The sequence below is a fragment of the Lolium rigidum genome, chromosome 2 (assembly GCF_022539505.1).
Source record: "Lolium rigidum isolate FL_2022 chromosome 2, APGP_CSIRO_Lrig_0.1, whole genome shotgun sequence".
Classification (NCBI taxonomy): Eukaryota; Viridiplantae; Streptophyta; class Magnoliopsida; order Poales; family Poaceae; genus Lolium; species Lolium rigidum.
Genome location: NC_061509.1, coordinates 24,982,464 through 25,126,642, shown reverse-complemented (window position 1 = coordinate 25,126,642; position 144,179 = coordinate 24,982,464). Strand labels below are relative to the sequence as shown.

General features: G+C 45.6%; 3 protein-coding genes, 7 long non-coding RNA genes and 2 pseudogenes across 13 annotated transcripts; 6 read left to right on the top strand and 6 right to left on the bottom strand.

Annotated features, from left to right (window-relative positions):
• Positions 1 to 5,154: 5,154 nt before the first annotated feature.
• Positions 5,155 to 5,503, bottom strand: LOC124686103. The gene is made up of 3 exons (XR_006997720.1): positions 5,490 to 5,503; positions 5,329 to 5,410; positions 5,155 to 5,209 (listed from the first exon to the last, which is right to left on the bottom strand). It is a non-coding gene; the product is annotated as an uncharacterized LOC124686103 (long non-coding RNA).
• Positions 5,504 to 11,782: 6,279 nt separating this feature from the next.
• On the top strand, positions 11,783 to 15,011 carry LOC124689378 (DEAD-box ATP-dependent RNA helicase 35A-like). The gene is made up of 3 exons (XM_047222922.1): positions 11,783 to 11,844; positions 12,512 to 13,540; positions 14,118 to 15,011. Exons 1-3 carry the CDS (start codon positions 11,783 to 11,785, stop codon positions 14,980 to 14,982), a joined length of 1,956 nt encoding a protein of 651 aa, XP_047078878.1. The 3' UTR covers positions 14,983 to 15,011.
• Positions 15,012 to 20,723: 5,712 nt separating this feature from the next.
• Positions 20,724 to 23,779, bottom strand: LOC124691444. Of its 2 annotated transcripts, none has more exons than XR_006998957.1 (4): positions 23,681 to 23,779; positions 22,744 to 22,821; positions 21,432 to 21,509; positions 20,724 to 20,846 (listed from the first exon to the last, which is right to left on the bottom strand). It is a non-coding gene; the product is annotated as an uncharacterized LOC124691444 (long non-coding RNA). The 2 variants fall into 2 exon arrangements; XR_006998956.1 differs by lacking the exon at positions 23,681 to 23,779 and adding an exon at positions 23,383 to 23,526.
• Positions 23,780 to 24,743: 964 nt separating this feature from the next.
• LOC124691445 lies at positions 24,744 to 28,925 on the bottom strand. The gene is made up of 3 exons (XR_006998958.1): positions 28,721 to 28,925; positions 24,975 to 25,027; positions 24,744 to 24,844 (listed from the first exon to the last, which is right to left on the bottom strand). It is a non-coding gene; the product is annotated as an uncharacterized LOC124691445 (long non-coding RNA).
• Positions 28,926 to 34,870: 5,945 nt separating this feature from the next.
• Positions 34,871 to 42,981, bottom strand: LOC124691446. The gene is made up of 3 exons (XR_006998959.1): positions 42,927 to 42,981; positions 42,578 to 42,640; positions 34,871 to 34,960 (listed from the first exon to the last, which is right to left on the bottom strand). It is a non-coding gene; the product is annotated as an uncharacterized LOC124691446 (long non-coding RNA).
• Positions 42,982 to 52,085: 9,104 nt separating this feature from the next.
• Positions 52,086 to 55,354, bottom strand: LOC124691443. 3 transcript variants are annotated; one of them, XR_006998955.1, is made up of 6 exons: positions 54,902 to 55,354; positions 54,724 to 54,800; positions 54,245 to 54,643; positions 53,420 to 53,481; positions 53,030 to 53,258; positions 52,086 to 52,645 (listed from the first exon to the last, which is right to left on the bottom strand). It is a non-coding gene; the product is annotated as an uncharacterized LOC124691443 (long non-coding RNA). The 3 variants fall into 3 exon arrangements; XR_006998953.1 differs by having other exon boundaries at positions 53,030 to 53,236; XR_006998954.1 differs by having other exon boundaries at positions 53,030 to 53,236; positions 54,245 to 54,631.
• A 7,838-nt stretch (positions 55,355 to 63,192) lies between these two features.
• Positions 63,193 to 67,154, top strand: LOC124691442. Its single transcript, XR_006998952.1, has 9 exons — positions 63,193 to 63,232; positions 63,312 to 63,433; positions 64,173 to 64,302; positions 64,414 to 64,525; positions 64,973 to 65,043; positions 65,185 to 65,282; positions 66,162 to 66,249; positions 66,328 to 66,572; positions 66,765 to 67,154. It is a non-coding gene; the product is annotated as an uncharacterized LOC124691442 (long non-coding RNA).
• A 2,652-nt stretch (positions 67,155 to 69,806) lies between these two features.
• LOC124689377 (DEAD-box ATP-dependent RNA helicase 35A-like) lies at positions 69,807 to 94,752 on the top strand. Its single transcript, XM_047222920.1, has 5 exons — positions 69,807 to 69,836; positions 69,951 to 70,127; positions 70,823 to 71,308; positions 92,033 to 92,346; positions 93,734 to 94,752. The coding sequence occupies exons 1-5, from the start codon at positions 69,807 to 69,809 to the stop codon at positions 94,596 to 94,598; spliced, it is 1,872 nt and encodes a 623-aa protein (XP_047078876.1). The 3' UTR covers positions 94,599 to 94,752.
• A 1,820-nt stretch (positions 94,753 to 96,572) lies between these two features.
• LOC124689376 (pre-mRNA-splicing factor ATP-dependent RNA helicase DEAH7-like) lies at positions 96,573 to 99,872 on the top strand. The gene has a single exon (XM_047222919.1). The coding sequence runs from the start codon at positions 96,573 to 96,575 to the stop codon at positions 99,810 to 99,812; it is 3,240 nt and encodes a 1,079-aa protein (XP_047078875.1). The 3' UTR covers positions 99,813 to 99,872.
• Positions 99,873 to 115,499: 15,627 nt separating this feature from the next.
• On the top strand, positions 115,500 to 116,402 carry LOC124689375 (annotated as a pseudogene).
• Positions 116,403 to 120,204: 3,802 nt separating this feature from the next.
• LOC124689374 lies at positions 120,205 to 142,755 on the top strand (annotated as a pseudogene).
• Positions 127,665 to 133,751, bottom strand: LOC124691441. Its single transcript, XR_006998951.1, has 6 exons — positions 133,674 to 133,751; positions 133,447 to 133,584; positions 131,709 to 131,849; positions 130,692 to 130,841; positions 128,275 to 128,437; positions 127,665 to 127,800 (listed from the first exon to the last, which is right to left on the bottom strand). It is a non-coding gene; the product is annotated as an uncharacterized LOC124691441 (long non-coding RNA).
• Positions 142,756 to 144,179: the final 1,424 nt, after the last annotated feature.

Sequence of the window (144,179 nt, the reverse complement as noted above, 5' to 3'; positions counted from 1 at the left end):
CTTCGGAATGAAAACCTAAGATCTATGATCGGACGATGATAATGTTTGTGCACTGTTTTCTTTTTTGAGGCATTGGTGGTGCCAGTGTTGATGTTTCATGTTTTCGATCTCTACAGCGGGATTTTTCTTTTTTGTAATTTTTTTTTAGTTGTGTGCATCTTTTATGCCATTAAGGCATAATGTTATTGTAGAGGCTGGATGTAATTAGTATCTTCGTGGTGTTAATATATATTTTTTTATCGAAAATTAAAATGTGGCTGAAACTGCAGGCACAGCAAAAAAAAGTGTGTTTGTACTGTGTGTTCGCGGGCCAGATAGATAGGTAAATATGGGAAGTTCGTGGGCTTTATTCTTCTAGTGGGCTAGGTCATCCGGCACTTCACTTGCACAGTTCCACTCCACATCGCGGCGGCTGCTTCAACTCACCATTTCTTCCGGCGAGCTCTGAGTAGGCGAGATGTTGCCGTCGGCGGCGGCGGTGCTGGAAGACGGCGACCTGGCCTCCGAGATCCTCCTCCGCCTCCCCCCGCAGCCGTCGTCCCTCCCCCGCGCCTCCGCCGTCTGCAAAAGCTTGCGCAGCGTCGCCTCCGACCCTGGCTTCTCCCGCCTCTTCCGCATCCACCACCGCCGCAACCGTCCCCTCCTCGGTTGCTTCATGAGAGCTGGCAACGAACTCCGCTTCCAGCCTACTCTCGATCCGCCCAATCGGGTCCCGCAAGGCCGCTTCCCCTTTCCGATGGACGCCAGCGACCTCAGCTTCAGGATGCTCGGATGCCGCCATGGCTTTCTACTCATGCTCCGCACGTTTCAGGGGACCAAAGAGCTCCTGGTGTGGGACCCTTTCAATGGCCACGAGCTCCCCTTAGCTATTCCCCCGGTGTTCAGTGAGAAGAGTATCCATGGAGCGGTGCTTTGCGCTGCCCCCGGTGTCGGAGACACAGACCACTTTCATGTGGTCTTGGTAAGAACTGACGTGCAATAAGGAGTGGTCGCCTGTGTTTACTCGTCGGAGACCGGTCTGTGGGGTAATCTCATCACAACACCGGTTCCATCTTGGGGCAGGATTGATCCGAACAAGCCTGCTGTGCTTGTTGGGGATTCCCTTTACATGTTGCTGATTCGGCTTGAGGCGCCTGCAATGATCGTTGAGTTCGATGTTGGCAGGCAGAGTCTAGCAGTGATACCTCTGCCTGCCAGCTTGGATTCCGAGCACAGTCGCTTCTACTCAGTTATGCGAGCAGATGGTGGTGGGCTTGGTATGGTCTCTGTGTCAACGTCAGGTGCCTACGCCAAATTATGGAAGAGGAAGACCAGTTGTGAAGGTGTTAATTCGTGGATGCTGGCAAGAACTGTTGAACTAGACAAGCTAATCGCCCCTGATTTAAAGAGCAAATGCTTCCTACATATTACGGGGTTAGCGGAGGAAAACAATGTGGTGTTCTTGTGGTCTGTTGTCGGTGTCTTCATGGTTCAGCTTGACTCACTGCAGTCCAAGAGACTTCCTGAGTTCGACAGGTGTCATTGGCATCCATTCGAAAGTGTCTATGCTGCAGGTAATACCATGCCTTCATTTACAATGCTCGTATCTCGTACGACAAAGCCAAGCTCACATCATTGTTTTTAGCTAACAATTTTAAATACAGTATATCACTGTTTATTTTGCTGCTTGGTGACCCCTTCAGCATATATCTGTAACCGCCCATTACCCACTAACATAATTTGGTTGGTCCAATCTATATGTAGATATGCTTTGTGTGCATTCTAAAAATGACATTACTAGATCCATCATAAAAACTTGTTTCTTCACTAATAACATTTCTGATACCTACTAGCCTATTATCATTTAAGTAGGAGTAGTATGAAAGTGTTGTTTGATGTTGTGTAGAGGAAAAAAATGGACAGTCATTGTGGACCAATGGAAGTATTAATTAGAGCTCTTTTACGGTAGGGACAAATGAATCTGAACCGTGAGGGTCAATCCAAGGGATGAGATCTAATAATACTAGCAGACATGATGTGCAGTATATTAAGGGGTAAAATGGGTAAAGTTTTCGCTTGCCCGCATAAAAGTACGGGATTTCTTAACAAAGGGGAGGGTGTTCGCCTGGCGCGGCAGGTCCATCCATTCCCGAACAGCTCCTGAAATCAGTTCACTAATAAATGAGTTTTTGATGTTCGATTCAGCGCAAAACCACACACTTGGAGCAGATTATTCTTGCACCGCACACGCTTGGAGCAGATTATTCTTCCATCACACACTTGAATTGAAACAATGCCAAGATATGCAGGATTCCAGGGAACAGTAAATGCCCGAGACGCTCCGCACTAACACCTAGAGATAGACAAGACAACCGCTTATGTTGTCCGCAGTTGGACGGCCAGCTAGTTCGCGCCATAGGAGATGTAGCCAAAGCTGCTAATATTACAAGTTGAAGGTGTGCCATTTCACTAATGTTCACTGTTTCAAATTTTTGTTTTGTTTAATAATGCTGAGATGTTTCACTGTTTCAATTTTTTATTTTGTTTAATAATGCTGAGATGTTTCAACTTTGGAGGCACAACAATGGTGAACCTAATGGTGCAAATTTGTTTGACTGATAGTATTGCTTTCTCCGCAGGTATCTAGAGTGACATCCAGGTGGCCGTGATGCAGAAATGAGCTGTCAAGTGGATTTGTGAACCCCATCTATCATCTGATTTAGACGTTCCTTAACTCGGCAAGAACCAAGAAGGTTGAAGGCATATTGACCTGATTTAAGCTCGTGGCTCATTTAATTTCCTTGATGCTTTTTAAGCAATCTAGTCTATATGTGTGTTTGATTAGTCTCAGTGTTGTATCAGGCAAGGAGATTTTGGATTTCGACTTATGTTCCGTGATGCCAACTGTGTGTCTGTTTGTTGAATTACTGTCTGGTTCTGAGCTCGGTATTTAGAAGCTTAATCCCTGACTAATGAATGTTGAATGAGCTGCACCTCCATACCTGGTGCTATTTGCTACGGGTTTCATTGATGTTTTGGTTTCTTTGAGATGCTCTGAGTGTGAAGTCGTGGATGAGTTGCTTAAAATTTTAGATTGTTTGATGAAATGGCTTAGTTTTAAAATATTCTATGGGTTAGCTTCTGAACAGATAACATTGTCTCGCCTATTCCTGGCAAAAAGTGAAAGATGAATAATGCAGTTTGTTGTGAGGCCATGAATAAGTAAATCAGAGCCAAATGAACATTACTCAGTTTATAGTGTGCCTTATGTACCGATATGCAACAGCCACATAAATTCAGTTTATTGATTGCTGCTACAATCACAGCCGTTCAACATCATCATCATCATCATATCGTCCCATGATCGACAGGCTCTTCGGGTCTCTTCAAAGTAACTTGGCGTCAATTGTGGCTCCGCTTCTGGTTGCAGTCACGCACACAGGCCTCTGGATCAGCTGCATGACGAAGAAGAATCACGTGTCAGAAGAAAAAAGACACATACCATCATTGTTCATCAAGGAGAAGAATCACAAAAAATGTTCATGTGTGAATACCGAGAAAGCCCATCCCTCCATCACTATTATTGTGTTACTTACCAGCGGGCTTCACCGGCGAGTCGCAGATGGAGTCAAGGCCGCAAGCTGCCCTGCAGTATGAGGCGCCGCTGTCTCTGGCCTTGTTGGGGCTGCATTTGTTGAGGCAGAAGAAATCGCAGGCTAATGGCGGGGCCGTGTGGCTGCACTCGGGGTAGCACTGCCGATAGCATCGGCAGAACTTGGACATGGCGGCCACCTGCTGCTGCTGCCCGGACAGCATCAGGAGGAGCATGCACAGGGCAGCAATGGTGGCCGCCCTCGACTTCTTCGCCTGCATCTTCCTTCCGAGGACTGCTGTGCTGTGGTGAGACTTTGTGGCAGTGTGAGCTCTTATATATATGGCAGTTCCAAGGGCAGAACCGACATTCATCCCGGTATTCTGTAATGTATTCTTGGAGCATTTCACTGTTTTCCTGTAAAAACAAATGGGTACGGTTCATAGTGTTGCAGCCCAATTGTGCGGCCTGTTTCGGTTAATGAATGATGCTCAAGTGGAGGTGTGTCCCGTAGCCAATTTTGCCATGATAGTATTCATTTTCTGAACAAAGTATCACTTGCTACAAATATAACCTTGGATCTTAAACTGATTAGACAAGAACAGAAACTGCTCATCTCTAATTCTCTATTATCCTAGATAGGCACTTCATTAAGCTGCCTGTGTTGATGCAGAAAGAAAACTGAACATAGTTTTGACACAATGCTATTTTTATGATAGTGCATGGCAGTATGCCACTATGCCAGCGAAGGTTAGCTATAGAGCTGCTGGGAGAAAATTTAATAGGAAGCAAATATTCCCATCTTCCAAGAAATTTACAAGCTACTGAATGTAAATTCCAATGGAACCAGTGATGCCAGAACAGATTACAAACATCCAAGTACGCAAAAAAAAAAAAAGTTTCTTCTAGTTACAGGGGTGAAAATTATGCGAGATCAGACCCACGGTCACTCATCATCGTATGGTTACACAAGCAAACACCACTCAAAAGCCTAACATAGTTACAGACTCTTACTGACCACTCTTGTGGCAAATCATCCCCTATAGTGTCTGCTCTGCACAAAATGAGCCTCCTCGAAAACTACATGCACACCAATGGAACTGATCTAGGCAATCCTCTTCGAGGTACCATGAACTCTGCCGTGTTTTGACGTGAAGTTAAGCGCTATCTGTCATTGAGCATGCACATGTAACCACCCCCGGCATTGCATTCCAGGGGATACCTGGTGGTACCCTTCATGTACCCAAGGTGACTCATGGCAGCATCTCGGAGTCCAGATCTGTTTGGCACCTTTCCTTTCTTCCGCTTTTTTATCATAGTGCAACTGCTCAGCGGCCAGCGCTTCCAGCGCCAGGTCTCCTACAACATAATTCACAATGATGAAATCCAAGTTATACAACTTAGCATGGTCAATAAAAGTTCAGTCAACCTAGCACGCGGAATACAACAGTGATACCCTAAGTGAGGCCCCTGTGGCTTATTTTGACAAATGAAAGACGGTAAACCGACAGAGAAAGGAATGTCCAACTTCAACAATTTCTCTGAAGCAACTCTGGCAGCTTCAATGGCATCCTTGGTAAGTAGCCACTTTAAAACCCTACTAGGATCACCTCGCATCGGTGAATGAATTTTTACAAGCTGCACATGATTTTCTACATCAGTAAATGATCCCTTCATGCAGTAACAAAGAAACATACTTGTAGTTCCCAATGAATATTAATATGGTTTTATTAGGTTAGAGGAAGAGACAAACTCACACCAAGACATTCCATCATTTGATAGTATGCTCTGCCATGCAGCGGAGTGTGTCCCTTTCTGGACTCTGAAAAGTATCTCGTCCTGAAATGAATGACTGTCACATCAACTCTGCAAGTAGAAGTGCATGCTTACAATGATAGTTAACATGCAAATCACCTACCATTCCTTGTAGCATCCTTCACCCCGGCCACGCCCTGTATGATGCACTTTGAAAACCTTTTCCACCTTTTCCCCATGCGTATGGCAAATGAAACTCGCAATCTAATTGACTCATGAGTAAGCTAGGCAAGTTCGGGCCAAAGGGTTCCCATGGACCCCGTGTGGTTGTACGCTCAGTCTTGGTTCCGAAAGCGAGAACCTCAGGTCCTAGTATCGGCGAGAACGAGTCAAATCACCACATCCCCATGTGGCGGCCATCGAAGCCTTTAAGCATGTTTAATTATCATCACTGATCTTACCACGTCATCCTGCCATACTAGGTTCATTCATAGCTCTGATTCATCAACCGGATGGATCAGAATTCGTCAACTAAGCATGGCTAAGCATATTCGATATAATGGCTCCAGCGATGTAGACAAGCTCAACCCTAGTTTTCCTGGGAGCAGTAGATCAGGTAATTTAGTCTACAAGGATGGTAAATGCAACACATATGATAACTATATCTGCCGATAAAACATATTGGAATCGAATGCAATATGTAGGAACCAGAAGTAAAAGCATTTCGAAATCATAATATGAACCAGGCTAGGGCTTGCCTTTGTCCCTGACAAACCAATATGGATCTTCGGAGATCCCATGCTTGACTTGTTCGTTGATGGATAAGTATTAAGTTGCATCGTTGTCGATCTTCATCGTCTTGAGTACTTGCTCTATCGATCGCGAAGAAGCAAACACTGGAAAGGTAAAACAACAATCAACACATGGCATCGATGCAATGCGCACACAAGAATGATGACATGACATGTTAATTAGGTAATGAGACTAACCCTAAGACATGTTCATCAATTTAAATGGGGTTGAATGCATAGAACATCGCATTTCGATAAACCCCATAAAGTGGCATTAGATTGTTCTAACAAAAGTGTTAACTGAAGTTGTTCAAATATGCATGATTTTGATACCAAAATGTAGATCTCATTTTTTTGAAGATTTTTATATGTTATACATATTTTTCTGATTTAAAAAGAATTAGTTATGAAATTTACAAGTCCGGATATTTTCTGAAAACAGAAAACACAGCAGAATATGAAATTGGTCTTTTAAACTTTCTGCAAAGGTCTCACTGATCCTGTCAGCTATCACTGTGTTAGAGGTTAAGTACTGTAGACTTTACGTACAGCCACTAGTTCAAACAGTAGGTTAACCTGATGGTTCCCTGGGCTCTAAATCTTCTCCTTATTAACAAAACTGAACACAGGCGTGGATGTACAACTAGTACCTGAGCACTAACATATTTCAGATGGTAGTTGAAATTTGGATTGACATGGTTCAGGTTGTCAAGTATTAGCAGAACAAAAAAGGGAGTCCAGCAGAGATGAACTTGCAGGTACTGGATGCATTCAGAAATATAGTTAGCTTGTTTCTTTGCTAGCAGGAAAAAGAGGTTCAGTTTAGCAGTTATTTGCACAGCCGGCATGGGATTTCAGTAGAGAGGAACAAGCCAGCAATGGATGCATTCAGTTATCTCCAGAGACGTGTATGTACAGGGATTAAACATGTACAACAATCCAGTAGAATTAGCTCCAGCCATCTAGAACTCTAGAAGGATTATTTTACCAAACGCATTATTGAACTGACATGGCCGAAGCTCCTTCGTTTTCTGTTAGCTTCGAACTGGAACTTGGTGAAACAACTCTCTCTACTCGCGCATGGACGCGACAGAGGAGGCCGTGCGGGGCAGCGCTAGAGGGCTCGTTCGACGCGGACGAGCACGTGGCCGAGCAGCAGCGGACGGAGTGGCACGGCGGGACAACGCTACAGAGCAAGAGGGAGAGGGAAAAGGGGTGTCTGAGCACCGCAATCTCACCAGGAGCAGGAACATGCATGTAAGGCTAGGGTTTCGTGGCCAGTGTGGGAGGAGACAGAGAGAGGTCGAGCTGGGGAGAGGATAGGTGTGCGGTGCGCTAGGCATCTCCATGACGTCTCCCTGGTCACGGAGGTGGCACGCGAGGCTCGGGGTCTGGACGGGCAGCTGCTTGCCTGCTTCATGACTCAACCAAGAAGAAGACACATAGATCTTTGCAAAATAGCCCTCGGGCTTATAGGGTTTTCCTAGAAATCTTAAAACATCATCATTTTTTTTGCAACATTTGGTGATTCAAACCTGGTTTTGAAACTTGAGTAAAAGTTTTCAGGGATCTTGTAAAAGAAATAAGGAAGCTCCACATACTTTTGTTTTGCAAATTGGAGACATTTCGAAAGTATCAAAGTATATACATATTTGCATACATTAATTTTTTCCAAATCATTTTCTTGATGCATTTTTCTTAGAAAAATATCATGATGCTCATGATGCACAATCGAACCCTAATTAGGTTTATCTAAATGATGGATGTTACAAATGGTCTCCCTCCTTGGCACTTGTTGTAAGGCGAAGCAACATGGGGATGAGAGAGATACGCCGGAGGGTGGGTTTGTCTTAGCTTTCCTTTTTTTTGTTGTAGAGATTCAATATTTTGAATCGAAATGTTTTGAGAACCGTTCGTGCAAATTACAAACTGTTTTCACTTTTAAGATTCTCGCGTAAAAGTCTTGAAAATAGATCTCATGTTGATAGGTTTCGTGATTTTTTTGTGTGTGGTGTACTTCCAGAACTACCGCAACTGTACTTTGGATATACTTTGGGTTTCAACGGAGTTGTGCTTCAGGTTCTTAGCATACGATGTACTTCGGGTTTCAATACAATTGTACCTCAGTGTACTTCGGTTTCAGCACAATTGTACTTCGAGTTTCAGCAAAACTATACTTGGTGGTCTTCGGGTTTCAGTACAGTTGTACTTGGTGTACTTTGGGTTTCAACACAACTGTACTTGGTGTACTTCTGGTTTCAACACAACTGTACTTAGTGTACTTTTGGTTTCAACACAACTATACTTCGGCGTACTTTCGGTTTCAACACAACTGTACCAAGTGTACTTGGAGTTTAGTCGTTGCGCTGATGGATAGAGCTAGCTACGTATTTGATCAGTCGATGCATGCATGCTTTTAGTGTGGAGCTAGCTAAGCTAGGGTTGCGTCTTGTCACATGTTGACTCGACCGCCGGGTCCTACTTATCGCGCGGCTGACTCGCTCGCATGACATACTCGCTCGCTGTCACGCGGGATGACACATGTCAATTTTTCGTAGGTATCGTTTCTCTTCAGGAAGGTTGATCTCTAGCAAGTGGTACCCCTCCGATTGTTGGTGTACTGGTCTCTAATCAGGCCCAACTTTTGTGATAGAGGCCTCTTTGAGATAAATATAGAGGCTGTTGGACTTTTCTTGGAGGAAATTAAGGCCCATGCATCTTCTCATGCATAATTTCCCAAGCAAAGCAAATCAGCAATAAAAAAAAGAATCAATCAATTTGGCTTTGTTTTTTTGTGTGTGGATGTCAATCAATTTAATTTTGCAACAGGTACCTAAAAAAAGGTTGCCGGATTTCCAGGGGAAATAAAGTAGTCTGTTCTTATGAATGATCATCACCTTTAATCCAGCTGAATCGGCAAGCTTTTGAAGACAATATGGGTTTACGTATCATGATTGCGATCAGCAAAATCAACTTCAACAGTAAAATACTACACAAAAAGTGATTTAGGACGATATGTCGGAGCAGCAAAGATCATCGCTTCTAACCGTTCGTCGATCTATATGCATGCACGCATGCGAGCGATCGATCAAATGATTAGATCTCTTGCACACGCTGTGGATCTTCAGCTACCTTTCTTGCTAAGAGAACAGAACATTTGTAATCATACATATGTGGGCAAGGCAAATCATGGGGAACTCGAGGATCATCGCATAATTAACTAGCCTAATTAAGCAAGGCTTAACAAATCAAGTAGCCATGCATGCATGTTCCTACTCCAAATTGTCGTTAGGATCAAACCGAACGATGCATCACTGATTGGAACTCGATCCCATGTGTATGCATGTTTGACTAGCTGAATGCATGTGTACCTACTTAATTAATCTTTTTTTTTTGAACGTATGTACCTACTTAATCGAGAGTGCAATATTTGCGCCGAACAGAGCAGGTGGATGGAACGCTTTTGTCTGCATCTGACTAGGGACAATCCATATGTATCTCATACATTGGTCAAGACAATCAAAATGCTTGCCTAACCGATCGCACCCCTTAATTAAAACTGCAAGCATGCCATCAGATCAAACAATTTGACAACCTGGCAGATTAGGGGCATTCAGTTCAAGTGACAAACCAAAACCGCAAAGATTTGCAATGACCCCGCCCACAAGTGCAGTATACTATTACCTCCGTTCCAAATTAAGTGATGCGGCTTTGTCAAGATACGAATGTATCTACACATCGTATCCACTAAAGTTGCATCAATTAATTTGGAAATGAGGGTATAGTAGCATGTTCGTTGTGTATCAAAATTTTAGATATGCATTCCATGATCCATGCTTCTACCTCCAAACAACCCCTCACTGATTGAGCTGAGCTCAATCGCGTACTCGTATTGTATCTGATTCTGCTACTATATATATGCTCCTACGTATGCTCCTCTTTTCTTCAGTCTCACTAGCTATCTCAGGGCGACAGTGAGTCGAGATGATGCTGATACCAGAGTTGTTAGTTTGCCCGATTAGCCTGGACATCATGTCAGATCCCGTTACCCTGTCTACCACCGCCCGGACCTATGACCGGCCCAACATCCACCGCTGGCTCGCCGCCGGCCACCGTACATGCCCTGTAACGATGCAACCTCTGCCCAAGTCAGAGTCGTTGCGAGTCCTGCTGGTGCCAAACCTCACGCTGAAGCACCTGATTGACCGCTGGCTCCTCACCGGCCGCACTCTCTCCATCTCCGACCTTGCTCTGCCCACGCTGAAAGACAACCTTCTCGCTGGCACGGACGACACCACGGTCATGGAGGAGACTTTGAGGATCGTGATGTCGCTGTCCCCACCGGGCTTCTGCGCCTTGCTCCTACGCCTCCTCCTCCGGCACAGCACGCATGATGATGATGATGACCGTGCTCCTGCACATGCACTGCTCGTCGAGCTGGCACTCGACTGCCTTCTCGCCTCCCCGTCTGCGCACGAGCTCGCCGCCGCCCTGCATACCGGCGACGCCACCTCATTTGCGGTCCTCCTCCGGCGGGGAAGCCTCAGGGTCAAGACAGGCCTGTGCCGCCTCATCCACATCGCTGCCGACGCCATGGCAGATCAGCAGCAGTTGCGCAGTATGTTCCTCGGCCGTTCAGAACAAGTAATGGGAGCACTGGCCGCTCTCGTGCACGACGGTGGCGCCGCGTCCGACGCCGCTCTGGGGGCGATGTCGAGCCTATGCTCGTCGGACCAGGCCATCCGGGAGACGGCGGTGGCAGCGGGCGCCGTCGATGCCCTCCTCTCCTACATCTCCTACGCCGGGCATTGCAGAAAGTGGCCGCCATGTGCTGCGCTCTTGAGCCGGGCTCTCGAGACGCTGGAGCTAGTGCTCGTCAGCGTCGACGCCGGCAGGCAGGCCATGTACGCCCGGTACGGCGCCACGGCCGTCCTGGTGAAGATGGTGTTCCAGGTGCCCTTCGATCAGGGAAGCGGCAGCGACCACGCCATCGGGTCGCTGCTGGTGGCGTGCCGCGAGTCGGCGGCGGTGCGGGTGGATGCCATCAACGCCGGCCTGCTCACGCAGCTGCTGCTGTTGCTGCAGAGCCAGCGCGCCAGCCCTAGGGCCAAGGCCAACGCCTTGGCACTGCTCAAGCTGCTCAGGACAATCTGGGCTCGTCACTAGCAGACTAGCTACCTCATCTACTTTTTTCCATCAATTTCAGCTATGTAATTATAATGCTGTATTGCCTGTATAGAGACCTTTGGAGCTAAACAGCCTTTAACGCCGTGTAATTCTGTTGGCTTTTTTTTTTTTTTTGAACACATAGAGGGCTCTAGAGATCCTAGCTTTTCATCCATTAAAGTGGCGGGTACATAATTTTACAGAAAGCCCCCTATACAACACTCGCTCGAAGAATCTAGTATTTGAAGAAAGGGGCTTGCACTTTACAAAAAACATCCTACAAAGAACTTGAAAAAAGCAATCGAGGACTAGGGTATCTCTGCCACCGACCGCCGGCGTCCTCCAGGCGTTGCCGCCAAGGAACAAGAGCAAACAGCTCGTGGGCTCTCTTCCGGCGAGAATCTTCTGCCAGTAGCCGTCACCAAGCCATCGGGGACGAAACCACTTGGTAGCAGGGCGCCGTCGAGCTTCCGCAACAGAAGAGAAGGAGGCCTCCACGATGGAGGTTGAGGACGGGCCGCCCTTTCAGCCTAAGATCATAGCGTCGATCAGCGACACCATGTGTTCCGCACAGAGGATCAACGATCCATAGCACCCTGCAGACAGATGCTGAGGCAGATCCTCCGGAGCAACCACGAAATCATCGAAATCCTCCTCGCCACCATGGTAGGACAGGAACGACAGCTTCAAGTGGCCACTCGAGCAGGAGCTGCAACAACATGCTTGAGCCACGGGCACCGCTAGTCCCCCGCCGCCCCGACCTTCCCTCTAAATCCCGCCATCTTCTCCAACTCCGACGAGGTTCCCGCACCACCACCCCGAACCCTAAGACGCCGGCCACAACACCCCCACCCTAAACACTAAGGTTATCTTCCTCACCTCCGTCAGCGATGCTGCGCCCAGCCGTCCCCGTCTCCGGTGAGGTCCATTCCTCGCCTAGCCGGCGACGCCGCGGCTAGCCACGTCATCCCCGTCGGCGGCAAGCTCCTCCGGTCATCGTTGCGCATCATCTCCTTCCTCTCCGGCGGGGCGACACGAGAAGGGTGGGCCGGCCCGTTGCGTCGGATGGGTATGCGTCGACCCGCTAACCGACGCAACGGGGGTCAAATAGGAGAGGGAAATGCAAGTTCGGTCTGGTCTTGTGCCGTGCTTAATTTCTTCAAGGCCGAGCCCAACGGGCCAGCGACCGCCTGAGTTCCTGTCGGTACTGAATTCGTCTTCTTCACAGCCTCGGACTGATCAGATCCTCTCTTTCTCTCCCGCTGCGTGCCTGCGTCCCCGACGAATCCCACACCTTCCGAACCCTAACCGCAGCCATGGCCCCCGCCGCTGCCGCTGTCTCCGTCGCCGACGACGAGGACGGCTACGAGGACTACATCCCCGTCTCCAAGCGCAGGGCCACGGATGCCCTTCGTTTCCGCCTCTCCAAGCCCGCGGCGCCCTCCTCCACCGCGTCCCTCCCGCCGCCTCCACCCGCATCGACCGACAACAGGGCCAGCCTCCTCGCCACGCACGCGCAGCTCAAGCACTCCGCCCCGGAGCTGACCGCCACGGAGCGCCTCATCCAGCAGGAGAAGGAGCTGCTGGAGGACCTCTCCTCCACCGCCAAGCCTCTCCTGCCCGTGGGGCAGGCCGCCAGGGGCATCACCTACACCGCACCGCTCCGCACGGGCTGGAAGCCGCCGCTCCGTCTCCGCCGCATGCCGCGCGGCAGGGCCGACGAGCTCCGCCGCCGGTGGCACATCCTCGTCGACGGCGACGACGTGCCGCCGCCCGCCCGCGACTTCCGCGACGACCTCAGGCTCCCGGACCCCGTCCTGCGCGTGCTCCGCGACAAGGGCATCGTGCGGCCCACGCCCATCCAGGTGCAGGGCCTCCCCGTCGCGCTCTCCGGCCGCGACATGATCGGCATCGCCTTCACAGGGTCCGGGAAGACGCTCGTCTTCGTGCTGCCGCTCGTCATGCTCGCGCTGCAGGAGGAGACGCTCATGCCGGTTGTGCCCGGGGAGGGCCCGTTCGGGATGGTCATCTGCCCGTCCAGGGAGCTCGCCAAGCAGACGTACGATGTCGTCGAGACGTTCCTCGCTCCGCTCAGGCAGGCTGGCTTCCCGGAGATTCGGCCGCTGCTTTGCATTGGGGGTGTAGACGTGAGGACGCAGCTCGATGTGCTCAACAAGGGCGTGCATATCGTGGTTGCCACGCCTGGACGCCTCAAGGATCTTCTCGCAAAAAAGAAGATGAACCTCGACAATTGCAGGTATATATGCTGTACTTATATTTGTCTGTCTGTGCGATTAATCAATCTGGTGTTTTCATTATAGAGGGTTCTCATAAGTCATAACAAACACTGCAAAGGTCCCAGATCAATCTCAATTTAAACACGCTTAACTTAGTTGCAGTGAGCACTGAACTGGTGATCGATGGCCGGGCAGCACGCTTATTGGGAGGGATTTGGGAGTAGGATGAGACCAAAGGCTGGGTAGAGAAGACTTCAGATGAGATAGCTAGAGAAAAAAAAATTATTCCTAAAAATAGATATATATATATATAGGCCCGATCAATCTAAATATGAACTTGCCTATCCATAGATGTATAGATATGTTCAACGAATGTTCAAAATTGAACAGCTCTGAACCAAATGTAGATTATGAAGTTTCACTTTCCAAGTACTACAGAATATTTCCCCATTACTTAGGAGATAAAATCTTGTTTTTATGAAAATGCTTTTGTATATATTATGCTGTCGTATATTGGACATTCAAACTAGCAGACTGTCCTTGAAATTTAGTGCAGACAGTTTTCAAGTTTCTTAATAGGTTTCTTGATTTGCACAGGTATTTAACATTAGATGAAGCTGACAGGCTTGTTGATCTTGGATTTGAGGATGACATTCGGGAGGTTATTGACCATTTGAAGTCCCAAAGGCAGACTCTTCTTTTCTCTGCCACAATGCCCGAGAAGATTCAGAACTTTGCAAAGAGTGCCCTTGTGAAGCCGGTTACTGTCAATGTTGGAAGAGCTGGAGCAGCAAATCTCGATGTCATCCAAGAAGTTGAGTACGTCAAGGAAGAAGCCAGAATTATATACCTCCTCGAATGCCTCCAGAAGACTCCACCTCCTGTTCTTATATTTTGTGAAAACAAAACTGATGTCGACTACATCCATGAGTATCTTCTTCTGAAGGGTGTGGAAGCTGTTGCGATCCATGGAGGAAAAGATCAGGAGGAAAGGCAGAATGCTATCGAGTTCTTCAAGAGTGGAAAGAAGGATGTCTTGGTAGGTACTGATGTCGCCTCAAAGGGTCTCGATTTCCCTGATATTCAGCATGTGATCAACTACGACATGCCTGCCGAGATTGAGAACTATGTCCACAGGATCGGTCGAACGGGTCGATGTGGAAAAACTGGAGTAGCGACAACATTCATCAACAGGAACCAGACAGAGAGCACGCTTCTTGACCTCAAGCACTTGCTCAAGGAAGCGAAGCAGAGAATACCACCAGTGCTTGCTGAGCTCGTCGACCCGCTGGCGGATGCTGAAGCTATTGCCCAGGAGAGTGGCGTTAAGGGATGTCAAACCTGTGGTGGCCTTGGGCATCGTATCGCCGATTGTCCAAAGCGGGAGCGGCAGAACTCCATGGCCATGGCTGCCTCCAGAAGAGATCAGTATGGTGGTGGAGGTTACCGAGGAGAAATGTGATGACCTTGTGTTTGTTTCTCTGTTTATGTATATATAGAAAAAAGGTTAGTGATTACATTGTGTCAAATGAAGAATTATTCAAAAGAGAATTTGCTTCCACGTATCTAAAACAAAATGTCCTAGGGTTGTGGGATAAATGCCGCCTGTCTGTACATAGTGCAAGAAACAACGCATGGTGATACTGATAATTGGCATATTTACGCTGTCGGCAAGGTCTATATTATAGAACTATGGCATCCATAGACCATAGGGGTTGCGGCCGTCATCCTGAGATGACTGTAATTTGTCAAAAATTGTCTCCCGAACCCCCTAAGCGCCGGGAAAGTGCATCCGAAGCAGCTTTGCATGTGGAACCGGTTCCCAGGCAAGGGTGACATGAATGACTAGGGCGATGACTTCGAGGGTGACCCCCTCTTCAGAGAGTAGGCAGTCGTTCCTGGAGACTACCAAATCCAATATTTTTGAGCCAGCGACCAAAAACCCTCCGCCGGCGACATTAAGCGCCCCAGTGACAATATAGTCACTCCAGGGACTAAATCTAGTCTAAATTAGGCCCCTACTATCCAATGTAGGTCCAAGATGCATGTATTTTGCCCCTAGTATTGTAAATTATGAATGAATTCAGCTTGATCGGGTGAAATCGAGTGCAATCGCGAGTTTCGATTTCCCGCGACGTTTGATTTCCGCGTTTTCGGTTCACGTTTTCGGTTTCTGTTCTGCACCGTAACTAAATCCGCTCGCAATTTGGTTTTCGGGAGTCTGAAGTCACTTTTTTCGGTTCGGAAACATAGGGGCTCTGCTAGAGATGCTCTTAGGAGTGTGAGGTCGTGAGATGAGGAAAGAGAAGGGTGAGATGACGTCAAGCCTCCGCCGCCACCCCGACTCGCCGGTGGCGACGCCGCTCGAAGTCGATGACTTGCTCGACCAGTGACAAGGTATTAACTTGTCAATGCCTACGGATTGTAGACTTGGGTTTAGTTGGATGTAGAGGGCAAGTAGATCTCGAAGGTTTCAGCCGAAAAGTACTCGACGAATATGAAAACTAGGGTTTGTAAACAATGATTCGATGATCTCCGCGTCCCTCGACTCCCCCTTATATAGGAGGCGGAGCCGAGCGATTCGTGCTGTACAAGTTACAAAGTCCGGGAAGGTTTCTAACTCATCCCGTAAGATTTACAGATAAGACTTTCTATTACAACTCTAGCTTTCCTTAATATTATCTTGGGCTTCCGAGTCTTCTTATTCTTCGGGTAATGGGCCTTCAATAAACCCCGGGTACTATCTTCGGCAGGCCCATTTGGGATGCCTATGTCAGTAGCCCCCGAGATTTTGCTTGAATCGTAGAGTCAGGGAAAATCTCCACTGTTTATTTTTACTCGACAACTTACACTTTTCTATATTTCTTCATATAAATTTCTATATTGTACAAGGATAATGGTAATTGGGGCTAGTTCATCTGACGGATCAGGTACTAGTTAACTGCTCTAGTGGCAATCCGCAAAAACCTACTTCAAAATCACGTCCCTGGACATGATCTCGGGATACCGGTGTAAACTTCGACAGTGCCGCTTAAGGTCTTACCATTCTGTCGAGTCCCAGTCATATTTATCGGGTACCTAACGCGTCCGTTAGGATTTTTCTTCGTATCTGTTGATACGGATAAAAGTAGCAAACCGACGTCAGAGCCACGCCGCACAGAACGGATCTGGGGTCTTACCTTCGCAAATATTGCGGCATTCAGAGATTTTTTCGCGACTTTGGCGACGGAGATGGGAGGGGAGGCCACGATGCCGCCGGATCGCTGGCGAGATCCTTCTGTGGTCAATGCATCTCATTCAGTGCTCCATGGCATCCCCTTTCCATTAGGTGTGGCCGGCGGCCAGCGAGCTCCTTCCGTGATCAATCCTCCTCCTTTCTATTTCTCTCCAGATCCATCTCGCTAAAGCGAGGAGAAATTGTTCTTTGTCCAGCTCGCACTCCACCTAGCTGCTGGAGAAAGCCGTCGGTGCTGACGGACGCGCTAGTAGTGGATATCAGTTTGGTGGGTAGACAAAATTTTGGCACCAAGAGATTTACCCTTGGTACGCAAAAAGCAAAAAAAAAAAAAAAAAAAACTCATTTCTCCTGATGGGCTTGCCCTTTTTTTACAGAGGAAACACTAGCTTGTCATAACCTTAACGCACGGATAGATTGTTTGTCGTTGGAAATTATGGGCTTCTAGCTAATACAGGCGGTTTATATGCCCTGCTTTCAAGTGTCCTGATGCATACACATCTGAAATTGTTGCCTTCTTGTGCTGAAAGCCAAAACAAAATACAAGAGACACTGAGATGTTTTTTACAGTCTGATAGCGCATTTTCCTTTTATTTTCAAGCTAGGCATCACACTTCTTAGTTAGTTTTATTTCTTACAAATATGCTCTACTATAGTCTGTTACTTTGAAATCATCTATTTGTGATATCAAAACCAACAGGTACAAAGCATATTAGTGGTCATACAAGAATCCGTGGGTGTGGAAACTGGACTTGTGTATGAAGAATGCCCAACAGAAGCTACCATCAAAACTAGGGATGCAGTTATTGTTGTTGTTGGCCAGGTTTCCTATACGGAATGGTTGGAAGATAGGACTGACCTTAGGTTCCCTAAGCTGAGAAGTGATACAGTTTTATCATAATCTCATAATTCATTTTCTTATACATAGTGATGTTATATATGTTGTACTTGTACAATTCAGTGATGGGTTATGTAAAAGAAAACTAATGTCTTGCTGCAGAGTATGTGGTATTTTTTAGTTGCTCCTTCAATTACCTATCAATTATTTTTAAAAAGCCTAAATTTTGTCTTATTCATTTTATCTGGTGTATTTACTTGACTGGTAAGTTTTGGTTCATTGTTCGCCAGGGAAAGCTTTGAACAAAGTCCATTCCAAGCATGACAAATGGACCGTAGTCCCATATAGCACAATTCAGTGAAAAGGAGTAGCTCCAAAAAGATTTCAGCCTTTGGTAGATCATGTATTACTCATACAGAAGCCATACTGCAAACTGGCCCAGACTACTTTCGGGGTGGGAGGAGAGGACACGATGCTCCCGATCGCTTAGGTGGCCAGCCGCCGGCGAGGTCCTTCCACGATCCATCCATCACGCAGACTCCACGGGGTGCCATGTTCCATTTTCATTCTGTCTGTCTGGCTAGTAGTGTATTTCATCTACTACACTGACCTTCGACGGCATTCTGTTCATCAACAGACTTTACTATCTGGCATGCACGTATAGAAGTAGAAATACTATAGTAGGTTTCTTTAACGCATCTACATGTCAACCTGATTGATGAACGATCTAATCAATTATGGAAAACTCCATCTCTCCTTTTGTGGTTTCAAGTCACGCAATAGCTGACGCGCAGCATGCGACCGCGGAGACTAGTACTGAATTGTCTGAGCTTTGGATTTCTCAATGGAGGTGGGAAAAGTTGGACGGAAGGAGGCAAATCTGCGTTCGGTCGCTGAAGGCCTCTCAAAGTGCGCCATATATTGCCAGTATGGCACTCCATTAATCGCACGGGATTGATTTATTGATGAAGGGATGGTTCGACCCCCCCCCCCCCTCCCCCAAATTAAGTGTGTTGCTATTTTTATCTTGTATTAGCACGGGCCCGCTTATTATCTCAGATGTTGTACATACCATTCAACTGACACCAGAAATTATGGAATCAGGCGTGATCTTTGGAAGCAATTATAAGGAAGCAAACCAACGAAATTAACTATTACCTGGTGCATGCTCTCATGCTATCGATCGGACTTGCAGGTAGTCTACATGGTACAGCAGAATACTAGTTCGCTAAGGATCGGCATCCGATTTCTAACAGATTATTTGCTTCCTTGGATGCGTATATATATTTCGCTAGTTAGGTTTTGCTAGTATTGCTCATGCTGCTAGCTTCCTTCTTGCTTCCTACGTGTTTCCTTGCAGCATGAGCTCTGGACTACACAACCATTATGTTCTTCCAGCGGGTCGCTGCGGCTGAAAGGATTTTATGACTAGTAATTTTGCCCCTACGCGTCGACGAGGCCAATGTGCGGACCATTGGAGGATGCCACGGTGGGAGAGGGTGCTCCGAGACAGACCTTAATTAGGTGTGGCCGGCCGCCGGCAAGATCCATACATGATTCATCCATTGTGCCATATTCCATTCGCAAGTCTGTGCCGTTTCTCTTTTTCTCCCGATCTGTCTTGCCAAAGCACTCCACGGTGTGCTATCTTGCACGGGAGCGGAGGGGAGTTAAATCTTGCATCATCTGGTCCCTCCCTGCGCCCCCCATCCTTCCACTGCTTCTGCTCCCACATGTCGTCGTCCTCCACGCCACCGCCGCCGAAACCACGGGCCGAGCCGGTGGAGCTGCCCCTGGAGTAGCTCCTGGTCTTCCACTCCTTGATGGCCTTGTTGATGAACGGGATGAGCCACTCCATTAGTTTTGCTGGCTGAAAGAAATGGTAGTTAGTTTTGGAATAACCGAGCTTTACCAGCTTAGGGCAGAGAGGGACACGTTGTCTTATAGGGCACAGCTTCGCAACCCGTGCTTCGGGCAATGGCTTCTTATTGACTTGCGGTTTTCCTCAGCGTGTGGTGGTGTTGCAATTGAGCTTTCGTTGCTTGTGAGTTCTGCCTGAAAGGCCAGCGACGTTAACGGTATTGTCTCATTTCCTTCATTCCATGATTGTGTCAATGGCTTTTTTGCAAAATGTCTCATTTCCTTCATTGCATGATTGTGTCAATGGCTTTTTTGCGAAATGATTGTGTCAATGGCTGAAGAGCCATTAGATAACTGCAGTCTGGCTGATTGTTTTGGATGACTGGTTTGATTTTTCTAGAGTTTGGTCGTTGCTCATGACATTTTGTTTCTGAATATTCCGTTTCTCCATATTTTGCAAATTGTTTCATCACTTTTCTTTCTTGGAAAAACTAACCAACTTTAATTACCATGTCCTAGCAGAATAGGGTGGACGAAACTACCACAATGAAAAGGATGTAGCGGTAGTAGTTTCAATTTTTAGTTAGTCATCATATGACAAATTTTGAGTCCTCCTTTCACTTTTCATGCGTGGCAGACGAGATAGCATTGAAAAGTCAGCTCAATATACATTAGCCTTTCTAGAGCTACATACAGGTACATTTGAGGGATTTAAGGTAGGCATGTCCTCCAGATTGGCGCTAACCAACAATAAATCCATGTACATGGACAAGTCTGTCCTGTATCTTCCAGTAACACAAGGCCACATCTCAGTATCTCACAAGTACAACGATGATTTATTCAACTGTTTTACCCAACGGCTGCTGAGCATACACTCCTTTGCAACGGCTGCTCGGCATATACTCGCCTGCCCACCCTATGGCACTACAGGGCCAGCTGGCAACTACAAAAGCCCAAGGTGTTAGGAATGAGTTGGTGCCGGCAAAAATTGGGAACATGGCTCAGGACTGAGTCGGTGCTGGCAACAATGATCCCGCGGATTACATACGAGACACTGACATCCTCCATGGCACCGGCTTCATCGACTCCAGCCTCCAGAAGTCAAACAAGGAGAGCACTTCTTTGTCCGGCTTGCACTCCCCGCCTGCTGGAGAAAGTCGCCGGTGGTGACGGACGCTAGTAGTGTCTTCCATCGACTCCAACCTCCAGCGACACTAGTATTGTGTTCATCAACGCCCTTTGATACACGCTGGAACCAGAAAAGTCGACTTGCATGCCACATACAAAAGTAGCAAAACTAGGTTGTTTAACCTACATCTGAATGTGAACCTGATTGACCGATCCAATCAATTCTGAAAAACGCCATCTTTGCTTGTGTGGTTTCAAGAATTTCCTACAACAAAACGAAAGTAGCCAGGACTTAATTTCCACAGCGAAAAATAATAATGATCTGCCATCTCTTGTGCAAGGAAAAATGGGTATATTACGGATACAACCAAAATAGAGAAAATGCAGAAAAATATAAATATTGTGTCATGTAACCCAAATAACCGCCACAGTAGACTCAGAGAATAGTTCCAGATTCGACTGAAAGCAACCAAATGTTTTTAAAAGACTTCCACAAACCAGACAGTAACTATTTCTGAGAATAATCGCCGCAAGAATATCAAATTGTTAGACATGTATAAAACAAGAATACGGAATCTACATGGCTTTGCCTAATCATCAAAAAATTGGGAAGCTTAGGATTATTGCGCTTTTTGATTTGGAAAATAGCTACAGATTAACAATAAAAAAACAAGTTCTGGTACAACATACATGTCATCACCACGACTAGATCACTACACATGATGAGCTCAACCGAAATACTGTCGGTTGCTCCAGATGCATCTCACAACTGCTAGTATTGCAAAGAAGCACTTGCAATCCCACACTATTTGACCCAACATCACATGACAGGCAGCAACCAGAAACGTACCTGAACCCACAGGCTACCAGATGGCATGATCAAGCGGCCATGGCTACCTCACCTGGCCAACTCCAGTTAGCCCCCGAACTACAAAGACACAAAGAAAACATAAGTAGTAACAAAGTGGTCAGGGTCCAATTCGAAATTCTTATTAAAAGAAACTACTGAAGTGATAAAAAATTCCTAGTCAGGCAGAAATCACGAATCAAGTAGATTACATATTCCTTCAAAGTTAACCATAATGTACTAAGAGAGAAAAATCAAACATCCAGCCAGTGGTAGCAGCAGAATACGAGTACAATTTTCTGAACATTTAAATATCTTATTTGCATTTTTCTGATTTCATATGAGTTAGTTATGATTTTTACCAGGTTGAGATATTTTCTTAAAAACGAAAATAGCAGAATACGATTAGTCGGTTAAATTTGCTGAAAACATCCTGGTGCTCAGCTAGGAAGCACCGAGTTTACATGTTAAGTGTTGTACTATTAAACTGAATAAAAGGTATAGCAACTAATTCAAACATTTGGCCAAGCTGATGGTTCCTTCTCTAACAACGTAATGTGAAGTGTCAAACGTCTGTACCATCAACATTACATGACCAGTTTCAAATAATCTGAACAAAGAATTGGTATACAATTAAGAAGGAAAACTTGTCATAGTAGTAGCAATGCGTACAAATTGGTACAAGTAGTGCTAGTTCTTCCTATAAATGTAGTGCTACTAGTATTTGGCAATTCAAAAGATTGAATTTTTTCAAAGAAAATAAGTTTGTAACCAACATAACAAGATGGCAGCCGATAAATTTGAATGAATGAATAGATCACACCAAATTTCCAGATAAGTAGAGTTAGATGGCTGAAGCATTTAGGCACACTTACATTCACTGTATTCAAAGGAAAATCGCTACTATTGCATCAAATTTCACAAAAAATGGACAAAAACTTGCTAGAGCAGACGTAGCTCAACCTGATAAAACACTACACAACACATGCAACTAGATAGAAACTATGTTCAGACACGACATTCCAGCAACCTGAAGCTTCCAGGACGTCACTAGGAGCAAAGTCGTTCACGACACTTGTAAAGAACAGGAAATGAAACACCACATCGCTACATCACATAACATCCATTAGCGGAAGAACCAAAAAGAACATAAGATATGGGAGTTTCTATCCTATTGACATATAAAAGAGAGGAGCAGGTATGTTTGCCTCATAGAAACAACTCATGACCATCAACATAGCATCTGACAATGCAGAGGTAACCATGCCTCCATGCATGGCCATGTAGAGCAGAGAAGGGAGAACCAGAAACTCACCCAAACACATGGAGTCAACACCGCTATCCGTGGCTAGGATGATCAGGCAGCCCTTGACAGCTTGCATGAATAGCCCAACTGCACAAGAGATAGACATATGTTAATTCCTCGTAAAAAGAACCAAGTAACAAAATACTAGATCAAACTGGGATCAAATTGGGAAGCATTTAAGAAAAGTGAAAACATGATTGGCATTGAGAACATTCTTTCATGATGGAATCAAACATAAATATATTTATAATCTATAGCCAAAAAAATTTCAGGTGCTATTTTCTTAACCAAAAGTAGAGCAATGTAAAAAAAAATGGAGCTATTCCCCAAAACATCGCTAAACAATAGTGTAAATATTTCCACAACAGGAAAAAAGAAGCAAACGTTAGCAAGCAAATATTAAATGATGGGGTTCCAATAATTTGAACAAGGATAATTGCATACGAATGAGAAAGAAGAAAAAGATTCTTGATCACAGCAAACCATGTATGCATCACTGAATCAATGAGAAAACAGAGGAGCTAATTATGGTTAGCACAATACCAGATCACCAATCACAATACTCACTCCCAAACACAGAATATTTTTCAGCAAACTAAGGGACACTAAATCCTACATATACAGGTGCAGTCAAGCAGTAGAAACTACCTACACCACTACAACATGTCGCTAGGCAAGTGGGCGAGCCACAATCAGCACCGGTGGCTCCTGCAACCCAACCGTGGCGCATATGGACATTGTAATATCAATAGGACCGAACCACACCGAATATAAACTAACAGGAAATTGGCAACTCGCCTTGCAGATCACGTGCTACTCCTTCTGGAGACGCTACCCTTGAGGCGAAACAACTGCAGTAGATTAACAAGATAGTAGAGATGATTCAGAAGGTAAGTAAAACAAGGAGTGCAACTAAAGTCCAAATGAGTAAAAATCTTCAGTCTACCTTGCCATTGGGTTCCCTGTCACTGCACTATCATTTCCACACCATTGCAGCCAAGAAACAAAGTGTAGTCCCCTTATTTGTATATAACATAAGGACAACTATTGAGGAAACAAGTAAAGCACGTCAATCTTCAGAAATAAGCATGATTCATAAGGATACTTGACAATATTCAAGAGTGACTAGAAAGAGCTCTAAAGTGGAAAAAATGACCATGGATCGCCTATCTTCTTGACAACTCAACAACAAAAGTGAAAAACAGATCAAATGTAGTAGTATTCTCTTCTTAGAACAAAGCAAAGTTATTCTCCCCAACCAAAACTAGAACCACAACAAATAAGAGCTATTTCTACCTAAATAAAAAGGCTATCATCAGAATCAGAACACACCGATCAAAACCAATCTCTTATGAATTAAACAGGGCTATGAGAAAGCACAGCTCTTTGCACGAAAGTCCATAGAATTTCCAAAAATAAATCAAAGATAACCAAAAACATAGGTGATGCCATCTTAGAACACATACAGGTGCGTCAACTAAATATGCATTACAGAGACCTTATGTTCTACAATGCTTCTACCAGAGACAGGTGTAGTACTTGTTCTGTATACTTACGGTCCTTCAATCATAAATAAATGATGATAGATATAAAATGTTTTAATCTAATTCCTTATCCAAGGGATCGAATTATTAGCAATAAGTAGCCATACAGATGCATCAAGTAGGTTAGATAAGCAGTTCAATCATTATATTCATGTGCTAAAAATGGGCAAAGGTAAGCATGCGATGACTAAATCAAAGAAAGACCATATGCTAAAACTTCATATCCATACCATATCAATAACCAATTAGCTCAATACCTACCCACCAATCACAAAAACCACTTCCACAACATAACATATTCTCCATTAAAGAGAACGACGGTAAATACAAAATAAACAGCTGTAATCAATGAAACTACCTACTACAGCACTCCAACATGTTGCTAGGCAGGCGGGCGATCCACAATCAGCACCGGCAGCTCCTGCAAGCGCATCAGGAGGTTATCACCACATAAACGAATCGAATCAGAACGAATGAAATCGAGATTGCAAGCTAACCTTGCAGATCACATAGTAATACTCATTTTGGAGACACTCCAGGCTGCCCTTGCCGGCCATGGCGAAACCCTTGGCACACAAAGAAACTTGAATCAGATCATGTACTAGTACGAAATCTTCTCCTAGTAGTTGAATCAGCTGTTCTACCGAAGCAAGGACAGAGAGGTAATCTCCCTCGAGATCTGCAACAGCACCTCACCTTCCATCAGCAGCACATCTCATCTGCCCTTCAGCAGCATCAGTTCTTCTCCTCTGCAAAGAAAACAAAATTGTCACGCTCCAACTCTGAACCTGGGACTGTCATATGCTAAATTTCTGACAATAGTGAAGGGTTAATGAACTCGAAATTGTGCTCAAAGTAAGGCGTCATTGATGAAGTGTGATTCATCAAGAATCTCTATTAACCTAGTTTACTGATACAACTGAAATTCCTTGCTGCACTAATTATCAACTGGAAGTTGCAGGGTTGATTTAATTACAACATTGCATCATAGAAACTGAGCTTTTCATTACAAGTAAAAAAAATGTGAAGAAACTACAGAAGCATGTAATGTGAGCATTTAAAGGAGAAACTAACCAGTATAGTGAACACACTTATGGTACTTTGAAGAAATAATTTACAGCATTGACAGTATTGATAAAGCGCTAACTGAGAATTCCAATAGACATGCAGCAACAATTTTTCTCTGTGTGGATGCACTCTATATTTCGGCAATTAACTACTTGATCAAGCCAATTCAGTTCCAGTAATGCAAACTAGTCTAGTTCAATGAGAAAAATTCAGTAATTCAAACAAGAGTAGCTCCGGTAATGAAACTAGCAGTAGATCATTGGTAAATTCAAATAAGTCGAGATCATTCCTTGTAAGTAATTCATGCACTGAGCAAGAGTAGAAATAATTTGTTTGCAAGTAAAGACAAATTATTTGCTTGTAAGTGCAGTTCCAGAACCTCGTGTTAGCTGGGAAACCAAATGGTACTACTCTAAAGATTAACAGGCTGACATAGGTGTATTGTTAAACCAATATATACATGCTAGCAGTAGCAAAGAATCCAGAATCTAATGTTAAATCGATTCTTTCATTTTGCAGCGAATTAATTATCATCATTTGATGGTTGGAAAACGACACTGAGATCAGTAGGTCAGTTACGACAAATTCTATATATATGTTTGAAAATCAACGGAGAAGAATCGACCTTACATCTGAATTGGTTTCACTTAATAATCTGTAGCATATCGTATATACAATAGTGCTATGGAAAGGTCAGTTGCTAGCTCTTGCTAGAAAAGACACTTCATTCAAGCGCGGTGCACTCTCTTGGCAACGATGGTCGTGATCTCATTGGCCCCTAAATCCAAAGAAACAACTCTGTATTCTCCTCGAAGTGAGCAACTAACAACAACAGAAACTGAAGCTAGTAGATCGGCCTAAGAACATATTAAGAAGAAACAGCTCATGACCATCAACATAGCATCTGAGGATGCGGAGGTAACCATGCATCTATAGCCATGTAGAGCAGCGAAGGGAGAAACAGAAACTCACCCAAACACATGGAGTCGATACCGCTATCCGTGGCTAGGATGATCAGGCAGCCCGTGACAGCTCCCAGGAATAACACAACTGCACAAGAGATAAACATATGTTGATTTCTGGTAAAAAGAACCAAGTAACAGAAGACTAGATCAAACCAGGATCAAATTGGGAGGCATAATTCCTCAAAAAAAAAATGGGAGGCATAAAAGAAAAGTGAGAACATGATTAGCATTGAGAACATTCTTTCATGTTGGAATCAAACATAAATATATTTATACTATTACATTTAGTAGCCAAATTTTAGTGATCAGCAGCACATCTCCTTTGCCCTATAGCAGCATCAGTTCTTCTCCTCTCTGCAAAGAAAACAAAATTGTCACGCAGCAACTCTAAACCTGGGACTGCCGTATGCTAAAGTTCCTGATAATAGTGAAGGGTAATGAACTCAAAATTGTGCTCAGAGTAAGGCATCATTGATGAGGTGTGACATTTATCAAGAATCTCTATTAACCAAGTTTAGTGATACAACTGGAATTCCTTGCTGCATTAATTTTTTCAACTGGAGGTTGCAGGATTGATTTAATTACAACATTGCAGCATAGAAACTGAGCTTTTCATTAGAAGTAAAAAAGGTGAATAAACTACAGCAACATGTAATGTGCGTACTTAAAGGATTAACTAACCAGTATACTGAACACACTTCTGGTACTTTTAAGAAATAATTTACAGAATTGACAGTATTGATACACAATAACTGGGAATTACAATAGACATGCAGCAACAATTTATCTTTATGTAGATGCACTCTGTATTCCGGCAATTAACTAATTGATCAAGACATTTCAGTTCTAGACTTCTAGTAATGCAAACTAGTCCAGTTCATTGAGAAAGTTTCAGTAATTCAAACATGTGCAGTTCGGGTGATAAAACTGGCAGTAGATCATTGGTAAATTCAAACAAGTCCAGATCATTCCTTGTAAGTAAATCATGCACTAGCAAGAGTAGAAATAATTTGTTTGCAAATAAAAAACAAATTATTTGCTTGTAAGTGCAGTTCCAGAACCTCATGTTAGCTGGGAAACCAAATGGTACTACTCTAAATGTTGACAAGCTGACATACGTGTATTGTTAAACCAAGATATACATGCTCGTAGTAGCAGGGAATCCAGAATCTCATGTTAAATCAATTCTTTCGTTTTGCAGCGACTTAATTATCATCGTTTGATGGTTGGAAAACGACACTGGGACCAGTAGGTCCATTACGACAAATTCTATATACGTTTGGGAATCATCGGAGAAGAATCAACCCTACATCTGAACTGGTTTCACTTAATAATCTGTACCATATCGTATATACAATAGTGGTATGGAAAGGTCAGTTGCTAGCTCTTGCAAGATAGACAAGAAAGTTCACTCGGGCACGGCGCACTCTACAAGCGACAATGGCTGTGACCTCCTTGGCCCCTGAATCCAAATAAACAACTCTGTATGCTCCTAGAAGTGAACAACTAACAACAACAGAAACAGAATCTAATTGATCGACCTAAGAACATACTATTAAGTAGAAAAAATATCGAGATGAACAAACCCCAAATTAATTTGTTTGCAAGTAAAAACAAATTATTTTCTTGTAAGTGCAGTTCCAGAACCTCATGTTAGCTGGGAAACCAAATGGTACTACTCAAAATATTGATAGGCTGACATAGGTGTGTAGCATGGAATCCAGAATCTCATGCTAAATCGATTCTTTCATTTTGGAGCGACTTAATTATCATCGTTTCATGGTTGGAAAACGGCACTGAGATCAGTACATAGGTCAGTTACGACAAATTCTATATATATGATTGAAAATCATGGGAGAAGAATCGACCTTACATCTGAATTGGTTTCACTTAATAATCTGTAGCATGTCGTATACTCCCTCCGTTCCTTTTTAATTGACTCAAATTTAGTACAAAGTTGTACTAAATCTGAGTCAATTAAAAAAGAACGGAGGGAGTATACAATAGTGCTATGGAAAGATCAGTTGCTAGCTCTTGCAAGATAGAAAAGACACTTGACTCCGGCGCCCGCGGCGCACTCTCTTGGCTACAATGGCCGTGATCTCCTTGGCCACTAAATCCAAAGAAACAACTCTGTATGATCCTCGAAGTGAGGAACTAACAACAACAGAAACTGAAGCTAATAAATCGTCCTCAGAACATATTAAGAAGAAAAAATATCGAGATGACAAATCCCCAATCAAGTGAACTACACAAACAGTAGAACATGAGACATAGCAGTTACCGGTGAAAAACAGGACATGAACACAAGAATACTATATCTTGCATACTTTTCCAAGAATTCATGGCAGCTTGCGGACCTGGCCACCGTCCAAACCTAGTGTACGTAGATGATCCAAGGATATATACCTTCTGCGAGCTCTTCTTGGAAGACGGCAGTGACGTGCAGACCTCGCCATCGTCCAGCTACTCCCCACGGATGGATGCGTCTCCCGACAGATCTCACCGGAGGCCTGCCGCTCCACACGGATATTGCCGGCTAGAGATGCGGAGGAGAGGGTGGTGGGGGAGGGATGGAGCGACGGCGGTGGGGGATTCCTCCGGCCATGGCGCCCAACGCCATGGAGGCAGGTGTTGATGCAGCTCACCGGTGACGGAGCGGCGGAATCCACAACCAGCACCGTAAGCTCCTGTAACCCAAAACCCAAAACGAAGAGTGCGCGTCAGAACATTATCCACACATGAACGGAATCGAACCACAGCAGATCGATCAAACCGAACACGAAATTGGCAAAAGCTCACCTTGCGGATCACGTGATACTAGTCATTTTGGAGGCGCTCCGGGCTTCACTTGCTGGCCACGGCGCAACCCTGTGCGCACAAAGAAACTCGAATCAGATGAAGTATACTAGTACCAAATCTCGTTGTCGAATCAGCTGCTCTGCCGAAGCAAGGACGGAGAGAGAGAGATTAGAAGCCGCTACCTTTGAAGCCCCAGGACGGCGGCGCGCGTCTCCGGAACGAGCAGCTCTCGACCTCCTGGTCGCCGGCGTCCCCCGCGGCTGCGTGCAGCAGCGCGCCGCGCTCCCTCGTCCACGCGCCCGACGCAGACCGACGTGAACGACGGAGCCACGCGCGCCGTCGAATCGACGCACGCGGTGCCGACGATCAGGCCAGGGCGCCACCATGGCTGCTGCGCGGCGCCTCCTCTTACGCCTGCGAAGATGGGGCGGCGCTTGGGGTAGGTGTGGTGGGGGAAGCCGGCGACCTGGGTGCAGGGGAGAAGGGAGACGGCGTCCACCGTCGATCTGATCGGGGCGAGCTGTGGGCGCGCCGAGGAGAGGAGGAGGTGAAGGGCGCGTGCCGGCGGCGTGGTTGGGTAGCGGAGCGGGCGGTGGTTGGGGATTGACCCAGTCCAGTCCAGAACAGAATGAAGGAGGCGGCGTGATTTTCGTTTTCTTTTATTCGTTGGGTTTCCGGGTGAGGCAAATTATGTCGTGTGATTGGCGTCCTGATTTATTATTAGCACCTAAAATTATTAGCACCTAAAATGTCATTAATTGAAACAAGTGCAGTTCGGGTAATGAAATAGATCATTGGTAAATTCAAACAAGTCCAGATCATTCCTTGTAAGTAATTCATGCACTGAGCAAGAGTAGAAATAATTTATTTGCAAATAAAAAACAAATTATTTGCTTGTAAGTGCAGTTCCAGAACCTCATGTTAGCTGGGAAACCAAATGGTACTATTCTAAATGTTGACAGGCTGACATAGGTGTATTGTTAAACCAAGATATACATGCTAGTAGTAGCAGGGAATCCAGAATCTCATGTTAAATCGATTCTTTTATTTTGTAGCGACTTAATTATCATCATTTGATGGTTGGAAAACGACACTGAGATCAGTAGGTCCATTACGACAAATTCTATATACATTTGGAAATCATCGGAGAAGAATCAACCCTACATCTAAATTTGTTTCACTTAATAATCTGTAGCATATCGTATATACAATAGTGCTATGGAAAGGTCAGTTGCTAGCTCTTGCTAGAAAAGACACTTCACTCCTACGCGGCGGACTCTCTTGGCAACGATGGCCGTGATCTCATTGGCCCCTATATCCAAAGAAACAACTTTTTATGCTCCTCAAAGTGAACAACTAACAATAACAAAAACTGAAGCTAATAGATCGGCCTAAGAACATAATAAGAATAAAAAATATCAAGATGACAAATCCCAAATCAAGTGAACTACACAAACAGTAGAACACGAGACATGAACAGTTACCGGTGAAAAACAGGACATGAACACAAGAATACTATACCTTGCATACTTTTCCAAGAATTCATGGCAGCTTGCAGACCTGGCCACCGTCCAAACATAGTGTACGAGTAGATGATCCAAGGATACCTTGTGCGAGCTCTTCTTGGAAGACGGCAGTGACGACCTCGCCATCGTCCAGCTACTCCCCACGGATGGATGCGTCTCCCGACAGATCTCACCGGAGGCCTGCCGCTCCACACGGATATTGCCGGCTAGAGATGCGGAGGAGAGGGTGGTGGGGGAGGGATGGAGCGACGGCAGTGGGGGATTCCTCCGGCCATGGCGCCCAACGCCATGGAGGCAGGTGTTGATGCAGCTCGCCGGTGACGTGGTGGCGGAATCCACAACCACCACCATCAGCTGCTGCAACCCAAAACCCAAAATGAAGCGCGTCAGAACATTATCCACACATGAACGGAATCGAACCACAGCCGATCGATCAAACCGAACAAGAAATTGGCAAAAGCTCACCTTGCGGATCACGTGATACTAGTCATTTTGGAGGCGCTCCAGGCTTCCCTTGCCAGCCACGGCGCAACCCTGTGCGCACAAAGAAACTCGAATCAGATGAAGTATACTAGTACGGAATCGCGTTGTCGAATCAGCTGCTCTGCCGAATCAATGACGGAGAGAGAGAGATTAGAAGCTGCTACCTTTGAAGCCGACGCCGACAAGCCCCAGGATGGCAGCACGCGTCTCCGGAACGAGCAGGTCGACCTCCTGGTCGCCGGTGTCCCCGCGGCTGCGTGCAGCAGCGCGCCGCGCTCCCTCGTCCGTCAACCTTATTTAAGAAAATGATCAAGATTTTACATTTAGTGAATTACATATTGGGACTACAACTATCGATACTTACAAATTCAGTCCACTGAACTTCCAACCATGCATATCGATAAATCCATATGAAATTTGATCACATATAGTGGCTCATTGGTGAAATCTTTTCTTATACAGTGACACAGGCTAGGACAAGGCAGCAACAATGGTGGTGACATGTAATATTTTACAGGTCATTTCAAACTAGTGGAAGTTCTAGAATTGAGATCCCAATGGATCTATCTATGGTGATATTGCAGCAAAACACATGTTAGTAAACCATGGAATGTAAGCAACCTCAAACTAGAGTAATATGGAGGGGGGGGGGGGGGGGCATGCCAAAGCCTTCATAACTTTTGCTTCTACACCTCCATTCCAGGAGCCCATTTAGCCAGCTTTGCACAAAACCCATCCGCAAGCGTGCCTAAATGTGTGTGTGTGTGCGCGCGCACCAGTTTGGGATTTACTCCTGAGAGAAACCCAACAAACAAACAACGAATCATATCCAGCTCCGGCGACACTAGTATTGTGTTCATCAACACCCTTTCATACACGCTGGAACCAGAAAAGCTGGGCTTGCATGCCACATACAAAAGTAGCAAAACTAGGTTATTTAAATCTATATCTGAATGTCAACCTGATTGACCGATCCAATCAATTCTGAAAAACTTCATCTCTGCTTGTGTGGTTTCAGTAATTTCCTGCAACAAAAGGAAAGTAGCCAGGGCTTAATTTCGACGGTGAAAAATAATAATGCCATCTCTTGTGCAAGGAAAAATGGGTATATTATGGATACAATCAAAACACAGAAAATGCAGAAAAATATAAATAGTGTAAGTGACATTTAACCCAAATAACCGCCACAGTAGACTCAGAAGAACAGTTCCAGATTCTACTCAAAGCAACCAAAAGTTTTAAAAGGACTTCCACAAACAAGACAGTAACTATTTCTGAGAATAATCGCCGCAAGAATATCAAATTGCTAGACATGTATAAAAACAAGAATACGGAATCTAGATAACTTTGTGTAATCATCATAAGAATTGGGAAGCTTAGGATTATTGCGCTTTTTGATTTGGAAAATAGCTACAAAATAACACTAAAAAAACAAGTTCTGGTACAACATACATGTCATCACCACGACTAGATCACCACACATGATGATCTCAACCAAAATAGTGTCGGTTCCTCCAGATGCATCTCACAACTGCTAGTATTGCAAAGAAGCACTTGCTGCAATCCCACACTACTTCACCCAACATCACATGGCAGGCAGCAACCAGAAACGTACCTAAACCCACAAGCTATCGGATGGCATGATCAAGCGGCCATGGCTACCTCACCTGGCCAGCTCCATTTAGCCCCTGAACTACAAAAACACAAAGAAAACATTAGTCACGAAGTGGTCAGGGCCCAATTCGAAATTCTTATTAAAAGAAACTACTGAAGTGATAAAAAAAAATTACTAGCTAGGCAGAAATCACGAAACAAGTAGATTACATATTCCTTCAAAGTTAATCATAATGTACTAAGAGAGAAAAATCTAACATCCAGCCAGTGGTAGCAGCAGAATACGAGGACAATTTTCTGAACATTTTAATATCGTATTTGCATTTTTCTGATTTTACATGAATTAGTTATGATTTTTACAGGTTGAGATATTTTCGGAAAAACGAAAAAAGCAGAATATGGTTAGTCGGTTGGTTCCTTGGGATCGCACTCTTCTCCAACAACGTAATGTGAAGTGTCAAACATCTGTACCAACAACTTTACACGACCAGTTTCCAATAATCTGAACAAAAAATTGGTATACAATTAAGAAGAAGGAAAACTTTTCATAGTAGCAGTAATGCGTACAAATTGGTACATGTAGTGCTAGTGCTGCCTATAAATGTAGTGCTACTAGTATTCGGTAATTCAAAAGATAGAATTTGGTCAAAGAAAATAAGTTTGTAACCAACATAACAAGAGGGCAGCCGATAAATTTGAATGAATGAATAGATCACACCAAATTTCCAGATAAGTAGAGTTAGATGGATGAAGAATTTAGGCACAGTTACATTACCTATATTCAAAGTAAAATCGCTACTATTGCATCAAATTTCACAAAAAATTGGCAAAAACTTGCTAGAGCAAACGTAGCTCAACTTGATAAAACACTACAGAACACACACAACTAGATAGAAACTATGTTCAGACACGGCATTGCAGCAACTTGAAGCTTCCAGGACGTCACTAGGAGCAAAGTCGTTCACGGCACTTCTAAAGAACATGAAATGAAACACCACATCGCTACATCACATAATATCCATTACCGGAAGAACCAAAAATAACATGAGAAATGGGAGTCTCTATCCTATTGACATATAAAAGACAGGAGCAGGTATGTTTGCCCAAATAGAAACAGCTCATGACCATCAACATAGCATCTGAGCATGCAGAGGTAACCATGCCTCCATGGCAATGTAGAGCAGAGAAGGGAGAACCAGAAACTCACCCAAACACATGAAGTCAACACCGCTATCCATGGCTAGGATGATCAGGCAGCCCATGACAGCTCCCATGAATAGCCCAACTGCACAAACTGGGATCGAATTGGGATCAAATTGGGAAGCATAAAAGAAAAGAGAAAACAAGATTGGCATTGAGAACATTCTTTCATGTTGGAATCAAACATAAATATATTTTTAATTTACTACATTTAGTAGCCAAAAAAATTCTGGTGCTATTTTGTTAACCAAAAGTAGAGCAATGTAAAATAATGGAGCTATTCTCCCAAAACAGGACCTGGTCGCTAAACATTAGTGTAAACATTTCCACAACAGGAAAAAAGAAGCAAACGTTAGCAAGCAAATATTATATGATGGGGTTCCAAAAATTTGAACAAAGAGAAATACATACGAATGAGAAAGAAGAAAAAGATTCTTGATCACAGCAAACCATGTATGCATTATACTGAATCAATGAGAAAACATAGGAGCTAATTATGGTTAGCACAATACCAGATCACCAATCACTATACTAACTCCCAAAAACAGAATATTTTCCAGCAAACTAAGGGACACTAAATCCTACATATATAGGTGCAATCAAGCAATAGAAACTACCTACACCACTACAACATGTCGCTAGGCAAGTGGGCAAGCCACAATCAGCACCGGCGGCTCCTGCAACCCAACCGTGGCTCATATGAACATTGTAATATCAATGGAACCGAACCACACCGAACATAAACTAATAGGCTACTCGCCTTGCAGATCACATGCTATGTGCTACTCCTTCTGGAGGACGTTACAGGCTGCCCTTGAGGCGAAAAAACTGCAGTAGATTAACGAGATAGTAGAGAGATGATTCAGAATATAAGTAAAACAAGGATTGCAACTAAAGTCCAAATGAGTAAAAATCTTCAGTCTACCTTGCCGCTGGGTTCCCTGTCTCTGCACTGTCATTTCCACACCATTGCAGCCAAGAGACAAAGTGCAGTCCCCTTATTTGTATATAACAATAGGACAACCTATTGAGGAAACAAATAAAGCACGTCATTCTTCAGAAATAAGCGTGAATCATAAGTATACTTGGCAATATTCAAGAGTGACTAGAAAGAATTGTAAAGTGGAAAAAAATGACCATGGATATTGTGGCCTATCTTCTTGACAACTCAACAACAAAAGTGCAGATCAAATGTACTAGTATTCTCTTCTTAGAACAAAGCAAAGCTATTCTCCCCAACCAAAACTAGAACCACAACAAATAAGAGCTATTTCTCCCAAAATAAAAAGGATATCATCAGAATCAGAACATACCGATCAAAACCAATCACTTATGAATTAAACAGAGCTATGAGAAATCACAGCTCTTTGCACACAAGTCCATAGAATTTCCAACAATAAATCAAACATCTCCCCACCAACCTCTAGACTAGCCCCGCTCCCCTCCCACCTCCCCACCAACCTCTAGACTAGCCCAGCGCCGCCGTGCTCCGGTAAGCCCTCTCCTCCCTCCGATGGCCTCCCCAACCCCCTCCCACGTCTCCGCCACGCCGGCCGGCACACCTCAGACCCAAGGAACGGAGGAAAGGCGCTGGCTTGGGGACCTAGAAAGCCCGCTCTCCTCCTCCTCCGAGGGCTCCCCCGGCCGCTCCTTCGCCGACGCCATCGAGCGTGCGCGCACCAGCGCGCCACCTGCCGCCGCGGCGGCGCCTCGACCTCGACAACGGCGCCGCCGCCGCTTCGTCGCATCTCCCGTCCGCTACCCAGGGCCTCCATCACCGCCGTCCTCGCCACGTCGTCGCCGCCCCGCCGCCGCCTCCCAGATGCGGTTTCCGAGCCCTTCTGCAACCGCCGTCGACGCCCCTGGATCCTCAAGGCAAGCGCCGACGCGCCGCCCGGCTCCTGCACCCACTCCCGCCGCCCCCGCCTCCCGGGCCGCTTCCCGCGTGGACGCCGATGGCTTCGAGGAACCCCATGGTCGTTACTATCGTCGTCGCAGCCGACGCTCCACCTCCCCACCGTCGCCGCCGCCGCCTCCCGCTCCCCCGGCCAGGCCTGTCCCGGCGGATCTCTGGGGACTCTGCTTCAACTGCTGCCGTCCAGGCCACAAGGCGATTGATTGCTGGTATCCCAGCCGATGTCTACGATGCCACGGAGAAGATCATCGCGCGGCAGATGTCGCTGTGTGCTTGCGTGGCCGATCCCCACCAGCCATGGACGATACCAGACCTGCGCAGCGCCGCCGAGCAGTGTCACCCTCGGCCTCTCGTCCACAGCAACCGCCGCAGGCGGCCGGGCCGCTGCCACCGGTGCGCATCCTGGAACACCGCCCCGCCCACCACAACAGCCAGGGCGGCCGTGCGCCTTCAAGCCAAACAAGTACGCCTCCGCCAGCACCTGCTCGCCCACCGCCCGACCCCGTCCAAGCCAACCAGGTCGTCTCCTTCTCCGACACGAACGTTGCTGTGCAGCACGCGCCACCCAGCCTTGAAGAACTGATGCAGCACAGGCCTGACCGCACTCTGTGCTATGTCCGGCGCTCGCCGACCATCACCGAAGCCGAGGCTGCCCTGGCGGATGCGGTGACCGTCATGATCGTCGGATCCAGGCCGCCGGTAACTCGCGCGCAACTCGCCACATTCTTTGCCGCCAGGTTCGGCCTTGACCCGGATTCGTTCGACGTCTACGACTTTGCCCCGGAAGATTTCCTCGTGCACTTCTCCAGCAATGCCGATCGGAACCGTGCCCTTGCCGCCCCCGGCATCCTATCTGCGCCTTCCTTCAAATGCACCATCAAGCCTTGGACCCGCCAAGCCCATGCCGCAGCCAGCACTCGCCATTACTGAGTCACCATCGATATCTTCGGCATTCCTCGCCAATGCCTCTCGCCTCGGCACGGCGAGCTCCATCCTCGGCGCCGTGCTCCGTCTTCGAGCGTGTCCTCACCGACCGGCCTGGACAGGTCCAAATTCCGCGTCACGGCCTGGACGCTAGATCCGACGACCATCCCCTTCTCCAGCGTCCTGTTCGTTGAGGAGCCCTCTGACAACGCCGCCGGCGACGACACCCAGCTCCACATGCTCAGTTACAACATCTCTATCAAGGTCCGCCAGGTTACCCGGGTTGATGGCCCGCCGCCGCCACCGCCACCCCCGCCGCCACCACCGCCCTCTGATGGCTGTGGGGATGGAGACCGCTCACACCCACGCCGTGAGGACCGTCATCTACCTCGCGAGGATCGCGAGTTCCATGGTCGTTCAGATAACTATGGTCGTTCTGGTCGCTCTGGCCCTCACGCCAATGGTGGCGCTCCTCCAGATCGGGTTCATGGCCGACAACGCCATCTCGAGGTCATCGACGTCTCATCCTCCTCATCGCCGTCAAGTCCCACGTCGCCATCACCGCCAAGTTCTACAGCCTCCACCGCTCCGGCTTATGCTGCGCGGCGGCGCCGCCGCGGTAGACGCGGCCGAAACCCCGACGCAGGCACGACAACGACAGCACCAACCAGCCCACCACCGGACAAGCCTCTGCAAAGATGGGTGGTCAAGGGGACTTTCCTGACCGCGCCTGCCACACTTGCATGCAAGGAAGCTGCTCCGATTTCAAATGAGGCGACGCCGTTGGGACACGTCGACGATGCCACCCTGGCCCGGACCGTGCCCCTGCAAAGCAACGACAAAGCAGCCCCACCTCCACCCAGCAATGCTCCGCGGCTACAATTCATGGTTGGCAGCTTCCTGCTTTCTGCACCTGAAGGGCCCACTATGGAAGCTACTGCAGATTTGCTCCCTTGTCCTCTCTGGGACACCTCTCCAGAAACCTTGACTGGCCACGGCCCAATCTTAGACTTGGTCATGTCTACCCCCGATCCTATAACCCCGCCACCACCACCACCACCACCACCACCGATTGCTCGACTCCCTCCAACAGCGAGCCTCCTCGCTCAACCAATAGAGAGGAATCCTCCCACCCCTGCACCAACAAACACCGAGCGCCACCTGGACTTCGAGGGCAGCTCCCGGGCCGTCTATAGCCGTCGGCCCAAAGCGGTCTCACTTCCCGATCCACCATCACCTAGACCTTGCACACGAGCTGCCACTCTCAAGGCCCTGGCATCCCCAGCCAGGCATCTCCTGCCACGCCCTGCAGTTCAGAAACCACGAAGGAAAGCTATTCCTGAAAACTTCGTCCCTCGCCGAAGTAAAAGGGTACAAGCTCGTGGTGGAGGACGCTCTGGAGGCCCAACACGCAGCTCGCACCAAGGCCATCCTCAAGAAGCTTGGGATCCGCGTTGATGAGGATGATCGCGAGGCGCCCACCCCTGCCGCCATGGAGCGCTATGAGCGTATGTTCGGGAAAGTGCTAGGGCGCAACCAGATTGTTGCCCTTGCTTCCCTCTACGGATGGGAGGTGCCGTTCGACGAGGAGCTGCAATCTCACGCTGCAGCTCGTCGAAACACCCTTGGTCGTTACAGGTCGTCCGCATAATTAGATGGTAGCCCAGCCAATCATGGTCGTCAACCTGGAACCCGAGGGGACTAAACGCCCCGGTCGTCGCTCCGGTGTTCGAAACATGGTTCGATCCTCCGGTGCATCAATCGTATGCCTCCAGGAGACCAAGCTAGCTCACATTTCCCTTACAATTGTAATGCAAACCCTTGGAAATGAATTTTTGGATTTTGCTTACCTCGCCGGCTAATGGCACCCGTGGTGGTATCCTTGTTGCTTGGAAGCCCGATTATATCACTGGCTCGGACCATGACATCCGTCGTTTCTCGGTCACTACACGCTTCGCCCATGGCGCCAACTCTTGGTGGCTAACTACTGTCTATGGCCCCCACACTGATGATGAGCGAGGTGGAATTCCTCAACGAGCTGCGTGACATTCGAGCGACACACAATGGGGGCTGGATCGTCATGGGCGACTTCAACATGATTTATCAGGCGTGCGATAAGAACAACCCCAATGTCTCCCGCAGATCTATGGGACGCTTCCGTCGAGCCATCGATGATCTTGAGCTCCGGGAGCTCCCGCTGCATGGTCGTCGCTATACTTGGTCGAATGAGCGCGAAACCCCAACTCTAGAACGTCTAGACCGCATCTTTTGCTCGGTTGATTGGGAGGCTGGACATCCTAATCGCTTCCCGACTCGTGTGGCCACACTTATGAGTGATCACCGCCCCTTGCTCGCTACATACGGAGCTCTCGTCTCCGCAAGCACCGACGGTTTCACTTTGAATCCTTCCGGCCGCAGATCCCGGGTTTCCGGGAAACGATCCAGGCAGCTCTGGCCGAGCCTGCCTTTGGCAATCCTATTACCGTCCTTGATCGAAAGCTCAAGACGCTTAGTAGACTAGCCGAAGTCCCGGAGTGACAAAAGAGTCGGCAACATCGAGCTCCAAATTGAATGGGCCAAGGAACTCATTTTCCGTCTTGATGTAGCCCAGGAAGACAGGCAATTGAGCCCATTGGAAGCATGGCTCAGACGTGAGCTGAAGAGGAAATATCTGGGGCTGTGCTCGCTACAACGCACCATTGCTCGGCAGCGATCCCGCATCAACTGGCTCCGGAGGGAGAGGCCAACACAAAATACTTCCACATTCACACCAGCCATCGTCGTCGCAAAAACTACATACCCCAAATCACTCACAATGACACCATTCCGGTGGAGCAAACCCAGATTGAGGATGCTTTTGCTGAGCACTACGAGCAATTATTCAGCACCCTCCCGACCGTGACTTCAGTATTGACCTTGATGCTATCGGGGTTCCACGACACAACCTTACTCTCCTAGACACAGAATTCACCGAGGAGGAAGTTTGGGCTGTCTGTCAAAGACACTCCCGGCGATAGATCCCCCGGCCCGACGGATTCACCGGCACATTCTTAAGGGCCTGCTGGCAAACAATCAAGGGAGATATCATGGCAGTTTTCCAAGCTGTCTATCTTGGTCGCACACACGGGTTTGCTAAGCTCAACAAGGCGCTGATCACCTTATCGCCTAAGAAACAAGATGCATCCACGGTCCGAGACTACCGTCCAATCAGCCTCGGTACACTCGCATTGCCAAGCTTATCGCCAAAGTCATGTCTCTCGCGCTTAGCGCCCGTCCTTCCAACTCCGGTCTCCCCAAATCAGTCAGCTTTCATCAAAGGAAGGGCAATCCATGACAACTTCATGCTAGTACAAGCAAATGGCTAAGTCCTTTCACAACGCCAACACACCTACAAGTGCTACTCAAGCTTGACATTGCCCGTGCTTTCGACACTCGTCTCCTGGCCCTTCATCATTGAGCTGCTCCAACATTTGGGTTTTGGCCATATTTGGATCAACATCGTCCGCTCATCGCTATCCACGGCATCGACTCGCATCCTTGTTAACGGTGTCCCCGGGGACGAAATATTTCACCATCGTGGCGTGCGACAAGGCGACCCCCGTCACCGATGCTTTTTGTCCCGGCCATGGAAGTATTCCACCTCCTCATCGACTTTGCCGCCCGCCCTGGGTCTCGCTGGCTGTCTTGCCTCGGGAGCCGTGGGGCATGTCGTACTTCCCTCTACGCCGACGACACGGTCGTTTTCATCAAGCCTACCATCTCTCGATCGCGAAACTTTCAAGGATTTGCTTCAGCTGTTTGGGGTGGCCAGTGGCTTACACACCAACATCCTCAAAAGCTCCGCCACCCCGATTCGTTGCGGTGAAGAAGAGCGAGGAATCATCGCCCAACACTTGCTCGCCCAGCCAAGGATTTTCCTATTCCCTATCTAGGCGTTCCCTTATCTATCCGGAAACTTCGTGTGCGGGACTTACAGCCGCTAATTGACAATCTCCACAACAAACTCTCTCGGCTGGCGTGCCGGCTTGTTATCCAAAGGAGATAGACTAGTACTTGTCAAATCTGTGCTTGCCGCAACCCCCATCCATATCATGCTCGCCACCGATATTCCCAAGCTCATCAAGGATGCCATTATCAAATGCCGGAGGACCTTCTTCCGGGCCAATGGGCGGGACGACGGCGGTGGTAGTTGCGCTCGTTGCTTGGAAGAACGTCCGCCGCCCAACCGATCTTGGTGGATCGGGCGTCCTTGACATCAAACGGATGAGCTGGGCACTTCGGGCTAGATGGCCTTGGCTGGGTCGTACGGATAACACAAGACCTTGGGCCAATTTCCCTATCAAGATCAACAAAAACATCACCTCTCCGCTCCATGCCGCAACCGTCGTCAAACTTGGCAATGGCAGCAAAGCTCGTTCGGGATCGATCGTTGGATCCAGGGGCGAGCATCTCTGACTTGGCACCACAGTCTTCTCCGCCGTCAATGCCCGCACTTCCAGAACCCGAAAGTGGCTACAGCTCTCCCCGGAAATGCCCGGATACAAGACATCACCGCTGCTTTATCTATGGATGGTATTGTCCAATTCCTCAACTTGGTCGAGATCCTTGATACACAACAGACAAACCCTGAAGCCGAAGATGAGATCATTTGGCACCTATCGGCCTCTGGTGAATACTCCTCCCAATCTGCCTACAGAGCCCTCTTCGCAGGGACTGTGACTTCACCTCACCACAGCGCTATTTGGGAATGTTGGGCACCTCTTAAGTGCAAAGTCTTTGCCTGGCTCGCCTCCCTAGATCGATGCTCTGGACCAATGAGCGACGCCTACGCCACGGCTCGGCCAACAGCGACACTTGTGCGCTCCGTGATCAAGACTCCGAGTCCATAACACATCTCCTCGTTAAGGTGCTCCTTTCGCAACAAATCTGGTTTGACGTATGTAGCAGGCTAAACCTCCAGACATGCATACCAGACTGCAACAGCGAGTTCAGCACCTGGTTTCAGACCGCCACGATGAATGCACAGAGCTCAGTTCGGAAGGGTGCCAAGTCGATTATTATCCTAATCATGTGGAGACTCGGAAAACTCCGGAATGATGCAGTCTTCAAAAACACCTGCGCCTAACGAGCAGGACCTGGTCGTCTCGATCCTCGGAGGAAGCTAAGCCGTGGATGATAGCCGGCGCAAAAGCCCTGCGCCGGCTCCCTTACACGCTAGGCCTCCCGATGCAGAACTCCCTTAAAGTCCCTAGGACTAACAAAGTTAGCCCCGTACAGGTTTTATTTCTTTCTTCTTTTCTTTTTCTCTGAAATTCCTTTGTAGCTCTGCTACTCCCTGTATGCTCCCGTCTTCTCGACGGTTTTCTTCTAATATATTATGACGCATGCTTTGGCATGCGTTCGAGAAAAAAAAAATCAAACATAACCAAAACATAAGTGATGCCATCTTAGAACACATACAGGTGTATATCAACTAAATATGCGTTACTGGAGACCTTATGTTCTACAATGCTTCTACCAGAGACAGGTGTAGTACTTATTCCGTATACTTATCGGTCCTTCAATCATAAACAAATGATGAAAGATATTACATGTTTTAATCTAATTCCTTAGCCAAGGATGACTAAATCAAAGAACGACCATATGCTAAAACTTCATATCCATATGCATACCATATCAATAACCGATTAGCTCAATATCGGCCCACCAATCACAAAAAACACTTCCGCAACATAAAATATTTTCCATTAAAGAGAACAACGGTAAATATAAAAATACACAGATGGAATCAATGGAAACTACCTACTACACCACTCCAACATGTTGCTGGGCAAGCGGGCGGCCCACAATCAGCACCGACAACTCCTGCAACTCAGACAGAAGTGCATCAGGACGTTATCCCCATATCAACGAATCGAATTACACCGAATGAAATCGAGATGGCAAGCTAACGTTGCAGATCACATAGTACTACTCATTTTGGAGACGTTCCAGGCTGCCCTTGCCAGCCATGGTGAAACACTTGGCACACAAAGAAACTCGAATCAGATCATGTACTAGTATGAAATCATCTCCTAATAGTCGAATCAGGTGTTCTACTGAAGCAAGGACAGAGAGGTAATCTCCCTCGAGATCTGCAGGAGCACCTCACCTGCCATCAGCAGCACATCTCATCTGCCCTTCAGCAGCATCAATTCTTCTCCTCTGCAAAGAAAACAAAATTGTCACACTGCAACTCTGAACCTGAGATTGTCGTATGCTAAAGTTCCTAACAATAGTGAAGGGTTAATGAACTCGAAATTGTGCTCAGAGTAAGGCGTCATTGATGAAGTGTGACATTCATCAAGAATCTCTATTAACCTCGTTTACTGATACAACTGAAATTCCTTGCTGCACTAATTATCAACTAGAGGTTGCAGGGTTGATTTAATTACAACATTGCATCATAGAAATTGAGATTTTCATTAGAAGTAAAAAAACGTGAAGAAACTACAGAAGCATGTAATGTGAGCATTTAAAGGACAAACTAACCAGTATAGTGAACACACTTCTGGTACTTTGAAGAAATAATTTACAGCATTGACAGTATTGATAAAGCGCTAACAGAGAATTACAATAGACATGCAGCAACAATTTATCTCTATGTAGATGCACTCTATATTTCGGCAATTAACTACTTGATCAAGGCAGTTCAGTTCCAGTAATGCAAACTAGTCCAGTTCATTGAGAAAATTTCAGTAATTCAAACAAGAGCAGTTCCGGTAATGAAACTGGTAGTAGATCATTGGTAAATTCAAATAAGTCAAGATCATTCCTTGTAAGTAAATCGTGCATTGAGCAAGAGTAGAAATAATTTGTTTGCAAGTAAAAACGAGTTATTTGCTTGTAAGTGCAGTTCCAGAACATCATGTTATAGCTGGGAAACCAAACTGTACTACTTTAAATATTGACAGGCTGACATAGGTGTAGTGTTAAACCAAGATATACATGCTAGCATTAGCATGGAATCCAGAATCTCATGTTAAATCGATTCTTTCATTTTGCAGCGACTTAATTATCATCGTCTGATGGTTGCAAAACGATACCGAGATCAGTAGGTCAGTTACGACAAGTTCTATATATGTTTGAAAATCATCGGAGAAGAATCGACCTTACATCTGAATTGGTTTCACTTAATAATCTGTAGCATATCGTATATACAATAGTGGTATGGAAAGGTCAGTTGCTAGCTCTTGCAAGATAGACAAGAAAGTTCACTCGGGCACGGCGCACTCTACAGGCGACAATGACTGTGACCTCCTTGGCCCCTGAATCCAAATAAACAACTCTGTATGCTTCTAGAAGTGAACAACTAACAACAACAGAAACAGAATCTAATTGATCGACCTAAGAACATACTATTAAGTAGAAAAAATATCGAGATGAACAAACCCCAAATTAATTTGTTTGCAAGTAAAAACAAATTATTTGCTTGTAAGTGCAGTTCCAGAACCTCATGTTAGCTGGGAAACCAAATGGTACTACTCTAAATATTGATAGGCTGACATAGGTGTACAGTTAAACCAAGATATACATGCTAGCAGTAGCATGGAATCCAGAATCTCATGCTAAATTGATTCTTTCATTTTCTCATGTTAAATAAGGTTGACTGTTTCAGATGAAGTATACTAGTACGAAATCGCGTTGTCGAATCAGCTGCTCTGCCGAAGCAAGGACGGAGAGAGAGAGATTAGAAGCTGCTACCTTTGAAGCCGACGCCGACAAGCCCCAGGATGGCAGCACGCGTCTCCGGAACGAGCAGGTCGACCTCCTGGTCGCCGGCGTCCCCCGCGGCTGCGTGCAGCAGCGCGCCGCGCTCCCTCGTCCACGCGCCCGACGCAGACCGACGTGATGGACGGAGCCGCGTGCGCCGTCGAAGCGACGCACGCGGTGCCGACGATCAGGCCAGTCGCGCCACCACGCCTGCGAAAATGGGGCGGCGCTTGGGGTAGGTGTGGTGGGGGAAGCCGGCGACCTGGTGCAGGGGAGAAGGGAGACGGCGTCCACCGTCGATCTGATCCGGGCGAGCTGTCCGCGCGCCGAGGAGAGGTGGGCAGATGGGGCTGGCGGAGAGGAGGAGGTGCCGGTGGTGGGGGAGAAGATACGGCGGCGGCGGCGTGGTTGGGTAGCGGAGCGGGCGGTGGTTGGGTAGCGGAGCGGGGAGCCAGTCCAGAACAGAATGAAGGATTGAGCCAAATTTCTGTCTTGTGATTGGCGTCCTGATTTATTAGCACCTAAAATTATGGACGCGATTAAATGTCCCGCTAGTTTCTCGGGTGTGCTTTGTTTGGCTCTTCCTTCATTTTCGCTCGACATTGGTTATTGCTTTGTCTCCCAACAATACTACAGTAATGATTAGCACCTCAAATTTTGGATGTAATTTTTAAGAAGGTTGATTATTGGCTGAGCCGAATCGTTGCAGCTCTCTCCAGATTTGAAGCAGATTAATTATTATACCCAAAATCACGTGACTTGAACAGAATTTTCGGGGTCATTGATTAGTATACCCAAATCCTCCTGAAAGTTATGTTTATACAACAAAAATGATCCCGCTCCTGCCTAGCTATACTTTTCCAAGAAACGGAAGTGTCCGACGAAAATAATTCACGAATATTGTTTCCAGCCACAAGGCTTGGTTCGTATGCTGGTCTGCCCAGGAGGTTGCTAATTAATCCATGCATTAATATTCCTACCCTACGCACATATCACCATTTGCAGATTTGGCGGCGCGACGAGATCTCGCGGTGAGGGCGGCGCAAATGGGTGAGGCTTCTTCCCCGCTCTGGTGTGCCTGTTGCAGCTGAGTCGAGATAGAGGTTCCCCACAATCTTCGAGTCGAGGACGGTCATGGAGAAGGGAAGGTACCCGACGTACCCTAGCACAGGATCCCCAGGGAACATTGGTCATTGCACTAGGAATGGATTGGCTGGAGTGCTGGACCTACCCGGTGCACATGCATGCACATGGTCCCACTAAATATTCTGTCTACAAACCAAGTCTAGTGCAGCTGGAGAGGTTCAAGGTATTTTGTTGCGTACTACTCCATTCGATCCAACAAAAAAGTGTTAGAACCTTAGTACAATAATGTCGGTTGACAATTTAGCCATTCTAAACTAAAAATGAACCACTAGGCCTAGCTCGCATCTTGCCCATCTCCCTCGCATCTCCCACATCTTGCTCGCATGTCTCGAATCGGTCGCTCTAGCTAGCTTATGGCAAGATCACTCGCATTTTACTGGACCACTCCCTTCTGGTTGGATCTACATCTAGCTTCTAGCCAGATCTCTAGCATGTTTCAGGCTTTGCCGGAGGAGGAGCATCTTCTACGAGCAAGCTCTATGCCAGCTCCTCCTCCCCGCCAACTCCTAATCTTGCTAGCTCCTCCTCAAGCCAAGACTGCCTTCGCGCCTCCGGCCAGTTCCTCCTCCAGCCAGCTCATTGTCCATGCCTCTCAAACCCTAGTGTGCCTCCGCCCCTCGGTGCCATTGATGGATGAATCTAGTGCAGCGGCATCATCGTCCTACGCCTCTAGATCTGCATATCAACATCAGGTACTCTGGCACAAGACTAATAACAATTCAAACTGCAAATCCATTTGATGAGTCTTGAGTAATTCGAGAGTTCATTATAATTCTATTCAATGTTAAAACATGAATGGATGAAGTCAAACTAGCACTTGGTAGACAAATAAACACGAAAATAAAGTATGTTGTTATCTTTTGGCATTCATTTCCACCATGTTGGACCTCAGTTGCTCCAAGTACCTTGAAATCACCATGAAGGGGTTTAACATGAGAAGAAAATGCAAGAAAAATCTAGTATTTACATGCATAATTTAAAATAAAGATAGCATATATTCCAATTTTTGCATGGAGAGGTAAACAAAGGCTAACGAAAATTAAGATTTGTCTTGTAGTAAAGCACACATAAGCAACAACTCACATCCAATAACAACAACAATATACAAAAGCATTGGGAGTAGTTTATCTCTGTGTAGATGCACACACGTTGATCAAGCGGTATGTAGTAAATGCACGCACACACTTCCTGACATAACTTTTGTTGCAACTATGACATGAGTACCACATTGACACAAGCAAGTGGAAATTTTGGTGCAGCATCACATGAAGGAAACTAAACTCACATCAAATTTCCACATTGCCATCTAATCTAAACATAGGGGATCTGAATCATAGGAACACCGGCCAGTTTTGTCATAAGTCGACACGCTAGCTAAAGAAAACAATATGAGCGAAATGAAAAAGCGTTTTCGTGAGTCTCTCCGTGCTCTTGGCGTTCTTCTTGCTAAGAAGTTGTTGCTTCCTGATCCATCGCCACACGATCTTCCACATAACCATCACCTTGAACCACCTCGCCAATGCCTTAGTGACACACACAAAAGTGGAACAAAATCAAGAAACACCTAATGCAACCGATGCACTTGTAAGAACATATGCATAGGCTAAGAGAGACCAATATGAAACATTTTGCTTCTTCATCTTGTAGCCCTTACCATCTTTCGCGATGACAGCGAGGGAGCAGGGCCGATGGGGAGAGCGCGGTAGCGGCAATGACTACTAGCGGAATGCCGAATAAATGGGGCTGTGCCCATGGATGCACGCGTGCTCGCAAGGCTGTGGCTATTGTCGACCGATGTTGCCTCTATCCTTGTGGGAGCAGGGTCCGACGTGTTCGACCTCGCAACCACCGGATAAGGCCTTGCTAAGATTGGGTCCATCGATTTGTCATTGGCTTGGACCAAAAAAGGCCATCCTTTTTAAAGGAGGGTAGCTTAGTGAGCCGATGGAAGGTGGAGAGAGCGTGGTGATGCAAGGGAAGGTGGCGCGACAATCCAAGGGATCATGGTGGCAAGGCGAAGGGAGCGGAATGACGAGGCGGCAATGGGAGGCACGGTGGAGTATACAAAGGGAGTGCGGGTGCAACGTTTGGGTGAGGTCACGAGGGTGAGCGTGAGGGTGGAGTGAGGGTTCAAGGAGAATAATCTTGAGGTCGTGAGGGTGGCATTGCTTCATGAATATGACTATCCGAGAGGAAGACTGTGAACTTACAATGCAAAACTACCACTCCGAGGCCATCCACCCAATTATTGTAAGAAGTTGTTCTCTTTTTTTGTTTTTTTTTTCATGTTGGTATGACCTATATATTATAAATTAGACAAAGAGTAAAGTTTCATTACCACTTTGAAGTAAAATCTATGAGATGGGTAGGCATCTCGGGACCCACAAAAGATGATTATGACATTGGGAGGATTTTAATCTTTTGCTTTTATGCTTCCTGATGTTAAGATAGGGATCTCCAACTTTTTGGATTAAAAGCATAATGTTTTCTGATATAGTACACATTGAAAAATTATGCTTATAATCTAAAGAGGCTGCGCTAATGCATGAAAATTAATTGGTCTTGCCATTTTTTTAAAAATATCATGAAGTGACAAGATAATGTCTATTACACACTTTTGGGTTGAATAATTAGGTTTTATTAACAACTGTTAGTCATGTTGCAGTCTAAGCTAGTGACTTTGTTTTTTTAAAACATAAGGCTCGAAGAGCCCGACTTTGAATTAACAAAGTCATCAACCGGCCAGGGGTACAACGAAAACGACAGCTAAAAAGAAATAGAAGACAGGGGTTACCAAGCTGCAGCCTAAACCAAAGAAAAAAAACAGGTATATCCGAGCAAGGCTCCAGACCACAAGATCTGCAATAGCGTCTGAGACTATAGCTAAACACCGACAGCTCGATCTGAACCTTCACGCAACGAGCCACCACAGACTAAAGTAGCACACATGGCCGCCTAGCAGAGGACCACCATCACCGAGGGAACTAGTTAACTGCGCTAGTGAACATGCGAGCCTCCAGAGATCAAAGGGGAAACTTCATGACAATGCCTTCAGGAAGGGGAACGGTGCTCACAAGCGTCGCCGTTGTCGGCACAAGGGAGTTTGTGCAGTGCTTTTGCGGAAGCTTCAACACCCAGTCCAAGGAAAGCGCAAGTCTTTGCACCTGACGGCAGGACAGCCACCAGCTATTGAAGACCACTGGTGCCCCCCTGTCATGACACAAGCTCCGATAGCCACCCTAGGCTCAAGATCGGCCGAGCAAACCGAAGGCACACCGTTTAAATGAAGCCGGTCACAACAAGACTCAGGGCATCGAACAATAGGTATTCCAAGGAGGACTGATACGTCTCCGACGTATCGATAATTTTTTATGTTCTATGCCATATTATTGATGATACCTACATGTTTTATGCACACTTTATGTCATATTCGTGCATTTTCTGGAACTAACCTATTAACAAGATGCCGAAGTGCCGCTGTCGTTTTCTCGTCGTTTTTGGTTTCAGAAATCCTAGTAACGAAATATTCTCGAATTGGACGAAACGAAGACCCGAGGGCCTATTTCGCCACGAACCTTCCGGAAGACCGAAGAGCATACGAAGTGGGGCCACGAGGTGGCCAAACCACAAGGCGGCGCGGCCAAGGGGGGCCCGCGCCGCCCCGTGGTGTGGGCCCCTCGTCGGCCCTTCGACTCGCCCTTCCGCCTACTTAAAGCCTCCGTCGCGAAACCCCGATGCGAAAAACCACGATACGGAAAACCTTACCGAGACGCCGCCGCCGCCGATCCCATCTCGGGGATTCTGGAGATCTCCTCCGGCACCCTCGCCGGGAGAGGGATTCATCTCCCGGAGGACTCTACACCGCCATGGTCGCCTCCGGAGTGATGAGTGAGTAGTTCACCCCCGGACTATGGGTCCATAGCAGTAGCTAGATGGTTGTCTTCTCCTCATTGTGCTTCATTGTTGGATCTTGTGAGCTGCCTAACATGATCAAGATCATCTATCCGTAATTCTATATGTTGTGTTTGTCGGGATCCGATGGATAGAGAATACCATGTTATGTTAATTATCAAGTTATTACATATGTGTTGTTTATGATCTTGCATGCTCTCCGTTACTAGTAGAGGCTCGGCCAAGTTTTTGCTTTTAACTCCAAGAGGGAGTATTTATGCTCGATAGTGGGTTCATGCCTCGCATTGACACCTGGGACAAGTGACGTAAAGTTCTAAGGTTGTGTCTGTGCCGTTGCCACTAGGGATAAAACATTGGCGCTATGTCCGAGGATGTAGTTGTTGATTACATTACGCACCATACTTAATGCAATTGTCTCGTTGCTTTGCAACTTAATACCGGAAGGGGTTCGGATGATAACCCGAAGGTGGACTTTTTAGGCATAGATGCAGCTTGGATGGCGGTCTATGTACTTTGTCGTAATGCCCAATTAAATCTCACTATACTTATCATGACATGTATGTGCATTGTTATGCCCTCTCTATTTGTCAATTGCCCGACCGTAATTTGTTCACCCAACATGCTTTTATCTTATGGGAGAGACACCTCTAGTGAACTCGTGGACCCCGGTCCATTCTTTAATACCGAAATACAAATCTGTCGCAATACTTGTTTTACTCGTTTTCTCTGCAAACAATCATCTTCCACACAATTCGGTTAATCCTTTGTTACAAAGCAAGCCGGTGAGATTGACAACCTCACCGTTTCGTTGGGGCAAAGTACTTTGGTTGTGTTGTGCAGGTTCCACGTTGGCGCCGGAATCCCCGGTGTTGCGCCGCACTACATCCCGCCGCCATCAACCTTCAACGTGCTTCTTGGCTCCTCCTGGTTCGATAAACCTTGGTTTCTTTCTGAGGGAAAACTTGCTGCTGTGCGCATCATACCTTCCTCTTGGGGTTGCCCAACGAACGTGTGAAATACACGCCATCAAGTATATTTTCTGGCGCCGTTGCCGGGGAGATCAAGACACGCTGCAAGGGGAGTCTCCACTTCTCAATCTCTTTACTTTGTTTTTGTCTTGCTTTATTTTATTTAATACTTTGTTCGCTGCACTTATATCAAAACACAAAAAAATTAGTTGCTAGTTTTACTTTATTTACTGTCTTGTTTGCTATATCAAAAACACACAAAAAATTAGTATACTTGCATTTACTTTATCTAGTTTGCTTTATTTACTACTGCTAAAATGGCCAACCCTGAAAATACTAAGTTGTGTGACTTCACTAGCACAAATAATAATGATTTCTTATGCACACCTATTGCTCCACCTGCTACTACAAGCAGAATTCTTTGAAATTAAACCTCGCTTTACTAAATCTTGTTATGCGAGAGCAATTTTCCGGTGTTAGTTCCGATGATGCTCGCTGCCCATCTCAATAATTTTGTTGAACTATGTGAAATGCAAAAGTATAAAGATGTAGATGGTGATATTATAAAATTAAAATTGTTTCCTTTCTCATTAAGAGGAAGAGCTAAAGATTGGTTGCTATCTCTCGCCTAAGAATAGTATTGATTCCCGGACTAAATGCAAGGATGCTTTTATTGGTAGATATTATCCCCCCGCTAAAATTATATCTTTGAGGAGTAGCATAATGAATTTTAAACAATTGGATAATGAACATGTTGCTCAAGCTTGGGAAAGAATGAAATCTCTGGTTAAAAATTGCCCAACCCATGGACCGACTACTTGGATGATCATCCAAACCTTCTATGCAGGACTAAATTTTTCTTCGCGGAATTTATTGGATTCAGCTGCTGGAGGTACCTTTATGTCCATCACTCTTGGTGAAGCAACAAAGGTTCTTGATAATATGATGGTTAATTACTCTGAATGGCACACGGGAAGAGCTCCACAAGGTAAGAAGGTAAATTCTGTTGAAGAATCCTCTTCCTTGAATGATAAGGTTGATGCTATTATGTCTATGCTTGCGAATGATAGGACTAATGTTGATCCTAATAATGTTCCATTAGCTTCATTGGTTGCCCAAGAAGAACATGTTGATGTAAACTTCATTAAAAATAATAATTTCAACAACAATGCTTATCGGAACAATTCTAGTAATAACTATAGGCCATATCCTTATAATAATGGTAACGGTTATGCTAATTCTTATGGGAATTCTTACAACAATAATAGGAACTAGCATGGACAGGCGCGGCGGCACGCCGCGCCCGTGCTTTAGCCAAGAGTTGAAGAATAAAGAACGCTTTCATGTTAAATTAGAACGGTTACACAGAGGTGTAGAAGAAAAAGAGGGATAAGCAATATGTAAGAAACATTTCCTAAGTACAATTGCCACAGGAAAATCGACCTCTCTTCTGATATCTGAAAACTCAAAGTTTGCACAGTACCCGTGTATCACAACATCAACAACGAAAGTGCAATATATATAAATGTACAGCCATATTCTTTCTTTTGACATGAGACTATTAGGTGCAAGAAGATAGAAACCCCAAAAGACTGAACCATTGACTTTACACATATGAATTAAGGGGAAAAGAAAAGAAGCATTGCCACTATTTCAAAGAATACCCCGCCACATACAGTCTACTGATTGATATTTAGAATTATTGCCGCAATTAGAGTATAGATCCAGTGACTTGGCTCTATCAAGTCACTGAGTAACTTACCCTTTCACATCCACCATAAATGGCAAATCCAGGGACACTGATCAATCAAATACCAAAACAGAGCAATACTTGGTAGTTACATGCAAACGCCTTTTCCAGCGGAGTGGGACTTGAGCGCGGGCGCAAGCGATTATTTTGGCGCCACTGCCTCGTGTTGTTCCGTGCCAACGGAGTGCCATGGCAGAAAAGAGCCAATACCATGACGTCGAGGAGGAGAGTTGTGCCGTCAAGGACGAAGAAGAACCTCCACAACTCTTTAGCAGAGAGGCAAGAGTAGAGTCATGGCGGAGGAGGGAGCACTGAGGCTCACCATGTCGTCAAAGAGGCAGTCTGAACAAAGGTAAAGGCTAATTTGATTAGTAATGCTCTGCCATTTTGAAGTCACGGATTCTATAGTTACAATCGCAAGCAATTTACATATAAATGTCTTATATTAGAAAACCAAAAAGTCATCTATCTGGATGATTTTAGGAATACAAAAGAGGTACCATGTAAGTAGAAACTTTCAGAACTCACATACTGCATATATATAGTTCTACATGTCATTGCAGTTTTCTCCATTCAACTAATAGACCAAAAGATCGTGCTATCAAACTATCGATGGAAGTAACTCTAGTTGATCAATAAGAAAATAAAGAAACATAATGTGGTGGCATTAAACATAGTGAAGAATCTTGTCGACACTTGATAGCTATGCTGAAAGATGACATGTACCTATTCTTCTTTGATGTGATTTTACGGATCAAATGCGATCCAGATGGTCATGCGATTGAATCCGTTAGGCCGGAGAATGGAGCAGGGATATCATGATATGGTGTTGATTGCTCGAGGAGCCGGGCAGGAGCAACATAAAATAAAGAGAGAATGATGAACTCAGGATGCACCTCTCAGGCTCTGACTCCGACATGAATCTTCATTTTTCTGCTTGAAAATAACAAAAGTACTTCAAACCAGGAAGTCAAAGGCAATGTTTAGCTGATTTTGTAATACAGGAACTGATTAATATATTCTCAGATGCCACTCTTGTATCCTACAGAAACCAATCTAACTACTATTCAAGGCTGTTATGAAAGCGAAGCAACAATTACAAACTTTAGTGCGTACCTGCACATCGCACACATCACCTCCTCCTCAAAGGTTGTCATTCTTTTGTCCTCCTCTCTCCCCTAATCACAGAATCAAAAGCACAATCACTAAGGGACATGTGACATAATCAATCTGAAATTATGATTTTCCAGACAATGTCCAAAAAAAAGTACCCTAATTATTGCAATAGGAATATGATGAGATTAACTGGTGTTAGCATAAATTGAAAAAGATGATGATGAGCATCAACTTCTGCACTTTCAGAACTACCTTCAGGAGACATATTACTTTAGCTATGCATGCTCATTTGATGAAAGGACCTGTTTCTTTTTATATATCTCTAATGCATGTATTTGTGGAAAAAATGGTGCTAAATGGTCATGTAAGGAGAGAAGAAGAATATGCTATGCCAATAGAACACACTTACATGATGAATGCTCCACTTAAAGTGTTCCCTTGTTATATGTCTTCTATTCTTTTGTTTGTATTTTTACATTGGATTACATTTCAACCTTGTAGAATCACAAGCCTACAACGTCCCAGTATAATATTTTAACAGCCCCACACACCAAAATCGCATATAATTTTTTTTCATGCAGTGCCCTTGCAATGTCTCCTGTATTTCATTTATGCTTTACTAATTAGCAAACAGCTGTGAGATGCTCAACTATTTGTAATTTATTTCACTAACGGTGGCATACTTTTAACTTCCAGCATAGCATGTATCAAATACATTACCACCGACATCAAGAATGTCATTTAGCAAAAGGAAACCAACAGGGGAATCAGAATACATACATCTAGTGGATCCTATTCCGTTGACAAAAGAACTGAGCAACTCACCATGAATAATAAAGCTAAGTAAAGCAGATATCTGCAAGGTAAGGGTGGTTATTTGGGACATAATCCTCGCAGGTTCATGGATCGGTGGAGGGGTGATGAGTATAATAACACCAGGGGTCACTTATTCTGCAAACCAAAACCACATATGATGAGGAATTAAAGAAGCAATCAGCTTAGGAGCATTCCTTCCTCTAGGACAGCTTGGCTGCAACCTGGTCGACAGAGATGAGAAGACTGGACCTCCTGAGCTGGCACATCGCCGCCTCCATCTTTGGGACATTGCCGGAGGCCACACAATAAAATATAAAGGTGTCGTCGTGGTAGTCCGACTCCTCGGCTCCGATCTGATGCGTGAACTTTTTTTGGTTATCCAACTGGGTGCTTCACCTGAGTGGTTAACTGGTTATACATAGTGATTAGTAAAATACCAAAAATAAGGTATTGAAATGAACATAGGAGGAAGAATGCAAACAACAAACTTCCAGAGGCTAGAACAGGCCGCTTCCCCTCACAAATCTCTTGGCGACACCGCTGCTGATCCATGGTGACAGAAGACCTAGGAGGCCAAACAAAATGACCAAATCAGCACGACAAACAACATTAGAACCAAAGAGGAAAAATACTGATGAAATGGACAACCTAGCAGACAACACTTACCTGATGAAGACGCACCTGCGAACGGAGAAGGTGCAGCGTGGCGATGCAAGACGCAGCAGTCGAGTCGAATTAGGGGTGTCGCCGTGCTCCCGCCCCAGATTATCTCGCCGCCGACCCACCCCACCGGACGCCGCCGCGCCAGCCCCCCGCCAATACGCTGAAGGTCAAACGGAGGGAAAGTGGTGATCACGATGTGCGGCATCCTCAGCGGAGGGGAATGTGCCGAGCCAGACCCGGACTCCCTTGACAGGGTCGCGGATCTCGGCCGCCCACTTGCCCCATGGCCGGGGTCGCAGAACCCTGTACTGCGCCGCTTCCGGCGGCGCCTCGGGGCCGCCTGCCCGCACACGCCGGGCGCTCGAGCTCCTCCTCCTCCGAGTCCTCGTCGAACCGCTCGAAGGCCGCCTCAAAGTCATCGACGACCGCAGCATGGCCTCCCCTCTGCGCTTGCTTCCCCTGCCCAGAGGCTGAGTTTTCTCGCTGTGACATGCCTCACTGGTGCTCTCAGTAATAGCTCGGCTAGGATCGCAGTGCGCCACGGAAGCGCGCATGAATTGCAGTCATGAAAAAACGCGGCGGCCCGACCAGGTCGGAGAGAGCTGGCAGGATGGACCAGATCAAGGGGGCTATCTATGGCACGGAGGAGCTCAACCATGGGAATGGCCGGTGGGGAGGGAGATCAGTGAGGATTTTTTCTAATCGGTGAAGAATTATAATGTGTAAAGAAAGAGAAGAAGATAGGAGAAGGGTCGAGTGAGACCACGTGTTGGAAGATAGACCGAGACAAAACGAAATCGCCGCACTACATCTCACGCGTGGGTGGATCAGTGGATGACCACCACCGCTTTGACAGTTTGACCAATCCACACAGCTCCAACTAAAAGCTGTCATCCACCACTTTTCTATTCACACAGTAGCTACGGCCACGCTTCAAATCACCCCACTTGTAGAAAGGAAAGCACTCAGTTACATCTTTTGGTACCATAAAAAATTCTGGACCTTAGAATAAAATGACATATAGCACCGAAATTGTACCCACGAAAATATCCATGGAAAGCAAACCAGCCCAAGAAATACGTGTCAAACCCAGCTTAATCCTCACATGAGCTCAAAATTCTTACAAAAAAGATGTTTGTTCCCAAATAGTATAGTAGTTATACACCCCTGGACTTGAAGCTATGCTTAAAGAATTTATTAGTACACAAACTGCCTTTAACAAATCTGTTGAGGAAAAGCTCAATAAAATTGATATTCTTGTTTCTAGAGTTGATAGTCTTGCCTCTGATGTTGATCTTTTGAAATCGAAAGTTATGCCTAATAGGGATATTGAAAATAAAATTGTTACTATAGCAAATGCCATCCAAGTTAGAATTAATGAGAATATAAGATTAATGGCTGAACTGCGTGCTAGGTGGGATAGAGAAGAAAATGAAAAACTAGCTAAAGAGGAAAATGTAGCTAAAGTTTGGACTATTACCACCACTAGCAATGCTAATTCTTCACATGTTGCTGCACCTCCTACTATTAATGGTAAAATAATTGGTGTTGGCAATGTTTCTACTCCTAGTGCAAAGCGCGCAAAATTACTCGAAACTGCTAAAACTCGTTGAAACCGCCTCGTGATAAAACTGCTGAAATTTTTTCCAACCTTGGGGATGATAATCCCATTGCTTTAGATTGTAATGATTTAGATTTTGATGATTGCCACATCTCTGAAGTTATAAAGTTATTACAAAAACTTGCTAAGAGTCCCAATGCTAGCGCTATAAATTTGGCTTTCACAAAACATATTACAAATGCTCTCATAAAAGCTAGAGAAGAGAAACTAAAACTTGAAACTTCTATTCCTAGAAAGCTAGAAGATGGTTGGGAGCCCATCATTAAAATGAGAGTCAAATATTTTGATTGTAATGCTTTATGTGATCTTGGTGCAAGTATTTCTGTTATGCCTAAGAAAGTCTATGATATGCTTGACTTGCCACCATTGAAAAACTGTTATCTGGATGTTAATCTCGCCGATAATGCTAAAAAGAAACCTTTGGGGAGAGTTGATAATGTTCATATTATGGTTAACAATAACCTTGTCCCCGTTGATTTTGTTGTCTTGAATATTGAATGCAATGCATCTTGCCCCATTATATTGGGAAGACCTTTTCTTCGAACCGTTGGTGCCACTATTAATATGAAGGAAGGTAATATTAAATATCAATTTCCTCTCAAGAAAGGTATGGAACACTTCCCTAGAAAGAGAATGAAGTTACCTTATGATTCTATTATTAGAACAAATTATGATGTTGATGCTTCGTCTCTTGATATTACTTGAGTTACACTTTCTGCGCCTAGCTGAAAGGCGTTAAAGAAAAGCGCTTATGGGAGACAACCCATGTTTTTACTACAGTATTTTTGTTTTATATTTGTGTCTTGGAAGTTGTTTACTACTGTAGCAACCTCTCCTTATCTTAGTTTTGAGTTTTGTTGTGCCAAGTAAAGTCTTTGATAGTAAAGTAAGTACTAGATTTGGATTACTGCGCAGTTCCAGATTTCTTTGCTGTCACGAATCTGGGTCTACCTCCCTGTAGGTAGCTCAGAAAATTAAGCCAATTTACGTGCATGATCCTCAGATATGTACGCAACTTTCATTCAATTTGAGCATTTTCATTTGAGCAAGTCTGGTGGCCTAATAAAATCCATCTTTACGGACTGTTCTGTTTTGACAGATTCTGTCTTTTATTTTGCATTGCCTCTTTTGCTATGTTGGATAAATTTCTTTGATCCATTAATGTCCAGTAGCTTTATGCAATGTCCAGAAGTGTTAAGAATGATTGTGTCACCTCTGAACATGTGAATTTTTATTATGCACTAACCCCCTAATGAGTTGTTTCGAGTTTGGTGTGGAGGAAGTTTTCAAGGATCAAGAGAGGAGTATGATGCAATATGATCAAGGAGAGTGAAAGCTCTAAGCTTGGGGATGCCCCGGTGGTTCACCCCTGCATATTATAAGAAGACTCAAGCGTCTAAGCTTGGGGATGCCCAAGGCATCCCCTTCTTCATCGACAACATTATCAGGTTCCTCCCCTGAAACTATATTTTTATTCCGTCACATCTTATGTACTTTGCTTGGAGCGTCGGTTTATTTTTGTTTTTTGTTTTGTTTTGAATAAAATGGATCCTAGCATTCACTTTATGGGAGAGAGACACGCTCCGCTGTAGCATATGGACAAATATGTCCTTAGGCTCTACTCATAGTATTCATGGCGAAGTTTCTTTTTCGTTAAATTGATATATGGTTGGAATTGGAAAATGCTACATGTAGTAACTCTAAAATGTCTTGGATAATTTGATACTTGGCAATTGTTGTGCTCATGTTTAAGCTCTTGCATCATATACTTTGCACCCATTAATGAAGAAATACTTAGAGCTTGCTAATTTGGTTTGCATATTTGGTTTCTCTAGAGTCTAGATAATATCTAGTATTGAGTTTTGAACAACAAGGAAGACGGTATGGAGTCTTATAATGTTTACAATATGTCTTTTATGTGAGTTTTGCTGTACCGTTCATCCTTGTGTTTGTTTCAAATAACCTTGCTAGCCTAAACCTTGTATCGAGAGGGAATACTTCTCATGCATCCCAAATACTTGAGCCAACCACTATGCCATTTGTGTCCACCATACCTACCTACTACATGGTATTTATCCGCCATTCCAAAGTAAATTGCTTGAGTGCTACCTTTAAAATTCCATCATTCACCTTTGCAATATATAGCTCATGGGACAAGTAGCTTAAAAACTATTGTGGTATTGAATATGTACTTATGCACTTTATCTCTTATTAAGTTGCTTGTTGTGCGATAACCATGTTTCTGGGGACGCCATCAACTATTCTTTGTTGAATATCATGTGAGTTGCTATGCATGTCCGTCTTGTCTCGAAGTAAGAGAGATCTACCACCTTAATGGTTGGAGCATGCATATTGTTAGAGAAGAACTTTGGGCCGCTAACTAAAGCCATGATTCATGGTGGAAGTTTCAGTTTTGGACACATATCCTCAATCTCATATGAGAATAATAATTGTTGCCACATGCTTATGCATTAAAGAGGAGTCCATCATCTGTTGTCCATGTTGTCCCGGTATGGATGTCTAAGTTGAGAATAATCAAAAGCGAGAAATCCAAAATGCGAGCTTTCTCCTTAGACCTTTGTACAGGCGGCATGGAGGTACCCCATTGTGACACTTGGTTAAAACATGTGCATTGCAAAGATCCGGTAGTCCAAGCTAATTAGGACAAGGTGCGGGCACTATTAGTATACTATGCATGAGACCCGCAACTTGTAAGATATAATGTACATAACTCATATGCTTTATTACTACCGTTGACAAAATTGTTTCATGTTTTCAAAATAAAAGCTCTAGCACAAATATAGCAATCGATGCTTTCCTCTTTGAAGGACCATTCTTTTTACTTTTCTCGTTGAGTCGGTTCACCTATCTCTCTCCACCTCAAGAAGCAAACACTTGTGTGAACTGTGCATTGATTCCTACATACTTGCATATTGTACTTGTTATATTACTCTATGTTGACAATTATCCATGAGATATACATGTTACAAGTTGAAAGCAACCGCTGAAACTTTATCTTCCTTTGTGTTGCTTCAATACCTTTACTTTGATTTATTGCTTTATGAGTTAACTCTTATGCAAGACTTATTAATACTTGTCTTGAAGTACTATTCATGAAAAGTCTTTGCTTTATGATTCACTTGTTTACTCATGTCATTACCATTGTTTTGATCGCTGCATCCACTACATATGTTTACAAATAGTATGATCAAGGTTATGATGGCATATCACTTCAGAAATTATCTTTGTTATCGTTTTACCTGCTCGGGACGAGCAGAACTAAGCTTGGGGATGCTGATACGTCTCCGACGTATCGATAATTTCTTATGTTCTATGCCATATTATTGATGATACCTACATGTTTTATGCACACTTTATGTCATATTCGTGCATTTTCTCGGAACTAACCTATTAACAAGATGCCGAAGTGCCGATTCGTTGTTTTCTGCTGTTTTTGGTTTCGAAATCCTAGTAACGAAATATTCTCGGAATTGGACGAAACGAAGACCCGGGGCCTATTTCGCCACGAACCTTCCGGAAGACCGAAGAGCATACGAAGTGGGGCCACGAGGTGGCCAAACCACAAGGCGGCGCGGCCAAGGGGGCCCGCGCCGCCCGTGGTGTGGGCCCCTCGTCGGCCCTCCGACTCGCCCTTCCGCCTACTTAAAGCCTCCGTCGCGAAACCCCCGATGCGAAAAACCACGATACGGAAAACCTTACGAGACGCCGCCGCCGCCGATCCCATCTCGGGGGATTCTGGAGATCTCCTCCGGCACCCTGCCGGAGAGGGGATTCATCTCCCGGAGGACTCTACACCGCCATGGTCGCCTCCGGAGTGATGAGTGAGTAATTCACCCCTGGACTATGGGTCCATAGCAGTAGCTAGATGGTTGTCTTCTCCTCATTGTGCTTCATTGTTGGATCTTGTGAGCTGCCTAACATGATCAAGATCATCTATCTCGTAATTCTATATGTTGTGTTTGTCGGGATCCGATGGATAGAGAATACCATGTTATGTTAATTATCAAGTTATTACATATGTGTTGTTTATGATCTTGCATGCTCTCCGTTACTAGTAGAGGCTCTGGCCAAGTTTTTTGCTTTTAACTCCAAGAGGGAGTATTTATGCTCGATAGTGGGTTCATGCCTACATTGACACTGGGACAGATGACGAGAAAGTTCTAAGGTTGTGCTTTGTCTGTTGCCACTAGGGATAAAACATTGGCGCTATGTCCGAGGATGTAGTTGTTGATTACATTACGCACCATACTTAATGCAATTGTACTGTTGCTTTGCAACTTAATACTAGAAGGGGTTCGGATGATAACCCGAAGGTGGACTTTTTAGGCATAGATGCAGTTGGATGGCGGTCTATGTACTTTGTCGTAATGCCCAATTAAATCTCACTATACTTATCATGACATGTATGTGCATTGTTATGCCCTCTCTATTTGTCAATTGCCCGACCGTAATTTGTTCACCCAACATGCTTTTATCTTATGGGAGAGACACCTCTAGTGAACTGTGGACCCCGGTCCATTCTTTAATATTGAAATACAAATCTGCTGCAATACTTGTTTTACTGTTTTCTCTGCAAACAATCATCTTCCACACAATTCGGTTAATCCTTTGTTACAGCAAGCCGGTGAGATTGACAACCTCACCGTTTCGTTGGGGCAAAGTACTTTGGTTGTGTTGTGCGGGTTCCACGTTGGCGCCGGAATCCCCGGTGTTGCGCCGCACTACATCCCGCCGCCATCAACCTTCAACGTGCTTCTTGGCTCCTCCTGGTTCGATAAACCTTGGTTTCTTTCTGAGGGAAAACTTGCTGCTGTGCGCATCATACCTTCCTCTTGGGGTTGCCCAACGAACGTGTGAAATACACGCCATCAAGGACCTCGGAGAGAGCGCAAGTCAGCAGGGCAGCAGATAGTGCACCGGGGGAAGGCAACCAGCGGCAGGACGTGTGTCATGGCCACACCTCCACTGAGGTGAACGACATCCGAAGACGTCGTCATTGCTGGAAATGGCCGAAGCCTTGCGGTGCTTTCACGGACACAACATCGTGCACGCTAGCGTCCCTATAGGCCAAACCCATCTTAAATAAACCAATCATGCAGGCGCAACTCTGAGACGCGTTGTCCCCATAGTCGTCACAATTGGTCAGGAATCATGTAGTCGGTGTCGCTCGCCACCATGCCAATGAAGCGCAATTCACCCTGACAACAGCCCCATTCTCAAGCGGAGCAACTTGAGAGAGGCAGGCGCGATGTACGAGCCCCTGCAGTGAACATCCGCCGCTAGTACGCCGGGCACCGGAGCCGCCCAGGCTCCAGCCTCAAACCCTACTAGCCAAGGAGAGGAAATCACGCCAAGCAGGACCAACTCCCGCGCATCTAGCCCACCCAGCCCATGGTGGCCTAGATGGGGCCCAGACCTAGGCCCACCGGCCCAGATATGGGCCCCCCGCCGCCACCCCTGGCCATGGCCGCCAGCACCGCCACCGACCAGACAGACAAGCCACGCCGATGCCCCGCCAGGCTCCGGCGGCACCCCTCGCCGGTCGGAGGAAGCAGTACCGCCACCAGGGAAGGCACCCGTGAGGCCCTCACCAGACATGGGCCGAAGGAAAGCCGCCGCCACCGGCGCCGCGCGGGCTTTGCCCGGCGGCGGCAGCGGGGGAGGAAGGAGCGGAGGTCTGAGGTGGGGAAGGGTGAGGGGGCGCCCCTGTCGCCGTGGGGCGACAAGAGAGTAGAGCAGCTAGTGACTTTGTGCCACCTGAATTTTTCGGGAACATCGTATATCGTTCATACAACCATCGCCGCACCATGTTCCGGCAAACCAATACGCATATGCTCAAACCGTCACACAACAAGAATGATCTCGACACCGTGATTCCATTCGGGCGCTAAATCACTTGACACGCCGATCACAACCCCGCGATATCAACATCTACTTCTTTGCTCTAGTTTTCCAAGCTCGGTAAGAGACATGTACACATTTTTTTATCAAGGAAAAGATAGAGAGATGTACACATATATGCATGTACTGTACTTGTAGAGAACGTGCGTATCAATGCATGCAGTGTGTGTGATTTAATCAAGTGGTAATAGTAGCCCTAGCGAAATAAATTCCCGCGCAGGATTTGGCCTCACGCGCCAAACGAATTAATTTGGTTTTTGGGCTGTTTTGAGCGCAGGATTAACGAATTTGGTTTTTGGGCCGAGGCGTCAAGTCCAAAATCAAGATTGAACGCGACGCAATCCCCTAATTTCTCCTCGTCTCCCTGTTCCATTCAGCGACGCGATCCCCTAATTTCTCCTACCCAACCAAATCAAGATCGAACGCTGCCGCCGCCGCCGCTCTTCCCCGTCGCCGGCCACCTTCCCTCCGCCGCTCCCTTCTCCATCAGGCCAAACTCGACCCGATCCCCACGCACAAGATCGACCTCCGCCGCCATGGGCTCGCGAAGTAGAGAGGCGGCGCCCCCATGGACCGCTCTGTGTCGCGGCAGCTCGTTCGCCGGCGCGCTTGTGCGCTGGTAGGACGCCGCGCAGCGCTCCGTCGAACTTGCTGCTCGCGTCTCGCGCGTGCCTGACGGGTGCTCCTTCACGCCGGCGAGGTGTTGCAGGCCGTCCGGACGCGCCGGTGCAGCTCCGCTGTTCCGCGCTCCGTGGCCTCGCCGCGCCCTGCTCCGGGGCGTCGCCGTGCAGGTATGGCATCCAAACCCTAATCTTAATCCTTTTTGCCCCCAAATTCAGTTTTCTTGATTGGAAAATTGTTTCCCTGCAGATAAGCAGCAGTAGGAACGAGGCGTTCGTTCTAGTACTAGGTGCCGCCTGTACAGGAGCTTCTCCGGCCAGGAGTCGATCACATCCGTTGGTGCTACCTTGAGAGGGGCTGCAAGTTTTCAGGTATGGGAAGCTCTTACTCGCGACTTGGGAAGCTCTATACTGGCGACAGTGACGAGCATATCAATTTGATATGGATTAATGGGGGCTAGATAGGATCAAACTGCAATTTGGTTGGTCTGCTACATAAGGAAATCAAGTACAGTCTCTCCTCCACGTAATCTCCATCCCCACTCACGATAGTATCCATGTCAAATTTGGTTTCATGCATCAGGTTTATGTGATATGCATCTCTGTGCATCATAAAGAGTGGGCTGGTTGCATGCATCAGGTATTATGAACCATGAGTGCCAACAAAAAGATCAATGCGGGTATCCAGAATTTAGAAAGGAGTATCTTAATAAAAGAAGTTAGCTCACCTGCTATTGCTGAACATTGACAAGGGAAAATAACTTTGTTTCCAGCCTTGCTCTAAACATTGACTCGTGATGTGCAGAATTTGCTAGTCTGAGCTGCTCGAGATGCATGAATACATAGTGTTATTGCTGCCCATTAGCTCTTCATTGCAGATTAATAGAACAAATTCGAACTACTACATGTTTATATGAAACTGAATCAAGTTTTGAGATCATTTTCCACTGATGTCTATTTTATTCTATTTCGGAAAGTGTTGCGCCATTTTAATGCATGAATTGGTTCATAATTGTTTGGCAGTAGTAATTTGTCTTCAGTGGATCATTCAAATTTCTTCTGGATTTATTTCACAAGCACTCATAATTTCTTCTGTACTCACTTTATGCAGGAAGTAACAAGGCAAGAGGCATTGGAGCTGCACAAAGACACTTGAGTCTTGTCTGTAATTTGGAGTTGTACAAGGGCATCCGATAATTTGGCTATCAAGTACTTGTTATCTTTAAGATCTTGTGATAAGTGTATGTCCTCTGCACAAAGACCATGGTGCATTCAATTGATAAATTAGTTTTTTCCATATTAGTTTAATTGTACTCGTTTCTTTTCTAATATGCAATCTTCCAATATGTTAGGTGCATAAGAGTATGTGGGAAGGCTGCTGTTGGGCAAGCCGTGGCGGCGTGTGTTCAGCGCGCCGCAACCGCGCTGGTGGTGCTATGTCGTTTTCTGCTACAATTCTCTCAGGTGAGGGACACCCGTTCCCCCACCTCTGGTTCCTGGTTTGTTGTGCTGTGGATCTGCACGTTCTTGCATAAGCTTTTGGAATTTGCATCCTGATGCGTGCTAACAGCTCCCAGATCAGTAGAGAGCTTTAGGTGAAAAGTTCAGATTTTTAGGTTTCAATTTCAGTGTGAGCTAGTACATGTACATCCAGATAAGTTTTAGTTTTGGTTTGATGTAATATTGACTGATGATGTGCAAGATTAACTAGTCCGAGCTGTCAAGATGCATGCCACCGACGGTTGCAAGAGCCATCGGCTTATTGGGTCTTGGTTTCTTTTTGCGTTGAATCTTGATATTCAGACAGTATACTGTGGATGTGACTTTGTACTTGAACTATTGCTTTGTTTTATTGCATTCTTTGTGCAATCGCAGTGACTAGCTGTTGATAAGTTTTCTATGGTGCAACAGTTGAAGGAATCTGGAAGACCTGGAGCGGTGGCCTTCTTCTTCCACTCCATGTTGTGTCCAGGTAGATTCTGGTAAGTGATAAGTGTACATGCTGTGCATACAAACCATGGTGCATTCCGTTGATAAAATGTATTTGTTTTTTCCATAATAGCTTAATTGTACTCCTTTCTTTTCTAATATGCAATCTTTTTATAATATGTGAGGTGCATCAGAGTATGTGAGGCTGCTGCTCTATAGACCGTGACGGCGAGTTAACGGTGCCGCAACCGCAGTGGTGGTGCCATCACGGCAGCGCCTAAAACTCTGTCAGGTGATTCCTTGAGTCAATGCGTTGGGTCCGGCCATCAAGCCGTTTGACATTTAATTATTTGTGGTTCTTTTCTAGGTACTGAATGCCGCTGGTTATATAGATTATATGGTGCTAGTTTTTATTTACCTCTAATGTCTAAAATTAGTAATGATGGTGTTGCTGTCATGTTCGTCGAGTTGGCCATGAAGCTGAGTTGTCGATATTAGCATTTTTAGCATTGTTAACTCAGAAAGGCCTCGGTAGAGGATTTTCTTGCTCTGCTCTGCCACTTGAACATGATTTGTATTCATATGCTCCACCGTGCCGTTTAACTGGTACTAGCATGCTTGAGAATAACAGGTGATGCCTGTTGATATTAGTTTCCTAATTACAACAAATTTTTTTTTGGAAAAGCATCGAGACATGGCAGTATTTTCGCATTACAACATTTTTTTCAGTTCTGCATATATATGTACACGGTACACAACATATCTTATGCTGCTCAAAGCATCATCTTGATGATTTCATTATGACAATATAATAGCTGATTCGTGTACATGATAGTGTATTAGTGCTCTCGCTGCGTTGATGCACTTAGTATATATGCCACCAGATTTTTTAGATGCCACGTGCGTGCTCTTTCTTGCATTTGTGTAACCTTCCTGTACAAAATATTGTATCTACCATGGTGGTTTTGTATAATGATGTGCATTGTTACTTTTTATCGACCTCACTGCCAGGATATTTGTTTAATTTGTTCCGTCCTGGTGTGATAGTTAATATGACACAAAAGAGCCAAAATTAAGTTTTTTCATATGGTTTGTTGCTTTCTCAGTTTTACCTTCGGCAAGCATTATGATATGTGTGTCGTAATGAAGTTCTTGTGTTGCTGATATGCAGGTATACTTTCTTCTGACATTTCCCGTCGGAGGGATGTCATGTGCCAAGCAAAGTCACGGATGGGGAAGCCTGCTTGTTGTATTACCAGGTTTGTAAAACTGGGTTTGTGCACTTCTGTTTCTCCCTTTTCTTGATTATCTCATTGCTTTTGTGTTCTGAATTGAAGGTTGCTCTATTCTATGGAGGTGTTCACATAAAGAATCCCTAAGGATTTATTTTGCTGCCGTCACTGTGGTGGGCACACCTGGAAGGATTCTAGCTCTAGCTAGAGAGAAGGACCTTTCTTTGAAGAATGTGAAGCATTTCAATCTTGATGAGTGTGATAAGATGATAGAGTCACTTGGTATATGAGAATACTGCAAAAAGAAGAATGCGAACCAGTGGCTGAGGGCCATCACTTGGAACGAAGTGGTATGATGTATGTTATGTTGTATGTAACTTGCATGCTGCTGTGCATCAGCTTTGCCTCGTTTTTTCGAAAAAGATCAGCTTTGCCTCGTATTGTCCGGTGATGCGTAGATTTTCGTTGATTATATGTTTGTGTCACATGGGCTGTGTTGTATGCACCATTCTCTTAATTGAAGTATGGTATTTGCTGTGCAGGTTTGGATGTCCAAAAAACAGGCAAGGTCTTGCCAAAATTTTGAGTACACCCGTGGTAATTAATCTTGGTGCGGTAGTCAGGAAGCATGAACCAGAAAGACATCTTGTCATGTGTAGTGCTGCTTTTCGGTCCTTGTAATATTCGGTAGTACTCGACGCTGTAAAATCTATTTCTGGAATGCTCCAGGCTTGGGTAGTTGCAACAATTTGGTAAATGTGGACGTGTGTGATGTTTGTTCCTAGCTCGTGCTTGTCTTTGGGTTTGATAAATGGTTGGATGGTGTGCTGTACAAACATTTATTCTACTGTTATATATTGTTTGATCTGCGGTCTGGATGTTGCAAAATAGGAAAGATGATGGCAAAATTTTGAGCACTATGGCTGATTAAATTTGCATCGACTTATTAGCTTAGTTTCTTTATCGTAATTCACTTTATAGTTTTTTGTGTCTCAACAAATGGAGCAGGTCGATCAGATGAGAAGGTTCATTGGTTTTGGGAGGATGAATTATTAAGGGAATTATTTGTGCATACAGACGCAGCCTTGCTACACATAGCGGGAAATAAGGGAACTAAATTAATTGGATTGATTGGCATTTAAAAATTAGTTTCCAAATACAGCGTTCGTTTTGGGATGTGCGGTAATCTCCACTAATCTAGCTGAAACATTTCCTTAAAAAAAAGTTGAAACGGTATACAGAATTAGTCCTCGCGCGATATAGTACCATGTTGCCACCGCAGGTTGGGAAGGCAGCGTATTTTCAGCAAACAAAATAATTTTTTTAAGAGAAAAAAAAGTCTCAGGCAGAAGAGAACGCCCAGTATAACGCCCGCCGGCCCGTTTTCATGTCAGCCCGCTTGCACTGTCGGATTGTTTTGTTCCAACTTATACTAGTATTAACTTGAAATCGGCCATCAATGCACTCCTATTATAAATCTGAATACCTGCACATATAATTGTGCCAGGTAGAAGATCAATATGGTAAAGCTCAAAACTTTTGACATTTCTTCTTGTTGTATTCAGGGGAAGACAACGAAATTGGTAGACCCCACTTTGAAACTGAAGATACAAGACTCACTATTTTGGATGCACTGTTTCACATATTGCAGATATACTTGTTAGTTCTTCTCTTCTTCCACGACGTTGTTGTGGTTTTCTGGATTTATCAGCATTGTGACGGCCACACTACTGTTTGGGATCCGCATAAGTGTAGCTTCTTATGTTCCTGCTGATTATGTTGTGGTAATGACTAAGAAATCTACATTGTGAACCTCAAAAACATATGCTACTGTTGTTAAATAGGATTAATGTACAATTCAAAGGACCTGTTTACACTCATACATGAGCACTATACTGTTCTTGTTTGTATGCACTTTACTCCCCTTTGCCGTGCTCTTGGCCATGAATATATATGCTGCTTCACATTTTTCGACTTTGTAAGGATGAGGCCGGCATTGACGTGTCCCCCTAACGACATGCATGAGGTCAAGCTGCTCGCCCGATTTCTATGACCTTGTTGACATCATCACCCAAAGGTCATCAGACTCGTCGGCGCAGCTCTCCGAGCCCGCGTCTTCATGGTCGATTCCCTCGCGACGACGTTGGTCCAGGCATTCTGCATCGTCGACTTACTAGTGGATCTCTACAGCAGATGAATGGTGCGGCTGTTGGGAGGGTGCTGCCATTCCGGGCTTCGTCGTCCTCTCAACCATGTGCCCGTTGTGTCACATTTGTTTGCGTGTATCCTAAGCTAATATTAGAGCATCTTCAACAGAGGCACGATATAGGGTTGCGCTAAAACGGCTTTGCAGCGCGCTGCATCCACCTGGTGTCGACGAGAACTGATCGGCCGAGCGGTCGTCGTTGTCGGAGATGGTATGTGGACCGTCTATCTGCGCCTCGATGAAGGCACGCCTCGCCGCCTTGTCGTCCCTGCGGAAGAGGCGGTCCTCCTTCTTGGAGGCCTTATGCGTCGCCTTGCACGTGGAGAAGTGTTTCTTCTTCGCGGCGACGTCCTCAGGGAAGCGGGCCATCCAGAAGATCCATGCGCGCTCGTTGATGAGGAGGCGGCGCTGCTCGTCCTAAGGTTCATCGATGAGAAGACGTCGTGGAAGTTCATCGACTGGCGCGGGTGTCCAAGCTGCCAGGCGACGGCGGTGTACGCGCGTGCCTCCTCGTGCGCGGTCTCGAACGTGATGTGGCCGATGCGCTCGTCGCCGGTCCGGATCTCCGCGTAGAAGGTTCCGTTGGGGTGCTCCGCGGTACCCTGAGCTCGAACGGCGTCGCGGCGGCATGGCGGTGGCGTGGGAGCAGGAGCGGAAGCTGTGGTGAAGGGGAAAGGAGCGCTTAAATGCCAGATGGTTGGAGGGACGTGTGCGTGCTCAGTGGCGGCGGGCGAAAGAAAGCGCGCATCGTCGTCGCTTTTACGCGAGCGGTAAAGACTTTGGGGCTGGCCCATTTAGTGTTGGAGTTGATGTTAGGTTCAAATTGTATATTAGGGTATTATTATTATTATGTGCTATTTGTTTGAAAATTCAGAGAGATTAGATAAGGTAATAGTGTCATATTTTGAAGACTCTTTAAGTAAGTAATTAAATGGAAAAGTAGGACTTTTGTTTCTTCCATCGGGAGGGCAAGGAGCTGGCATGGAAACCATCTTGTTTTCGCAGCTACGCGTACGCGCGTTGTTGTTGTTGTGTGCGAGCGAGGGACGGAGAAGAGAAAACCCAAGCAAGTGAAACTCCTCCTCCTTAATGACGGGAGTAGTACTTTTTCTTCATTTGCCGAAACTGAGGATTTGCAGAGATATATACCCAAGCAACGTAGTAACGTAGGAAGGATTAATTGCGAGGGGCGGAGTCAGCTGGGGGCGATGGAAGAAATGAAATGATTTCTTTTTTTTTATTCGTGGGATGAGACGGAGGATTAATTGCGGGACCGGGACAAATTAATTAAGCTTTGTTTCTTTCTTTATTCGGTTCGATCGGCTCCTCGTTTATTCACGAGTGTTTCATCAACCTTCTTTTCTTTCTCGGCGCGCACATGCTGCGACCGCCTGAGTTCCTCTCCGTAGTCCGTACTGAACTCGTCTTCTTCACAGCCTCGGACTGATCTAAGCGCTAGATCCTCTCTTTCTCTCCCGCCGCGTCCCCGACGAATCCCACACCTTCCGAACCCTAACCCCAGTCCATCATGGCCCCCGCCGCTGCCGCTGTCTCCGTCGCCGACGACGAGGACGACTACCAGGACTACATCCCCGTCTCCAAGCGCAGGGCTACGGACGCCCTTCGTTTCCGCCTCTCCAAGCCCGCCGCCGCCGCCGCGCCCCTCCCGCCGCCTCCAGCCTCACCGACCAACAACAAGGCCAGCCTCCTCGCCACTGGCGGAGCTTAGTGAGAACAAAACCGGGCCATGGCCCGCCCTATACAGGAGTGAGATTTTTTTTTAATTCTATACTGCTACGTGCAAAGCCCAAATGCCCAATAGACCAGCCGAATACCTAGTGACACGAGAGGCAGTTCATGTGTTCATGATTCAGTCCTCCCTTCTTGTTCCTGCTTGGTTGTTCGTCGGCAGCGCATCCATGGCGCTTACAACATTTACCGTGACTCCAAGAGCTGTTGAGTGGTGGCTGAGGCGTGGAGGTAGCAGTCGGATTGCCGGAGTTTGGAGAGACTCTGTCCGGCGAGCAGCGAGTGGCAACGTCGAGCCAGCCATAGCGCCTTGTAATCAAACGCAGGCAGCTGAAGACGCGGGCGACCATAGAGCTTCAGCGGCGGCGATACTACAAGGCCATGACCCATGTGCTCTACTTGGTGGCAATTGGTGTAAGTGCAAGCCCGCAGGCCGCAGCTGCTGCAGTTCTTCTCCCCAGCCAAAGCGCACAGCGCAATCACTTCAGGAAAATTCATTTGCATCTTAATTCTCTGTCAATACCAACTTTTGAACACAGATTGAGTTCAGGTACAAATGACGAGGACAGTCAGAGAAAATTTGGTTTTGTTTTAAAAAGAAAAGGAGATGACCCAACTGCATAAGTATTTGTGTTTTTTCTTTAGCATGGCCCGCCCAGGATTTTCTTTGAAGCTCCGCCACTGCTCCTCGCCACGCACGCGCAGCTCAAGCACTCAGCCCCGGAGCTCACCGCCACGGAGCGCCTCATCCAGCAGGAGAAGGAGCTGCTCGAGGACCTCTCCTCCACCGCCAAGCCTCTCCTGCCCGTGGGGCAGGCCGCCAAGGGCATCACCTACACCGCACCGCTCCGCACGGGCTGGAAGCCGCCGCTCCGTCTCCGCCGCATGCCGCGCGCCGACGCCGACGAGCTCCGCCGCAGGTGGCACATCCTCGTCGAGGGCGACGACGTGCCGCCGCCCGCCCGCTGCTTCCGCGACGACCTCAGGCTCCCGGAGCCCGTCCTGCGCGCGCTCCGCGACAAGGGCATCGTGCGGCCCACGCCCATCCAGGTGCAGGGCCTCCCCGTCGCGCTCTCCGGCCGCGACATGATCGGCGTCGCCTTCACCGGGTCCGGGAAGACGCTGGTGTTCGTGTTGAAATATTGGGCCTACACTTAGTGGCCCAAATTAGATTTCAGTTTTTCCTATAAATCTCAAAGCCCACATAGTGGCAGCCTTGTGAGTTTGAGCCCAAGTTGGTGGCAGCTCACTAGGGAGTGGCAAGAGGTGGGAAGTTTAGTCCCACATGGAAAGTTGGGAGGAAGTTAGACCACCTTATAAGGTGGGTTGTTCCACCACTAGTAAGTGAGTGAGAATAGGAGTGCTACACGCGCGCGCTCCTCCTCCTCGCTCGCTCGTCTCGACTCGACTCGACTCGACACGTCACGACGCGCGCGCCGCGCTCGTGGTGAGTGGATTGAGCCTCGAGCCGAGACTTTCCTTACTTTTTGCAGCTCGGAGAAAACGAACGAGTCCTAGACGGACGCGTCGCAAGTTAGTCGGTTCGGGTCGCTCCCGGATCGTGGGCTATCTGTAACCGACTCGAAACGTTCGTGCGACGTGGGCGTGGCCCACGTTGCCTAGGGTTTCCCGAGCCTATATAATCTCTTGCCCGGCTACCGCAGAAACACATCTAATACACGAGTTAGGGTTTTCACCTCTCTCTGCTTGCGCCGCCATCGTAGCCTACTCCATCCCGCGCGCCGACGTGCATCGGCGAACGGGAGAGCAGGTCTCCGGAACCGCTCGTCCTTGCGATCCTGTACGGGAGAGGGCGAATTAGGTTTTGGGAAGCGCTCGCGCGACCGCTCAAGTTCTTCATCACGGGTCGCCTTCCGTCCAAGTCGGGCGGTGCTGCCTACCGTCGTCTTCAACGCCGTCTACTTCGACCCGTCGTCCCCGTCGTCAACAACGTTGTCATCAACAACGTGATCGCTGCGCCATCGTCTCGCTACACCTTCACCGCCACCTCCACCGGATCGGTACGTGCGACATATCTCGATCCGTTTAGCGATGGATGTTGTACTGTTTGCTCGCTACCTGTTCATGTTGATCATCGCATCTAGTATGTTCGAGTTTCACATGTTAGTAGTTACTCGTCGTCATGCTTAATATTCTGGAATTAATCATGGAAATTGTGCCTAATTATCCAACAATCCAAAACCTAATTGTAGGCAATTTCCTGAGTTAACAATGGCTGGTTTTTCCGATGCACCGAGGCCGGATAAGTTTACCGGTGTGCACTTTAAGAGGTGGCAGTATAAGGCCATGCTCGGCTTACTCATCCGAAAGTGTTCGAAGTTACCGATGGTTTACCCGAAGGAACTATATCTGACCAAGATCGAACAAGTTCAAGGAAAACAATACTCTCTTCGTCGGATGCGTTCGAGTATTCTTGCCGATCGTCTGTGTGATGTGTACATGCACTTAACAGATGGTAAAGAGCTCTGGGATGCACTGAATGCTAAGTTCGGTGCGACCGATGCAGGCAGTGAACTGTATATCATGGAGAGCTTCCATGACATCAGGATGGTTAACAACCGTTCTGTAGTCGAACAAGCTCATGAGATACAGTGCATTGCAAAAGAGCTCGAACTCCTTAAGTGTGCCTTACCTGACAAGTTTGTGGCTGGATGCATCATCGCTAAGTTGCCCCCTTCGTGGAGGAACTTTGCCACAACTCTCAAACACAAGAGACAGGAGATATCAGTTGAAAATCTGATAGCATCTCTTGATGTTGAGGAGAAAGCTCGGGCTAACACTACGGGAAAACAAGACGTTGCCGTGCGACAAATCGCACGGCAAAGGGGCCTATACGCCCGGCAAAGTCTTTGCCGTGCGTGGACGCACGGCAACGAGCGCTCGGCAACGCTACCGACGGCAACGATGTCATTGCCGTGCGCTTCGGGTAGTCCGCACGGCAACGTCTTTGCCGTGCGTCCTGAGCTTTGCCGTGAGCCCACGCGTTTCCCGTGCGGCAAAACGTTGCCGTGCGTCTACTATGCTGCCGTGCGACAAATCACTGCCGTGCGTCTAGTTCGCTGCCGTGCGACAAGTCTCCGCCGTGCGCCTAGTCTCTGCCGTGCCAACTTCTCTGCCGTGCGTCTACCTCGCTGCCGTGCGCCTAGTCTCTGCCGTGAGCCTAGTCTCCGCCGTGCAAACTTCTTTGCCGTGCGCCTCGCCCTTCCCAAGCACGGCAAAGCCTCCTCCAGGCACACCCGGCGCCTCCCAGGAGCACAGGCTTGCGCCACGTGGCGCCTTTGCCGTGCGTGTGCGCACGGCAAAGTGACCAAATGTCCTTTGCCGTGTGCACACACACGGCAAAGGGGCCTGATTTTTTCATTTTTTTGCTGTTTTTCATTTATCCCCGCAGTTCAAATATTGCATTTCACAAATATATAACATATACAACATATATATTCACCATAGCATCACCAAACACATCAACAACACCACAAATACATCGAGCACACATAGTTCATGCATAACAAGTGCAATGTCCATTATTACAATCCATAACAAGTGCGAACAATCCATAACAAGTGCGAACAATGCATTACAACGACGACGAGTGCACGAAGACCATGCCATCAACCTTGTCCTCCTCCGCTTCCGCCGGCCTCATCGTCATTGCCTTGTGACATATAATCTATAAGCATGTTGATGGAATGAACATTTGCATTTGCATATTGAACACTTGAACAAGTAGCGGGTTGGGCACAAGAGGACTCACCGCGGTTCATGCTCCGGATGATGTTCATGTTGTTGACGGTGATAGGTGTCCCCGGGGTCCGAGTGGGCGGTGGCGGCATCCACATGGAGTAAGGTGGAGGAGGAAGACTCCCCGTGGAGTAGACAGAGCCGTATGGCTCATCAGCCGGCTCATCCGTGCTCGCTCGCCGTCGCATCATCCGCCGCTGCTGCTGCATCCGCCGCATCATCCGTGTCTGCTCGCCGCCGGTACTCCGTAATCGTCCGCTCCATGTTCCGTGCGTGCTCCTGGGCCGCCTGCTCCTTCGCTGCCATCTCCTCCTACGTTGTGTTGCCGCGATGTCATTAACATTTCAATGGAAAGCATGTAAAGGAAATGTAGAGACCCGAGGAAGAACATACCCGTAACCGCTCGACGACTAGATCCGAAGCCCGTGGCCGGGGCTCTACCTCAGGCTGGCCGCTCTTACGACCACGACGGATCCGGCGGAGAGAGGGAACCCTCGCTGGGTCGACGCACCCGTCACCAAACCATAGGCGGCCATGCTTCAAGCCTTCTCCCGCAAGCACCGCGACCTCGAGGTCAAAGTCCTCGGCCTCCGGATTGGCCTCCTCGCCGTACTTCTGCTTGAACTTGGAGACATACGACGTGCACTCGGGTCTCGGATTGCGGGTTAACCCACACGGACCCCGTCTCAGGATCAGGCGTCTTCCTTTGCTTCATCTTCTTTAGCACGGCAAAGACGTTAGGCTTCGCTCCTGTCCTGACTTCCCGCAAAAGAGAACATGTAATTCAGTTGAAGTGACACACCCTTGGAGAGTTAACAAATATATAACATGAATTCAAAGAATGAAGGAACCATTAATTTGCTCACCTCCTTCGCAGGTGAAGAGAGATGGGGATGCTGCCTTGGATATGCGATCCACCTCGCATCTCCGCCCGCTTCTTCTTGCCCTCCTCGTGCTTCTTGAGGTACCGGGGGCATGTCCACCACATGACCATCGCACGAAAGCACCTATCGTCGTTGCCGACGTACCGAGGAGGGTTCTACATGCACAAGATAAACCCATTATGGTAAAATAAACTACATGGCGATAAAGAAATCAATAACACATAAATGCAAATACCTGCAAGTATCGCCACGGCCGCATGAGCGTGTCGCGAGCGTCCTCCTTACTCATGTGGACGAAGCGGTCGGCGTGCCAGCCGCGGACGCATTGAACACGTGCCTCGTAGTGCATGCCGCTCACCCTCTTCCTTGCAAGCTGGTGTAGGACATCATCGCACGCATTCTCCTTGCCCTCGGCCCTCTTGAAGAATTTCTGCAACATAGGTAAAACAAGGGGCATTAGTGCAATTATTGTGAACCAAGGAGAGTGTATGAATGGTAAGAAGTCAAAAGTCACGTACCTAGAATTTGGCAACAACCAAATCCGCCGCGGTGCCGCGGCCAAGAGGATCTTCCGCGAGGCTGTAGTGCGCCCACCTCCAAGCTACGTCGCAGCCACCGCAGGGGAGATCGACTATCCCAGTGGAAATAAAATCTAAGTAGGCCCCCAAGGATGTTCGAGTACCCACGTGGCGGTCTCGCGTCGGGTCTTCAAACTGGAACGAGCTGCACCATGAAACGACAACATCAATATGTATGTGATAATAATTTTGATAATGACAAAATTGCGATAACGAAATGCCAAAAAATAACATGTACCTCCTTCCATAGGGCACAAGAACAACGTGCCTCGTAGCGCCAGCTCTTCGACGAGGGAGCTGTGTTATCCCACGCCGATATGGCTTCCTATCACGTGGCCTCGGCCTCTCCAAAGCTGGAACGCATCGGTAATCCTCCGGCTCACACCACTCTAGGCTTGGATCAGGATCGAACACTAAGTTCCCCAACCCCTCATCCTCCGAGAGGTCGTCCTCATCCCCCTCCTCCTCCTGGTCCTCCCCACCCCCCTCCTCCTCCTGGTCCTCCCCCCCCACCTCCTCCTCCCGGTCCTCCCCCCCCCCGTGGTGCTCCCGGTCCTCCTCCTCGTCATCATCATCGGCTGCGGGGGGGGGGCTAGGACTAGGAGTGAGTACCCGCGTCGCATTCTTCCTACGCGGCCGCCTCGTGGGAGCGGCAGGAGGGGGCTAGGAGGGGGTAGTAGCTCGGCCCCTGCCTCGAAGTCCCTACACCTACCAAGTCCTTGAGCTTCTTTTTAAGACCGCCACCCCTTTTTTTGGCGCCATGCTTCAATCACCTGCAAACACAAATGAAGAGAGTGGTTTATTAGTACGCAATATTGTAAAGAGATAAATATTAGTGAAAGCAACAGAAATATAAGTAGATGAACATTAATGAAAGCAACAAATAATGCAAAAGGATGAACATTAATTAATTAGTGGAAGCAACAAATAGCTACCATAGAGTTCTCTCAAACATAGCACGGAGTTCTTACAAATAACCTAGCTAGACAATCTCTATTACACGGAGTTATTACAAATAGGCTAGCCTCACAATTACTACTACATAGATCAGTAGCCTGTGTCGCCATCCGTGATTGGACCGCGTGTCTCCTCATCGTCATCAGGCTCGGCTTGTTGTGTATTGATGGGTCTGGAAGCGATACCCGTTCACGTCATAGGAGTTGAACGCTTCTACGGAATGGTCAAAGCCCCTAGCAATTTTTCTTAGCTCGACTTCATCTCTTTGTCGAGTTCTTGCCTACAAGTTTAGCACAAGAAGTTTAGAACGAGAAATGACCGATAAATGTAGGAAGTGCTAGCTAATTTGGATAGAATAGTACCAAATTACAAAACCAGCTACTGAAACCGAAACCGCCTCCCTTATCGAAAATTTGCTTGGATTCTTCCGGGGTAGGCTCCCTGTGGGTATTCTTCCAATGTATAGCCTTGAATTTCCTATACCGATGAAAAGAGGAAGAGTTAGCCACGAACATACGAGTGAACGTTTGCGAATAATTAAATGGTTCGCACTTACTCGATGTACGGCTTCACTTCGACCATGGTGTTTAAGACATACGAGTGGATCAAGGTCCGCTCAGGTAGGTCCGTTCCGTACGGCTTCGAGCCACTTGACTTGCCACCAAGCCCCACGAAGATGCTAAGCTTGGGTACTTCTTCATTGTTGGCGGCATTGTAACGGAGGACCGGGTTGTGCTTTGTGGGAATGTTGGGATCATAGTGCTTAGTGGTGAAGTTTGCCACCTCCACGTTCGGGACTGCCTCGGCTATGGATGCTTCGATCTTGCATTTATTGCCGGTCATTTGACGAAGCTTTTGTGTTTCTCTCTGGGACCAAACGCCAACGGCCCCAATTCGGGCCCCCTTTAAGCACTCCTCCGCGAGGTGCAGGATCATGTGTTGCATCGGATTAAAAAACCCCGGAGGAAAGATCTTCTCCGGATCGCAAAGCAACACGGGTGCCTCTTCATCCAGACTTCTCAATCACTTTAGTGTCTAACTCCCTAGCACAAATCTGGCGGAAGAAAAAACTCAACCTCGCTAGCACTCGCCAAGTCTTCTCAGGGACATAGCCTCGAATCATCACCGGCATTATCCGCTCAAGCCATATGTGGTAGTCATGACTCTTCAGTCCTTGTACTCGCAGCGTTTCAATGTTCAGGCCCCTCATCCAGTTGGCTGCGAACCCATCGGGGAAAAACAAGGAGTCCTTCATCCATTGGAAGACCTCCCTTTTTTGGGCCTTTGTGAGGCGAACGGAGCGTGTGGCTTAGTCCAAGTTTTTTGGCACCATTAGGTGGCTGCATGTTCAACTCCGGCCTATCACACCACCTTTCTTGATCAATTCGAGCCTTTATGTTATCCTTCGTCTTCTCGGTGTCCACAATCGTGCTCCAAATGGCTTCACCGATATTCTTCTCGGTGTGCATTACATCAATGTTATGCGGGAGCTCGAGAAACTCAAAGTAAGGGAGCTTCCATAAGCACGGCTTGTGAGTCCATTGGTGTGTCTCCCCATATCCTAAGAAACCATTCCCATCGTGGCTAGGCTGAAGAGCATCTAACTCGGCCTTGATTTCCGTTCCGGTCTTCGGAATTGGCTTCGGGCCACGGACAACACGGCCTTTCTTGAAACTCTTTACATCACTCCCGTATGCATGCCTCCGCTCAAGGAACCGTCGAGCTTCATCAAAGCATGAATACTTGCCTCCCTTGTTTAGCCGGAAGAAAGTCACGGCTCTGCTCTGCACCGTGGGCAAGGCCACTTCCCATGTGTACACCACCCGCAGAACAAAGCACGTGTCCGGCAGGTCATGCGGGGACGTGTGGTACCACACATACATATCGAAGTACTCCTTCTTTGATGCGTCATATGTTCGGATCCCGCGACCTTCCCAGCCACGAACCAAGTCATCCACCAGCGGTTCCGGTACACATTCATGTTCTTGCCCGGGTATTTGGGCCCCGGGATTATCATCGACACAAACATGTTCTCTCGATCTCATGCGGACGCCGGGGGAGGTTCATGGGAATAACAAACACCGGCCAACAACCGTATACTCGCAGCCGACATACCATATGGATTGAACCCATCGGTTGATATCGCAATCGCTACGCTCCTCGGGTCACACCGTTTCGGTGGAAATTTCTTCACAAAGTTCTTCCATGCAGTACCATCCGACGGATGTATCATCTTGTCGGTGTATCCGTTTCCTTCCACGGCCCACCTCATCTCGCCGGGCGGTATCCTCGGTCATGAAGAGCCGCTGGATCCTCGGTAGAAGCTGGAAGATAGCGGAGGATATTCTTGGCAACCGTGGTCCGCCTCTTCTGACCATCACCATTGCGGTCTACCTCAAAGTACCTAGAGGAATTGCATTTGATGCAATAATTTGTGTCAGCGTGCTCCTCTCTGAATAGCATGCATCCCTTTGGACAAGCGTGTATCGGCTGAGATGACATCTTAAGGTCACTGAGCAATTTGGTCGAATAGTAGAAGTTTTGCGGCAAGAGGTGCCCTTTCGGCGGAAGGCTGCCTACGATGACCGTAGAGTTCATCGAACCCATCTCTGCACAAGTTCCTATGGCACTTCAAGGCCATAAGGCGAGCGATGGCATCTAGTTGGGTAACCTCTGTATTTTCATGTAGGGGTTTCGCGAAGCAAACAGAGCCTCATAGTACTCCTTTGTGTTTTCCTCCGGGTCCTCACTTGTCTCCGCATCCCGAGGTGTCTCCACCTCTACATGAGAGCTTTCGGGCACATTACCATTAGCCAAGTTTTCTAAGCACCTATCAAAACCAGTGTCATATTCCCCCTAGGTTGAATCTGCCGCACCTCCTTCCTAGCACGTTTCTTTGCCTTTTCTCCATGGTAAGTCCAAATCCCGTAGGACGGTGTGAACCCAAACTTGATCGGGTGCATACTCATAGTTTCCTTGTCCTGTGCCTTTCGGTTAGCGCACTTACTACAAGGGCACCAAACACTTATAGGTCCGCTAGGGATGGCAAACGCCCTATCCACAAACCGGCTCGGTCTTTTCTCCCCATTCATCGGTATAGTTGCACCGACCGATTCTGCCATCGTACATCCAGCCACGATTATCCATCCTCTAATCGAGCAACAAAACAGACGAACATAGCATTTATATATCAAATAGGAAATAAATGCATCATATATTTATTTATTTTACGCGTGCATCAACCCGAAACTCTACTAGGTGGGCTCCTAGCAGCCGCCGGATCCGTAGATTGAGTACGTTCTCCCAGCTCTACCTCGATCCGAGACGGAATTTCGGCAGCACCTCCCCGCTGCTCTCCCGATACACGTCTCGGCAAAAAGCCGAGAGGGGTGTGCATCCGGAGAACAACGGGGAGGCGCTACCGAAATCTCGTCTCGGATCGGGGTAGAGCACGGAGAACGTACCCAACTACGCATCCGCCGGCTGTCCCGATAAATGCCGTAAGAGTTACGGTTCATAATATGCGAGACCACTAATGCATATTTATCCGCGTAACCCTTACGGTCGGGAAGAGACGCCTAGGTATCGCGACAGACTTGGTGATCTAGACATAAAGAAAAAACCTAGGTACAAGAGAGGCGAACGGATTCTCACCCTCGAAGCGTGACCGACAGCCGGCGAAGAAGACCAACGACCCTCTGAGAGAATCGTCGAAGAAGATCCGAAACGCCCCGTCAAACACCCCCGCGACGCCGCCCCTCGTGTCCACCTCGAAGCATCGCCCGCATAACGAGAAAAATAGTCATGCAAGTGAACAAGAATTTTTTACAATAGTGGTATAACAATATTACTTCACCATAAAGAATTTCCTTCCGGCACATTATCTTATTTTTGCCATATGGGGCTAGTTTTAACATATCCGTATCATAAACACCTTTTTCAAAGCTAAATTCCTATTTCTAATTTATACTAAACACTAAAATATTATCTCGCTTCACCTCCGGATTACTATCTCGCTTCACCTCCAGTCGCCTCGAAGAGCTTTCCGTTATTGCGGCCAAGAGATCCTCACCGCCGTTGCATTTGCATCTACGGAATTGCAACTCGATTGGCATTGTCACCGATTCTTTGCATCTACTCATTTGCTACCGATTGCTATTGCGCGCTATTGATTGTTTGTATACTTTATATATTTCTTTGCATGTACCGACTAGAACAAAAAAAGTAAGAGATAGAAAAATTGCTAACCTTAATTGAGCAGCGATGCGGGATCGGAGGCAGGGCAGGCCGCAGCGACGCGGGAGGCAGGGCAGGGCGGCTCGAGGGGCAGAGGAGCGGGAGGCAGGGCGGCTCGACGCGGGAGGCAGGAAGGGGCGGCCCAGGCGGTGGCGGCTGACCGGAGGGGTAGAGGAGCAGGAGGTGGGCGACGGCGGCCTGCTGCGTGGGCGGTGGGGGCCGGCGACGGCGGCTGGCCGGAGGGGCCAGCAGCGGCGGCTGCGTGGGCGGAGGGGCGAGCAGCGGCGGCTGCGTGGGCGGGTGGGGCCGCAGCGGCGGCTGCGTGGGCGGTGGGGCCGGCGACGGCGGCTGGCCGGAGGGGCAGAGGAGAGCAGGAGGTGGGCGGCGGCGCTTGGCGCGTGGGAGGAGGCAGGTGGGGGCGCGTGCTCGATCTGGCCAGGAACACCTGGTCGGATCGATGCGTTTTAGGGTTAAGTGAAAAGCCTTTGCCGTGCGCAGGCCTTTGCCGTGCGGCAGGGGCGCTTTGCCGTGCGGCAAAGACTTTGCCGTGCGCAAATAACCTTTGCCGTGCGGCTAGGCCTTTGCCGTGCGCAAAGTTTCCTTTGCCGTGCGGCAGAAGTTCTTTGCCGTGGGCTCACGCACGGCAAAGAATTTTTTATTTTTACCATTTTAATTATCGATAACATTAAGTTTTATTTAAAAATTATATTAAACTTGTTTTTTCAAAATGTGTATTATGTAATAATATATGTCCCATGCTTTTCAATAAATATGTGATTCAATCCGGTTCACCTCACGCGGAAAAATCAAGGGGGTAGACGCAACTTCAATTGCTAACGCGGGAGTTGCGGATCAACCCGAAATCCCTAACCATAACCCTTAACCCTAAACCTTACCCTAACCCTAAATCATAACCTAAGGGAATGAAAAGTTACATTGGTGCACCCGCGCGGAGAAATCTAGGTGGGTAGACCCGCCGGGACACACGTTCCGCTGTTTTGGGGGAGGAGGGGGATAACGACCGCCGGAGCACCGGAACCCCACCAAACCTTGCATGTGGACCTATGATATGTTCCAAAGTGTGGTGCAAGGTCTAATGGTGCAAAAGTAGCTCCCCTAAACCCTAAACCCTAAACTGGGGAGGCTTCGAGCCCTAAACCCCTCTAAATCCCTAAACCACGACGCCGGAGCTGCAGAACCATGCATCATAAACCCTAACCCTAACCCTAAACCCTAAACCTAAACCTAACCATCAATACTTACCCTTTAACCTAAACCCTAGCCCTAGCCCCTAAACCCTAGCCCTAACCCTACACCTAACCCTAACCAAGAGACCAGCACACCGTCGATCGTGTGATAATGGCTCTAGCTGTCTGGTATATGTGCCAAAGGGTCCCAATCTTTGGTTCTCCATGTGTATATGTACTAAACAAACATAAAGGAATGAAAAGTTACATTGGTGCACCCTGCGCGGAGAAATCTAGGGGGTAGACCCGCTGGGGCACACGTTCCGCTGTTTTGGGGGAAGGAGGGGGATAACGACCGCCGGAGCACCGGAACCCCACCAAACCTTGCATGTGGACCTATGCTATGTGTCAAAGTGTGATGCAAGGTGTGATTCACAAAATGGTGCATGGCATGGATCCCCGGTCCGACATTCCTCACCTTCGGGCGATAACACTTACAGATTCTCCGGACGTGTACGCTCGAAGTGTCCCGCCGCGGGTATATCGGGGGCTAGACTGTGCCAAAGGGTGCCACACATGGTTTTCCATATGTCCATGGACTAAACAAACCTAAACCTATGAAAAGTTACATTGGTGGAACCTCGCGCGGAGAAATCTAGGGGGGTAGACCCGCCGGGGCACGCGTTCCGCTGTTTTGGGGGGAGGAGGGGGATAACGACCGCCGGAGCACCGGAACCCCACCAAACCTTGCATGTGGACCTATGATATGTTCCAAAGTGTGGTGCAAGGTCTAATGGTGCAAAAGTAGCTCCCCTAAACCCTAAACCCTAAACCGGGGAGGCTTCGAGCCCTAAACCCCTCTAAATCCCTAAACCACGACGCCGAGCTGCAGAACCATGCATCATAAACCCTAACCCTAACCCTAAACCCTAAACCTAAACCTAACCATAAATACTTACCCTTTAACCTAAACCCTAGCCCTAGCCCCTAAACCCTAGCCCTAACCCTACACCTAACCCTAACCAAGAGACCGTGCACACCGTCGATCGTGTGATAATGGCTCTAGTCTGCTGGTATATGTGCCAAAGGGTCCCAATCTTTGGTTCTCCATGTGTATATGTACTAAACAAACATAAAGGAATGAAAAGTTACATTGGTGCACCCTCGCGCGGAGAAATCTAGGGGGTAGACCCGCCGGGGCACACGTTCCGCTGTTTTGGGGGAAGGAGGGGGATAACGACCGCCGGAGCACCGGAACCCCACCAAACCTTGCATGTGGACCTATGCTATGTGTCAAAGTGTGATGCAAGGTGTGATTCACAAAATGGTGCATGGCATGGATCCCCGGTCCGACATTCCTCACCTTCGGCGATAACACTTACCGCATTCCCGGACGTGTACGCCGAAGTGTCCCGCCGCGGGTATATCGGGGGCTAGACTGTGCCAAAGGGTGCCACACATGGTTTTCCATATGTCCATGGACTAAACAAACCTAAACCTATGAAAAGTTACATTGGTGCACCCTCGCGCGGAGAAATCTAGGGGGTAGACCCGCCGGGGCACGCGTTCCGTCGTTTTGGGTGGAGGAGGGGGATAACGACCGCCGGAGCACCGGAACCCCACCAAACCTTGCATGTGGACCTATGATATGTTCCAAAGTGTGGTGCAAGGTCTAATGGTGCAAAAGTAGCTCCCCTAAACCCTAAACCCTAAACTGGGGAGGCTTCGAGCCCTAAACCCCTCTAAATCCCTAAACCACGACGTGGAGCTGCAGAACCATGCATCATAAACCCTAACCCTAACCCTAAACCCTAAACCTAAACCTAACCATAAATACTTACCCTTTAACCTAAACCCTAGCCCTAGCCCCTAAACCCTAGCCCTAACCCTACACCTAACCCTAACCAAGAGACCGTGCACACCGTCGATCGTGTGATAATGGCTCTAGTCAGCTGGTATATGTGCCAAAGGGTCCCAATCTTTGGTTCTCCATGTGTATATGTACTAAACAAACATAAAGGAATGAAAAGTTACATTGGTGCACCCGCGCGGAGAAATCTAGGGGGTAGACCCAGCTGGGGCACACGTTCCGTCGTTTTGGGGGAAGGAGGGGGATAACGACCGCCGGAGCACCGGAACCCCACCAAACCTTGCATGTGGACCTATGCTATGTGTCAAAGTGTGATGCAAGGTGTGATTCACAAAATGGTGCATGGCATGGATCCCCGGTCCGACATTCCTCACCTTCGGGCGATAACACTTAACGCATTCCCGGACGTGTACGCCGAAGTGTCCCGCCGCGGGTATATCGGGGCTAGACTGTGCCAAAGGGTGCCACACATGGTTTTCCATATGTCCATGGACTAAACAAACCTAAACCTATGAAAAGTTACATTGGTGCACCCTGCGCGGAGAAATCTAGGGGGTAGACCCGCCGGGCACGCGTTCCGCCGTTTTGGGGGAGGAGGGGGATAACGACCGCCGGAGCACCGGAACCCCACCAAACCTTGCATGTGGACCTATTCTATGTGTCAAAGTGTGATGCAAGGTGTGATTCACAAAATGGTGCATGGCATGGATCCCCGGTCTCGACATTCCTCACCTTCGGGCGATAACACTTAACGTATTCCTCGGACGTGTACGCCGAAGTGTCCCGCCGCGGGTATATCGGGGGCTAGACTGTGCCAAAGGGTGCCACACATGGTTTTCCATATGTCCATGGACTAAACAAACCTAAACCTATGAAAAGTTACATTGGTGCACCCTCGCGCGAGAAATCTAGCTAGGGGGTAGACCCGCGGGGCACGCGTTCCGCTGTTTTGGGGGAGGAGGGGGATAACGACCGCCGGAGCACCGGAACCCCACCAAACCTTGCATGTGGACCTATGATATGTTCCAAAGTGTGGTGCAAGGTCTAATGGTGCAAAAGTAGCTCCCCTAAACCCTAAACCCTAAACCGGGGAGGCTTCGAGCCCTAAACCCCTCTAAATCCCTAAACCACGACGCCGGAGCTCGTGAACCATGCATCATAAACCCTAACCCTAACCCTAAACCCTAAACCTAAACCTAACCATAAATACTTACCCTTTAACCTAAACCCTAGCCCTAGCCCCTAAACCCTAGCCCTAACCCTACACCTAACCCTAACCAAGAGACCAGTGCACACCGTCGATCGTGTGATAATGGCTCTAGCTGCTGGTATATGTGCCAAAGGGTCCCAATCTTTGGTTCTCCATGTGTATATGTACTAAACAAACCTAAAAGAATGAAAAGTTACATTGGTGCACCCTCGCGCGGAGAAATCTAGGGGGTAGACCCGCCGGGGCACACGTTCCGCTGTTTTGGGGGAGGAGGGGGATAACGACCGCCGGAGCACCGGAACCCCACCAAACCTTGCATGTGGACCTATTCTATGTGTCAAAGTGTGATGCAAGGTGTGATTCAAAAAATGGTGCATGGCATGGATCCCCGGTCTGACATTCCTCACCTTCGGGCGATAACACTTAACGCATTCTCGGACGTGTACGCCGAAGTGTCCCGCCGCGGGTATATCGGGGGCTAGACTGTGCCAAAGGGTGCCACACATGGTTTTCCATATGTCCATGGACTAAACAAACCTAAACCTATGAAAAGTTACATTGGTGCACCCTCGCGCGGAGAAATCTAGGGGGGTAGACCCGCCGGGGCACGCGTTCCGCCGTTTTGGGGGAGGAGGGGGATAACGACCGCCGGAGCACCGGAACCCCACCAAACCTTGCATGTGGACCTATGATATGTTCCAAAGTGTGGTGCAAGGTCTAATGGTGCAAAAGTAGCTCCCCTAAACCCTAAACCCTAAACTCGGGAGGCTTCGAGCCCTAAACCCCTCTAAATCCCTAAACCACGACGCGGAGCTGCAGTAACCATGCATCATAAACCCTAACCCTAACCTTCAACCCTAAACCTAAACCTAACCATAAATACTTACCCTTTAACCTAAACCCTAGCCCTAGCCCCTAAACCCTAGCCCTAACCCTACACCTAACCCTAACCAGTAGACCAGGCACACCGTCGATCGTGTGATAATGGCTCTAGCTGCCGGTATATGTGCCAAAGGGTCCCAATCTTTGGTTCTCCATGTGTATATGTACTAAACAAACATAAAGGAATGAAAAGTTACATTGGTGCACCCTGCGCGGAGAAATCTAGGGGGTAGACCCACCGGGGCACACGTTCCGCCGTTTTGGGGAAGGAGGGGGATAACGACCGCCGGAGCACCGAACCCCACCAAACCTTGCATGTGGACCTATGCTATGTGTCAAAGTGTGATGCAAGGTGTGATTCACAAAATGGTGCATGGCATGGATCCCCGGTCCGACATTCCTCACCTTCGGGCGATAACACTTAACGCATTCCCCGGACGTGTACGTCGAAGTGTCCCGCCGCGGGTATATCGGGGCTAGACCGTGCCAAAGGGTGCCACACATGGTTTTCCATATGTCCATGGACTAAACAAACCTAAACCTATGAAAAGGTATATTGGTGGAACCTCGCGCGGAGAAATCTAGGGGGTAGACCATCCGGGGCCCACAGACAGCCGTTTTTAGGGGGAATGACCCCTGAGCACCGAAATGCAACCAAAACTTGCAACTGGACCTAAAACCTACCCTAACAAACCTAAGAGAATGAAAAAGTACATTGTGCACCCTCGCGCGGAGAAATCAACGGGGGTAGACCCGCCGTCCCGCTGTTTTGGGGGAAGGAGGGGGACGGCCGCCGAGCACCTGAACCCCGATATTTGTGGGGGATGAGCATGGAGACTAATTTTGTATTGCACATTGTCTTAAGTAACACTAATAAATAGTCATCAAAAAGTAAAACTAATAAAAAAATAAATATAAGTATTAGATGTAAATAAAATAGAAAGAAAAACAAATAAAATGAAGTATGGCGCACGGCAAAGAAGGAGTGCACGGCAAAGGCGTCTTTGCCGTGCATTTTATCCGGCCGCACGGCAAAGGGAAGCCCACGGCAATGTCCCAGTCCTTTGCCGAGCACAGTTTCTTTGCCGTGCGGCCTCCGTTGGCTTTGCCGTCATGGTTTCTTTGCCGTGCGCGTTTGAGGAACTTTGCCGTGCGAGTGAACGTTGCCGTGCGGCATGGGTGAGGTTGCCGTGCTCTTTATCTTTGCCGTGCGCCACCCTGTAACTTTGCCGTGCACATATTCTTTGCCGTGCGTGCCTCTTGCGGCGCACGGCAAAGAATTCTTTGCCGTGCGGTGCCTCACGGCAATGATATGCTGCACGGCAGCGCCTGATTTTCCTGTAGTGTAAGGATAATACTGAGAAAGGAGAGGGTCAGTCTAGCGCCAACATGGTGCAGAAGAAACCCTACAGCAAGAACAAAGGGAATAACAAGCCCTCCTTCAATAAGCCTATGAAGACTACAACCTTCAAGAAGAAGAAGATGATAAACAAAGCAGATCCGAGCCGCTTTACTCGTGGAGAGACTCGGCCACTTTTCTAAGGATTGTCCGGAGAGGGCAGACCGCAAGAAAAAGGCGAGGCAAGTCAACACGGTGACCGCTAGCAATGCTGATGGGTACGGTAATCTCTTTATCGTTCTTTCGCATTTCAATCTCCATGTTGGTGGATTGATACCGGTGCTAATGTTCATGTGTGTGCCGACATCTCTATGTTCACTTCTTACCAGTGTCGCCCGGGATTCTTCCGTCTTGATGGGGAATGGGTCACATGCTTCGTTCGTGGTGTTGGCACGGTAGATCTGAAGTTCACTTCGGGGAAGATCGTGCAGACTGAGGAACGTGCAAGCATGTCCCTACTATGAACAAGAATCTCGTTAGCGGCTCCCTTCTATGCGAGAGATGGGTTTAAGGTTGTTTTAGAGTCGAATAAAGTAGTTGTTTCCAAGTTTGGACAATTTATTGGTAAAGGCTATGAGTGCGGAGGCTTGTTCCGCTTTTCGCTTCTGATTTCAAGTAATAAGTCCGTGAACCATATTTGTGGCAATGTTAGTGATGATACCGGTGTTTGGCATTCTCGTTTATGTCACATTAATTTTGGTTTAATGTCTCGGCTATCCAGTTTAAGTTTAATTCCGAAGTTCACCATTGCCAAAGGTTCTAAGTGCCATAGTTGTGTGCAATCAAAGCAACCTCGGAAGCCTCATAAGGCGGCCGAGGAGAGAAACTTGGCACCTCTAGAACTCATACATTCTGATCTATGCGAGATGAATGGTGTGTTGACAAAAGGTGGAAAGAGATATTTCATGACATTGATTGATGATGCGACTAGATTTTGCTATGTTTATTTGTTGCGAACTAAAGATGAAGCTTTAGACTACTTTAAAATTTATAAGGCCGAAGTTGAAAATCAACTAGAGAGAAAGATCAAGCGTCTTAGGTCGGATCGTGGTGGTGAATATTTTCCTAAAATCTTTGATGAATTCCGTGAGGAACATGGCATTATTCATGAGAGGACGCTCCCTATTCGCCCCAATCAAACGGGGTTGCCGAGAGGAAAAACCGCACGCCGACCGACTTGGTGAATTCCATGTTAGCCACTCGCTGGTTTATCAAAGGCATGGTGGGGGAGGCTTTGTTGACTTCATGTCATGTCCCGAATAGAGTTCCTAACAAGAATAAAGATAAAACCCCTTACGAGGAGTGGGCTGGGAGAAAACCATCACTTTCGTATTTGCGCACATGGGGATGTTTGGCGAAAGTCAATATTCCAATTACTAAGAAGCGCAAACTTGGACCAAAGACAGTGGATTGTATCTTTCTAGGTTATGCTCCGCGGAGTGTAGGATATAGATTTTTAGTAGTTCAATCCGAGGTACCCGATATGCATGTTGATACTATTATGGAATCTCGTGATGCAACATTTTTTGAGAATATGTTTCCTATGAAAGATATGCATAGCATTGCTAGAATTTCTACTCGAGATAATTCCCGAGTCTAGTACATCTAATGAGTATTTTGAACAATCACATGAGATTGTTACTGAGAAGGATGACAATGAAGCTCCTAAACGGAGCAAGAGACGAAGGATTGAAAAATCCTTTGGTGATGATTTCATTGTGTACCTTGTGGATGATACTCCCACTTCCATTGCAGAGGCATATGCATCTCCGTATGCAGTATGATCGGAAAGAAGCTGTCCATAATGAGATGGACTCGATTCTTTCTAATGGAACTTGGGAGCTATCGAACGACCCCATGGATGCAAGCCTCGTGGGCTGCAAATGGGTGTTCAAGAAGAAGCTAAGACCTGATGGTACTATTGAGAAGTACAAGGCGCGGCTTGTAGCTAAAGGCTACACACAGAGAGAAGGTGAAGATTACTTCGATACCTATTCACCTGTCGCTAGACTTACCACCATTCGAGTACTACTGTCCATGGCTGCCTCCTATGGTCTTATCGTTCATCAAATGGACGTAAAGACAGCTTTTCTTAATGGAGAGTTGGAAGAGGAAATCTATATGGATCAGCCTGATGGGTTTGTAGTAAAAGGTGAAGAAAGAAAGGTGTGCAAGTTGCTGAAATCTTTATATGGCACCGAAACAAGCACCTAAGCAATGGCATGAGAAGTTTGACAGAACTTTGACTTCTGTAGGCTTTGTTGTCAATGAGGCTGACAAGTGCGTTTACTATCGCCATGGTGGGGGCGAAGGTGTTATATTGTGTTTGTATGTGGATGATATTCTGATATTTGGTACAAACATGAAAGTAATTCACGAGGTCAAGTCTTTCTTGTCAAAGTGCTTTGATATGAAAGATCTGGGAGAAGCTGATGTGATTCTGAACATCAAACTTATTAAGAACGAGAGTAGGATTACTCTAACGCAATCCCATTATGTTGAGAAGATCTTAAGCCGGTTCGGCTACATTGATAGCAAGTCTTCTCCAACACCTTATGATCCCAGTGTGACATTGCGCAAGAACCGGAGGATTGCCGTAGATCAATTGAGATATTCTCAGATCGTTGGCTCACTCATGTACTTAGCGAGCGCGACTAGACTCGACATCTCTTTTGCTGTTAGCAAGTTGAGTAGGTTCATGTCAAACCCGGGTACTCGATCATTGGCATGCACTTGATAGGGTCATGCGCTACCTATGTGGTACAATGAGTTATGGGATTCACTATTCAGGGCACCCACCGTGCTTGAAGGATATAGTGATTCGAATTGGATCTCCGATGTAGCTGATCTCTACGCCACTAGCGGGTATGTATTTACCTTTGGAGGTGGCGCAGTTGTCATGGAGATCTTGCAAGCAAACCATATTGACGAGGTCAACTATGGAAGCAGAACTTATTGCTTTGGACACAACCACTCGTTGAATCGAATGGTTGCGTGAGCTCTTGATGGACTTGCCTCGTGGTTGAAAAACCCGTTCCGGCAATCCTTTTGAATTGTGACAATCAAACCGTAATTGTTAAAGTGAACAATTCTAAGGATAACGCGAAGTCATCAAGACACGTCAAGAGACGTTTGAAGTCCGTCGTGAAATTGCGAAACTCCGGAGTAATAACCGTTACATATATTCAAACAGACAAAAACCTCGGCAGATCCCTTTACAAAGGGACTATCACGTAATGTGATAGAAAGTGCATCGAGGGAGATGGGTTTGAGACCCGTTGATGTTACACCATAGTGGTAACCCAACCTTTGTGATCGGAGATCCCGTGAATTAGGACCTGGGAAGAACAAACTAGTGGTTTAATTGAGGAGAGTATTATGTAACCCTCTCTATGTGAAGATGCACAACTCTCAATTGCTGTAAGGCAGGTTGGTAAAAGCCTTAATGTGTTTATGTTGGCTATTTTAGCAAAGATGTTGTCCTACAGAGCATTCTTGAAATAACACACCTATATGAGTCCGATTGTTAAACGTCGCAATCTATGAGATTTGGGTGATCTCTAGTAAACTCATGAAGAGACCATGAAGTATGACGTATATGCTTCACCCGCGGGGTAGGCTACTGGCAGCCATGTACTGGTCATGACTTTGAGTGAAACCCTGTTCACGCAAAACTTGCAATTCAAGGCTTAGTCCATTGTTCAAGTGTGAATGGATGTAGCTTAAGGTTCTAGGCGGAAGTTCAACTTAACAGTCTCCGCTGAAACACCGGTATATAAACAAGCAGTGAGTATTGGTAAATCTCTAAATGGGGATTTGAGATCTGGTGGGGGATTGTTGAAATATTGGGCCTACACTTAGTGGCCCAAATTAGATTTCAGTTTTTCCTATAAATCTCAAAGCCCACATAGTGGCAGCCTTGTGAGTTTGAGCCCAAGTTGGTGGCAGCTCACTAGGGAGTGGCAAGAGGTGGGAAGTTTAGTCCCACATGGAAAGTTGGGAGGAAGTTAGACCACCTTATAAGGTGGGTTGTTCCACCACTAGTAAGTGAGTGAGAATAGGAGTGCTACACGCGCGCGCTCCTCCTCCTCGCTCGCTCGTCTCGACTCGACTCGACACGTCACGACGCGCGCGCCGCGCTCGTGGTGAGTGGATTGAGCCTCGAGCCGAGACTTTCCTTACTTTTTGCAGCTCAGGAAAACGAACAGAGTCCTAGACGGACGCGTCGCAGTTAGTCGGTTCGGGTCGCTCCCGGATCGTGGGCTATCTGTAACCGACTCGAAACGTTCGTGCGACGTGGGCGTGGCCCACGTTGCCTAGGGTTTCCCGAGCCTATATAATCTCTTGCCCGGCTACCGCGGAAACACATCTAATACACGAGTTAGGGTTTTCACCTCTCTCTCGCTTGCGCCGCCATCGTAGCCTACTCCATCCCGCGCGCCGACGTGCATCGGCGAACGGGAGAGCAGGTCTCCGGAACCGCTCGTCCTTGCGATCCTGTACGGGAGAGGGCGAATTAGGTTTTTGGGAAGCGCTCTGCGCGACTGCTCAAGTTCTTCATCACGGGTCGCCTTCCGTCCAAGTCGGGCGGTGCTGCCTACCGTCGTCTTCAACGCCGTCTACTTCGACCCGTCGTCCCCGTCGTCAACAACGTTGTCATCAACAACGTGACTGCTGCGACATCGTCTGCTACACCTTCACCGCCACCTCCACCAGATCGGTACGTGCGACATATCTCGATCTGTTTAGCGATGGATGTTGTACTGTTTGCTCTGCTACTGTTCATGTTGATCACTGCATCTAGTATGTTCGAGTTTCACATGTTAGTAGTTACTGTCGTCATGCTTAATATTCTGGAATTAATCATGGAAATTGTGCCTAATTATCCAACAGTTCGTGCTGCCGCTCGTCATGCTCGCGCTGCAGGAGGAGACGCTCATGCCGGTTGTGCCCGGGGAGGGCCCGTTCGGGATGGTCATCTGCCCGTCGAGGGAGCTCGCCAAGCAGACGTACGATGTCATCGAGACGTTCCTCGCTCCACTCACGCAGGCTGGCTTCCCGGAGATTCGGCCGCTGCTTTGCATTGGGGGTGTAGACGTGAGGACGCAGCTCGATGTGCTCAACAAGGGCGTGCATATTGTCGTTGCCACGCCTGGACGCCTCAAGGATCTTCTCGCAAAAAAGAAGATGAACCTCGACAATTGCAGGTATGCTGTACTAATATTTGTCTGTATGTGCGATTAATCGAACTGGTGTTTTTATACAACCTTTTCAGAGATAACATAATAGCTCAGTTTTGCCAGACTCATATATAGGTTCGTATTCTCTTCTTAGATAAAAAGTTTGAACTAATTCTTTGCTATGGCTAAATTGCTCATATGAAAGTGCAACAATGTTCTGTTATTTTCAAAAGGAATTGATACGCTCAAGAGAATATACACATGTTGTCTTCATTGTAATAACCTCTAAAACTTGTCATACATTAGTGTTGATGGATTGAGGAGTGTATTTTCATGGGTTAACTTATAGCAGATGGTTGCTGGCCAGTGCCTGTGATTCTTCAGAGAATGTTGCCGATGGTGAGGGATGTAGGAGGAAGAGTTTAGATGTCACAAAAGATTATTTCACTGTTCTTGTTAACGCCAATGAGCATAATAGGCATCGTTATATAGAGGGTTCTCATAAGTCAAAACAAACACTGCAAAGGTCCCAGATCAATCTGAATTTAAACACGCTTAACTTAGTTGCAGTGAGCACTGAACTGGTGATGGCCGGGCAGCACACTTGTTGGGAGGGATTTGGGAGTAGGGTGAGACCAAAGGCTGGGTAGAGAAGATTTCAGAGATAGAGAATTTTTTTCTTCCTGTTTAATCCTAATAACTATTACAACATGCATCGTTGTACAGAGGGTTCTCCTAAAAAAACATATATAGGCCAGATCAATCTAAATATAAACTGGCCTAATTCATAGATCAAACAAACAATCCTTACCATTGGAAAGTAATTAAACTCTACAGTACCAATTACCAAAGGACATCAATTACGCGCATGAACAATACACTTGAATGGTAATTTCTGCATGCACAAATATGTATGCCTTATTCTCATCCATGGTGTACCTCATCACCAAAAGCACTGGTTGACTGCAAGGGATGCACATATAAGTAAATATACCATTCTCATGTATTGGAAGTAGTAATAAGCCTTGAGTAGGGATTTGGGAGTAGGATGAGACCAAAGGCTGGGTAGAGAAGACTTCAGATGAGATAGACATTTTTTTTATTCCTAAAAATAGATATAGGCCCGATCAATCTAAATATGAACTTGCCTATTCATGGATGTATAGATATGTTCAACGAATGTTCAAAATTGAACAGCTCTGAACCAAATATTAATATAGATTATGAAGTTTCACTGTCCAAGTACTGCAAAATATTTCCGCATTACTTAGGAGTTAACAGCTTGTTTTTTTAATGAAAATGCTTTGGTATGTAATATGCTGTCGTATATTGGACAATTTAAACTAGCAGACTATCTTTTAAAAGTAGTGCAGACAGTTTTCAAGTTCCTTAATAGGTTTCTTGATTTGCACAGGTATTTAACATTAGATGAAGCTGACAGGCTTGTTGATCTGGGATTTGAGGATGACATTCGGGAGGTTATTGACCATTTGAAGTCCCAAAGGCAGACCCTTCTTTTCTCTGCCACTATGCCCGAGAAGATTCAGAACTTTGCAAAGAGTGCCCTTGTGAAGCCGGTTACCGTCAATGTTGGAAGAGCTGGAGCAGCAAATCTCGATGTCATCCAAGAAGTTGAGTACGTCAAGGAAGAAGCCAGAATTATATACCTCCTCGAATGCCTCCAGAAGACTCCACCTCCTGTTCTTATATTTTGTGAAAACAAAACTGATGTCGACTACATCCATGAGTATCTTCTTCTGAAGGGTGTGGAAGCTGTTGCGATCCATGGAGGAAAAGATCAGGAGGAAAGGCAGAATGCTATCGAGTTCTTCAAGAGTGGAAAGAAGGATGTCTTGGTAGGTACTGATGTCGCCTCCAAGGGTCTCGATTTCCCTGATATCCAGCATGTGATCAACTACGACATGCCTGCCGAGATTGAGAACTATGTCCACAGGATCGGTCGAACGGGTCGATGTGGAAAAACTGGAGTAGCGACAACATTCATCAACAGGAACCAGACAGAGACCACGCTTCTTGACCTCAAGCACTTGCTCAAGGAAGCGAAGCAGAGAATACCACCAGTGCTTGCTGAGCTTGTCGACCCGCTGGCGGATGCTGAGGCTATTGCCCAGGAGAGTGGCGTTAAGGGATGTCAAACCTGTGGTGGCCTTGGGCATCGTATCGCCGATTGTCCAAAGCGGGAGCGGCAGAACTCCATGGCCATGGCTGCCTCCAGAAGAGATCAGTATGGTGGTGGAGGTTACCGAGGAGAAATGTGATGACCTTGTGTTTGTTTCTCTGTTTATGTATATATAGAAAAAAGGTTTAGTGATTACATTGTGTCAAATGAAGAATTATTCAAAAGAGAATTTGCTTCCACGTATCTAAAACAAAATGTCCTAGGGTTGTGGGATAAATGCCGCCTGCCTGTACATAGTGCAAGAAACAACGCATGGTGATACTGATAATTGGCATATTTACGCTGTCGGCAAGGTCTATATTATAGAACTATGGCATCCATAGACCATAGGGGTTGCGGCCATCATCCTGAGATGACTTTTGTCAAAAATTGTCTCCCGAACCCCTAAGCGCCCGGAAAGTGCATCCGAAGCAGCTTTGCATGTGGAACCGGTTCCCAAGCAAGGGCGTGTGTCGAGCTTCCCCTTCGATGCTACAGCTGACTGGGCTTTCTCCGCCACCTTTGGCCCAATATGAAGATCTCGATGACATGAATGACTAGGGCGATGACTTCGAGGGTGACCCCTCTTCGGAGAGTAGGCAGTCGTTCCTCGGAGACTACCAAATCCAATATTTTTGAGCCGGCGACCAAAAAACCCTCCGCCGGCGACATTAAGCGCCCCAGTGACAATATAGTCACTCCAGGGACTAAATCTAGTCTAAATTAGGCCCCTACTATCCAATGTAGGTCCAAGTTGCATGTATTTTGCCCCTAGTATTGTAAATTATGAATGAATTCAGCTTGATCGGATGAAATCGAGTGCAATCGCGAGTTTCGATTTCCCGCGACGTTTGATTTCCGCGTTTTTGGTTCACGTTTTCGGTTTCTGTTCTGCGTCGTGACTAAATCCGCTCGCAATTTGGTTTTCGGGAGACTGAACTCACTTTTTTCGGTTCGGAAACATAGAGGCTCTGCTAGAGATGCTCTTAGGAGTGTGAGGCCGTGAGATGAGGAAAGAGAAGGGTGAGATGACGGCGAGCCTCCGCCGCCACCCCGACTCGCCGGTGGCGACGCCGCTCGAAGTCGACGACTTGCTCGACCAGCATCCTCCTTCGCATGTCCCCACCGCCTTCATCCATCCCGCGCGCCTCTTGAGTTTGATTTGGAGAGGAACATCTTCTATGCAACCCTTTGCTTAGTCTTTGCCCCTCCCCCACCTCCCATAATGTTGCCTTGAATGGCAGGCTTCCTTTCATGGTGCAAGTTTTGCTTGATGCTGTGGGAATAAAAAGAATGACAGTCATTTTGGACCAATTTGCGGATCATTCAATAAAATGATGCACGACCCTCCTGCTTGAGTCATGTAGTGCATGGATTTTATCCAATTCGTTTTGTTCGTGACTAGCTAGGTTAGTAGGTTGTATATTTCTGAGAGGTATGTATGTTAGCTAGAGACCAGGTGTTTCTGCTTTCTTAGTCCACGAGCCCCTCAGGTGCCCATGTTCTATCAGTGAGTACTCAGACCAGATGTATCCAAATTTCTAGTACTCCGTATTAGAAGTTGAAGGTTTGTGCCACTATACTAAAATTACATATTGTTGCTCTATGTTTCAAATGTTTGCCATTGTCTAATATTGCTGAGATGATCCAACTCGAAGCTTTTGACACAATTTACACAATGCTGAATTTAATGTTTCCTGTCCGAAGAAATTTGGGCTTATTGATTGCAAATTTCCAGTGAGACAAATCCCATGATCGGCAACACTCCAAACGTTTCTTTGTTGAGCTTTTGTCCGAACGTTTCTGAAGAAAAACCAGAGACGAGTCCGAGTCGGTTTACACTCTAGCCAAGTCAATATAACCCAACCGGTTCCTCTCCCCAAGCCCAACCCAATTCACCGAGCCGGAGCAACTCGCCGTCGTCGCCCGCGTTCGCCGCCGGAGCGACTCGCCGTTGTCGCCCTCACATCAGTCGGCCCGGACGCGATTGCCTTTTTCCCCTAGGCTGCTTGGATCCGCTTGCTGCCGAGGACAACCGAATCCCTCTCTCCTTCGTCCAGATCGGTCCCCTCAGATGGCGACCGTCTACCGAGGGCGGCGGCAGCTGGAGGACGACGACGGCGCGATGCAGGGTCTGATCCTGCCGGGGAGACACGAGCGTCGGCCGAGGAGCTCCGCCGCTGCTTCTGCTGCATCTCTCGACGACCTGCCCGCAAAGAGGATGAGGCGAGAAGAAACACAAGGGAGCGGCAACGATGCGTCCAGGGCTCCTCCTCCTCGCCGTCCCCACAAGGACGGAGCGCCGGCCCCCGCTGCATTTACCACCAGCAGGGCAGACCGTCGCGAGCATACACCGGGAAGAATCGGAGCCAGAGCTGGTCGCTCTGCAGCATCCCCTTGGGACAACGTTTGTTCTTCCTTGCCTGCCCCTCTACGCCCTTCCGGCTCCTCCTCGAAATCAAAAGGATCTTCTTATTCGTCGTGCAGGAACACCCAGGTTGCTGACAGAAGGCCCTCAGCAGCTGCTGATAGAAATCCGAAGGTCACCGAGGAGATGATGCAGGAGATGGATTATGACGCCGACCGCGCTTGGTATGACCGTGAAGAAGAACACGGCACTATGTTCAGTGCTGACAATTGTCTTGGAGATGATGCTTCCCTTCGAATTAACAAGACCGCAAAGCTGACTCGCCAAGATGGTACTCGGGTGACTCTTGCCCAGACCAAAAGGCTGTCGCATATCACCGCCGAGAATGCTCGGTGGGAGGACAGCCAGCTGTGCAGATCCGGAGCCGTTCGAAGGACAGGGGTGCAGACAGAGTTCGATGATGAAAATGAGCGTAGAGTGACACTACTTGTTCGTGACACGAAACCCCCGTTCCTCGATGGACGGGCTGTGTTCACAGATCAAGTGGATACTGTGACGCCGCTCAAGGACCCGACGTCCGACATGGCTATCATCGCGCGCAGAGGGTCTCTTTTGGTCAAGGAGATCCGTGAGAAGCAGAGTATGAACAAGTCGAGACAGCGCTTCTGGGAGCTTGCCGGATCGAAGCTTGGTGTTATTCTGGGTGTTGAGAAAACAACTGAACAGGTTGATACTGATACATCAGTTGCTGGTGGTTTCAAAGAGAAGCTGAAATTTTCACAGCACATGAAGGGAAAAACAGAGGCCGTCAGTGATTTTGCAAAATCGAAATCTCTTGCTGAGCAGAGGCAATATCTTCCCATATACGCTGCCCGGGATGACCTTCTAGAGGTTGTGCGTGAGAACCAGGTGGTCGTGGTCATTGGCGAAACTGGTTCCGGGAAGACTACCCAGCTCACTCAGTATCTTCATGAGGATGGATACACCAGGACTGGCCTCGTCGGTTGCACACAACCAAGACGTGTGGCTGCCATGAGTGTCGCTCGGCGTGTCAGCGAAGAGATGGGGACTGCGCTTGGGGACGAAGTTGGATATGCTATCCGGTTTGAGGATGTCATGTGTCCTACCACGAAGATAAAGTACATGACAGATGGAGTGCTTCTCCGCGAAACATTGAAGGATGCTGACCTTGACAGATACCGGGTTATCATCATGGATGAGGCGCATGAGAGATCACTCAACACTGATATTTTGTTCGGTATACTGAGGAAGGTTGTTGCACGTCGACGGGATTTTAAGCTAATCGTCACGTCTGCAACACTAAATGCAGACAAGTTCTCGAAATTCTTTGGAGGCGCGCCTGTATTTCACATACCAGGCAGGACATTTCCAGTGAATATCCTGTTCAGCCAAACGCCGTGTGAAGACTATGTGGAAGCGGCAGTGAAGCAGGCCATGTCAATCCACATAACGAGTGGCCCTGGGGACATACTCATCTTCATGACCGGGCAGGAAGAGATTGAGGCTGCTTGCTATGCGCTTGCCGAGCGCATGGAGCAGCTAGTATCATCATCCACCAAGCCTGTACCCAATCTCTTAATCTTGCCCATCTATTCACAGTTGCCTGCTGACTTGCAGGCCAAGATTTTTCAGAAGGCGCAAGAGGGCACTCGCAAATGCATCGTTGCTACCAACATCGCCGAGACGTCCCTGACAGTAGATGGTATTTTGTATGTCATTGATACCGGGTATGGAAAGATAAAGGTACACAATCCACGGATGGGCATGGACGCTCTTCAGGTGTTTCCATGTAGCCGAGCAGCGGCAGACCAGCGTGCGGGGCGTGCAGGAAGAACTGGTCCTGGCACATGCTACAGGCTGTTCACCGAATCAGCTTACCAGAATGAGATGCTCCTTAACCCCGTGCCAGAGATCCAAAGGACCAACCTTGGGAATGTGGTCCTTTTGCTGAAATCCCTCAATGTCGAAAATTTGCTCAATTTCGACTTCATGGATCCACCTCCGCAGGAGAATATCCTGAACTCCATGTACCAGCTCTGGCTCTTGGGCGCCTTGAACAATCTTGGTGGCCTTACAAGTCTAGGTCGTAAGATGGTGGAGTTCCCATTAGACCCAACCCTGGCAAAGATGCTTCTCATGGGGAAGGAGCTGGGGTGCCTTGAGGAAGTACTGACAATTGTGTCCATGCTCTCGGTGCCATCGGTATTCTTCCGGCCAAAAGATCGAGCAGAGGAGAGTGATGTCGCAAGGGAGAAGTTCTTTGTCCCGGAATCTGACCATCTGACACTCCTCAATGTATACAAGCAATGGGAGTTGAACCAATGCAGGGTAGACTGGTGCAGTGACCACTTCCTCCATGTCAAGGGTCTCCAGAAGGCTCGGGAAGTGAGGTCTCAGTTGCTGGACATACTAAATGCCCTGAGGATCCCGTTGACTCCATGCTGTATGGAATGGGACGTGGTGAGGAAGGCCATCTGCTCAGCATACTTCCAGAATTCCGCACAGCTGAAGGGCATTGGAGAGTACGTCAACTGTCAGAATGGGATTCCGTGCCACCTGCATCCCAGCAGCGCCCTCTACGGTCTCGGCTACACCCCTGAGTACGTCGTCTACCACGAGCTTGTCCTGACAGCCAAGGAGTATATGCAATGTGTCACTGCAGTTGACCCACAATGGCTGGCGAAGTTGGGTCCCATGTTGTTCTCTGTGAAGGAGGGCAACACCTCCTTCCTTGACCGCGGGAGGTGGCATGATGAGGAGAAGTCGACCATGGATGAGATGGAGAAGATGAGGCAGGAGCAAGTGGAGGCGGCAGGCAGAGAGAATGGGAGGCTGGAGAAGAGAGGCAAGCGGCAGCAGGTTGCTATGCCGGGACTGAAGAAAGGTTTGGCGTATATGAGGCCCAAAAGGAGGATGGGTTTGTAGGTAGGAAATGTTGAGTGGGTATGTTTGATGTGCTGATATAGTCTACCCTCTTAGTATGTACAGATGTGGAACACTCTCAATAATGAATGCATTATGATTTTAATTCTAATGGATTTTGGTACTCCTCAACCTTACTTAATTTCTTAGTAAATAATGGTTGTAGAATCCTATTACTACTTCACTTGTTTAGTTAAATTGTGAACCATTTTGGCAGTAACATTTATACCCTACATATCTCACCCGCAACTGTGGCATAAGAATTTCATTGTACGACATCAAGTGCTTTACCTAGGTCTTCTAATTCTAATTTAGTGTGTGTCCTATTCTCAAAAAAAAATTAAGTTTGTCCTTTGAGAAGTTATTTGTACATTATCAAGAGAGCTTTCTGTTGTTTTCTCCATTATTCAGCTCGCTGCCTTTATGATGTTTCCGCATTACACATGCTTAAGTGAGTATGGTCTGATCATATGGACGTAGAAACATCATCTCATCGACACTTGGTAGGTTGTTGATCAGATTTAGATTGAGTTTCCTCTAAGACCCATTTACATGGAAAGAGTTTTCTCCGAGATCAGATTCACAAAACAATGAATATGTTTTGTTGCTGTATATATGAAGATTTATCTGATTATATGCTGCAACCTTATTTTGGAATTCAGATTGCCAGTTGAACCCTGAATTTTCTACAATTCAACTTTCATGCCATCTCTTACCTAGGTTTGTACGGATTCATCTTATATGTTTCTTTTTCCATGATAGCTCATGCAAGGTCTCTGACAGCTCAATATTTCCTTTGGTTCACATTAAATAGGAGCAGGCTCAATTGTACAATCTACTGCAACGAATTTGGTCTCAATATCTTGTATTGTCAGTTTCAACAAAAACGAACTCTAGTTTCTGAGTAAGCACAAGATAATATATGACGTCTATGTGCATTTATCTGTCTGCTTAATCAGATATATGATGCTACCCCTGCAGGCTTATGGAGTACTGGATGTCCAAGGATCCTCAACGGATTTGAATGCACAAACAGTGTCTGGGGAAGATGACAAGACCTTTGATGACACTGTTGATATTAATTTTGCATGATAAGTTAGGAAGAAGCTCGTGTATGTTGAACTGCACCTGCCTCAGCCTGCTGTGCTGCAAGATTGAGTAGCAATGCTAGTTTGCTTCCGGGACATGTTTTTCTTCTTCTTTGATTGAGGTGTGGCGAAGGTTTCAGTAAGTTGGCTAACATTTAAATCCTAGTTCTTTTATTTGTTATCTTGAGATACAATTTGTTTCTCATTTTTTTCCTTTCAAAAAAGGACACATAAGTATAACAGCCGAGATGAGGTTCACAGACCTCCATAGGCAAAATCAACCGTTACTGATTGTTGCTATAATCACAGCCGTTGAACATCATATGTACGACCCCATAATCGACAAGCTAGCTCTTCAAGTATGCTTTCCTTGTGAAAATGCTGGTGTTAATTATGGCTCTACTTCTCGTTGCAGTTTCGAACACAGGCTGCAGCACCAGCTGAATATGCACATCCCAACGCGAGAAATAGGTTATCAGAACAAGAGAACAAATGCTTGTTTTTCCCCTTTGTGTCAAAAGAAAAAGATGCATAGGTACCAAGTACCATGATTGTTGATCAAGGAGGAGGAGCATAAACAGAGCAGATGCAACGTAATCGAATGGTCTGTTATCTTACCGGTTGGCGCCTGCAACGAGCCACAAGCCATCTTGCATGAGTTGGCGCCAATCGCGGTATGTGCAGTGGTCTGCTCACCTGATCAGGCAGAGCTATGGCAGTTGGTTTTGCCTGCCCAGAGGGTTGGACAGGCCACTGGCAGCCACCTGCTACTGCTCTCCGGACAGCATTAGGAGGAGCATGCTCTCTTCGTTAGGCCACGGTTAACTGACATCCTCAAACCGGATAGCATATCCAACTTCAGTTAGGCCACCTGGCGGTTGTTTCAATGCCGAAAAGAGTGCACACGGGATCAACATGCTTGCTTGGAAGGCATAAAAGGAAATGAACCGCACGGTTAACTGACAGGGCCAACAATATGGAATTAACAGAAGCAAGTTCAGTTTCTCTTCATGCCCCTGGATTCCCACTTCACAGTCCGCCAGGGCATGCTAATTCCTACGAGTTCACTTCATTTTTTGACCAGGGGATTATAAAGAAAGGGTCAATTTCACAGGTTCCATGCAGCATACAGAATGAAATGGAAGAACATACAGAAAATAATCCATTTCTGCATCTCAGCCAGCGGAAGTTAACTAGATACCTGCGGAGCAAAAGATGCCATCAGTCAAACCGATTCCTAATATTCATTCATGGAAAGTATGTTAAACACCTCACAATTTTTGTATGATTCAACCGATAAATATTAGCTTCAAATTATCAAGATTGTGCCAAAAGGTCAAAAGCTTTGTCATCTAAGCATTAATGGAAAAAAAACTAGCATTAGAAACAGGGAAAGGCAACATGAAGACAGTAAATCTGTAGTGGCAAACCTTCCAACTCCAAATGGTAGCACATTCTCAAGTTTTTGGCTAACTCTAGTTTCAGTAGAGGTTAAAAGTGGTTCAAATAACTCACTGGAACAACCTAGTTTATCAAATATGTTGAATTTTTCTTTATTATTATGGAAGTATAAGGGGCTCATGGAGTAACAGAGCAGAAATGTACGAGATATATAGTCACTAGCAAATCAAATTCAAGTTGTCAAGCCTGAAGTAAAGGTCGTCTATCATTGTTTTTTTACTCTCCACTGTAAAAACAAAACACTAGCACATACTTATGAAGAAAGCGATGTTTCAGTCATACCAACCTTATCATGTGTTCTGTATAAATTATTAAATATTCATAGTGACCAAAATGGAAGAAAACCAGACTGCACATAAACCATAAAAACATCCAACATGTAGTTTGAATCATACAAACTATACTGGAGATTATCTGACTTTAGTCATAAATAGAGATATGCTGAGAAAATATTTAATCTATCCTCCTAGCTTAACATAATTGTACAACAATAAGCGAGAACTAGGTATTACAAAGATCCTGAATGAGCAACAATATGAAATGTGTTTCCCTAAATAAGCAATAAAGTGAAGTGGCAAGTCGATATTAATAATGGAAGTACGAAGCCAAATGCACACGATTTTTAAGTTATCAATTATTTTGCATTGAGGGAACATCAAACACATGATCCTCAAACTTGAACTCATAAGCACACAAAAAAAAAAACCAGATGCATTGAAGCATCCAGAAAAGGTAAAAGAAAAATAGCATAAAAGGAAAGGAACACATTTCATTCTGCTACCACCGATAGATAGTTACCTGCTTGATCAATACATCACAATAGCATGCCCATCTGGACAAATCATTTTATGTCTTTTGTAAGTTCAGCTCCATCCTGCCCACCACCAATGCTCTTGTCTACAAACATAAGAAGTCAAGGAACCAATAAGATTCCAACGAAAAGCCAAATAGATATGAGGGGGGCATAAATGAGATATCAAAATAAACACATAGCTGTAATTTCATATAAAACCAATTGAATCTTGGTGGGACAATAAGAACAGATAACAAAACCATATCTACTACTATTTAATACAAATAATATTACACTGTATACTCTCTTCAGTTTAATTATATAGTATATGAATATACTCGCTTATCTCATAAAATGAACAATGATGCACAACAATTAGCAGATCTGAAGGGAGAAGTCACCTTAAATTAATCTTAAGTATGTCCATGCCATCTCGGATAAAACAAAATATTCTTGTAATAATAAATTCTACAAATAAAAGTGATCATGACTATTTATATTTAGATAAATGTAGCCTGAATACTGCAAAATGGAAATGCCACATACAGCAGGACTCTTCTAAAGGTCAAAAGTTACAGTGTAAATATCACACCATGTGTTCGACATGTGAATTGGTTCAACCAAGTTTTTTAATATAGCTGTCTTCAGGTTCCGACCATCGAGTATCTCATCGTGAGAAATACCTAAGCAGCAAGTTATGCACTAACAATAGCTATATTATACAGCTCTTGAATAAGTCAACAGACAGGCAACAATCAAATTTAGTTCCAATAATGTACAAATAATTTGCATGTATACCTCAAAAAATATTTTTCTATCAATCATTGTATTCTGTTTTATACTAGGCACACCCATAGATTAAACAGCCAAAGTGTTGGTTACCTTAGACTTGAACTATATAATTCGAAACTAGTAATAAGAGAGTATCAGATAACTTGGTCTAGTTATACCTGCAGTATAGACAACTTCAAATGGATAAAAGCCATGCCAATTGTTGTAGTCGAAAACTTTCTTGAACTGCAATGATTCCAGCTGGACCGCGAATACGCCAGTCGATGTCCGTAATAACACCACATTATTGTTCTCAGCAAACCCGAGGATGAATGGGTGCTCTGTCGCCCATTCTAAAAGTAGCTTGTCCAGCGCAATAGTCCTTTCCAGCAGCCACGAATTAACACCATCACAATTCATCTCCCTCTTCCATAACTGGGCGCTGAATTTTGACAGGATGAGGAAACCAAGGCCACCATCTTCTAACAAGATAACCGAAATATTGCCAACACCTTCCCACCAGTGAATCTCATCCCCTGGCACAGGTATCAAAGATAGGCTCTGCCTATCCAAATCGAATTCAAGAATTCCGTAGATTTCCCCACTAATCAACCAGTAAAGGGAATCCCCAGCCATCACAGCGGGGTTGTATTGATTAACACTAGGATCATCAGGCGGAAGCTGTACTGTGATGAGATTACCCCATACGCCGGTCTCGGATGAGTAAACGGAGGCGACGGCCTTTCGGCGGTGCATGTCGCTGTTTCCTACCAAGACCACCTGGAAGTGCTGGATGTCTCCGGCAGCAGCAGGGCGAAGCACCGCGGCGCTGATCCAGCTGTCATCCGCGTCGAACGCTGGAGGAATGCCCAGGCGGTGCTGGCCGCCGGTGATGGGGTCCCACACCAGGAGCTGGTTCTTGGGCGAGAGGATGAGCGCGAGGCCATGGCGGCACCCGAGGGGCCGGAAGCTGTCACCGGCGTGGATGGGGACGGAGAAGCGGGACGGCGGGATGCGATTGGGCGCGTCCAGGGTAGAAGTGAAGTGGATGTCGTCAAAGAATTTGACGAAGCAGCCGAGGAGGGGAGGGTTGCGGCGGTGGTGTGAGCGGAAGCGGCTGCAGAAGCGGGGGTCGGAGGCGAGGCTACGCCAGCGCTTGGAGACGGCGGAGGCGCGGGGGAGGGACGAGGGCTGCGGCGGGAGGCGGAGGAGGATCTCGGAGAGCAGGTCGTCGTCCTCCAGCGGCGGCGCCGCCGGCGAGCTCGTTGTCTCGGCCTCGTCGCTGGTCATCCCTGCAGTGGGTTGGACTGGAACTGGCGTGGTGGAGTGAAATGAGGTGGAGGCCCAATATTATTGAGAATATAGTAGGGGAAATCACGTTGAGGTTCCGAGCCCACGATGTTTTTGGGCCCAACGATGTTGAAGCAAATTCTTCTGCTAAAGAAAGAATCAAATTCTTGTCTCATAATGTTCTAGTAGCCTTCAAAACGGAGAATTTCGGTGTAATCATCCCACGGATTGACAGTTCTTTACTCAACGTATTGTTGTACAGTACAATACAATGCTTCAGCCGAATTCAGTGGTAGAAAGAGCATGTCTAACAGGCCCTTTATAACCCGCCCACCCCGTAAAATTCCGGCGAGATACGGGGCAGGCGCGGTTTGGGCCGTCTAGCAGGCCCCGTATTCGGGCTGCCCCGTTTCGGCGGAATACTGGGCCCAGGAAATCGGCCCCTCCGCCCCCTACTTATACCGGGCGCAGGTGCGAGTGAGGGGTTAACCCCTCACTCGCAACCCTAGCTCCGCCGTGCGCCGCCGCCTCCTCCTCCTGCTCCGGCGAGCAATTAGTCGCTCCCCCGCGCCGCATTCCAACCGCCGCCACCCGCATGGACTCCCGCCGCTGTAGTAGCGCCTCGCCGGCGAGCGGATCGAAGCGATCCCGCTCGCCGGACACCGTGGAGGAGGCGTGGCGCTTGAAATGCAAGCGCTCCGCCGCGGGAGCCGCCGTGCGGCCTGCAAGTACGGCGGCGCGTATTACATGCCGGACTCGCTCCGGGAGTTCGCCGCCGGTGGGCGGTGGTACCGCCAAGATCCGCCGCTCAAACCGATGAGCGGCGCCGCCTTCGAGAAGTGGTGATCCGATGAATAGAGAATACTTGTTATGGTGATTATCAAAGTTATGCTTATGTGTTGTTTATGATCTTGCATGCTCTCCGTTATTAGTAGATGCTCTGGCCAAGTAGATGCTTTTAACTCCAAGAGGGAGTACTTATGCTCGATAGTGGGTTCATGCCTGCATTGACACCCGGGACAGTGACATAAAGTTCTAAGGTTGTGTTGTGCTGTTGCCACTAGGGATAAAACATTGATGCTATGTCTAAGGATGTAGTTGTTGATTACATTACGCACCATACTTAATGCAATTGTCCTGTTGCTTGCAACTTAATACCGGAGGGGTTCGGATGATAACCTCGAAGGTGGACTTTTTAGGCATAGATGCAGCTTGGATGGCGGTCTATGTACTTTGTCGTAATGCCCAATTAAATCTCACTATACTCATCATGATATGTATGTGCATGGTCATGCTCTCTTTATTTGTCAATTGCCCAACTGTAATTTGTTCACCCAACATGCTGTTCGTCTTATGGGAGAGACACCTCTAGTGAATCGTGGACCCCGGTCCAATTCTCTTTACTCGAAATACAATCTATCGCAATACTTGTTTCTACTGTTTTCTCCGCAAACAATCATCTTCCACACAATACGGTTAATCCTTTGTTACAGACAAGCCGGTGAGATTGACAACCTCACTGTTTCGTTGGGGCAAAGTAGTTTGGTTGTGTTGTGCAGGTTCCACGTTGGCGCCGGAATCTCCGGTGTTGCGCCGCACTACATCCCGCCGCCATCAACCTTCAACGTGCTTCTTGGCTCCTCCCGGTTCGATAAACCTTGGTTTCTTTCTCGAGGGAAAACTTGCTCGCTGTGCTCATCATACCTTCCTCTTGGGGTTGCCCAACGAACGTGTGAAATACACGCCATCAAGCATATTTTCTCGGCGCCGTTGCCGGGGAGATCAAGACACGCCGCAAGGGGAGTCTCCACTTCTCAATCTCTTTACTTTGTTTTTGTCTTGCTTTATTTTATTTACTACTTTGTTTGCTGCACTAAATCAAAATACAAAAAAATTAGTTGCTAGTTTTACTTTATTTGCTATCTTGTTTGCTATATCAAAAACACAAAAAAAAATTAGTTTACTTGCATTCACTTTACTTATTTCATCATGTTTCCTTTTAATTTTACCACAAAGAACATACCGGTAGGACGTGGGTCTATAGTTGGGAGAAATAATATAGAAGAATTCTTCAACCATGTTAGTACCATTGAAAATTTTGAAGATAGACACTTGATAGATCTTGCGCCTACTTATGAAATTGCTGCTGCGCATTTAGTTCGCTTGTTGGAAACTAAATTTGTTAATCTTAATCCTATAATCCAACACATGTTTTTCACGCTTGGTGATATGGAAGAAGGGGAAAAGAAAGATTTTGTTTTAGAAACCCTTCTTAGAGAATTTGGTGGTCTAGCAAGAGAAGCTAGAAAGGTCTTTGCTAAATTTAATATGCTTGGTTCTCCTACTAATTTTGCTAGTCTCCTTGAAAAGATGGATATGGATAGAATAAGATACACTAATAATATTGATGATGGTGAGGAGATCAAAGCACCAATACCATGCAAGCTCCTAGCTATGAATGATGCACTAGAAAATAATTATGCTTGGCTTGTTCCTGAAAATTCGTTTGATGAGAGTAGCACACCTAAGACTAATGAAAAGGGAGATGCTAAAACTTATGTATCTAATATAATATGCCTAGTTGAGAAAACTCCACACCTCGCTGAGAATGCATCACCCTTCGATAATACTTGATACACACTTTCTGCGCCTAGCTGAAAGGCGTTAAAGAAAAGCGCTTATGGGAGACAACCCATGTTTTTACCTACAGTAATTTGTTTTTATTTTGTGTCTTGGAAGTTGTTTACTACTGTAGCAACCTCTCCTTATCTTAGTTTTGAGTTTTGTTGTGCCAAGTTAAGCCGTTGATAGAAAAGTAAGTACTAGATTTGGATTACTGCGCAGTCCCAGATTTCTTTGTTGTCACGAATCTGAGCCCACTGCCCTGCAGGAAGCTCAGAAAATTATGCCAATTTACGTGCATGATCCTCAGATATGTACGCAACTTTCATTCAATTTGAGCATTTTCATTTGAGCAAGTCTGCTGCCATTTTAAAATTCGTCAATACGAACTGTTCTGTTTTGACAGATTCTGCCTTTTATTTCGCATTGCCTCTTTCGCTATGTTGGATGAATTTCTTTGATCCACTAATGTCCAGTAGCATTATGCAATGTCCAGAAGTGTTAAGAATGAGTGTGTCACCTCTGAATATGTCAATTTATATTGTGCACTAACCCTCTAATGAGTTGTTTCGAGTTTGGTGTGGAGGAAGTTTTCAAGGATCAAGAGAGGAGTATGATGCAACATGATCAAGGAGAGTGAAAGCTCTAAGCTTGGGGATGCACCCGGTGGTTCACCCCTGCATATATCAAGAAGACTCAAGCGTCTAAGCTTGGGGATGCCCAAGGCATCCTCTTCTTCATCGACAACATTATCAGGTTCCTCCCCTGAAACTACATTTTTATTCGGCCACATCTTATGTGCTTTTTCTTGGAGCGTCGGTTTGTTTTTGTTCTTGTTTTGTTTGAATAAAATGGATCCTAGCATTCACTTTATGGGAGAGATATACACTCCGCTGTAGCATATGGACAAATATGTCCTTGGTTTCTACTCATAGTATTCATGGCGAAGTTTCTCCTTCGTTAAATTGTTATATGGTTGGAATTGGAAAATGATACATGTAGTAATTGCTATAAATGTTTTGGGTAATGTGATACTTGGCAATTGTTGTGTTCATGTTTAAGCTCTTGCATCATATGCTTTGCACCTATTAATGAAGAAATACATAGAGCATGCTAAAATTTGGTTTGCATATTTGGTTTCTCTAAGGTCTAGATAATTTCTAGTTTTGAGTTTGAACAACAAGGAAGACGGTATAGAGTATTATAATGCTTTCAATATGTCTTTTATGTGAGTTTTGTTGTACTAGTTCATCCTTGTGTTTGCCTCAAACAACCTTGCTAGCCTAAACCTTGTATCGAGAGGGAATACTTCTCATGCATCCAAAATACTTGAGCCAACCACTATGCCATTTGTGTCCACCATACCTACCTACTACATGGTATTTTCCCGCCATTCCAAAGTAAATTGCTTGAGTGCTACCTTTAAAATTCCATCATTCACCTTTGCAATATATAGCTCATGGGACAAAATAGCCTTAAAAACTATTGTAGTATTGAATATGTAATTATGCACTTTATCTCTTATTAAGTTGCTTGTTGTGCGATAACCATGTTTACTGGGAACGCCATCAACTCATTGTTGAATTTCATGTGAGTTGCTATGCATGTTCGTCTTGTCTGAAGTAAGGGCGATCTACACTGAGTTGAATGGTTTGAGCATGCATATTGTGAGAGAAGAACATTGGGCCGCTTAACTAAAGCCATGTTCCATGGTGGAAGTTTCAGTTTTGGACAAACATCCTCAAATCTCTAATGAGAAAAGAATTAATTGTTGTTGAATGCTTAAAGCATTAAAAGAGGAGTCCATTATCTGTTGTCTATGTTGTCCCGGTATGGATGTCTAAGTTGAGAATAATCAAAAGCGAGAAATCCAAATGCGAGCTTTCTCCTTAGACCTTTGTACAGGCGGCATAGAGGTACCCCTTTGTGATACTTGGTTAAAGCATATGTATTGCGGTGATAATCCAGGTAGTCCAAGCTAATTAGGACAAGGTGCGAGCACTATTAGTACACTATGCATGAGGCTTGCAACTTATAAGATATAATTTACATGATGCATATGCTTTATTACTACCGTTGACAAAATTGTTTCATGTTTTCAAAATCAAAGCTCTAGCACAAATATAGCAATCGATGCTTTTCCTCTATGAGGACCATTCTCTTTACTTCAATGTTGAGTCAGTTCACCTATTTCTCTCCACCTCAAGAAGCAAACACTTGTGTGAACTGTGCATTGATTCTTACATACTTGCTTATTGCACTTATTATATTACTCTATGTTGACAATATCCATGAGATATATATGTTACAAGTTGAAAGCAACCGCTGAAACTTAATCTTCTTTTGTGTTGCTTCAATACCTTTACTTTGAATTATTGCTTTATGAGTTAACTCTTATGCAAGACTTATTGATGCTTGTCTTGAAGTACTATTCATGAAAAGTCTTTGCTTTATGATTCACTTGTTTACTCATGTCATACACATTGTTTTGATCGCTGCATTCTCTACATATGCTTTACAAATAGTATGATCAAGTTTATGATGGCATGTCACTCCGGAAATTATCTTTGTTATCGTTTTACCTGCTCGGGACGAGCAGTAACTAAGCTTGGGGATGCTGATACGTCTCCAACGTATCGATAATTTCTTGTGTTCCATGCCACATTATTGATGTTATCTACATGTTTTATGCACACTTTATATCATATTCGTGCATTTTCCGGAACTAACCTATTAACAAGATGCCGAAGTGCCGCTTCTTCGTTTTCTCGCTGTTTTTGGTTTCAGAAATCCTAGTAAAGAAATATTCTCGGAATTGGACGAAATAAAAGCCCAGAGGCCTATTTTCTCACGAAGCTTCCAGAAGTCCGAAGGAGAGACGAAGAGGGGCCACAGGGGAGCCAAACCCTAGGGCGGCGCGGCCCCCCCCTTGGCCGCGCCGGCCTGTGGTGTGGGCCCCCGTGCCGCCTCTTGACTTGCCCTTCCGCCTACAAATAGCCTCCGTGACGAAACCCCCGCATCGAGAGCCACGATACGGAAAACATTACCGAGACGCCGTCGCCGCCAATCCCATCTCGGGGGATCCTCGGAGATCGCCTCCGGCACCCTGCCGGAGAGGGGAATCATCTCCCGGAGGACTCTACACCGCCATGGTCGCCTCCGGAGTGATGAGTGAGTAGTCTACCCCTGGACTATGGGTCCATAGCGAGTAGCTAGATGGTTGTCTTCTCCCCATTGTGCTATCATTGTCGGATCTTGTGAGCTGCCTATCATGATCAAGATCATCTATATGTAATTCTATATGTTGCGTTTGTTGGGATCCGATGAATAGAGAATACTTGTTATGGTGATTATCAAAGTTATGCTTATGTGTTGTTTATGATCTTGCATGCTCTCCGTTATTAGTAGATGCTCTGGCCAAGTAGATGCTTTTAACTCCAAGAGGGAGTACTTATGCTCGATAGTGGGTTCATGCCCGCATTGACACCGGGACGAGTGACGGAAAGTTCTAAGGTTGTGTTGTGCTTGTTGCCACTAGGGATAAAACATTGATGCTATGTCTAAGGATGTAGTTGTTGATTACATTACGCACCATACTTAATGCAATTGTCTGTTGCTTGCAACTTAATACTTGAGGGGGTTCGGATGATAACCTGAAGGTGGACTTTTTAGGCATAGATGCAGTTGGATGGCGGTCTATGTACTTTGTCGTAATGCCCAATTAAATCTCACTATACTCATCATGATATGTATGTGCATGGTCATGCTCTCTTTATTTGTCAATTGCCCAACTCGTAATTTGTTCACCCAACATGCTCGTTCGTCTTATGGGAGAGACACCTCTAGTGAACTGTGGACCCCGGTCCAATTCTCTTTACTCGAAATACAATCTATCGCAATACTTGTTTCTACTTGTTTTCTCTGCAAACAATCATCTTCCACACAATACGGTTAATCCTTTGTTACAGCAAGCCGGTGAGATTGACAACCTCACCGTTTCGTTGGGGCAAAGTAGTTTGGTTGTGTTGTGCGGGTTCCACGTTGGCGCCGGAATCTCCGGTGTTGCGCCGCACTACATCCCGCCGCCATCAACCTTCAACGTGCTTCTTGGCTCCTCCTGGTTCGATAAACCTTGGTTTCTTTCTGAGGGAAAACTTGCTGCTGTGCTCATCATACCTTCCTCTTGGGGTTGCCCAACGAACGTGTGAAATACACGCCATCATTAGGCAGCTCACAAGATCCAACAATGAAGCACAATGAGGAGAAGACAACCATCTAGCTACTGCTATGGACCCATAGTCCAGGGGTGAACTACTCACTCATCACTCCGGAGGCGACCATGGCGGTGTAGAGTCCTCCGGGAGATGAATCCCCTCTCCGGCAGGGTGCCGGAGGAGATCTCCAGAATCCCCCGAGATGGGATTGGCGGCGGCGGCGTCTCTGGAAGGTTTTCCGTATCGTGGTTTTTCGCATCAGGGTTTTCTCGACGGAGGCTTTAAATAGGCGGAAGGGCAGCCTCGGAGGGGGCCTGGGGGGCCCACACAATAGGGCGGCGCGGCCCCCCTCTGGCCGCGCCAGGGTGTGGTGTGGGGCCCCCAGGGCTTCCCTCTGGCGGCTCTCGGGTGTTCTGGATGGTTCCGGGAAAAATAGGAACTTGGGTCTTGATTTCGTCCGATTCCGAGAATATTTCGTTACTAGGATTTCGAAACCAAAAACAGCGAGAAAACGAGCAAGCTGACACTTCGGCATCTTGTTAATAGGTTAGTTCCGGAAAATGCACGAATATGACATAAAGTGTGCATAAAACATGTAGGTATCATCAATAATATGGCATGGAACATAAGAAATTATCGATACGTCGGAGACGTATCAAGCATCCCCAAGCTTAGTTCTGCTCGTCCCGAGCAGGTAAAACGATAACAAAGATAATTTCTGAAGTGACATGCCATCATAACCTTGATCATACTATTTGTAAACATATGTAGTGGATGCAGCGATCAAAACAATGGTAATGACATGAATAAACAAGTGAATCATAAAGCAAATACTTTTCATGAATAGTACTTCAAGACAAGCATCAATAAGCCTTGCATAAGAGTTAACTCATAAAGCAATAAATCAAAGTAAAGGTATTGAAGCAACACAAAGGAAGATTAAGTTTCAGCGGTTGCTTTCAACTTGTAACATGTATATCTCATGAATAATTGTCAACATAGAGTAATATAACAAGTACAATATGCAAGTATGTAGGAATCAATGCACAGTTCACACAAGTATTTGCTTCTTGAGGTGGAGAGAGATAGGTGAACTGACTCAACATAAAAGTAAAGAGAATGGTCCTTCAAAGAGGAAAGCATCGATTGCTATATTTGTGCTAGAGCTTTTATTTTGAAAACATGAAACAATTTTGTCAACGGTAGTAATAAAGCATATGAGTTATGTAAATTATATCTTACAAGTTGCAAGTCTCATGCATAGTATATTAATAGTGCCCGCACCTTGTCCTAATTAGCTTGGACTACCGGATCTTTGCAATGCACATGTTTTAACCAAGTGTCACAATGGGGTACCTCCATGCCGCCTGTACAAAGGTCTAAGGAGAAAGCTCGCATTTTGGATTTCTCGCTTTTGATTATTCTCAACTTAGACATCCATACCGGGACAACATGGACAACAGATAATGGACTCCTCTTTAATGCATAAGCATGTTGCAACAATTATTATTCTCATATGAGATTGAGGATATATGTCCAAGACTGAAACTTCCACCATGGATCATGGCTTTAGTTAGCGGCCCAATGTTCTTCTCTAACAATATGCATGCTCCAACCATAAAGGTGGTAGATCTCTCTTACTTCAGACAAGACGGACATGCATAGCAACTCACATGATATTCAACAAAGAATAGTTGATGGCGTCCCCAGAAGCATGGTTATCGCACAACAAGCAACTTAATGAAGGGGTGCCTATTCATCATCATGCTCGGGCTAGGTAGATGTTGCTCTCCTACGCTTCAGGGAATAATATTGAGATATTTTGTTGTTGTTTCTTTCTGTGCTCATGAATTATGTTTATGGGGGTACGGAAAGACTTTAGGAAGACTTGTGCTGCTCCGGGCTGCGTATTTTTCCCTGCATTATGCAGGAGCATCAAATAATTATCTTTAAATTTTAAATCTTCATTTTAAAATATGTTTATTTATTATCAGATCATATTACTAAAAATAAGGCATTTTTCTTTTAAGGTAAGTCTTTGACTAACAGTTTCTGACACGATGGCACTGAAAGAAAAATACACAATCAAAAAAGGTGTAATAAGAGAAATTTCCCTATCCCTATTACATATGACCATATTAAAATATTAGATTTGGATGTATAATTTATCTTATGCACCCTACGGGAATGATAGAAATGGAGTTTGCGCCGATGTCAACCAATAGCCCAAGCATGTCAATGGAGTAGTTAATAAGATATAGTTTAATCATTTCTTTTAGTACATATGACACTGAAATACGCTAAGTATAATTTTTATATTTATAAAAATATGTGGCTATCTTTTTCGGTATTTATGTGTATATTACATTACATGGATGATATGTATGACGACCGAAAATAGGCCGTAGCAACGCACGGTATTCAACTAGTTAGTATAATTGAAAAGTTCTTTTCAATACGAATCTAACGATACTAATTACATATAATATAATCAAGATTTTATTGCTCAATTTTTATGGTCAAAGTTCGTCTTGCAATACGTGTGCGCCTTATTCCTTGAAACGGAGGTAGTATATGCTTAACGCATTCAGGGTAAAATGGAGTTTTTAGATTAGATATTATTTATTCCATAGAGGAATTAATGGTATGTAAATACCGCCTCGGCCCCTGATTTGCAGTTGGCGACGACTTTGTCAAGCCCACGGATTTCTTAGTCCTCAATCCTGATACTGCTCCACAATCCTGTTTCTTTCATTGGTAATCAGAGTTACACCACCCAGAAGACGAGATACAGTGGTTGACGAGACACATTGTGTTGACAAAGTATATTGACCTAACGGCCTAGCAGAGTGTCAGGTATTAATTTAATTATGTTGGCTAATCGTCCTACCCGGGTTGAGGTTGTTACTAGTAGTTGCAATACTAATTTGTTTTCAAATATTAAATAATACATTGCTCTATATATTCATGATTAACGTACAGTACTCCTTTAATATGTTCATTGATTGAGCTTTAAGTCAACTCCTTTGCATGTCAAGTTTACTAGCTAGTGGGCCTGCTGTGAATCTTATTAAAGTATAGTATATCCTAACCCTTCCTAATTATCACAACTAGTGGACGTTCGATGTACAATTTGTAGATCGTGAGATACTGACCACACCATAGTTGTACATGTTCATTAATTACAGGTAATTTATGTAATTATATATGATCTCAACCCTGTATAACTGACATCAAGCTAGGATAAACCAATGTATCATATGGCATATAACTAATCAAGGGTGAAGGCCGGGCTTGGATCATTGCGGGATATAAAGGTGCAGTACTACGTCTGGTAAAATCCTACTCGCCCATTTAATTTGTTGCCATCTCCTTCTTGACGCTTAGCACCGAAGCGCAAGCAAGGCGCATTTTCGCTTCCGACCTTCTCCATCTTCGTCGCCGTTCATCCATGGGTGTCCTGTCCAACAGGTTTTGCTCCAAATTGATCTCTCTATATTTTTTGGACCTCCTACATTTTGTTTACAGTAGATTTTTACCCGCATTGTTTTAGGGTTGAGAAGGAGACCTTGAAGGCGGGGGATCACATCTACTCGTGGAGGGCCGCGTGGGTCTACGCTCATCATGGTGTGGAACCATCTCGATCATGCAAACTCTTAGGAATGCTTATACAGTATACGTTTAGTTATAGGTGATGTATGACCGTGTTCCTTGCGCATGCAGGAATATATGTGGGCGAGAATAAGGTGATCCATTTTACCACTGGAAGGGGCGGAGGTGAAAGAGTCACAAGTCTTTCTCTTGGGAGTTCTATCTCTTCTATGATAACCACGCCATGCTTGGTATGCATACGCTACCGATTGGAAGTCGCCGCTGCCTCTGCCACCGCCACGGAGATAAGTAGTGTGGCGTGCTCCTGCCTCAGCTGTTTCCTGGCGGAGGGTCCCCTCTACCGCTACAAGTATGGCGTCAGAAGGAGGTTTTTCTTTGCCAAGGTGAGAGGCGGGACGTGCACGCTTGCCACCGCCGATCCCGACGAGAAGGTTGTCCACCGTGCCAGCTACACTTGTTGAGGAATGGATTCAGGTGCTACAACCTGATCAAGACGAACTGCGAGGACTTCGCCTTGTACTGCAAGACTGGTCTAATAGTGCTCACCGGCCCGAGCGCAAGCGGGCAGGTTAACTCCTACACATCGGGAGTGGCTTCGATCATCTTGGTGAACCCGACGCTATACTGGGTCAACAAGTATAAAGGTGACATCAGCAAGCGTAAGGATGTGGTCAAAGTAGAAGTGGAGGATCTGCAGGCCAGACTCGCAAGTGCCCAGACTCCAAGCTCCGAGACGGCGTGACAACACTTAGAATGATCCGCCACTTTCTCCGATCCATCCATGCTAAAGCGTCGGAGGTTTAGTTCAGTTTTCAATTGAACTAAATTTTCAACATTTAGTATGTATCGGGACTAATATTTTTCGTTTTGCCAGCTCCAGCTATCTTGCTGTTGAACACGTACTGAACTTCACAATAAAAGTGGCAGAGTACTACTACTGCTTCCAATTTCCAATCCATCATTTATGCCACTTCAGTGGGACAAGAGGAGGACCTCCCGTTCTGAGTCGTTGATGAGATCAGATCCATGTAACAATACAAGCTAAGTTGACCTCAATTACCACGTAATTAATAAGACAATGAAATGGACCCGTTGACATGAAGGAAATAAGGATTAGACCCTGACTTCCTTGTAAGGGTGGAATCCAAGAATATGAAAGTGTTTGTGGTAGATCTTAGGACCACGTTTAATTGTAAAAAATCCATCATCATCAGAATCCCACTCAAATCTCTTTTTTGTCAGAGTTTCCGCCGAAGCATCTTCCTCAGCATCAGACACATCGTGTACCATCCAATGTGCATCCATCGGGCGATCATACCGATCATATTTCATTAGGTGCTGGGCTAAGGGTACAAGGTCATCTTGATACTTCAGTATCCACTCCATTCATCCACCTTGACTCGTCGAGGATCCAAATCCGCAGTCGCTCGGGCACTTCGACTATTCCAAAGTACACCGTATTTTGTGATCTCCCTAGATATGGCTTTATGTATCTCTTGCTCTCATTGTATGTTGGCGCACTAATCACTTGGTATGTACCGTTGGATAATGAAAGCCTGGAAAAAGTTAATCATATCTTACGAGTCATATGGTATTTGCTTAAACTAATCATTTTTCACTTACAATTAATTATAGTACTAACAAAAAGAATATTTTATCCGATTTATATTAATTGACCCAATTTTATCTAGATGCATGTGTATTTAGTCAATAAACGCATCTAGATACATATGAAGTAGAATCAATTAATTTAAATCGGAGGAGGCAGGAAAGCATAATACAAATATTATACTAAATCAATATAGGTCTACTTTCATGGACATGAAATTATGAATAAGAAAAATAAGGAAGTGGTGTGAGAGGATCGATCAGTGCATGTAAGGTACCTCAAAACAAAAGAACCTCGGCAGTGCACGTAGAGTGCTCCTTGGCAAAAGACCCTGTAGCGCTGGCAACCCCAACAGGTCGGGTCGGCTTGATGCAGGAGCAAGCTCCGAACGGTTCCCGCCGGCTCGCCTTGCCGGAAGAAAGCCCTCTCCTCCCACTGACCAGTCCTTGACGAGAAGATGTCCAGCCTCCACAAATTCGGTGGCCATTCCGATTCCAGCAAGCGGCGGCTCGTGTCATCATCCACGAATGGCGGCTTGTCCATCCCCGGCGGCGCCGCGGGAACCACTATCAGCTCGTAGTGCGGCGACGCCGCCGGATCGAACGCGAGGTACACACCGCTCTTGCCCTCCCGCTCCCGCTGTAGGCGAGGGATGAGCGTCCACCGCCGCGTCGCCGGGTTGCAGACGCAGAGCTCGACGGTCATGTCGCAGAGGAGGAGGCCGCCGCTGTGGTCCAGGACCGACCACCAGAAGCGCAGGCGGTCGTCGTCGGGCAGGAAGTCGAGCATGGCGTCCACGGTCCGGGAGGAGGTGGGGCGGGCGAAGAGGTGCGGCCGGTCGTGATCGACGTAGTTGATGAAGATGCCGTGCACCTTGCTGCTGTACGTCCTTCGGAGCGGCAGGGCAGCGGCGAGGAGGCTCGAAGCAGGCAGTAAGCGGCGGGCGGCTCTCGTCAACATTGCCATGGCCGGGTGGACTCACGGCGGCGGCGCCGTAATCGATCGATTGATGCACCCGATCAAATATTGAGCCAGTTGTACTTTTTTTAGAACCCTAGGCTCGGTCTGTTAGGCATGCGTTACTGGACTCGGGAGGGCAAAGTCCGTTTTGCACACATGGCAAAGTCCGTTTCTACGGTAGTATATACGCTTTTTACACAGGAGAAATCACTAGAGAGTTAAGAATCCACCACTACGATGATCGACGCTGGGTAGTTTTTCCCTGCTGATTGCATTCTGTGTGTATCTATATGCATCAATCGATCCTATTTTCACAAAAAAAGTTCTAGCGTATCTATCACTAGAAGATCTTTTTTAACCACAGGTGATGGCTGAACATCTTCCATGACATGTGTGTTAGATGTATATATCTGTATATTGTAGATTCCACATATGTTAGGGGGCTTTCTGCATATGTGCACCTGTACATGTACTATATATTGTGGCCTTTGGCCCCCTGGTAATACAACACGCATATTATCCTAACAATGTGCTCCTATTTGCAGCTTTCCCTAAGCTGCAATGGGGGAGCTCCACCTAAAAGCATGCCTACGTGGCTGCATTCGGCATCTTGAGTTTATTCTATGAATCTTGAAATTTGCATTTTATAGTATAATTAGTTTACTAATTCAAATATGTATGTGTTATAGAAATAATTCATCACACATATGAAAAATAAATGTTGTCACATAATAATAAATGTAAATTTATTTCGGAGAATATGTTGACGTTACGGAGATATAACTATTCAATGATTCTAAACGCTAATGTATCACAAAAAATCCACATATTTTTCCAAAAAATAAAAAATATTAGAAACAACCGTAATAATAATTAAGTAAATAGAAAAATGTTCATGTATCGAAAAGGAATGTTAATATAAATGAAAAAATATATTCATGCAAGTGAAAAGTCTACATATTCATGAGCAGAAACATGTTTAATTTATACACTCAAATAAACATTATTCCGCTAGCTAATGACTCTTTTTTGAAGGATACGCTAATGACTTATTGTTAACGCAAAAACCCATATAGGGGCAATGATGTCAGTTGATCCAAAGTCATACCTCTATGTGGGTGAATGATGATCTTCTTATACTATTACACAAGGATTATAATAGTGTTAGAGACTAATCCAGCAACAAAATAAAAGCTAGCTAACTCGTTGAATATGTTGTAAACTCCTTTTCTTCGATGTTGCGTGTATTCCACCATGGCTTTCGGTCCTTTTGTATGCTCATTGTATAAACTAGGTCATTCCAGTGAGTTATTTGAACCACTTTAAACCTCTACTGAAACTAGAGTTAGCCAAAATCTTGTGAATGTGCTACCAATTGGAGTTGGAAAGTTTGCCACTACAGATTTACTGTCTTCATGTTGCCTTTCCCTGTTTCTAATGCTAGTTTTGTCCACTAATGCTTAGATGACAAAGTCTTTGACCTTTTGGCACAATTTTGATAATTTGAAGCTAATATTTAAATTTAGGAATCGGTTTGACTGATGGCATCGTTTACTCTGCAGGTATCTAGTTAACTTCCAGTGTCTGAGATGCAGAAATGGATTATTTTTTGTATGTTATTCCATTTCATTGAAATTGACCCTTTCTATATCATCCCCTGGTTAAAGATGAAGTGAACTAGTATAAATTAGCATGCCCTGGTGGACCGTGAAGTGGGAACTCATCTGAAGTACTCCGTACTTTATTTTTAAAGGAATGGTGTTTTGTTTTTGTTTTTGAGCATACATTTTTTGAAGGAATGGTGAGTATCGTCTACTGAAAGCTGCAGCTATCTTGTGCTTCATTTCGGCCTTGTGGGTTTCAGTGTTTGCCAAATCATGGGCTTCTCACCGGCAGGCCGGATATACTCCCGTCTTCAGCCTCACTTTGGGCCACCTGCAACTTCACATCGATCCCATCCCACAACAGTAGCGAGATGAGCATCCACCTCTGCCGCTACATCTCGCCGGCGGCGGCGCCGCCGCTGGAAGACGAGAACCTGCTGGCCGAGATCCTCCTCCTCCTTCCCCCGGAGCCTTCCTCCCTCCCGCGCGCATCCGTCGTCTGCAAGCTCTGGCGCCGCCTGGTCTCCGACCCCCGATTCATCCGCCGCTTCCGCCTCCACCACCGCCGCAACCCTCCCTGTTGGGTTGATCTGTTAGTTTATAACAGATAAAAGAGAAAAGTCAAAAGCATAACGCAAGATTAAAGTGGGGCCCACTGGACCAACGTCCAGGACCTTTTCACCTAGGTGACTTTTTCTCGTACACGCCCTGATCGGGGGCATCGATAACCAACAAATGGTTTTGGTCCCCTGTCACACTGGACCATATATAAGGGAGGAGGCAGGTAGCAACGAGGGTTGACGAGTTCACGATCTGCTACAACTGCTCCACGATATTCCCTCACCCTACCGATCTAGGGAGGCCAGAAGTGACGGGAAGACCATTGCCACCGCCGGCCATCTCCAGCCCTCCACCTGCCATTGCTATGGGCTTCACCCTGCCTGCATCGAGCTGGCCCAAGAGTTCTTCATCTATCTGTAAGTAGATCTCCTAATCGCTGTGCCAATTTGTTTCATTAGGTGCTCTAATGCATGATCAGAATATGTTGATGTTCCCATAATGATGCATTACGTCTAACATTGGTATCAGAGCGATCTGATCATCTTTAGAGTCCTAATTTTGATTAGGAGACAATGTTTAAGCCTCCGCTCTTAATATGTAGACTATGCTTATGTCTTATGGATCATGTTTAAAGAAAATTATGTTGATGCACAAAGCCCCGGATTAGCCCACCTATCATGTCAATTATCAGTAATAATTACTCATGGTTTGGGGAGCACGAAATTTGAATCATGAAAGAAAATCCCCAAATTGCTGATGAACCCTAACCATAAATCCCGAAAGGCAAAATTTGCACCCAAAGATAAGAAGGAGATCAAGATCTAACCACTGATGATGCCGCGCCGTCGCATTTTCCTTTCGGGGCCCGCCGAGCATCTACTGCTCCGGCGTGGGCGAGGGTGCCGTGCCGCCGTCCACGGAAGGGGCGAGCGGAACGACATGCTGTCAGCGCGGGACGAACGCACCGCGACGCGCGGGATGGACGAGGCACTGCTGGCCGCCGTACCACCGGTCGCCGTCGTCGACTGAATGGCCGTCGTCGCCGCCCCAAATGAAATCGACGCCGGCAGCTACGCTCGACGAAGGAGCACGCAGGACCTTGTCCGGCGCATGCTTCTCCCGCGAGCGCGGCCACCGTGTCGGGAAGGATCAAAGGGTAGGACCGGCGGCCGCCGCCATCGCTTCTCTGTCGTTGGGGCGGAAATGTCGGGGAGAGGGGACGAAACGAGGGTTAGGGTTGACAGGATGGTTTTTGATCCGATCGGGTCATTTCCTGACCGTCGATTTTGATCCAACCGTCCAGAATGACCAGGGCATGTAAATGGGCTCCAAGTGCTTTTTGGGCTAAATCTGAGAATTGATTCGGCCCAGGTTTTCGTCAGTCCAGTAGTTTTTTCTAGGCTGCCGAAAATTTATGTTATTCTGTATTATTTTCAGTTCATATAATTGATGTTTATCATGATTAAATTTTATGAGCTTGCAACTGTTTTGTATCTAAATTAGAATATGGGCTGCAGTTTTTGTTTCATGACCTTTTCTGTCTATTTTAGTGCAATTTAGAGTAGTTGTTATGTTTTATGTTTTTGCACTATTTTAAACAGAAAATAATGTCCGAAAATATGAATATAAAACAAGTTAATAGGTGATGTGCTTAATGATGTTTTATACTTAATATCTTTTAAGGATAAATTTATTGCTATAAGATGATGTTGATTTTGAGCAAAATTATGGTAATCTATCATAACTTTTGAATATTGTGTTATGTGATTTATTTATTTTTGGGCAAGAAGTTTATGATGATGTAATTACTATGATATTTATGTCTTTGGTGATGTGCTCAATACTAATGATTTTATGTTGACATTATTTCTTAATAATGTGATCATGACTAATGGGCTGAGGCCATCCTAATGATTATGGCTGCATGGTTCGGTTTTCCGCACCGCACTATGTAACCAAATAATGTTGAGAAATTATTCCAAGTATTGTGTCGATGCGTTTTGTCTTCTGACATGCACTGAAGGTGATGAAGGCTCATGATGATGTTGATTCTCCAAAGAAGGATGTTTTTGTTTGGAGAATTTTAATGTGATACTTAAACCATGGTCATGTGTTGTCATTTATTTGACACTTATTGTTTACCATATTTGTTGAACCATGATGTAATTTATTTTCCATATTTCATTTGGAGAATACTTATGGTTGATGTTAATGTCATTTTCGTTGTGAATGTCACTTTCATGTTTTACTCACGAAAATGTCATTTTGATTATTAATATTCAGAATGAATTTTATTCTGTACCATGCATGATGTTATTGAAATTATGGTGTCAAAGTTGATGACAAAATGATCAATGGATTATGAATCCATGTGTATAACACAGTGGGTTGTTGTATGTTAATGTTTTATGATGCTTGCTATAAACTTAGCAAATGTTCTCACTAGTCATTATGTGACTTTAAGTTTCTCCGGTCAAAATGGAACCAACGAGAAGCTTTGACCGGAAGTTTTAATTATGAACATATGATATATGGTACATGACAGTATTCAGACCAACGTTGATTATTGTCATGTCCCATTTCTTTATGAATAATAAGGTTCTCTTCCGCTTTCAGCCCAACGGTGATACGGATTAGAAAAACAGATGAACTTGTTCAGATTCGTACCATCGCAAGTTTTCTTAAGATATAATGTTCATAATGATGCTTATAAAGATGCTATCCATTTTCCAGCAATGGATAGGGATATTGCTATGTGGACAAATTAAAAAAAACATTTGAAGACATTTTGCTTCTTTATATGAACTTTTTGTTCTTTGGAATGCAATCATTTGATGTAAGTCTCACCATGTGGTGAGATTTTTTATGTCCTCGGTGCATGTATCTTTTGTAATGATTATGTGTGCTATGACACAATTATGATGTAAGAAAGGTGAGAAATGAGACTTCGTCGAAATTGTGGTAAGTTTACCACATTTCGAAGGGGGAAAGAGAATGTCTCATTTGATATGGGTCATCGTACTCATTTTTCTTACGCCTAAATGATGTTGCAATGATTCTTCAGGTATGATGGAACCAACGAGAAGTCCTATCTGGAGAGTGAATGAATGAAAATCTGACTAATGTTTTGACTCATTTTCATGTTAATGTGTTATTACTCCCTTATGAACATTGTGAAATACACATGAATGATAAAGTGGAAAGTTTGCCATTTTAATGTCGATTATGGTGTAGCATGTGGCTTTTGATTATATTTCTGACCAACGTCGTTTATGATCGTTTGCCATGCTTCGCTAAAGTGGCGAGTTTGTTGGTACCATGTGGTTCACGATTGTAATTCTGACCAACGTCGTTTATAATCATGTCCCACATTTCATCAAGCTTTTTTCCACCTTATGCTTAACGGTGTTGTGGTTTAGAACTGAAATGAAGTGTTATAAAGTTTTGGAGCCATGTTGTCGAAAGTAAATTGATCACCAGGAACCTGGAACTTATGAGCATAAATCTTTAGGAGAATTCCATTAGATTTTTGTTCATATGCATCAGGTAGGTTGAGAGTTATGCAATCCCTAATGCAACACTTGTGTTGAGTCTCAACCATTTTCTTGTGAGAAACAATGTGTGTGAAAATTCATCTTAGTGGTTTTTAGCCATATAGGATGAATATTATGAACTTTAGTGATGTATGAAACTTAGTAAAGTTTCCTGAATGGGTTAAATAATGGTTGGCCGTATATGGCTCTACAAAACTAAATATGACTCTGAGGAAATCTTGAAAGGATCAAACAAATAATGTTACAATAGTACCTCAAGACGAAGGGGAGTAAGTTTCACTAATTTATGTAGATTGAATCTTATTGGCTATCCAAGAGTTTTCAATCTTCTAATTATGATATAAAGGATCTTGGTATTGGCTTCATGCTTTGATTGCGTTGAGGTTCGCCAAGATATAAATATATTTCCAAAAGGAGTATAAGTTCTACATTATGACATACGGAAATAGAGTACGAAAAGAAAATACTATGTACGTACTAGTACTCTATCTCACCTGCTACTAAAGTAAAGGGCAATAAAGATGGGTATTTCAATGTTCAAGGAACCATTTTAAACTGATCAGATAACGTGGGTTCCTTATACTTTAGTTGTCAGAAGCAATTTGTTTTGTGTATTCAAGAATGAACACGCCCTAATTACGACCGGGATAATTGGCAAATATAGTAAGTTCAGAAATGGACCATTGGAAAAGCCGTCAAAATATCTTGCGATACATGCAAGGTAATAAAGTTTACATGCTCATTTGTAACATGCCTAGTAACCTCGATTTGTGGGTTATTCAGACATTGGTTTTGCGAGGTGTGTGGATAATAAAGTTTCCACGTCATGTCACATCCTCACCCTCGCATATGGAGTTATATCGTGGAAAAGCTCCAAAATGACACTGATGGCATCATAATGATGCAATTAGCTATGTGGCATGTTAAGAGGCTATCAGCAGGTGTATGTCAAAAGGTATTTCCCAAAATTAAGGTGGTAGACAACATTTCAAAACCACTTACTGCAATATGAACACGCAGTCTTCTATGCGAGTAACAACCAAGTCAAATGGTGTTGCCAAGACCATTGACAGTATATTTAATGTTGTGAAAGATAGAATCCAGGATCAAACTATTGATATGAATGATTCGTATGTTTTTTTTGGATCCATTAACGAAAGGCTTACCACCAAGTATCTTTATGAGCATGTTGCCGGCATAACATTACTAGAAGCCAAATGATTCTGGAATAAAGGGACCACTAAAGGAACCACTCTCAATAAGTAAAATGTTATCCATTTTGAGATAGGCTGTTATGCCATAAGTGTTGAGGTTCAGTAGCATTTCATTTGCCGCTGTAACACCTCACTTTGGTTTATCATTCCTATGGAGAATGGGCGAATGAGGTTAAAACTAACGATCAAAGGGGAGAATGTTGGATTGATCTGTTAGTTTATAACAGATAAAAGAGAAAAGTCAAAAGCATAACGCAAGATTAAAGTGGGGCCCACTGGACCAACGTCCAGGACCTTTTCACCTAGGTGACTTTTTCTCGTACACGCCCTGATCGGGGGCATCGATAACCAATGTATGGTTTTGGTCCCCCCGTCAACGACCGGACTCATGAGTATAAGGGAGGAGGCGTGTAGCAACGAGGATTGACGAGTTCACGATCTCGCTACAACCGCTCCACGATATTCCCTCACCCTACCGATCTAGGGAGGCCGTGAGCGACGGGAAGACCATTGCCACCGCCGGCCATCTCCAAGACTCCACCTCGCCATTGCTATGGGCTTCACCCCGCCCGCATCGAGCTGGCCCAAGAGTTCTTCATCTATCTGTAAGTAGATCTCCTAATCGCTGTGCCAATTTGTTTCATTAGGTGCTCTAATGCATGATCAGAATATGTTGATGTTCCCATAATGATGCATTACAACACTCCCCTCCTCGGCTTCTTCGAAACTTATGGCGGCGAATCCTTCCGACCCACTCTGGATGCTCCCAATCGCGTCCCCCCGGCGCTCGTTGCGGCGCGACCTCCTCGTGCCCCTCGGATGCCGTCATGGCCTCGTGCTTATGATGGACCGGAACAGGAAAGACGTCCTGGTGTGGGACCCCGTCATCGGCGAGCAGCACCCCATCGATCCACTACTGTACGGTCCATATTTAGGGGCACTTCAAAGTGCCCCAATAGGTAGCCAAAGTGCCCCTAATTACTTTTAGGGGCACTATGAAAAGTGCCCCGGATGCTTGTGTCCCTAAATGTATTTGGGGCACTTTGAATGAAATGTCCCAAATACATTTAGGGGCAGTTGAAAAGTGCCTCTAAAGGTTTTTAGGGGCAGTTTGGAAAGTGCCTCTAAAGATTTTTAGGGGCAGTTTGGAAAGTGCCTCTAAATGTTTTTAGGGGCAGCTTGGAAAGTACCTCTAAATGTTTTTAGGGGCAATTTGAAAAGTGCCTCTAAAGGTTTTTAGGGGCAGCTTGGAAAGTGCCTCTAAATGTTTTTAGGGGCAGTTTGGAAAGTGCCTCTAAAGGTTTTTAGGGGCAGTTTGAAAAGTGCCTCTAAATGTTTTTAGAGGCAGTTTAAAAAGTGCCTCTAAAGGTTTTTAGAGGCACTTTGAAAAGTGCCTCTAAAGGTTTTCGAGGGCACTTAGTGTTTTGCCTCTAAAGTTTTTAGGGGCACATTGAAATTTGCCTCTAAATGTCTTTAGAGGCGTTTGAGATGTGCCTCTAAATGTCTTTACAAGCTAGTAAACAAAATGCTCCTAAAACTACAAGCATGACAGGTGGTCATATTACAGGTACTAAAAACATTACGATACTAACATGCACATATTTGGTCAAAGTTAAGGTATAAGTCATATTACGAGTACTAATAACAAATCACGAGTGGTCACATTACAAGTACTAACATGCACAGATGCATAACTTTGCAGCTTTTGGAGGCATTGTCTTCCACGGATGCATAAGACGATATCTAAGCAAGCTTTGATGTAACTATGCGATAATTTGATGACAAGTATCTAGCAAGTAACTTTCTCGACTTCCACCCTTCCTCTTCTTAGCAAGTAGATGCAACTCGCTTTCAACTTCTTCTCAAGTGCACTTCCCGATGCACTTATTTGTGTATTAGGAAATGAACATATTAGGAAAAGAACCCCGAGCTTACCTGTTCAATGTCGAAGCCACGACCGATTGTGTATCTCCCGGTGAACCAATTGGGACCGGATCATCCTCGTCAACATGCCTTATTGTAAGAACAAATCGTGGATATTTTATGCTTAGTAGTCTATCAATCCAAGTTACTTTTGAAAGATAATAAAAGCAATGTTGGACTGTTGGTAGCGCTTATGTGGACAAATAGTTTTGTTGAGATTTAAAATTAAACATTTGTAGATTTGATTGTCACATACTCACATTGCTATACTTGTTAATATCCAATATTACAAAGTATGAGAAATTGCATGAGGAAGAACAGTTGGAGTGAGCATGGAACAAACATACTCAATATGTGACAGGTACACCACGGGCCGAGGAGAAGAGATAAATTGCAAATATTTGGTTTATTTTTGTTACAACAATTGATGAAAATGTTGATAATTATATAAAAGGCAGCTACCAAACATCCCAATCAATTTCCCAACTAAGAAATACAAAACTTTGTGGGATAAGAAGACCCTATCCCCGATATAGGCTCAAGAGAAATAAGGATTACAATGACGACACTTACCGTGAATCAAGTGCAAGAGCATAGATGAGATGCACCATCTAACAATAAGTGCCCTTTAGTTTGGAGAGCCATGTCAAAGTTATATTCCGCTGGTCCGGTTGATTAAACTAGCATGTGATCAGGGTGTGACAATTTCAACTGGCTGCAGAAACGAACACGGAAAGTCGGAACTAGCAAGATTCACTTTACGTTCATACAAGATAGCAAGTGCACCAGTCAATCACACTATCACCATCGGAGCTACAGGAGACACAATGAATGTTATTATCTTTTTTATTTATGTCTGCCATATGTTTCGGTGGATGAGCCATTTTTTAATACTGAAAAGGAAAAAATACAATCATAAATCAAACAAAAAGGAGAGTGTCCATTTGCTTGGTGCATCATACTAAGATTTGATGCCGCGCTAAAAACAGCAGCATGGCATGATGAATACTAGAATCATTCCTAATACCAAAGAAATACTTGGCCTAGCCACATTTATCCAAGCAAAGTCAACTTAAATTCCACCTTCATGTGTTACAACAGTTGGTGAGAAATCCCTAAAATAACTAAAAAAAAGTAATCTCTATAGAAATACAAAATTCTGAGATAAAGAGGGAAGTTAGTTTCATACCAACCATGACGCTTCATTCTGATATTCTGGTTTTATATCCAAGTTTTCAGGACGTACAAGCTGCTGTAGCAAAGACACCTTCTCAAATAGTTCTTCATGAAATCACATCTTCCGGGACCAAAGCAAATACCGGATTAGCTTTGTCGTAACATATCTCAAGGTCCTAGAAGCACAAGTAAACCATGATAAATATCGTAAGATATGCTAGAAAGAATAAACAGTCCGGAACATACCATAAATTATTGACAGATAACAGGATAACAGAAATATTAGCAGCTTACAGTTATATCATAAGTAACAACAAAAAGTTCATTTTGAGATACACAAATATTTACCAGTCATGTAACACTGCAAGTCTTAATCAAATGAGACTTGCACGTGACCAATGTAATTTGCATCAAATATTGTCTATTCAGAATAAATGAAAACTCTAAATTGTAAAGCTTAATCAAAGATGAATATTTACAATATATATGATCAGAGTGGCATTTGAACCATGAAAGGTGAAATACAACCAATTCTTGGAAAACATGATCGTGTTGCTTATCCTGTCCTAGAATTAGCATTCCAAGTCTAAATCTTAATATTATTATGCAAAAATATCAGCCATCATGGCTAAAATCTTGTCAAAATATATTAGTAATCACTAAGGATGACAAATTGCTTGTCAATCACTCTAAATTCAAGATGGTGTAGGATTATGATCGCCATTTTAAATTGCTTGTCACATTTTCAAGTATTAACTAAACACAGGTATCGAATCTAGTTGGGGGTGGTGAGACCCCACAAAATATTTCTCCATGTACAAAAATCATCAATCCCACAAGTAACAAGTTCACCGAGTATTGATTCATTGTTGGTTATATTTAGCATTGTTAGCGGCATAACAAGAAACCAACAAAGACATTGATCAATGTTTCAAAAAAACACTGGTAAATAGTTCGGTATAGTATACTTGCAACAGTTAGGCTCAGGGTTCAACCATGGGCAGGTGCTATACACTATGTTGCCCGGATACGGCGATACGGATACGGATACGGATACGGCGATAGCGCGATACGGCAATTTTCCGAAAACATGGATACGGGGATACGTTTATATATGTATAATAAATATTAATAATATATTACTAATTTTTGCGCAGCTCTATTCTCCAAGGCTTCCAAGATCATCTAGCCTCTAGCTCTGGTTCATCTAGTCGGCTTCATTCTCCAAGGTTTGAAGATCATCTACCAGTGCATCTAGCTCTGGTTCATCTAGTGAGAGCACAGCTTCTTGAAGAAAATCTGCACCACCACCAAACATATCATGGGTGTCTCCTCCGATGTCCCAAAATCGTGTTGGGCCACTTGAATACTCTGCAGATCTCCTTGAAATAAGATGCAAGTTTTGATGCACATAGACAAGATCTTCAGCACGTCCAGGGTTCAGCCTACAACAAGGCATCGACGCCGGCGTAGCCCAGCAAGACAACACGAACTATGGACTAGGACCATGAAGAATCAGAGAATGAGAGAAGTGGAGATGGGATCACGGGAGGAGGGGAAACTTACCTTACCTGTAGTCCGGCACACGCACAGTCTAGCGGCAGGCGGCGGAGGGGGCTGCTCCACGGCTGGATCCCCTCTCCGGTGAGGCAGTGCAGGCCGCCGGCGATCAGTTTTTGTAGCGGCGGTGAGACCCTAGGTCTGGATACGATCAGGAGTTGAAAGGACGGGAGAAGGGGCTGCCGTTCTGGTTGCTTTATACATTGACTTGGACATTTTCGTATCCCTAACACGTATCCCAGTGTATCTCTCCCGTATCCGATTTACTATATTAATTTTTTAAACGAAAAATCAGCTGATACGGCTGGGATACGTATCCGGCGCCGTATCCGCGTATCCCCGTATCCGATCGTATCCGACCCCTGATACGTGAGTTTTGGGCCGTATCCGTGCAACGTAGGCTATACATAGAAGCCCATCGTCTATCTCTAAATAGAGATTTATCTTCAAACCCAGAATAATAAACACACTAGTTACTTCATTACTGAAGCAACACGTAAGTAGATGATACGGTGACAACAGCGCCAGGCACAGCTACCCGTAGGCTGATACCCACACGACAAAGAAAATGGCTTGCCTCATGCAACTGCAAAATCTAGTTTGTTCTGAAGTCCACTGACAATGAGAAATCAACTAAGCAAGCATGGACCCATTGTAAATGAGGCATGAACCATGTTAAACCTGAAGTTGAAAGGAATATATAACGGATACAAGTGCACAAGGAACAATACGAAATTCACTACAAATGAGCCAAATAACTCAACCTGAAATAAGTTAGAAATAACCACAGTGATGATAAGAATTAACTCAACCTGAAACTTTAAAGTAAACATTCAAAATAAAAAGATTATGGTGACAGGCAAGAAATACCTATTGTTATAAATTTTGTTTGGCCACACCATTCGTCTCCAACTCTCCATTCTCTTTCCTCATTATTCAACGCACAAGTGAATAATGCAGCAGTGGCCAAAAGCTAAATATGTCCAGCTATGCTCTTGAAATGAGTGCTGTAGGGTGGCGCTGAGGCATGGATCCAGCGGAGGAGTGCATTTATATATCTTGATTGTGCAAAGATCATATATTGAGGATACAACTACGTAATCGACTGATCTCCTAGAACAATTGTGCACGAAACGAAATGCGAAAATAACAGGAAGGGGAGGGTGACAGACTGATCTTACAGCATTCACACTTAACGTTGAACATTTCCTCACTTCCATGAAAATATTAAGATAGATTCAGAGGCAGGTCCCCTAAGCTCTAACAGCTCTACAACCTAACATACAGATGTATGCATAGGTATCTCATGTCACACTAGAAACTATTAGCTCTACAACAAATTGCAGACAAACAACTTGATAAAATCCACTTTTCACCTAGCACCAACTGCAGAAACGAAGTAATCCACTACCTAGCTATTTGACTACGTAGAGCATCTAATGAACCTCATCCAACCATTCCTGCCATTGTAGTACTCAATTTATTCAATCCAGCAATTTCAGTTACGGCTATTTGCTTGGTATTACATGGCAGGAATGAATGATAGTGATAGTAATCTCTAGGGCACTGCAGTAGCATCGTGGATCTGCCATGCAGAAGCATGGTAACTAAAAGTGTGGTGATAGTGAATAGTCAGATTTCAAAAAGGAGGATTAATATGATGAAGTGATGATAGTGAACAATCACAATGATACTCGACCAAGTATGCAGATAGCAAATATAAGATATAACTAGTCTATAACTCCATGTAGTGTGCTCGAGATCACATTACAAAGAACTCTCGTTTCAACCGCTGGCATTTTTAATTGTGACACAGTGACACCATTTGAGCAAGCAACAAAAACGATTAAAAAATAGAGCAGGAAATCGAGTGACCTTGGAACAAACCTATTGTTCCAGTTGGCAGTTTTGCTCCTCAAGCAGCTTAATCGTCACATGTTGGTTCTTTAGTTTCCACCCGATATTGTTCAAGCACAAGTGTCATCTTATGTTTTTCTATCTCCAATTCAGATAGTTTAGGTCTTGATCCTGAATGCATTGAGAACATTAGCAACAAACTTTGGTGAAAACTAACACTACTAGGTAATGGCTGACCCCATCCAGCATATTCAAACCAGATACTAGTTAAGAGATACATTTAAGCAAAACAACAAACAAAATCGAACACACCAGGATTTGTTAGAGGATACTGCATACATATTTTTCCACAGCTGCTAAATCTGATCTGCGCTAATGTTAAGTCAGAGCAAACTAACTTGCGTCTATGTTTGTAGTTTGAGAGCTTCCTCCTATAGTTTAATTTAGTGCAAGCTGGCACCTACTATTGCAAAAGTTATCCTTGTACTCAGAGTGACGATTGAATCGTAAAAGTAATTTGTCCACAAATACCTGTTATTATAAGAACAAATGATAATATGAACTACACGTCTACAATTATATCTGCAGGTGCCAAGAACGACTAGCAATAAGATGGCAAGTGATTACATAGGACAGATAAGTCCGGCTGCGCGTTCGGTTAATATGGTTAATTCGGTTCGGTAAATACGGTTTTACGGTAAATACAGTTTCTATACTTCGGTAAATACGGTTTTGTATAAAAATACGGTTCGGTTTCGGTAATAACCATATTAATTCGGTTCGGTTTCGGTAATAACCAAATTAACCAAAGTTGACGCGAATTTTTAAATAACACCTATTTTTATGGACATATATTTTGTCTCTATATTTTTAAAGGCCAAAGTGATTATGTTACACGAGATAGAAATGATAAATAATGAAAATACGGCCAGATTTTAAAAAATACTGCACATTACAGACTTGAAACAATGACAATGTGGCCAAACTAAAAAAAAGATGCATATTACAGACTTAAAAAAAGGAGAATGCTACCAAATTGAAAAAAATGATGCACGTCGAGTAGTTGAACTCAAGACCTGCCAAGCATTTCACGTAAAGTACACATACAAACCACCACGTTGTGGCACCTCTACTGTGTAGTATGCACTTGTAAACAAATATAAACGTTTTACATGAATTAGGGATGGCCTGCTAGGCTGTTCGGTTTTCTTCGGTTAACAGCGGTTTTTCCGATTTTAAACCGAATTAACCGAGTTGTGTATGGTTAGAACTTTTGCTAACTGTAACCTAACCATAAAACCATAAAAACTGAATTTCGGTTTTCGGTTAGGTTTTTTTCGGTTCGGTTTTCGGTTTCAGTTCGGTTATGTGCAGTCGGACAGATAAGAGTTAACGAGATACCAAATATTGGTTACAATTTGCACTATTAGAAAAGTCAAGACAGCCAAGAGACGGTTTACACTATGAATACATCCAACAATTCCGGATTAAAGTAACCGCGTTACAAAATAAGTTTGAATAACATACTGCCATAGAAGAAAGAGCTGGATATGGGTCGGGGGATTCATAGAGCTTCTGATAGATGTTGAGAAACGCATTTAACTCACGGCTATTATCTACACCGCATGAGCATTCACATTTGGAAGCATGGTAACTCCCTAAACTGCCAAACGGAAACCATAGTTACACTGTTCTTACTACTTGGTAAGGATGCAAATTATTCTAGACCAGAAGATAGCAAAATTTAATTGCATGTGTGACCAATTACCAACTCTCTTATGCAAAAGATGTAGCAAATCCCCGGATTGGGCCTGTGCCAACACTAAGTCCCCTGCTCCAAACGACCAACCACCATGGCGAGCTCCCTCTGATTCCCCTCCCGCAGGCCCAAAATCGCTGCTCCCAGCTGCAATCAAGCAACCACCACAATGAGCGCCCTCCAATTCCCCTCACGCAGTCCCAAAATCGGAAGAGGGTGGGAACGATGATTCATACCTTTGGGAGAGCCTTCCTCCGATCCGTGGGCGCGGCGTGGCTTCGACACGACGTAGGGAACCACCAGGAGGCGCGGCGGCACGGGAACCGCGGCGGCGACCGAGCCCACAGCTAGGGTTAGCCGCAGCGTCGCATCAGGGGCGGAACGGCGGGGCGCGGGTGAGGATCCGGTGTAGGGGGCCAAGGCGCAGCTTACTCAGTGCGTGGTTGTGGCGGATGTGGTCGGCGTTGGCCGGCACGACGACGAGCGGCGGTGGCGCATCGGGGATCCGAGGGACGACGAGCGGCGGTGGCGCATCGGGGATCGGAGGTAGATGCGACCGTATACGCTGGGGAGAGGAGAGAACGTACGGGTCGGTTCGATCTGTTTTGCTTTTAGGCCCTTCAATATCTACTACTCCATCGGTATACGCATGTACGTATACAGTATACGTCGGTACTCGCACTATAACCCCTCCAATTCGGAGAAATTAACCCCCATCCCTCTCCCCAGCTGACACGAACCAGCACATCCCCACGACCGCTCCGTCCCCCACGTTCGTCGCTCCACCTCGCCGACGAGGGGTCGTTCCCCCATATGCATCCGCTGCTGCCACATAGGGAGAGGAGGCAAGGGGGTAACATTACTCCCCGATTCGCCCCCACCCAGGGGGTCCACGCTTGCGCCGGGCAGAGAGAAGGGCGGAGGGAGGGGGTGTGAAGAAGGGAGGAGTAGCAGTGCTGCTGGTGAGTTGCAGGGGTGGGGAGGGGATAGCTTCAGCCCCATGTCCATGGGAGATGACATGTACGATCCGATGCGGAGGTGGCCGTAGATGAAGAGAAAATTACAAACTGAACTGCAGGCGTATACACCTTCCACATGTTCGACTCAATGCCCAAACCACATCGGTCGTACAAAATTGGCCCTTCTTGATGGCATCGACAAGGACTATGATCTCCATCTGCAGGTCAGCTCACTTCATCTTGTATTCAGATGTGTGCAGTTTACTTCATCATGAACCATGTGGTTTCAATTAAAAATTAAATTGATCAATGGGATGATAGCCTAATTGCCTACAAACAACAGCTTACTATTCATGATTCGAGCACTACAGAAAAAATAGAGGAGTGTAATACATGGCATAGCTTTTTATGATGTCTACACCATGCTCATATAGGAAAAACTCGTTCCACTCACACTTTGCCTAAACACTTAGTTAATTGGACGATTTAAGACTCTTGAATGGTACAAAGCTACAAGCGCTCTTATGTCTGGGTCGTTTGTTTGCTCTGCTGGCAATTTGAAGGTTAATTTTGATGAATTTTGCGTGGCTAGATCTCTGCAATTTTCCTAGCTTCGCAAATTTCGACAATTAGGTGACAAACCTAGGACGTTGCCTGGGAATGGAACTATTGGACTAGAAGGATTTTTATTTACCTCCATAAATGCAAGTCTAGGTTCATGGGTTTATAGCTAATATGTTTCGTTCATATCAAAAATTTCTTATGTGCTATTACATAATGGGGTTGGATAAGAATTATGAGACGGACTCATCTGTGTTGTCTGATAGTGTAATCATTCTTGTTTGCGTAGCATTGTCTTCTTGAACCTTGCACTTCAAACTCTGCAAGTAGCTCCACGTCGATCTACTCTTTGACTCCCCGGTTTGACTACGCTGCCTCGGCCACCTCTTGGACCCGCGTCCAGGTCCTTCTCAGCACCATCAACTGCGAGCTGCTCATGTCGTCAGCGTCGGTCGCTCTGCACCGCCACTCCAACGCGCTCGTCGACGTGCTATCTCCCGTGGCGGACTCCAGCATCTCGCTGCTTGGATCGTCGGTGAAACTATACTCGGTGAGTTTTGGAGGGCTTTCCACGACCCATATGAACCCTATCCTAATTTGATGCGCTAGCATTGATATTTGCGGCATGCACTCGAAGGTGTTCGACGAAATAGGTAGGCTGAGTAAGAGCTCACATCAATGCTGTGTCTTGCTGATGTTGGCGTGTCATCTACCTTGATGTCGGCGGGACGGTGCTGCGGATACAACCCAGCGTTGACTTCTTCGTCTACTATGTCTACAACACTGTGAGCTAAACTTCCTTCTCTGTTTGCGGTCACGGAATCGTGTGTTGCAAAGTTACTGCTTGATAATTTAGTGCCCCTAGTGGTGCGGAATTGGAGCTAAACAATTTGCTCCATTGCCAAAACACCATGCCCGCTTCTCATCCTCTCCCGATGCTGGTAGTATGGAAGCTGAAGACTAGATATATGTTTCAGTGGATGAGTGCATCATTATACATGTAGCTGCCTTTGGTACTTGTTGGGTTGCGTGACTGCGTCACTACACCAGATGCAATTTTTGCCAACAACTGTATAGCCTGCCAAGAGCCATGATGTGCAACGTTTCTATTATTTTCAACAGCCCTGTTGTGTTTAGAAACGCCGACAGGTGCCATCGTCTGGTTAGCCCCACATTACCAACATCCCTCTTAGCGTACGTTCCCCCATGGTTCAACCCTCCATCGCATTACTTAATTGTGATTCTGCTCTCGCGAATTACTATATATGACAAGCATGTCGACCATCTACGCTTCACAATTTGTGTCTTCCGGGTAAAACATACACGAGCTGTTATGCACGTGAGGTTTTTTTTCTCTTGAAGCCTTTTATTCTTATGAGCTAATCGGTCATGGAGTGACAATAATAATTCTTCCTCTATAGAACTACGAAAACAATCTAAGCTGCATTAATTTTGACTAAAACCTTCCTAGTACGAGCGTATGACCAAAATTTCTATATATTTCAACCATCCATGGATTTTCGTTTTATTTCGAGAGGGATGGATATATATGGGACAAAGTCCTCACCGCTTCCATGGATATATATGCTAACTATTAGATCCTTTTTGTTGCTCGTTTGCAGCTCATCCATAGATGCTATCCATTGAAAGAAAAACATGGTAGATGAAGTATTAGGTAATACATGAACTTCCAATAGCTATATGTTACACTAAGAGAATCTGAAGAAAGAAATTGACACACATTTTCTACGTTACCGGCAACCTTTGTTCTCCATCACCCCGAGCATGGTCATGCAGTTGTACATCCACTTCTTTCATGCATCATAGATGGGTCATTGAGTTATGATAGACATGGTTCTCCATTCAATAAATGGGTCATTGAGTTATGATAGACATGGTTCTCCATTCAATTCTTTCTTCTCTTTATTTACCCAAACTGCTGAGTTGAGGCCCTTACTTTCCTGCTTATTTTAAATTCTCTTGCTTTTTTGCTGGTTCAAATGCGGTTGCTCAAAGAACGCCATTTTCGTCTGCAGAAACAGTTTTCAGAGCAGCGGGCTTTGGCCCGTGGACAAATTCTTAGAGTTCTTACTCACTACAATAGGCCAATCTTAAAAGTTGCTGAATGTAACGACCACCTCTAGCTAGGCGACAACAAGTTATTCCTTACAGTAGAAAGCTAATAGCTCTCCAGGAAAGCTAATGTTGTCTAAAATTTCCTTTTTTCTTTTTCTTATGGAAGGTGACTATGATAGTCTTTGCTTTTTAAATTAGCTGATTACCCTCTGCTTCATTTCAAATACATCAGGTTTCCTTCCACTACTGGGTATTGTTGTTACTTCATCCCTAACTAAATTTATGCTTTCCTTTGATTCACTTTCTTCTGTATCATGTTTGTTCTAGTAATGAATCAAAGGTATTAAGGAACAAGCTAGGTGTTTGTGTGTATTGTTGTGCTATCTTGTAGCTACGAGTGAATTTTTTATTACATCTGTTCCAACATGGATGTTATTGCAGTCCCCATCAGCTGGGTACAGTAATACTGACAGTTCTTTACCAGTTCACCATTCAAATACCTCTGAATGTTCTGTTTATTTTATTGCTTGCTGCCTGCTTACTTAAAATACAATAAGATTTCAGTCAAACAATTACTGGAGTATTGCAAATTCAAATAACTGCACCAAATTCAAATAACTTCCTGATGCCAATGGTTGCAGATCACAAGCGTGGGAGTATACATGCATTAATGTGTTTTCATGTAAGCATGTCTATCTATGCAAGTGCATTCTGCCTTTCACTATGATAATACTTTCTAAGGAAAATAAAGGAGTATGAGAGTGCTTTTCAGAAGTAGTGTAATGGGGATGCACAACTGAACCTGCACATAGTTGCTCGTCACAACAGAACCATGTCATAAAAAAACCTAGAATGTTTCAATATTCGGTATCGAAGTGTAGCCAAACACTGGTTGCGAAAACACATTATATTGGATAATGCAACATATATTTTCCAACTTTTCTAGTAATAAGTACAATACGCTGTTTTAACTCTTGATTTGCATGTCATATGATGAACGGAACTGCGTTTTGAAAGCTGCAGGATGAGCAACAAGATGGAGGTTGAGGTCTGTAGTGGAGGCAACCGTCCAGGTTCTCGAACAAGGCGGTGAAGATCTGGATCTTTACGTCCGAGGATTTATCATTTTCCCCTCCGAAATTTATTCGGAGAGCGCTTAAATGTTACAGCTATATACAAAACATACCTAGTGGACTAACTAGCTGGATAATCTCACTAAACCTAGTGAATTAATCTCACCATGTAATTCTAGTTCGAGAGATTGTTCTATAGGTTTCGAGTAGAGAAAATGAATACAACTTATCGGTACTTTATAATGTGAAATTTAAGTTATAATATTGCTTAACAACTGTCCCACATTCTACATAGCTTTTTGGATTTGTTGCCATTTCTAGTAGATTATTTCTCTATATCCGAATTATTTTGATCAAATAATTGCCATTTCTAGTTGCCATCCACACTCTTACTGCCATGGTACTTGTCACATGATCTCTAATTTGATTTCGATTGTCATCTCCTTCCTCCCAGTGCCGGCCACCATCTCTAGTTCTCAAATCCTTCAAGGTATGCTATCCTACTCGTCCTACACCTCCGTTCCCCTGTCTCCCTTCTTGTTTTCTATCACGATAAACTACTAGAACTGTTGGGGCTGGGATTGGCAGTCTGTTTTCCACCCAGGCGAGAACTCCTGCATCCCTCAACCATATTCACATCACAGGTTAGATGAATGAGTCTGCTATTCCTTTGGCTGATTCCTTCTTCCTTTTTCATCTAATCACACCATACCACCTTTTCTTCTTCTTAGGGTTCTCTTGAATCCGTTTCAATTGGTGAAATAATACTAAGTTTCCGCAGGAGTGCTATTTGCTTGTTTTTAATTTTTGTATGATATAACATATAGTGTGTTTAGAGTTGTGTAGACAGTAACATATCTAGTGTGTTTCTGTTTACAGACGGATCTTCTCAAACCGAAAGGTAGGATTGAGAAGAAAAGTCCTTATTTGCAGGAGCTACAAGATTGAAGGCAAGGTATAAATGATGCTTCCTTGTTTAAAGTCTACTACTATATACTTTTTCCTATAGAACCCAGTTTTCTGTAATGCACGGCCTACTTTTTAGCCACTTTAAACATGCATAGGTTAATCTATTCAACGAGCATGGTTAAGCTAACCCCCCTAATTCTTATTCATGTGCTCAGAGCCTTAATTGTCTAATAACACATCTCTGTTGAGCTTTTGCTCTCTATATACATTTCGATACGAGGTATTGTTACAGGATAAAAGTAATTCTTTTTTAAGCCTTCATATTCAGTTTTGGCCTATTACCTATGTAGAACCAACTAATATTTAGTTGCTACAAATGATTTTATTTTGTACTCTAATATCTTTCCTGTAATAGGCTCCAGAAAGCTTTTGACCTACTGAATTTGTAAGTGCGAATATTAGACGATTTTCTTCACATTATTGCTGCAATTGGATTTTATTTTCGCAATGGGTAATATATCTACTTCCCTGATATAAGGAACATAACTACTTCTATGGTTAGTCTGTTTATTCTAGATGTGATGGTAGGATGCTGATATTGGAGGAACAAGCAAGCGAATCGGGAACAAAGAGCCTTGTTGGTCAGACAAGTAAGATGGAAGCCAGTTAGATGAACCATGTTAGATGAACCTTGTTGTGTATTTTATCTAATGGTGTCAAACCATGTTGTTCATGATGTGGCGATGAACACTGTTGGTCATGGACATTAATTAGATGCATGGATTGTGAATCCTTGAATGTTTCAAAATGTTGCTCACATTGGAGTTGATTCAACTGTTTTGATCAAGATATATACAATGCAGGAGTACATAGGTCTCAACTTTGTTGAGATCATCAACTAATGGAGGCAACTAGCTAGTTCAGATTATCAAGTAAATTATTTCAGGTTAAACTTGTTCTAGTGGAATGTTCTACAGTAAACTTGTTCTAAATTATCAAGTAGTTTGGATTATCACCTAGTTTAACTTTAAATTATCAAGTAGTTTGGATTATCACCTAGTTTAGCTTTCAAGTTCTATGTGATGGTTTGTAGGAATTTAAGTGTTTAAATTATCTTTACCAGATGTTTATGTCTGTTGTTTACACATAATTTGTTGCTTTTAACTTTGTTTGAATTTGTAACTAAGCACTTGAATTTGGTGTTGTTTCCATCTACAGAATTTGGGGCATTTGTGAAACTGCCCCAATAGGTATATAGCAATTGGGGCACTTCTTGAAACTGCCTCAATAGGTGTATACCAATTGGGGCACTTCTCCAAACTGCCCCAATAGGTGTATACCTATTGGGGCACTTGTCCAAACTACCCCAATAGGTGTATACCAATTGGGGCACTTCTCAAAACTGCCCCAATAGGTGTATACCTATTGGGGCACTTGTCCAAACTGCCCCAATAGGTGTATACCAATTGGGGCACTTCTCAAAGCTGCCCCAATAGGTGTATACCTATTGGGGCACTTCTCAAAACTGCCCCAATAGGTATCACCTATTGGGGCACTTCTCAAAACTGCCCCAATAGGTAGGGCATTAGAGGCATTTTGGCAAAAGTGCCTCTAAAAGGGGGTATTTAGGGGCACTTTGAAAAGTGCCCCAGGGCAAAGTGCCCCTAAATCCCTACCGTGTAGTAGTGCGACCTTCCCCTGGGGTTCGATGCGCAGGAGACCCTGGCCAACGGGGCGGTGCTTCGCGCCGACGGAGGCGTCCACTTCCATGTCCCCTGGGTAGTGTCGGGCAAGGACGACCAACTGGTCGCCATCGTTTACTCGTCGGAGACCGGCTTATGGAGCAATCGCATTGCAACACCGCTTCCCTCCACGGGCGGTTTCCTCACCATGGTTTCTATGTGCAAGCCTGCCGTGCTGGTTGGGGATTCTCTTTACTGGACTCTTATTGGGAATTCTGCTGCCATTCTCGAGTTTGATTTGGAGAGACAGAGCCTAGCTGTGATACAATTGCCAGTGGATATGTCCAAAGAGAACCATGAATTCACGGTTATGCGGGCAGAGGGTGGCGGGCTTGGTCTCCTCCTCCTGTCACAGTTTGGTCGTGCTGCCCAATTATGGATGAGGAAGACAGATTGCGATGGCCTTGCTTCATGGGAGCTGGGAAGAACTATTGAACTGGACAAGTTACTTTCCCTGAATTCAGAGGAGAGCAAGGACCTAGTAATTCTAGGGTTTGCTGAGTGCAATAATGTCGTGTTCCTGTGGACATTTACAGGCCTCTTCATGGTCGAGCTTGAGTCGCTGCAGTTCAAGAAAGTTCCCGAAACCAACAATGCGTGTTTCTGTACACCATTCGAAAGTGTCTATGCTGCAGGTAATGGCATGCCTTCGCTCTACAAGTATAGCAAAACTAGCTTACTTTTTTTATGATTTGTTTGATGGAATTGCATTCACATCCCTCTGTTAAGCTAACAAATTCAAGTAGTGTTCTACCAATTACTTATTTTGCTGCTATAATTGTTCTGTCCCAATACAATAAGGTGGTGTTTTTACGTAATGGTTATGATCTGGAAAAATATTTTTTTAGCGGATCTAGTTTTACATATGGCGCTACCTAGGCTGGCATCATTCTACCATATTGTCATTAGATACGTAACAGGAGAGTGGCTAAATTGGCATTTACATGAAAAACTAGCTTGAATGAACTAAATTGTCAACATGTACATTTGGTAGAGTTATTCTGTTATTCGATATTGGCAGATGTATATGCTGCTCCTGCTCCTGTTGACTACATCGAAGAATCCAAGTCTGTCCGCTCACCAACCAAGCCAGCTGCTGTCTCAAGATCCGTGGATGCCCCTGCTGCTACTCACTCAACAATAAAGTTACAGATAGAAGCTCCACGGCAACCCCAAGCTACCGTTGAGAGTCCTCAAAATAGGCCGCTTGAATCCCTGGCTATAGGGAACAAGCACTATGAAATGATGCTTTCAAGTGAAGGTCGTTTCGGAATATTTTACAAGCGCGACAAAACTGAAAACGCCTTTAAATGGGCTGAAATTGACGTTACAGTGTACAGAAGATCTATCTATTTCACGATAGAAGAAGTTCTTCGCCGCTGTATGGTCAAGGCTGGTTATGAGAATGATGAAGACATAGGTCATCTTCTAACTCGTTATGTCCCGCTACTTGTTAATGGTTGCATGCTCACATATCTCAAGGTCCGTTCTGTCAACTTTGCGCTCTCCCCTGAAGGGGACCGATACAATGTGAAGCCAAAAGTTTCGCTGGCTCTTGAGGTTCCGCTACCTTTCGCAATTGCCATCTCTCAACTCGGTGCAGTTGAAATAAACAGTATGCCTCGACGCACGATTGCTGTCCCCGCTATCTCTGTTGCTGAAGCAGCTCATTTTATGATTCCTCGGGATCAACGCTTCAAAGCTGCTGATTATGCGCACGCCGTTAAGTTTGCAAAGTCTTTAGGGATTGAGTTCTCAACTGTCGACTTAAACATGAAGGCGGGATCTGCTTGGTGGCTGCTGCGTGGCGAAATTACTGAAGAAGTGTTTCAGCTCTCACTCCCACTGCCTGAATCCAATTTCACCGAAGATGATGCGATATTGCATTCTATGTTCTGTCTGAACCCAGATCGTTCATTTGGCACCGCTCTTTTTCCCTTGGGGAACTCAATGCTGGCACATATGGCTCCATACTACGCAATCCTCATAAAGGCTTGAATGCCAATTCGTTCTTTGCTCTTTGTAGTGGACCTCTCAGCACCATGTGGAAGAATGAGTGAACATGTAAGATTATTATGTCGTAATCCGACGATGATATGTGATAATGAGTGTTGTAGTGTGACTTATGTTGTCTTACCATTCAGACTATTGAAGTGTCAGTGTTCAGACTTTACTTTTTGCTGCTTAATTAGCAATTACCTTTCAAAATACTTGGTGTATATCAGGTACTGGTTGATGGTGCTATCTGTCCCAACAATGATGCCTGTCAGGCTGATGATTTGATAGATGCACGCCACCCATCTAATTTATGTTTTCGATATTCTTATGTCTGTCGATCTTGCTAATAATCCTAAATCCATGACATTGACTCATTCTTTGCAGTATATGAGAAACATGCCAAATAAAATGTGAAAACAATTTAACCCTTTGCATATGTCCACGATCATTGCTATCGCCCAACAACAAATTACATTAACGTTGCAGTAAATAACAATAACCTATGCAACATAAAAAACGCAATATGTTGACCGATGGTGGTTGCTGGACATGGCAGAGGATTGCGAGGCATGAGCTCCAATACCCCTGCTATGTCCATTGTACAATTAGTCAGTGGATAACATCCAGCACCTCCTTACTGGATGTCCCTTCTCGCGAACTTTTTGGTTCAAGGTGCTGTCTTTTTCGATAAAGGGAATATATTAATATCAAAAGATATCAATTACACCCAGCCTCTTCAACAACGCACCACCCTAATGGCACTACGGATGCACACAGCTAAAAAAAGGAAAAGAAAACTAAGAAACAAAAGTCCTGCTACAGTATCTCGGGCCTAACAACAGCAATACATCCACCACCAAGACAACACCTGAAATACAGACTCCCCAAAAACGACGCCTCCAAGAAGAAAACAGTGATCTAACACCGTCATCGCCCGATCAAAGATCTTAGGTTTTCACCCTGAAAATAATCCACGCTCTCAAAACAATGCCTCCAACAAGGTCATTGCCAGACACAACCAGCCAGATCTTGGATTTTCACCTTGAAAGGTAGGACTCTGAACTTCGCGTGTGTTGTCGCCCCCACATGCATACCGCTGCTGTGAAGCCCGGAACACCAAGCAAGTCCCTCAATAGCGTGGAGACTTGAACCGCCCTTAGCTAGTCCTCCCCTCCGGCCTTCATGAATTTATCTTCTTCCGACTTTCATCACGGATCCATAGTCACTTGATGTCAACACAAAAAAAGAGCTTCGCGTCGCTCCCTCCAGAACTAATCGGTCGGAATAAAAGCATGGGTGCGCACGGCCGAATACCACCGATCCAACAAACTCCAGGCAAAAAGCATTGTTACATTCGCCGGTGGAGCCTTCCGGAACTCAACCCACTGGCCAGATCACGAGTCCAGGCCTCCGGCAGGTCTTCC

Excerpts from the sequence above, each read along its gene's own strand:
- LOC124689378 (XM_047222922.1), top strand. The coding sequence starts at position 11,783 with ATGGAGGTTGAGGACGGGCCGCCCTTTCAGCCTAAGATCATAGCGTCG. Across the intron at positions 11,845-12,511 it reads GCGTCGATCAGCGACACCAT|CCTCGGACTGATCAGATCCT; the intron begins GTGTTCCGCACA and ends TCTTCTTCACAG. Across the intron at positions 13,541-14,117 it reads ATGAACCTCGACAATTGCAG|GTATTTAACATTAGATGAAG; the intron begins GTATATATGCTG and ends TGATTTGCACAG.
- LOC124689377 (XM_047222920.1), top strand. The coding sequence starts at position 69,807 with ATGCTGCGACCGCCTGAGTTCCTCTCCGTA. Across the intron at positions 70,128-70,822 it reads CCTCACCGACCAACAACAAG|CATGGCCCGCCCAGGATTTT; the intron begins GCCAGCCTCCTC and ends TTTTTTCTTTAG. Across the intron at positions 92,347-93,733 it reads ATGAACCTCGACAATTGCAG|GTATTTAACATTAGATGAAG; the intron begins GTATGCTGTACT and ends TGATTTGCACAG.
- LOC124689376 (XM_047222919.1), top strand. The coding sequence starts at position 96,573 with ATGGCGACCGTCTACCGAGGGCGGCGGCAGCTGGAGGACGACGACGGC.